Source organism: Protopterus annectens, chromosome 11.part0, assembly GCF_019279795.1.
Source record: "Protopterus annectens isolate FY-2018-M chromosome 11.part0, PAN1.0, whole genome shotgun sequence".
NCBI classification, from domain to species: Eukaryota; Metazoa; Chordata; order Ceratodontiformes; family Protopteridae; genus Protopterus; species Protopterus annectens.
The window spans coordinates 1,380,036,087-1,380,180,265 of NC_056745.1; the positions used below are offsets into that span (position 1 = coordinate 1,380,036,087).

General features: G+C 37.9%; 1 protein-coding gene across 2 annotated transcripts; it reads right to left on the bottom strand.

Annotated features, from left to right (window-relative positions):
* Nucleotides 1–27,001: 27,001 nt before the first annotated feature.
* On the bottom strand, nt 27,002–96,834 carry LOC122814877 (carboxypeptidase A1-like). Of its 2 annotated transcripts, none has more exons than XM_044087151.1 (11): nt 96,770–96,834; nt 92,692–92,773; nt 90,203–90,337; nt 76,564–76,662; nt 59,632–59,733; nt 56,575–56,676; nt 54,089–54,199; nt 49,818–49,908; nt 42,775–42,974; nt 31,437–31,521; nt 27,002–27,198 (listed from the first exon to the last, which is right to left on the bottom strand). In XM_044087151.1, exons 1-11 carry the CDS (start codon nt 96,832–96,834, stop codon nt 27,011–27,013), a joined length of 1,260 nt encoding a protein of 419 aa, XP_043943086.1. In that variant the 3' UTR covers nt 27,002–27,010. The 2 variants fall into 2 exon arrangements, with proteins under 2 accessions (XP_043943086.1, XP_043943085.1); XM_044087150.1 differs by having other exon boundaries at nt 76,564–76,658; nt 90,199–90,337.
* Between the last annotated feature and the right edge of the window lie 47,345 nt (nt 96,835–144,179).

Sequence of the window (144,179 nt, forward strand, 5' to 3'; positions counted from 1 at the left end):
TTCAAAAGAGCCTTTCAAAACATTACTTAACAGTAACTAAGAGCAGCATTTTATCTTTCAGAAAAAATAACAGATAAAAAGTTATAAATTTGGTATTCATACAAAATCACAGTTGACCTTCACCTTACTTGCATACCATTTGAACCATAAAATACATTTAAATGTATTTGATTTAAAACTAGAAAGTCAAACACAAGATCAGTACCAAGAACCAAAGCAAAATTATTACATTTACCTAACAACATTACAAACCTACTCAATACCATAAAACACCCAAAAAAATATATGGGTATATGTCATGATAGTGTGTAACTAAGTAGAGTCCCCAAAATAGTTCTTTTTCTACCTTTTCAGTGCTAACAGTTTAAGAATACATTTTATCATTTATAGCAAACATGACTGTATTGACAGACTTCCTTGCGTTCACTTACAACTTAAATGACAACATAATTAATTTCTTAGATATTTCACTTATTAAAGACAAGGTTAACTCCAAGTATAAAAGCTGTATTTATAGGAAAGCTACATATTCCAACACCTTTTTACACTTTGCCAGCAGCCACCCTTACCATCAGAAGAAAGCGGTCGTAAAGGGACAGATGGTAAGGGCTGCTAGGATGACAACAGAAATTTCTGACTTTCAAGAAGAGTGTGATAGGTTGGAAAGTATGTTTGTAAATAGAGGTTATCCATGTAATTTGTTGTCTAACATTAAGGTTGAAGTTATTACCAAATGTAACTCAGGGTACTTCAAACCTTTATTAAACAAACAGTTTGAACAAACTAATATATGTGTTGAAGATCAGTGCAACACAACATTGTCTAAAAAGAATGCCATATATAAGACCAGTTTTCTTTGCACATTTTCACTAGATTTCCAACAAATTAGAGAAATCATGAATAAAATTTGGGGTATCATTCTGGAAGATCAGACTTTATCTACAAAATTAGGAGAGAAACCTAAAATTACAAGTAGAAGAAATCTAAACCTTAAAGCACTTCTTGAACAGAGGAAAATGCTTTATTCTAACAAGTCTAATGGTATGTTTAAATGCGGAGCCTGTCCACAATGTAAACACATTTCGGTGGCAAAAGAAGTTGATATTAGGGGTAATGTTTACAAAATAAATCATAGATTTACTTGTGAGAGTAGGAATGTCATATATGCTGCTCTATGCGATCGCTGTACTGTTTTTTACATTGGAAAAACAGATAGAAAAATTAAACAACATATATATGAACACTGTTATGCAATAAATAAAAATGATAAGAACAATGCCTTGGCAAAACATATAGCCGAGTATCCCAACCACCATTTTAGATTTATTGTATTACAACAAAGGCTTGCTGACATTAGAGCTGGTCCTTGCCAATTGTTGTTGGAGATTGATGAACTTAAGTAGCAGATTAAAACTGTAGCACATGTGCCCCCAGGTTTAAATGAATACTTGTCTCTAAAATGTATTCTTAAACTGTTAGCTCTGAAAAGGTAGAAAAATAACTATTTTGGGGACTCTACTTCGTTACACACTATCATGACATATACCCATATATTTTTTGGGGGTGTTTATGGTATTGAGTAGGTTTGTAATGTTGTTAGGTAAATGTAATAATTTTGTTTTGGTTCTTGGTACTGATCTTGTGTTTGACTTTCTAGTTTTAAATCAAAGACATGTAAATGTATTTTATGGTTCAAATGGTATGTAAGTAAGGTGAAGGTTAACTGTGATTTTGTATGAATACCAAATTTATAACTTTTTATCTGTTATTTTTTCTGAAAGATAAAATGCTCTTAGTTACTGTTAAGTGATGTTTTGAAAGGCTCTTTTGAATTGTACGACGGTACAATATGATTTATGTATGGTCGCATTTGCGTTTCAACTGTTTTTAGTTATCTAATTAACGTGGTAATTCATTTCTGTGATGCCTGTATAAAAGCAGGGTTAATGGGTGTTGTTTTATCTGAAGAAGGTGAGGTATCGACCCCACCGAAAGCGCTTATCAAATTAAACTAAGGATTTCATCTACTTGCCGGCTCTTATCGTGTTTCTTTTTCGCCTTTACAGTTCAGTTGGTTTTGTTTTCTGCTTTTTGAAGTTTTGTTCTAATACTGGGCATTGCTTTAATCACATCTATCTTTCTTAGTATTTTTGTTGATCTATTTCCTCTTCTATAATCTTCTAACAGTGGCATTTCTTGTCTTAATTGCTTTATAGTTTTGTCTATTCGATACTTCTATGATGGTATTAAATTTCTCCCCTTCCTTTCCATCACTACACTGTGATTTTGTGGTAGAACTTTATCAGTTATTAATTTAGCAGCACAGTAGTATATCCTGTTTACTTCTGTTATATCACATGGATCTCTATGGACAGTACTAATTACTGCATTCATTTGTTTTATTAGACTTCTTACTTTTTGGGCTTTATTGACCTTCTGCTGTCTCTTTCTCTCATGATCTTAATATATCTATGTCCATTAGATCAAGCAACTCTTCTCTTAGCTAATTTTCTTCCATACTGAGGGCACATCCCTTGTTTTCCGTTCTGCGAACATTCTATAGAAAGTTCTATAGCATCTTCCTGTGACACATTCTCTTCAGTTTCATCCGTTGCTCTGTCATATGGAAACTCGCTGTCCTATCACTCCTCAACATTGACTGCATTAGAGTTTCCACAGTTTCTTGTTCCTTTCTTTGCTGTCTAGCTTCACGTGTACGTTTATACTGGTTTCCTGTGATATGGCACCTGATCAATTGCTTCCTGTTCCACTAGTTTCCCCTTAATTTGGATATCCATTCATCTATCCTGTTGTGGTGCTTTCTGCTTCGATTTTCCAGAATTATTCTTTCCATGGCCTTGCAGATGAGGCTAATCAGACTTATGGGTCTATAATTTCCAGGGTCGTTGATGGAATCTCCTTGTGCATAGGGATGACTGTGTCTGTCATCCATTCTGTCAGTATGTAGCAAGCCCTGAGGCTGTAGCTAAATAGGGATCCAAGTGGGTCAGCTAGGTCATGTTTTAAGTTATTTAAAAGGCAACCTGGGATGTTGTCTGGTCCCATTGATGCTGTGTTTTTGACCTTAGAGAGCACAGCTATGTCCTGCTCTCTATAGATAATAGGCAGTGGAGTGGTGACTGGTATACTTTGGGGAATGGCCGGTGTGAATGGGGTAGGATTAAAGACTGATCCAAATTTGTCTGCTAGTAGGCTGACTATTTCCTCCATTTGAGAATGGGTGATGCCATTCACAACCAGCTCTGCACATAGCTGGATATTCCCCTTAATGTTTCAAACATAGTTAAAAAAATGCCTTGTGATTTTGTTTAATTATGGAGGCTATTTTTGCTTTGTAATTCCCTTTAGATGACTTGACTAGATCTCTAATTTATTTGTTTAGACTAGTAGAGGAATTCTTCCTTTGCTGAGCCAGTTCAGTCTTGTTTTTGGATGTTAGTTTCTTTCTTTTGTTGTATAGCCTGTTTATACTGGGGTTCCACCAGGATGGCCTATTTTTCTGACAAGACCTGGTTTTAATCTGGTTAGGTACAGCAGATTCTATACAACTGCTTAGGTGATTACACAGGGTGTTGGTGTACACTTCTGTATAGCAGTGTGTGTTATCTGTTTTCAGGGGGCTTTGAAACTTCTTATGAACTCACTTAGTAGGAGGCAATTTGTCTTGGAAAAATTCAAAGAGATGGGGTATCTGGCCTTACAGTTATTTCAGAGGAGACCGTTTAATGGTCTGATCTTACCAGGAAGGACATCACAGGGGGGGAGGTATAATGATCTCCGATGTTAGTATTATGTCTAGGATATTTGAGCCCCTTGTGGGTTTACTGACTCGCTGTTCTAGCATATTTGCACTGTCAAAGACCAAGAACCTATGAGCCTGCGTGTTTGTGGCTGTGCAAGATCCCCAGTCAGTGGTAGGACAATTATAATCACCCATGAGTAAGGTATTGGGCTGCATAGTAAGGGATTCCAGTAAATCCAGGTACATGGCATGTTTTTCCTGGTTCATCCTTGGGGACCTGTAAATGGTGATGATGTGGCTGGAAATTTTGCCTGTGATTACTTGGACATGGAGTAGCTCAAGAGAGTCATACTGTTTGACCGGTCCTAAGATACATCTCAGGTCAGTCACACCAACATGGACTATGGCAGAGTCATACTGGTACTTGGAGTTGAATAACCAGAGTGCTTGAGTGACCAGTCATATCCCGGCATCTGACAGGCAGCTAACTGTAACTTGTTCCTTGTCCATCCTGGTTAGGGGGATATCCATGTGCCTCACTATGGAACTACTACATTGGGTTTAGTGCTGAGTAGCCATATAGGCTTGTTTGTTGAGACACTGGTGTGTGTATTATTATGTGTTATTTTTGTTGTTGGCTTGGTTGTGTGTGGTTTCTGAAGGCTACATTTGGCAGACCTCTGAGCTTCTGTTAAGTTACTAGTGAGTACCTCTGCATATATGGGTTTATGTGTCAAGTCCTTATTTGATGTGGGAAGTGGTGTATGCCTGCTGACAAACTTTTTGGTATTATACTTGCTATTATGTGAGAGTCATGCCTCCAGTTTCATTGTGAAACTACATCATACATATATAGTATTAGTTTGTTTTAGGAGTAAGTGGTTGTCAGTATACATGAGACAATTGCTACATTGCCTCAGGATACCTATGTCTACTAGGCTGACCAGAGAGATGAAGGGAAACTGCCCATCCATAGCTGCAAATTTTTACTGTGTTCATTTGGGAATGGAGTGGGTTGCTGTGACTGGACTGTGGTGGTAGCCCAGGGATTAGGAGCAAAAGCTGTACTTGCATAGATTAGGGTTATCCAATAAAGCAATACTGCTCAGTGTGAAACTGGGCTGCTCCTAGAGCAGCAGAGTTCTGAGATTGGTTGGTTAAGGTAAAACCTGTCTACAAGTCATCTGTGTCTGTACAGGGCATTGCCTTGGCCCTGTGCAGACAGCAGCACTACACAAATATGAGGCTTAAATATTAGCTGGAATACACAAGTATAAGGCAAACTACCAATCAGAAAGCACACAATGAGCCTTCCTCTAGCAATCCCCAGTTCAGACAGGTCTAGATCTACACACTTCTGCCACAAGGGTGCAGGAAAAAAGCCTTCTTGATATAAGATGGCTGCTGTAGTGCTCAACTGTAAAAAAACACACACAGACTGTAGATTTAGCAGTCCTGAATCTAGTCAGTACAATGTAACCAGCTACTTCTGCAACAGATAACAGTATAGTATTGAGAATGAAGAAAATACAGCAAATATAACAGCAATGAACAGTAATTAAATAAAAAAGTCAGCAAAATGCAATTAAAGTATAAGTAGTATTTATTTATTTATTTTTCAGCAATGTATGGCTTGGATTTCAGCAAAAACTCTCTAGTCCTCTGGCGCAGTCACCAGATAGATATAGATGAAAATATAGCTAAAGACATAGATCTGTGTGTGTATTTTTGTTCCTTTCATGGAAGAATTGGAGTTATGGGAAATCATTTTCTGTATTGTACAAGTTAGGGTTTTATTTATCTTTTTTATATAAACATCTTTATTAACATCACAGCTAAAACAGTGACACAGGTGCACATACATTTCTATGAAAGCAAACCATAGTGACTTTTTTCATGCAGCCTAAACAATTATCACTCACTCTAACATTACATAAATTGCTTAATTCCTTACTTCCCTTAAACCTCACCTCCTCCTTAACATTATTCTGCATGTATTGTTCCCGTAGATTCCATTTACTTGGATGTAATTTACATTTTCCTTTTACTAAGGATCCCACCTAGTTCTTTTATCTCCTTTACAATATTTAGTAGTTCACTTACAGCTGGTTTAGATTTTGATTTCCATTTTCTAGTAATTACTTTTTTTGGGGTAGCCTGTAGCATTAAATTTAGGAAGACCTTACAATGTCTATGCAGGTCAGAGCCTATGTCCAAGCTCAAAACAATAATTTCCTTAGTAACAAAAGATTTATTCGCCTGTATTGCTGACAAAACACTTTGCAGGATTTTTTTAATCTGTCAACTCATTACATTCCCAGAACACATGCTCCCATTTATCTCTCTATTTCTCATCACAACTCCAGCACTTATCTCATGAGGAAAAATTATTTGACGTGTGCTTAGGGTATAAAAATATCTATGCAAATACTCCCAAGCAAAAATCCTAAATGTTCTTGATTTTCTTTCATTCAGTGGAGCCATACATATGTCTTTTCATTGTTCCTTGGTAAACACCTTTTCCATTCTTTCTTCCCAATCTTTTCTAACCTCCTTCTCTGATAGATTTTATAGCTATCATGCAGTATTTTATATCTCCTATTAATTATCTCTTTTTTAACAGCTGCTTCTGTTCTAGACAACTAAAAACTCCCATATAGCTGGTCTTTCACTTAGCGCTACCCTGTCCCTTACTCTTTGCCTGTATTCTTTTATCAGTCCCTTTTATGGAATGCAGTCTCTAACCTGCAGTCCAAACTTCTGCTTGGCCTCATCTCACTCTGTTATTTGCTCCCAATACTTTTGTTCTTTTCCTAATTTTTGCTCAGTTCCCTCTTGTCTGTTTTCTGTACCCCTGCAATCATCCCCTATTGGTAAAATCTCCTTTCTTCATTCCATTGTTGGCTTAGTTCTTAAAATACTTTCTGCTACTTTATGAATATAATGTTTTGTATGGTTGTTATTATTCTCCTTAAGGACCTGCATCCAAAAATCCTACTGTCTCCTTCTTTCTCAAACTCCACCCTCCCCACCATTTCATCATCATCCCCTTCCAATTTGATTTATAACCTTCTGCTTGTGTTATGTATATGACCATTCAAATCAGGTAATCCTAAAGCACCTTATTCTCTGGGGAGAATCATTTTATCCCACTTAACTCTTCCCCTCTTCCAGTCCTAAATATTTTTTTCAACTCTTTATTAATCATTGTCCGCAACTTCTTATCTGCTTGATAAAAATATGCCTGACCTGTATATAAAATTAAAGACTAAACATATTCACTGCTGGTAGGAGTTTATCTTTTATGAATTTTTTTGATATTTAGTCTAGTGTGTGTGTGTGTGTGTGTGTATGTATATATATGATTAAATATTTTGTACCCCCCCCCCATCTTCCCATTTCAGTGTGTCGTGTTGTTGTTGTTTTTGTCTTTAATTTATGTCAAAGTGTATTTCTTCATTTTATTTTTTATACCCAGTGTTGATTTGTATGGCCAATGTTCATTTGCTGTTTGTTTTTAGTAGTGGATTGTGGATAACGTAGGTTGCTGCCATCTTTAGTAGCATCAGAACATGGAGGTCAATTCATTTTCTCAACACTGTGCTTCTTGGTCATCTGGTTTGCCATCTGTAAAGTTACACTGTTTTTTTCATCTGTCTCTCTATGATGATTAATATGCTATTGTGGAATGTTTGTTCCACAGTGGTGTTCATTCATTCATTTTGTCCATTTTCTGAGATGTAGTAATGCCTGATGCAATCCAAAAAAATATCAACGAACTTTAGATAGTATTTTCCAGGTATTAATACTAAAATGCAAATAAAGCTCCTTTATTTATTTCAAAACATCATCTTACACATGCAAAAAAAATAATAATAATAATAATATAAGGAGGTGCTGAGCAAATGGAGACACAATCGGGTTTAATGAAATGTTGTCTTGCATGTGAGAACATTGCAGATGCAGCTCAGTGGTGACATAGAGGAATAAAGCACAGCCTATGGTCCAGCCAAGCCATATCCAATTATCAGCTTGGGCACTTGACAGGTAAGTAGGGAGGATGATTGTGCTTATCCTAGAGGAGAGCTGGTTAGTCGTAACTCATGTCACCTCTCTTGGCTGACTACTGCCAGAGGGCAGGGATGGAGTCAAACAAGTGAAGGCCAGTGAAAGGGTGCTGTGAGAATGGCCATCAAAACTGGTGATGGTAGCCCTTGTCATATGGGCAGAGAACTGAATGTGAGCTGATAGAGGGGCATACGTCGTACCTATAGTTATATAGGTACATATGAATCCACCATACCTCTCAAATTCTTTGTGTAAGAATTATGGGAAAAAAACAAAAATCGTGGGGAAACAAAAGCCAACAAAACCAACAAAAGTCATGGACAATTTTAAATATTACTCTAATTTGCTTAAAATGTTAATAGAACAACATCATTTGCATCAACATGGAGTTTCTGAACAATAGGTAGTAGGAAACTCTGTCTGGTATTATTGTCTGATCATAATCCTCAATAATTTACCAGAAAATTTAAATTTGTATAGCGGACAAGGCAAAAATATGAGGCAAAATCCAAAATGTTCTGCAAATTCAGGGAGAGTTGAGAGGTATGGTCACCAACCAAGCAGAGTGGTTATAGGGCCTTCATATGAAACAGCTCTTATTGTCTGAATGTCTGCAAGTGCATCAAACTCAGAAAAACTTGCCTGGATGATGGCTCCTCCATATGGCTTTTGCCGTAGGGGATTTGAGGGAATATCCCCACCCCTATGGAATGAATATGCTTGAGTCTGATACGAGGAAAATCAACAGACAGGCAGAGGGTAAAAAACAACCTAGAAAAATAAAAACATTGTGGATGCAGTTATGTTCCGATGTGTAACTACACACTGGTTTTAGTTGTGCTGGGTAAGTTAAAAGGAAGGAGGGATATCAGCTTGGTTAATCTGGTCACTGTTACCATGCTATTTACTACACACTGGTTTTAGTTGTGCTGGGTAAGTTAAAAGGAAGGTGGGATATCAGTTTGGTTAATCTGGTCACTGTTACCATGCTATTTACTACACACTGGTTTTAGTTGTGCTGGGTAAGTTAAAAGGAAGGTGGATTTCAGCTTGGTTAATCTGGTCACTGTTACCATGCTCTTTCCTCTCCTCTCTGCTCCACTATACAGTGGCAGCTTGCTGAGTCATGGTGCTGATCGTAAAACATGATTTTTTAAATTCGTTATTTACGTGATCCCTAGACACAACTGGCTAATTCTGGTTCAGAACAGATCCATGAGCACTATCTGATTTAGTAAATTATTCAGAATTGCACATAATTGTGAGTGCATTTGAAATTGATTTCCTCTCCTGGCAATTAAAAGTAAATGCCATCACAATAAATTTGTTATCCTTCGATACAATGTACCTCTCATCTGTCCCTGATTTTATCTCAGATTTTTGCTTTGTCCCTCCTAACCCCATCTAAAACTTGTGTTTTTAGGAGAAAAGGCAGTGGATTACAATTAATGAATAATGACAATGATTAGAGTTATATACTGTCTTTACATCAGAAAGTGTATGATATTCCGCAGTCTCTTACTGGTTCAGTGGAAAGGGTTCACAGTTTCAATTATCTGGGAGAGTTGCTTGAGGAGAAGGGATGTCTGAATGAGGAGGTCAAAGCTAGAATCAGAGGGGTGGTAGCCAAGTGGCACAGAATGTCAGGGGTATTATGTGACATGTGACAGCAGAATGCCAAAGAAGTCAAAAAGTGAGGTGTACAAAACATGGTGCAACCAGTACTCTGTTATATGGTACAGAAACCTGGGCAGTAAAGACAGAACTGTTGAGGAACCACGAGATGATGCAGATGAAGTATCTGAAATGAGTGGCTGGATGCACACTAATGGACAGATGAAGAAATGTGGACATCAGAGAAGATGCCAGAGTGGCTCCAATTGCAGAGAAAGTCAGAGGACAGATTACAGTGGTTTGGACATGTGCAGGAAAGCACAAGGCTATCTGGTGAAAATGTTTTTGGACAGACAGTAAGAAGGCAAGAAGAAACAGGGGCATCAAGCAAAGAAATGGATGGACTGTGTAAGAGAAGACCTGCGACAGTCAGGCATGACTGTTAAAGAAGGTAGGAGAGTGTCATTGAATCAAAAGAGATGGTGATAGTTGACATGACACCCTGAACCCCAACCCATATAGAAAATGGGGAAAAGGAGGTTGATGATGATTCACATTCTCTTATTCTGTTATCTTTTCAAGATAATAGTACTAATATTTTATAAAGTGTCCCTGATTGTTTTTTTATTGTTTCTGGATTTGTTTCTGATTGTATAGGTTAGAGGCTGACAGCCTGGATGGTGGTGATGGTGATAGCGTGTTCAGGGGGTGGGGATAAACAGAGCATTCAACATTTAAACATACTTCCCTGTGTGACAGCTATGTATAACATGAATGCCAGGAAGTGAGTAATCAAGGAACTGGTAATGAATAAATAAGTTATGTACTTACCATAATGTTCCATGTTTGTAGTCCATCTTGCCTACATTCTTGCTGGATGGGTTTGGAGCTGATATTCGGCTCTGACTCGGCCGATACTAAAGCTTGAGAGCTTTTTCTGGCTCAAGGCTACTAACCCCTATTCCATAGTGCCTCACGGCAATTCCCCAGATCTTGTTTGCAAGTAGCAATAAGTACCTAATAGTTATGAAACTATCAATAACTGTGTACATACAGACAGAACATTGTGTAACATTATCCATGCCAGGTGGACAACAACTACAACCAGATCAGACAGCATAAGTATAGTCCACCAGATCCTCCAGGAATAGGAAGGGGGCAGGAGGGAGGGATGCAAGAATGTAGGCGAGATGGAGTACAAACATGGAATGTTGTGATAAGTACATAACTTTTTTATGTTATATAGTCCTATCTTGCCGTAATTCTTGCTGGATGGGACAGTGTCCCTAGCACCTTTATCCTGGGTGGCTCAAGCAAAGAGACTCTTCAGCACAGTGGACCCAAAGGATGACCTGTCCCAGGAGGCCACATCCAATTTGTAATGAGTGACAAAGGTATGTGGTCTTGCCCAAGTAGCTGCTGCACAAATAGTATCAATTGGGAGCCTAGATCTAAAAGCACATGAAGTTGATACTGCCCTTGTAGAATGGCCTTTAACTTTGTTGGACAACTGTTTGCCAGCAGTCTGATAAGCAAAGGAAATGCAATCTGAAAGCCATTTTGAAAGGGTAACCTTAGAAACAGGCAAGCCTTTATTTATGTCCGAAAAGGAAACAAATAATTGATCTGATTTTCTAAATTCTTTAGTCCTGTGTAGGTAAAACCTGAGAATTCTGTGGACGTCTAACTGGTGTAGCCTATATTCAGATTTATTAGAATGATTTGGAAAAAACACTGGTAGTTCAATAGCAGTGTTATGATTATGTTCTGAACATACCTTGGGAAGAAAGGAAGGGTTAGTCTTAAGTGAGACTCTATCCTTGTGGAAAACAATGTAAGGGGGTCGAATAGTAAGAGCTTGTAATTCTGAGACTCTCCTAGCAGAGGTTATGACTACTAAGAATAGTGTTTTCCAAGATAATAATTTCAGATCCAATGAAGAAGAGGGGTCAAAGGGGGAAGAAATTAAGGATGTAAGAACTAATTTTTAGGTCCCAGGGTTCTGGTGGCTGTTTGATTGGAGACCTGAGAAGGAGAACTTCCTTCAAGAAGATTTTGCACAAAGAGTGGGACATGATGATATTTCCCATGTAGCCAAAATGGTAATTAGAGAGGGCAGCTAAGTGAACTCTAACTGTAGCAGCCGCAGCTCCTTCATGAAAGATATACACAAGGAAGGACAAAATAGATTCTATAGGAGCTGTATAGGGATCTAAGCCTTGGTTTACAGCCCAGATAGAGAACGTTTTCCATTTGCTGGTATATAACCTCCTAGTGGAAGGCTTGTGGGAAGAAATCAGAATGTGTTTGACTGAAGGTGAGAGGGAAACACACCTGGCTATTCGTGGAACAGGAGCAGCCATGCTATCAATTTTAGGGTGTGGATGGTAGGATGGAACTGCCCCGATTGATGAATCAGGAGGTCTAGAGATGGTTCCAGAATCCATGGTTCCTCCAAGAGTTTGGGCCACAGGAAGGGATACCAGACTTGACAAGGCCAGTAAGGAGCAATGAGGATAAGGGTACTCTTCAGCTGCTTTGCTTTCTGTATCACTTTTGGAATGAAAGGAAGTGGGAAGGCATAAAGGAGTCCTGAGGGCCAATTGTGGACTAGAGCATCCCTGAGTGACATCCCCAGATGGGGAATTAGGGCAAAGTAGCTGCTGCATTTGGTGTTCAGGTGTGCGGCTAATAGGTCGCAGCAAGGCTGGCCCCATCTGTGAAAGATCTCTTTCACAACTTCTGAATTCAGGGACCACTCATGAGGCATGAGAATTGCTTGACTGAGTTTGTTTGCTACCACATTGGACTTCCCCGGGATGTGCATTGCTACTAGAAAGCATTGAGTCTCTATCGCCCATTTCCAAACTCTTAAGGCCTTTCAACAAAGCGAGTAAGATTAGGTTCCCCATTGCTTGTTTATGTACCACACGACAGACATGTCTGATTGAATCGCAATTGTCCCGTGGGAAGAGAACTGTGAAGTGCTTGCAACGCATATAGCACTGCTCTCCTCTCCAGAACATTGATGTGTAAGTGGTGCTCGTGGTCGATCATCATTCTCAGATAATGCTCCCCACCCACCCTATTTGGGAGGTGTCCATGGTCAAAATTGCATTTTCTTGAGGAAGAACAAGTGGAAGACCTAGGAGAAGTTGTTCCATATGCAACCACCATGTCAGATCCTTCTTGCAGGTGTTTGCGAAAATAATCTTATGAGACCGGAAAAGATCCTGCATTGACCATTGGGCAAATAGTAGCCACTGAAGTACTCTCATGTGCAGATGGGTTAGGGGAACTAAAAGAATGGAGGAAGCCATAGTCCCATGGACTTAAAGGACTACCCTGGCCTGAACATTGTGACTGTTTAGCAAAGATCTGACTTGATTGCACAATGATTCTACTCTTTCTGGTGTTAGTCTTGCTATCATTATGATTGAGTTTATTTCTGAGCCTAAGATTACAATATGCTGCGATGGAGATAAGGCTGATTTTTTTAGGTTTACTGTGATGCCTAATCTGGTGCACAAGGATAGAGTCTCGTCCCTGGTTCTGATCAGTTGATGCTTGGTGGAGCAGTGAGGAGCCAGTCGTCTAGGTACGTAAACACCTGGAATATCCTTGACATTTCAGGTGAGCCGTTACCACTGCCATGCATTTGGTAAACACACTGGGGGCTGTAGTGAGGTCAAAGGGCAGTGTTTGAAACTGAAAATGACTGGCTCCCAGCTGAAAGTGTAAGTGTCTTCTGGAGCAGCTGTCCATTTTGATGTGGTATTACACATGTTGAAGATCTATTGAGCACATCCAATTGTCTTTCCCGATAAAGGAAATATCAACTGCAGAGTGATCATTTGGAACTTTGATTTCTTTACAGACTTGTTGAGTTTGCCGAGATCTGGAATTGATCTCCAGTCCCCTGTCTTTTTTGGAACTAAAAAGAATTGTGAGTAAGTTCCTGATCCTATTTGCTCTGTGGGGACTTCTTGGATGACTCTTTTTTTTTTGCAGCAACAGGATGACCGCTGATGTTGCACAGTCTAGTTGAATGGGTGGCACATCTGGAAGAGACCAGTTTACCAGGGGATCAGAAACAAAGGGAATCACGTAACCTCTGGATATTATGGTTTGTACCCAATGATCTTGTGAAATGTTTAACCAGGCAGTTCGGTACAGCGATAGACGAACCCTCGACTGCCTCCAGAGATGGACAGTCAGGCAACCCCTCAGGGGTGATGGAAGGGATAATCAGAGAAGGTTTCTCTATCTCCCTGGAGTTGTGGACCTCCTCTGTCATGAGGACAGCATCTTCTAATATATCCTCCCCCTCTGCCCCTAGGGGAGGGTTGACCTTGTGCCTGAGGGAAACCTTTTTGGAATTTACAGAACCACATTTTCCCTCCTGTTTGACCCTTGTGATAGGGTCTTGAAGGAAGGGAGAAATGGACTCCTACAGCAGATAAGGTTTTCCCTTCCTGCTCACACCTGGTCAAGGTCCCTTTCACCTGAGGTCCAAAAAGAGTTGAACCATCAAAGGGGACATTGGTGAAGGAAGTCTTAAAGGATTCCGTAAAGTTACAAAGACGCATCCAAGAATGTCTCCTAAAAGAGATTTCATGCTGTGGCTGCCCTGCTCACTCCATCCGCTGCATAGGAAATCAGCCTCATGGAGAAGTTATCTATCAATGTAAGGGTAGAGAGCTGGGCAGAAATCTTATCTATGGATCCCAAAGCTACTGAACCCTGAAGGGCATCTCCCAACTCCTTCAGGAGATCCCTCTGAAGTCAAGTAAAATGGGAAAGGTAATTCAGCGATCTTAAGGTAAATGCCGCTGAAGAGAAAGTACCCTTTCCATACCTATCCATCGTCCTAGACTCCTTGTTAGGAGGATGGATATTGGAAGATGTCTCTGACAACTCCTTTTTTGGTGGCTGCTGCTACCACCATAGCATCAACAGGAACCCCTTTGGAAAGAAAAGACTTATCTTCTTGTGCAGTCATAAATTTGTTTGGCCTCCCCAAGACAGGCTTCACTGTGTCTGGGGAGGTCCAGGCTTTCCATGATATGACCCCCAAGAGCTGGTCATAAGGCGGTATCACCCAGGAGGTGAAAGGTCAGGAACCAAAGGCCTTAAGATACACTGATTCATCCTCAGTAGGGTTAGAGGTCTTCCAATCACCTCCCTGTCTGAGGATTTTCAGAATGTCAGAAAATGAGACATCCACAGAGGGGGATCTAGGGGACCCTTCTGATTCCTCCAAATCAGTGTCAGATGTGACAGACTCAGGTGAGTCAACATGCTTCCTCTTACAAAGTCTCTTCCAAGGGAGCTCTCCAGTGGGATAATCTGGGGAGGTCTCAGAAGAGGGTGCACCTCCAATGCGGGTTGCTTGAGTCTCTGGTTCCCTACGCTGTGGGGGTGCCAGGGGAGAAGAGGTTGCTGCTGGTAGGACATTGGTTCCAAAGGTATAGCTTTTGCAGAAGATAGTCTTCAATATTGCTTCGAAGGTCTTTCCTCCCTGCTCCAAAGAAGACCTCTGCTCCAAGGAGACGGATTGTCTGCTCCAAATAAGTGGGAATGGCTCCGAAGCAGATGTGGGAGCTGAGCTGTGTCGAGCCAAAGCACCGAGAGTTAGAGTCAGTTCCGAAGAAAACCCAGGGTGACTAACCCCCTCGGAGTCAACTCGAGAGCATCGTCTCCCAGATCCCTCGGCTCCAGACTGAGCCACTGAGGATAGAGTTATCAGTTCCAAGGAAGCAGGAAGAATTCTCGGAACTGAATGATTGAACATCGAGGAACCTGAAGTGATTGGCTCTGACAGCAAAGCAGTTGGAGGAGGAGCAGTGGATTGCAAAAAGGTCAGCTCCAAAGCCTTTGGGTCCGGAGGGGCCAATTTTCTTGCCAGAGCCGGGTCAGAAAGCAACCTCTTCACCACCCGCTCAATGTCCTCATCTGAGAGTGTCCTGGAGGATCGGGTGGAGACTGAAGAAAATCTCCTCCTCTCCAAAATAGGAGATCTCAAGGTAGGTGAGACAAGGTCAATCTCAGGTAACTGTCTCGGTACCGAAGGTTGCCTCGGCACCGAAGAGACGATGGCACAGAGACAGAAGATGAGGAATCGGAGCCAGAATTCCTTGGCTCCATCTCTTTGGACTTTTTCGATGGTTCCAAAGATGGAGCCGAAGATTTTCATTTGGTAGTCTTAGGAGCTGTCTGACCAAGTTCCAGCTGTTCCTGGAAGGAACTGGTCATAAGACCCCTATATATGAGTTTGTTTCCTCTCCTTAAGAACCCTAGTACTGAAGGCATGGCAAAAAGTACAGGGTTCTTGTAAGTGGGCTTCACCTAAGCAGTGCATACAGCTAGTGTGACTGTCTGTCAATGACATCTTCTGTGAACATTTATCACATTTTTAAACCCCGAAGGGCGATGGTCCTTGTGTTCTCTGTCCTTTTCCTTAGACATGCTAACAAGAACAAACTAATAAAGCTACCTAGGAAAAAAGAAAACAATGCTAACTATACTAGCAATACTATCTACTGAGGTAAAAATACCAACAAACAGTAAAGACAGAAATTTAGAAAGATTCTATTTATATATATATATATATATATATATATATATATATATATATATATATATTTTTTTTTTTTTTTTCAGGGAGGAAAGGCCCTCTAACTTAAATGGGAAACTATGGCCCTCTAACTGAAACAGGCCGTATAATCCTATGGAGAGGAAATAGCGTTAAACACTCAATACAATCACACAAGAAAAGCTATTAACTATAAGGAGTAAAGATTGAAGAAAAAAAGTGGTGAAAAAAACAAGATTTAGTAAAAAAAAAAAATCTACTACTTCGCCAACAAGCCAGTAAGGAGACAACCTTGAAGTTTTTGCGGCAAAAGAGATCTGGGGAATTGCCATAAGGCACCATGGGATAGGGGTTAGCCTCGAGCCAGTAAAAGCTCTCGAGCTTTAGTATTGGCCGAGTCAGAGCCGAATATCGGCTCCGAACCCACCCATCAAGAATTATGGCGAGATAGGACTACATAACATGTATATGTTATATGAAAAAAAAAGAATCTCCCTTATGTTATAATTGAATGTAACCTGTATAATAAACCTACAGACAGACTATTTATTTGTCTTTTTGGTCCAAATTATATATTTCTTCTGAAACAATATGTAAGTAACTGAACTGACTGCATTATTGTTCGTATTAATGATAGACAGTCACTAAATAATATAGCAGATGTATGTTGTATGCAATGTGTTTGCAAGACTATAAGACTATCTAGAACTTTTATTCAAGAGCTATGTTAAACTATTTTTAAGTGTTTCAGGGTATATATGTTACATTTTTATTGATATGTTTATAATGATTGTTTAGAATTGTATTTTATGTTGTAACAACAGATGTTGATACAATAACAGTTTAATCAACTAACATGAATGATTCAGCTGCTACTCTGTATATGCATTTTTTTTTAAACACATCTTGCTCTTTTTCAAGATCATATTAAACATGTAAAATTCTTCTGCCAATATAATATTTTAGACAAAACACTCAATATGACGTTTGTCTTTTCTCTGGGTTTTGATTTTTTCACTCTGTCAGAATATCTTAACCTTGTAACCAATGTGTTTCTTCAGTAAATGTCTTACTAAGTTATATTGTCTGTGTGTGTGTGTGTGTTTGTCATTTGAAATGCCCAGCAATGGACTGGAGTCCCATCCAGAACTGGTTCTCTGCCTTACAGTTGTTGGTTACTAAGACAGGCCCTGGCTCCCCTATGGCCCAAAGTTACAGAAGACAGGTACTGGGAAATAAATGAAAGAATGGTTTGGACAGATCTGTATAACCAAAAAAATCTAAGCACATAAGCAAACTACAGAAGCAAGTGAAAGCTACAGTTTGTGCCTACTCAAAGCTGGCATATTATGTATCTCTTGATTTGATAAAAAGGAGGTCCACCTTCTGGAATTGATTAGGTCCACATGGCAGATAAATCTTTCCAAGGCTCTCTGGAATGCTCCCCCTTCCCATCGCACATTACTCATCTCACACATTCTCCAGTTCTTCTTGCTGTACTTTGAACTTGGTCAGAAGAAAATTGCACTAGGCTACCTCTTGGTTTTGGTGAATTTTGCTAAACAGTTTGGTTAGCTATTTGCATGAGTACAACTTAATTCTTTCTTCACCTCTTAATGTTTATATTTTCAGTTGTATGAACAAAAATCATGTATTTTTTTCCTGTCAGAAAGTCCATTGCTTGACTTTCTGTACCATTGAGCCAAGGCCAATTTGTGTCACTGCACGTCAACCTCTATTTGGGATGTGTGCCTGCAGTCAAGCCATTCTACCTACTGGCAGTTGCTGTATAACAGTTGCAGTCACGGTTTTGTTTAAGGGAAAACTATAATACATTTCTTTGTACTTTTAATGCTAAATCTAACCAGGTGACATAGCAGAGACGTTATTGAAAGCTTTAAGCACATCTATTGTGACAAAATATGTCTGCTCCTCTTTTGAATAGAAAAACTAGTGACTAGTGTTTCTACTGACACTACTGCTTATCCAGCTGTGACTACGATGGAGTCATCAGTTTTTGACAAGAGTTTCCAAAGATCTTCTGGCCTACAGGCTGTATTAAATGAGGCTTCTTCAGACACTAAGAAATTTAATCAGTAATAACAAAATGAAAACTCCAGAAAAGATAAAACTTCCACTGTGTGACCTCCCAAACCTCTTGTATCAGAGGCACATGGAATATATGCAAATATATTCAGCCTCTCCACAGGATATGTGCCCATAGAATGGCGCACGGCAATGGTGGTCCCACTACACAAGGGTGGGACCACAACTGACCCTGGGAACTACCGACCAATAAGCCTGACCAGTCTGATCTGTAAAGCTATGGAGCGAATCATTATGGAACTCATAAATGGAGAGATTGGGAACCTCCAGTTGCTGGACCCCACACAGTTCGGCTTCGTCAAGGACAGATCATGCCTCCTGAACCTGATGGATTTCTTTGGGACAGTTACTCAGGCTATAGATCAGGGAAAGGAGGTACACATGGCTTACCTTGACCTTGCTAAAGCATTTGACACCATTCCCCATTCAGGTATTATTGATAAGCTCACCAGCCTGGGCATAAACCCTTACGTCACAAGATGGATCACAAACTGGCTGTCAGACAGATCCCATACAGTAAGAGTAGTGGGATCTATGTCCGAATCCAGACCAGTAATGAGTGGTGTGCCTCAGGGCTCTGTACTGGGGCCTCTCCTGTTTGGCATATACTTCTCAGAAGTACAGGCAAGCACGGAAGGGCTGTGGCTGACTAAATTTGCAGACGACTGCAAACTGGGTGCTATAATATAGTCTCCGGCCGACATGGAGATCCTCCAGAAGGGCCTAAATGAGACTGATGCATGGTGTCAAAAATGCGTAGTAATCCCCTTTGGAAAAAACAGAGTAACCGCAAACTACAACATAGGAGGTAATCCCCTGAAATCTGAAGAAGAAATAAGGGATCTAGGGACCCAAGTAGATAGTCAGCTTTCCTTTGATAATCATGTTGCCAACGTGGTTAGAAAATCTTTCTATGTGACCCATCTGATCACGAAAGGCTTTGCATCAAGATCTAAGGATGTAATGGTGCCCCTCTACTCTTCCCTCATCAGACCCATTATTGAGTACAATGCACCAATTGGAATGTACCTGGCTAGACATCTCCAGCAGCTGGAGAGACCACAGAAGTACCTAACCAAGAGGATTACTGGCCTCAAACAGTTGCCCTATGCAGCACAATTGAAAAAGCTAAGACCATTCTCTGTTGCATACCACTTTCTCACAGGCAATCTCTGCCTAACGTACAGAGCCATGTCCAACCCAGAATTGTTGAACATGCTCCATCTTAGCAAAACCAAATCTACTCGAGCTACACGCTCTAGGGATATAAACCTCAACACAACAATGAATAGAACATGCTGGAGGGATAGAGTCCCTTCACAGAGACTTCCCTTACTATGGAACAGGGTCCTGATCTACATAAGACAGAGCCCCTCATTATCACTCTTCAAGAGGAACCTTGATGAGTGGATGGGTAACAGAAAGTTCACACTGGGGATCACACCAACAGCACTACTAGATAGGGGCCAAGGGTACTAGCTGCTAGTACAAGGGTCTAGGGAACTGCTAAAGGGGCGGTGAATACCGCACAATGTGGCTGGGCTAATATATGCCTTCGGGCAGATAGCCCAGTACCAACCTATGATCCTTATCAAAATTACTAATTTATTTCTAGAGTCTACTGGTACAGAAGTTACAGCTGTTTAATCACAGTCTGTGGACTCCAGGCCAGACAGCTGTTTAATCACAGTCTGTGGACTCAAGGCCAGACGCAGCCAGGTCCCTTTATTGTCCACTGTTACTTTGATTATGGTAACCTAACTGAACCTATAGTAAGTGCTCAAGGAAGGAGATCCCAAGACACTTCCTCTGTCCCTTCTGACTTGTAGGACAGAATAATTATTTAACTGGAGCTTCCTTTTCATTAGTTACAGTGTTGGTATTGCTGATAGTTCTTTTGATGGCGCCTCTTTTTGTCCAAGTGGCATTAGTCATCACTGTGCTAATGTCAGTAACTCTGGTACTGTTGCCAACATCACATCCATGGGGTCTAAAACACCTAATGTCACCTTTTCAGGTGTTGACCTCACCAAAACCCATCATGCCCCTACAGGTACAGATATTCTTGATGAAAATATTCTCGATGCTAGAACATTTGGCATTACCCCGCCCCCACTCCCGGTTTGGCTGTGCCATCATCAGATAACAGACTTTTTGTCTCTTGGTGCTTAAGCTCTTCACAATTCCATAGCTCTGGCACTGACTTTTATTTTATTTATTTATTTAGTTATCTATTATTTGTTTACCGTGAAAGTCCAACTGGGACAGAGCCCATTTTCAGTGGAGGCCCAGGGAGAATAGCTCTACAGAGAAATTACATATAGGAAATGACACATAAGTGTTTACAATTATACAAGATGAAACATACAAATGTTCACAGTCAAATTATAATTACATACAATTATACATCACGAAAACATACAAATGTACTACTACGGTTGCAATGGATTACAGTGAGTAAAGAACGATGACATAGGAGTTAGATGATTACTGCAGCTTTAGCTCTATCAGCATTGGTTATATGAGGTCATTTACAACATTTTTAATAGGTTTGGTTGCAGTGAATAAAGTTAGTTTGATTGTAAAGTAGAGATGTTGGCTGTTGGTGATTGGAGGCAGAGTTAGTCTGGCGTAGTGCATGGGCACATCCATTTATCTGTGAGGTAGTTCCTAAGCTGATTTTTAAATTGAGTTGATTTTGTAGTAGTTATTGTATGTGGAATACAATTCCAAATTTGAGAGATGTAGTTTGAGTATAGAGTATCACCTGCAAAATTGTTAGATATGGATACTTGCAGTAAGGATTTATTATTGGATCAGAGGACTTGAGTTTTGGTGTAGGGTAGGAGCAATTGGTGAAAGCAGGAGTTTTTTTTCTGGTTGGTGAATTAATTTATGGACCATAATAAGTTGATTGTAGGATAGGTAATGGGGTAATTCTAGACCTGTGAGGGCAGTTGGTGGCTAATTCAGCAATTTTATTGTAGCAGTCTTCTAGTTTGGCCAAATCAGTTTTCTTTAGATTGATTAGTATGGGGGAGGCATATAGATTGGATAGTAAGTGATTCCTGGCTATTGATTGTCTTGTGTTATTAGTGAGAAATGGTTTGTCTATATAGTGCACCTAGTTTTAGGTGTGTTTTCTTGATTGACTGAGATAGATGTATATCAAATTTAAATTCTTTGTCTATAAGCACGCCTAGCAGTTTTGCTTGGTCTACAGTCAATATCATGGTATTATTGGAACAGTACAGCTGGAATGGAATAGTGAGGTTGCGTGGTTTCCTGAGGTGAAACAGCATGAGTTTGGGATTCATTGTGAGTCTGTTAGCCAGGTTTCAATTGACAGGAAGGACTGTTGTGTCTTTGTTTTGAGTTCATTTTGGGTAGGTGCAGCTCGGATGACGGTGGCGTCATCAGTGTATTGTACACTCCTGTGTGAAGCCCGTTGGTGAATATAGTGAAAGGTAGAGGGCGTAAGATTGATCCTTGAGGGACCCCCATGGTGACAGGTAACAAGGAAGAAAGATCATGTTGCCATTTACCAGCTGGCTGATGGTTTGTTAGGTAGCTAAGGAACCATACTAGTGATACATGGCTGAGTTTTAGGCTGGAAAGTTTATTAAGTAATTTCTGATGAGAGACCATATCAAATGCTTTGGAAAGGACCAAGAATAGGGAGGATACCAGATTGCCATTGTTTCTATGTTGATTGATGGTGTTGGTAAAGTTGAGCAGGGCAGTTGCAGTACTATGATTTGGGCGAAATCCATACTATGTGCTAGATAGGAGGTTATTAGATAGAAGGTAGTTGAAAAGCTGCATATATGTACACTTCTCTAATATTTTAGAAAGGGGTGATAAGATAGCTATGAGTCTATAATTTGAGAATTCAATGGAGGTACCACCTTTGTGCAACAGGATTATATATGATATTTTCCAGGTTTTTGGTACATATTTTTCTGATATAGACTGTTTGATGAGGATGAAGATTGGATAGGCGATAGCATCTGCTGCTAGTTTTAGGAATTCACAATGCATATTGTTGGCTGCAAGGGTCATGGGCTTTAATTTAGTGAGTAGTTTTCTTATGGTTTGAGTTTAGATGGGTTTAAAGGAGAAGGAGCCAGTTTAATTATTGGCTGTGCTTGGGATAGTAGGGTGATCCTTGCAATGGTTCTTAGTAATTGCTTGTATGATATTTGTGAAAAAAAGAGTTAAATTGTGTGGCTATACTATCATTATTGTTAGTAGCTGATGGGGTAGGGGTGGATGATTGGCCTGGGTGAAGCAGTTTATTTATGGCAAACCAGAATTTTGTAGGATTGAGGACATGCTTCTGTTGCATAGCAGTATAATATTTTTTTGTTTGATTTTGGCCTTGGCTTTATTTTGAAGTTGTCTGTAGTGTTCTAGGTTGGCCTGAGTTTTGCTGGTGTGACACAGTGTCCAGGCTTTGGGTCTTAGTTTGAGTAAAGATTTAGTTTCTTTTGTTAGCCAAGGGGTGAAATTGAATTTTACTTTAGAAGTTCTACATGGAGCAAGACTGTTTAATATGTCAAGGAAAGTGGTGTTAAAATATTCCACAACAGTAGCAAGGGGAAGGCTTTTGAGTGGGGTCCAGTCACAGTTTTGTAAGATTACGTTAACGATTTGAGCATTGAGGGTTTTGTTGCGAATATGGTAATAGGTAGCATTTCTGTGGGGGTGGAGATGTCTAATTAAGTATGTTGGGAGATCATCACTACCTGATTGGTAGGCTAGTGTAGATTTATTAGTTAGAAACCAATCCAGAATATAATGTTTCTTGGTTACTTCATCTATTCTTGTTGTGGTATGAATGATTTGGGTGAAGCTATGTAGGTTGATAGGGGAGTAAAGGGATAGGCTGGCATGCAGTTTGTGTGTTTTATTTACTATGTTCCTGATGTTCATATTAATGAGCAGTAGGTTACAGCTACTGGGACAGGCTATTGTCCTAGTTATAGCTGGTGTAGTGAGGGTGGGGTGTTGAACTTTTACAGAACACATTCAGAGCCTAGATTAGGGTGTATATCTCCAGAAACCTTTAGCTGCATAGAGAAGTGAAGCAGATGTTTGGTGAGTTTAGATACGAGTTTGGTGTATTTATGAGAGGTTTACGATTTTGGAATAGGTTGGAGAAACTTGTTTGTAAAGTATCCTATGTAGGTTCATAGGTTCCTAGATTAGTACTAGGCTAACTGCCCTTGTGAGGCATTTTAAGCCTAGCCAATTACCCCATGTGAGAATCAAACCCTGTACCTTGTGTCTATAAAGTAAACACCTTAACCATTATACCAACCTGTTGGATGGTGGAGCTGGGAAGGTGTATGTGTTGTTGGGTGGAACTTGTTTTGAGTAGCTGAATGTGGTAAGAAGTTAGGTAATAGGAGAATATTAAGAGTAGTAATAGTGTGTAGGGGTAGCATGTGTAAGTGTTTACTGAGAGGTGTTATTTAGGTGAGGAAGATGTGATGTAGTCAAGGGTAGAGTAATGTGTGGTAATATTAGCAAAGGTTTATAGACTGGTATAGAGTGACACAGGTAGAATTTAGAGGAATTGTTTGGAAAGTGAGTAAGGTAAATAAGTTGATAGTATAGAAGGAGTTGGTATATAGAAATGGTTAGATTAGGAATTTACAATGAGGGATGTAATGGTTTGGATGTTTAGTGTGCTAAACAAGAAATAAGGAGTGATGTATGGAGTAATTGCAGTATAATAGAATAGTGAGGGAAATTGGAGGAGTATGTTACTGTCCTGTGGTGTGTGGATGATGGGTGTGTAGTCGGCGTGGAGAATGTGTTTTGTGATATGATTGGTTGTGGGTGAAGTGGGGAGTGGCTAGTTGAATATAAGTTTAGATGTAGCAAGGATGAGTGGGATTTAGAGGTAGGGTGAATGGTGCATGAAGGACCTTGTGACCAGAAGACCAAGATTCTACAAAAACTATCAGCCAACAAAAGACCACAGGTTGGTGTAAAACTTCAATACATCTAGTAGGCTTCTGTATCTTTTAGCCGTATTAAATAACCAGTGAGCAGGTTAGTAGGATGAAAATTCAATAATTAAAACCAATTGGTTGGATGGTAGAAGATAGGTTCATAGATTAGTACTAGGCTAACTGCCCTTGTGAGCCATTTTAAGCCTAGCCAATTATCCCTTGTGAGACTCAAACTCTGTACCTTGTGTTTGTAAGGCAAACACCTTAACCATTAGGCCACCCTCCTAACCATACTATACTTAAGTGTGATTAAGGTAAAAATGGTTGAAAATATAGAAAATCCAGTGTGAGGATGGGAGGAACTAACCCTAGCATCCTACTAAGTGTGCATGCCACTAAACTGTTTTAATTGCAATAAAATGACCTTGATAACAAATTTACAAAGAGACTAACATACATTGCTATACAAGCTTGTTTGTAGCCTGAGCTGATGTTTGAAAAAAAAAAAAACACTCTTCCACCTACTGAACTAGCTGACTTTAATGATTTGGCATTTCTGTCCTTGATCACCCTGGGTTTCAGAGTTCGGGATCCTTTCTGTTAAGCTTCTATATCTATTTTCCTACAAGAAGGGGTGAACAAACCCATCTATCATTCCACCAGTTATCACAAGAATAAATTTTGAATTATCCCATTAAATGCTTGACTTTTTTCCTGAATTTTTTAAGCATGGTGGATGTCTTCTCCTTGGTATAGATGTCCATAGATGTCTCAGATTTTATGTAGACAGAACTAACTCTTTCTGAAAGGAAGAGCAGTGTTTCGTAACTTTTACCAAATCCAAGTTTGGTATGAAAGTTTTAAATGCAATCATTCCAGATGTTAGCTAAATGTATTAAATTCTATCACAATAAATATCGAAAGTCTTTGCTTACAGCTCTCAGTACAATCTGCAAAAACTACGGCTATGTCTACTGCTTTTTTGTAATTACACTATTAATGACATCTGTACAGCTGCAGCCTGTTAGCTGGAAATAACTTCCATGATTAAGGCTTCCTTCCTATCTGTCATCATGTATGGAATGTTCTCTTGATGGTAGCTACCCAAGAGGATTTCTGGAGATTCTGTCCTAGAGATTACAAAAGATGAACCTCTTCTTATAAGACACAAAAAATTAGATAGATACTGTAATGACAGACTCATCTCCAGTAATATACCTTTCCTCTACCTGCAACTGGCAGGATATCTTATATTCATAGGTGATTACTATGCTAATGGCACAAGAGCTCTTACAAGCCTAGCCGTTAATACCCAGGATATGACAATATTATATCTTAATTCCCTAGATATGGGATGGAGTAGAATCAGGGTAGTGAATCTCTGGAGCCCTGAATCATTTTACAGATTGCCTCTGTCCATAAGAGACATGGGCAGTACCCTGGGAGTGAATTTATGGTTCCCCATCTATTTATCCATATATTTTTTGAAGGATGGGCTTTGTTTTGCAAAGATGGGAAGCTTATTCCATAAATGAGGTAGCCTTTGGGGTTCAAATCTGTCTCTCCAGCAAGTTCTGTTAGAGTCACAAATAAGGTTCAGGTCCATGGAATGTGTAACCCTAGCATAATTGTTATTTTGAATATGTAGCATTTTCATCAGGGCTGGATCAGGGAATACCTTGTAGGTAAGGCATACGTCAGCTCTCAACAAATAATAGGAGACAGAGTGAATCTTTGGGGCTGCTCCAACTGATGTAACTGCCTGGTTAGGTACATGCAGAAGGGAGCATTGTACTCAATTTTGGGCCTGATGAGGGCCAAGCACAATGGCACTATTATTTCCTTTGACCTTGATGTCATGCCTTTACTTATAAGTTGAACCACACCGAAGGGGTTCCTCACTACTGTGGCTACCTGGTGGTCAAAGTTTAGGTTACTGTCTATCTGTGTTCCTAGGTCCCTCACCACTGGGGCTACTTTTACACGTGCTATCAGTATAATTTGCAGGGATATCTGATTTACCAAAGGGTATGATTACACATTTTTAATATTTAGTCTCAGACCATGGTTTTGGCACCAGTCATTTGTCACTTTTAGGCCTGTTTGTAGGATGTCAACATTGTTTTGGAATTCAGTGATTGCTCCTAACTTACTATCATAGGTGAACTTGGTGAGCCAGAGGCCCCCAACATTAGTCTTTACTTCAGAGAAGTATATACAAAAGAGGAGGGATCCCAACACTGAGCCCTGCGAGAAAATGTTAGTAACAGGTTTCTTATCGTAGGTGGATTCACCTTGTCTTGTCTGGAATATCTTCTTCTCTCTCCTTTATCTTTTTTTTCCTTTGCTCATCACTATAACAAGAACTAAAGAGTGGGAAATGAGTGACACATGATGGGAAACAGGAAGGTTCCAAACAGCCTTGAGATAATTTTATCTTCTGAACAGTCTGAATGCTGGTGAGATTAGTACACAAGATTATTGAAGATGAACTTCTTCATACAACTCTGTCATATTGTAAGCATATAACTTTTATGTTTTTAGCATAATGAAAAACTTTTACGCGGATTCTCCATCTTAATAAAGCTATAAATAATGTTCATTAGATTGTCGTTATTTAGAATGATATGCAGTTTTCAAGCTACAACTTTCTAACTGTAGACGGTGTAGAAACGGGAAGGCTGCATTTGCAAAGACCTTATTTTATTTGTCTTTCTAATGTAAGGCTTATACCAACAGCTGCTTTTGTCTACTGTATATATGGATTAGCCATGTACTTGTTTAAAACTCGCATTAATAAAAAAACAGGCTACATATTAGAATGCATTCCTTTAATTGCCAAAATTATTTTGTAATAAAGGCTGCATGGATCCATAGGAGCTCTGTGACATCCGTTACTGTTTAATATGGATGATCATTAGTATAGCTCATGATCGTCATGAGGGCCTGCCAGGTTTCCTGTGCTGTTGGAATGATCTGGTTAGCTGGAAGAATAAAACCATAGCGACCAGTATCACGCAGCTCAAATGTGTAGGAGTACTTTATGCCTTGATTGTAGGTCCAGTCAATAGTTCCACCACTTGCTTGGTCTAGGTAGGACAAAATATAGTCAGCCAGTTGTGCATAAAATTCAAACATTTTATATGCAGCAATAAATAACAATAGATATGGTTATCAAGAATAAGCTTCTTACTAATTGTTTATCATGAATCTTAAATAAGAAATATTGCTGCTGTTAAACAGATCATAAAAAAATAGCAATGCATATTCTTTTTATATGTGGTCAAAAAATATTTAGTAGTGAGGATCATGATAGGAACAACATATGCAGACATCATGTACTAAGGAACGTTTCTCTCCAGGCTTAGGTTCATAGATTAGTACTAAGCTAACTGCCCTTTCGAGCCATTTTAAGCTTAGCTAGTTATCCCTTGTGAGACTCAAACCCTGCACTTTGTGTTTGTAAGGCAAACACCTTAACCATTAGGCCACCCTCCCTACCCAGCTTCCTCTGAAAACGAGCACTGCTCAGTCGGACTTTCCCAGTACACAAAAGCCAATGCACTAATAAATAAATAAATGTACTTCCTGTAGACAAACAAGGTGAATAGTGGTAGCTTTCAGATTTCCTAAGCCTGACAAAGTAGGGGATTTAGAGCTGATATTGGGGAGTATTTTTTTTATAGAAAGATTTCTGCTGTAACTGTCTAAACTGAGGAGATGTATTTTACATGGTTCAGACATATCCCTTTGAGTTAAAAACAATCAAATCTTCCATTAGATGAAATACACCAGTTGAAACTTGAACAAGTCACTGAAAATAATTTTTTTTACAGGAATACTCCCACACCATTCTTACTCATAGAAAAAAGATTATTGCGGGCACACAAACAGTGCCATCAGTGATTTCATGTGGGTGTTAGCAGTCATCCAAATGCAGACTGGAGAAGTGTACTTAAGTTTAAATCAAATTCAGTGCCAGTGGCCAGAAGTAATGAGTGCATGCCATTGTGACAAAAAAATCTAAATGCAAATGATCTAACACAACTGATCTAAACACACCATCTAATCCAGCATAACTCAGCAAAGAAAATTAAACTACTGAAAAATTAATTTGTTTCAGTGGGGGGCAAGCACCCCTTTATGCCCATGTTTGGGGCTTCACCCCCTGCACATTTCTAACTTACTTATAATGATCCCAGGGTTGCACTTGAGTGGAAAAAAGGGAAAATATTGGAAGTGCATCACCAGCTGGTACAACCAACACATTTTGATAAAGCAAACTAATATTGTGAATGAATCTATAAGAAAATAATACCAATATTGAAAAAAAATCATAAACTTTCATTTTTATCAGAGTTATGTGTAGTAAATTGTACTGGAGAATATCTTTATCTCAAATGTGTCTAGAACACTTTTTTAGGCTGCTTGTGATTAGATAAATTGATAGACCATTTGAATGGAACCGATATATTAATAAAATACACTGATTTTTTTCAACAGTAGCTTTGTTCAGCATCTCTTTAGTCGACAAAATTTGATCAGCTAAGCAGATGTTTGACAGGTGTGCAAGATCACACAGTTATTGTGGTTTAGAAATATGCCCTTTCCCCAGTATTGTGCAATTTCAGAATTAGCATATATATTTAGCAGAGTGGAGGTTATTGCTCGGCACTTGTGCAGTAATGTGTTGACATTTACATTGTCGTTTTGTGGTTGACAGTTTTACAGACAACATTTGGATGTTTCAGCTATATTCAGTACATCCATATACACGAGTCTATGTCAAATGTGTAAACTATACAAAGTTTAACCACTAAGACACAGATGAATACCATTTTGATTCACAAAGATTTGAATACATAAAATTTCAAATCAAACAGATTCAGAGAAAAACAAACTTTTTTTTGATGGGGGCTATGCCTCCCTGCACGCAATAGCCCCCGCTAACTACATACAGCAACACTGAGATCACACTAGTGGGGAAAGGGTATTTGCTTGAGCTGGTTATAGCTCAGGTGGATGTAAAGGATCCCACAGCACCTAGCAACAAGAGAAGGGCAAGTTCACGATGCCCTGGCCAAATTTCACCTGGTAGTATAAATACCACCTTAGGTCTCCCCTAAAGACAGGCTGCTAGTCTAGTGTTTACCCAGTCAATAAAGGACAAATAAAATAAATTCCCCGACTCCCACTGTACCAAAATCTGAATATCCTAAAAAATAGCAACATTCAAAAAGTCCATTTTCAAACATTGCAGCCGATAATTTAAGTGCTCAAATTCTTGAGAGTTTGAGCTTTTGAATGTAACCCATACATGTACAGACATACACACACACACACACACACACACACACACACACACATAGCAAGTTAAGGCACATAGATGACTACTAGGTGTTTAGACACTATTTATTTCCATACACACTTCAATGGTTAGTGTAAGATCCAAAAGCAGAGGTGCAGATGTCTTATTCCTCCCATTTTGCATCCTGCCCAGCCTAATGTGCATTTCCAACAAGTATGACATCCTTTGGGGAAATCATTATTTATGCAAAAATTTAGATTTACTAACTAACTAAATAAAATAGTATGATTTTGAAGTGTAGGTCTATGCTCACCTACTCTCTATATGCCTTATTCCCTACTATCCATGCTACTGATGCATCTCTAAACAAATGTGGCCATAAAATAAAATGAAATAACTGGATTCATAACACATTGTTGTTAGCATAACACGACATCAGCCAGTTCTTCCCAGCTTGCATTGCATGCATCTGTTTTATTGGCTTGCAAGATGTTAAAAGTATAATGTTTAATGTAGCAGTTGTATATTTTTATGCATAGTATTTGAATCTTCTTCAGTTCTTGTTTTAAATGTTGGGGAACAGCAGTGGTGAATTGGATAGCGTTAGAAATCTTATTTGTTTTTTATGTATGCATTTGTTAGCCAGGTATGTGGGCTGGTCCAGAGATCTTTTTCAGCCCTGACCTGGTCCTAAAGATTACCAGAACAATAATATACAAAGACAAATTCCAAAAGAATTGCTCTCAGTGGAATTCACTTATTCTGAGAGTGACTTACTCTGAGAGGAACTCTTTTGGAATCTAGTTCCTGTAGTAAGCCTGTTTGTAGATAGTCCAACCACAAATAAAGATATTCCCAGCGGTACAAATACCTCTCTGTTTGCAGCAACAGTTGTAACAACAGATCCAAATATTAACGCTGAGAGGTAACCAAGGCACACATAAAAATCCAGTGTAAAGAATTCGATAAATTCAGACTTGTATAAATGAAATAAAAACTGGTTTATTACTAATACAACTGGTAAGCGCTTTCACCGTATCTTCGTCAGACTGTTTGTAGATAGGCCTTACACCGAAGTAAGTCACTGACACTGAGAGCAAATCTTTAGGAATCCTGCCCCCTCTAGGCCTTACACCGAAGTAAGTCACTGACACTGAGAGCAAATATTTAGGAATCCTGCCCCCTCTTTTTAGATAGGCCTTACACCAAAGTTACTTACTTACAGTGTGAGCAAGTCTTTTGGAATCAGGCCATCAATATACAAGTGAATAAATGACAGTAATCATATTGTTTCAAATTACACTTTCACAGACACTCAGCAGGTAATAATATAACACAGTCATAAGTCAGCACTACATATCTAGACATTTATATGCAAATACATAGTGTGAGTATGTATGTATGTGTATAAAACTATTACAAGTAAAACTGTAATTATTCATTTAATTTTAGTGTGGTTTTCAACACTCTGCAACATATTTAAATATTTCCTGACTCATTTTCCATACTGGCTTGCAGATGCTGCATAAATGCTGTATATCATCTTTGTGAAAATAAATACTTTTCAGGTGCCAGGCTTCATGTGCATTTCCCATTTTACTAGTTTATCTGTTTTGATCAGTGGTAGTCATTATATATAACAACATATACATCTAATAAAAATGTTGTGTCACTAAGTGTCATTCTAAGGAAAATTAAGGAAGCTCTATGTCAAAGTGCTGTTTTATTGTTAAAATATGGCTCACCCTTCAGGTATTTGACAATTTTCAGACTGGTTGTAATTGTTTCTTCTATGAAGCATGGTTCCAAAAGATTAAAAATATAAATTTTATTATTTTAACCCATTACTAGCAAACAAGTAATGAAGGATTGCAGTTTTGTCCATTTAATGCTGGGTGTGCACCTAATAGGGATAACAAACTTAACAGAAATATTGCTGTTCTCTGTGACCTAGGCATTTACTTATATCATGTTAATATAATAATGTTCCCATTTTAATAAAAACAGAATTGTACTTACAAATTGTTGAAACAATACTGCCGTATCTGTAGGCTGTTCCATACAGAGATGTCAGAGCAGCAATTGCATTTTTGGCAAGGGTATTCTGCAGAAGAACATGGGCGACAAAGTAAATACAATAATGTGCAACATATCCGAAGAACACTACATTTTGAAACAGGTGTTCTACAGTGAGGCATAAATGACATAAAATATTGTTCAGACAAAAGCTGCAGAGTATTGCTATTGATTACAAAGCAGAATACATCCCTTATAAAACTACATATCACAGAAACCGTGAGTTATGGTAGTGAAAAACTGCACCACCCATACAGTGACAACAGCTAAGCATTTTCTATTCTGTAGATGGTTTCATTCTGCTTCCCTGCTTTATCTGCACCACTGCTTTCATTATGAATTGTAACTCTGATTCTGAAATACATAGCGACAGATGATGGCTGGGTGTGGCAGATGCTAGATGTTTGAAACAGTAGAACATTAGATATAACTAGTTACCAAACAACCAAACATTTGGTTTTACCCCTGCTGTTGGCCAGTCATCAGCCCCCTCTTGCCCAAGACTTCAGTGACGGCGGCTACCATTTAGGCAGCTGTGGTCTGAGAATGTTTCCTTTTATTTACACCCTATTCCCTGCACCTACGTATTAACAACCCCATGGGTGAAACATGAAATAGGCATCAGTCACTGCACTCTTCCTCATTTCTGCGAGGGACAGACAGTTGGAATACACCACCCACTCAGAGACGACAGCACACAGTTGTTTCTCGGTCCTCACCGGGGAAACAACTTTCACAAATGTACCATGAGTACTCATACCTCCCTCTGTCCTAGGATGGGCATGCTCACCCTGTCTGCCTGCAGCAAGCACCAAAGCCACTATTCCAACTCAAGTCACCTGGGCCATAGTCAGAGATTTATCCCTTTACATCACTAGTGCAGGCTTGAGCCAAACAATGGATTGTAATGATATACAAGAAAAAAATGAAGTGGAAATAAGTATACAATAATATTTTGTTCCTATTATTTTATTATTTTATCTGCCCTTTTTTGGGTTAACATTTAGGTGAAAGTTTCAGCATCAACAACATGCACAAATTTATTCTGCAAGCTTCTCATTAATCATGTCAAGATTTTTATGGAAAAGAAGAACATATTTCTGGATGGTGATCCATAACTTACTGTGAAGTGGTAAACCTCATTGACTTGGATATCAGTAAGTTCAAATTGTGGGTTGTAAGGAGAGGGTGGAATCATTGACAAATATTGATATCTGACTGTAGCTTCTAGTAGAGCTGAAGGCATAATATGTGCTAAACCAAGGAACAGAGGGAGCTCTGTCTTTATATTGAAACCACATCTCCATGACTACACATATATTGAAGTGTTCAAGTTGTAGGAATCCCTCAGGTTTGGGTATTGAATTGTTCAGACTCCTGGACGTGAGTAGAGGTACCTTAATGTGTTCCAAATCAAAAATTCCTGCATTGGTATATCCAGTTGATAGACTTTGTCTGAATGTGAATTATGAAGACAGCAAAAGCTTTGGCCAGAAGGTGAAAGCTGGGTGACAGAGGTGCAGACTACCTCTGGCAAAGCAGGAAGGTTTGTTTGATATCTGATCCCTTGCTGATGCACATTGTATTCCTCAAGAATGACAGCATCTACATAAGACATTGTTACAATCAATCCTTTTTTCTTTGAATCTCAGCATCAATCTGGGCAGTGGTATGATATTACTCATGACCAGTGTTTTACCTTTCTTGGACACATGCCTAGCTAATTCCATCATGTGTTTTGCTTGAACCTCTGTGTAAAATGCCTTACATTATTCACCCCCTACCTATGCCACTGTGAAACTGTAGTCATATTTTTCAGGGTAGAGAAATATGGCAGATCTTGTTATTTCACGGCTCCTGACTAGGAAAGACAGCTAACCATCACCCTTTTCTTATGCAGCCAGGGCAGAGTGATGCCAGTGTACCGTCCTACAGGGTCCAGATATTAACATTACCATGGGTGAGTGCAGACTATGCAAACCTTGAAGGCTTGGGGTCAGCAGTGTTGTGACTCATGGCTGTTTGCACACTGGCTATGGAAGCGTGCAGTGAAGGTAGGGTTGTTATGATGTGACCTAATAGTAGACATGCTTATGCTTCCTTCGGTAAGGTTCTCTTGATAATCTCAGCATAAGTTAATGCAGTCTCCATGAATAGTGCTGTGGGTAGGTTTATATGATGATTAGTGGGTGGAGTTTACTGTGAAAGGGCAAACTTCAGGTTCAATAAATACCTATAGTTCTCACAAACTGAGTAAGTATAAAGCAGTGACAAATGCCTTTGGTAAGCATGAGGCACTAACTGATCAATATAGCAAGTATTAAAAGGCTGGCTACAAAAGGAGCAAGGACTGATTGAGCCTCCATACTGGCCAGTAGGAAAGAACAGGTATAGGGATACAGCTATTTACCAAAACTGATATAGCCAGACAATAAAATGATTTGGACTAAGATAAAGGTTAGAATATGAGGATGCTTGCAGTAGTGGCAAGTAGGGACAACAACCCAGTGATAACAAGTGCAAAGGATTAGATGAATAACTTCAAGCAAGTGGGATAAAAGCACTAAAGAAACAAGTTCCAAAGGTCACACAGGTAACTCTAACCACAGTAAGGGTATATCAGATAAGCTAACAAGAAACTGTACAAGTGCAGCAACAGTATCCTATATATATTAGATAACATCTCCCCAGCAAGTACAAATATGGTAAAGAATATCAGATACATTCACACCAATAACTCGAAGTGCATTATCAGTAAATTGTTTTAGTTAACCACTCACAGTAAACAGTAGTGAGCAATTGTAAGCAATGACAGACAGCAAGAGAGCAACCAGCTGACACTTCACAGCAGAGTAACCAGTAGTGAGCAATGCTAAGCAATGACAGACAGCAAGAGAGCAACCAGCTGACACTTCACAGCAGAGTAACCAGTAGTGAGCAATGCTAAGCAATGACAGACAGCAAGACAGCAACCAGCTGACACTTCACAGCAGAGTAACCAGTAGTGAGCAATGCTAAGCAAAGACAGACAGCAAGAGAGCAACCAGCTGACACTTCACAGCAGAGAACTAGTGATGAGCAGTAGTGGAGGCAGTGAGAGGCAACACTGAAAATAGTAATGCTGTCTAGTGCAACAGGTAACTTAACCTGGGTGGCCATACTGATCAAAGGTGCAGTTATTAACAATGTAATGTGCTTTCTTTCCTAGCTAATATCTATAAGTCCCTTAGCAGGGATTCCCTGTAAAAGGACAGACTATACAATCCCAAGCAGTCTTGTCACAGTATTACTAGTCCAGTGCTTCAAATGTTTATTGTCAAAAGAAGTGTTACAAGGAGCTAGAATGTCTATGCATGTGAGGTGAGGGGGAAAGGTGTAAAGAACACAGACTCAGTATTTAGTTACAGCAGGTGTATTTAGTTAGTATGACCCAGTATTTAGTTATAGCAGATATATTTTGTTACCATGCTCTTTTTCTTGATACCCCTATCTCCATATTAACAAAATTATAAAGTGGTAGCCATTCCTAATTTTTTTTTATCTTTCTGCCCCTATGCTTGCCAACCATTATTTACCCCCCCCCCCGCCGATCAGACTAAGACCATTAATTCTGTCATACACAGGACATATCCAATACCATATGAGATTACAGCCATCCAGAGAACCAGTCATACAGGTAGCCATGAGAGTTACTTGTGCTTTTATTAACAACCTGACAACTGAGGGCATTTCTATGGCCGTAACCCCACCTCTGTCTGGAGGACGAACTATCTGTATCATCATATGGAACCAGTATGCCTTCCACCACACAAGTGCATGCTTCTAATGACCCACTAACAAAGCCTACCACCAAATGGTGATTTGGTGAGTCACAGCCTGCCTTTAGGAAATGCAGAATATCATCCACCCCTCCTTTGAGGGAAGAGGCCTGCATGGCCTCTGCTCCATCATACCCTCCCCCAGCCCTGCCTGCACCATCAAGCACCCAATTCGTTAATCAAACTTGGGTCACCTGGGCCATTATTCCTCTCTTCCACCAGTGCATGCTTGCACTGAAATTTAATAGTAATGTCAAGACTACATACTATTATTTCAAGAATGACCTTCATTAGAGCAAGAGTGATGATGCAGGTATCATAGTTGGCATTCTATACTGATACTTACTGATGGCAATGACAATGGGACACTGAGTCAATGCCTCACCCTTCAATTTGATTGTTCTATCTGCTGGCCACTTTCATTGTGCCCACTATCATTAACATTACAACGTTGGCCATCTGGTGTTCAGGAAATTATATGAGGTATCTAGAGAGTGGGGATTCACCACAGAGCCTCCAGGAAGATGTCCCAACTTTATTAAAATGTTCAGTTTCGAAAGGCATCCCTAGGGGAATAGAATATGCATTAAAAATGAAAGTAAAAATGCATGGAGCACTAAACAAGGAATAATACCCAGGAAGGTGGGAATTACATGGGAATACCAGACAGCACAGAGGTGTCCTAAATCCCAACACCACAGGTGTTATTTCACTGGCAATCCCCAGTTATGCTCAACTGGAGGACATTACTACCACACTTAAAATGAGTTATATTCAACATTTGAAAAATTAACAATTAAATATTTAATGCTCATTTTTGACAAAAAATACTTCCTGCAACTGGGAGTGTAATGAGTTGGCAGACTAAAGATTCCCTGCAGACTGCTTTGTCAGAGATGCTGCGTGAGCAAATTGGTGTAACTAAGGAAATTATTTTTTTGGGCTATGATACAGAATCAGAATTGCCTAGACACAGTAAGGCCTTGCGGAGTCTAATTATGGTAGCCGCCAAAAAAGCAGTTACTAGAAAATGGAAATCAAAGACTAAGCCAACTTTACTAGAAGTAGTGAACATAGTAACAGAGAGAAAACTGGAAATGGGATCTTTAGAAAAGGGTAGGAGCAAATTACATAGACAAAAATGGGAATTGTGGGAACAATACATGCAGAAGAGGAACGAGTTTTAAAAGAAGGCAGAATTTGAATGAGCTATGTAATGTTTGAATGACAATGACTGGATAGATTATAAATGATGTATAATGTTTGCAAGTACAATTCTGTTAACGTAGTTTGTAATGTATAATGTTTGCAACTGGAATTGGGTCAGGATGGTTTGATTTCATTTATATAAATGTAAGATTGCCTATGTCATATGTGATCATTTAATAAAGATGCTTCTTGTCTAAAAAAATACTTCTTGCAACTTATATTTTGTAGGATGAGAGACACTATTTTTAAGTTCATTTTTTCAACTTCTGCAAAACACAACCCTGTTAGAAAAGTACTTGTTCACTTGAATTTGTTCTTGAAAATACATACATACAAATATTTCAGGCATGGGCAATGATGCTCTCCTAGCCTTCCAATATACAAAAACAGTCCTTCCCATAATGTGTCCAAGTTGTTCTAAAACATGAAATAAAAAAAAAAAACACTAGGCAGAACAGCTTCCTCCACAAAAATAGCAAGCATCCCAAGCATGTCACCCAGAATGTTTTAAAAGGGCATATTTACAGAGTAATGAGATTGTACGACAACATTCAGTTGGGTTTAGCACTTGACTCTCTCAAGCGGGACTTTTTAGATAGAGGTTACAAAGAGGCAGAGATTGAATCTCAAATTAATGCTGCATAGGAAGAAAGGGAAGGAAATGTAGAGCCTATTTTGCCAACCATACTCCACCTGATGCCCCACAAGCAACCGTAGCTGTGAAAGATATTTTCAGAGTCTCTCTACCTTACTTTAGGGACATCAATAAATATTGTGAGTTCATTAAACAGAATTGGAATATCCTACACACTATTGATGCTCCAGGGATCTAAACCTTGTCATCACAATAAACAAAACATGCTGGAGGGATAGGTTCCTGACCCAGAGACTCCCCAGACTCTGGAATAGATTTCCAATACATGTCAAGCAGAGTGCCTCTTTGGCCCTCTTCAAAAGGAACCTTGACGATTGGATGGGAGAAAGGAAATTCACCCCGGGGATCACGTCAGTCGCCCTGTTAGACAGGGTTCCAGGGAAGTAAATAGTGTGGGAAGAAATAGCCAGGGAATTGTTATGGCTAGGCTTGTATAGGCCCTAGCGCCGATAGCCTAGTACCAACCTATAAAAGGGACTATAGACAGCACACCACATTTTGCATTTAAAAATAATAAGTCCTTGAAGAAATATTTGTGCTGTAAACCATAACTCTGTATCAAAGGGACTCAGTCTTTCAGGCATGGGGCTTATTCTTGTAGACCATGTTCAGCCTGTAAGTATATACTTACAACCTATATACATCCTCATGTTAACTTTAAAATCAAACTTGATTTTATGCTGACTGCAGAACTCCAAATATTGTTTATTTTGCAAGCTGCCAGGTCTGTCATGCCTTCTACATAGGCAAAACTAATAGACCACTCAAGGACAGGATTCTCGCACAGTACAGGGACATTAGGAACCAGAAAGACACAAATGCCTTAGCACAACATATTGGTTTGCATGGCTCAGAACACACTTTTAAGTTCTTTGTACTCCAGGTTTTGGATGCGAGTATTAGAGGGGGTGATACATCTAATAAAACAGAAAGGGCTGAACAGAAATGGATCTTGGTTTTGAAAGCAGGGAAACTGCTTGGTTTAAATGGCATTTCCAGCCTTAAACCATTCTTGAAAGCATGCCCACTTAAAGATTAATGTTGTTTTTAAACTTAGATTTAATTTGCATTGTTTCTTTTGTATTTATAACAATTGTTGCATTGCTTGTGTGTGTACATTTTAGTTGATTTATGAGATATGAATATGACAGCTGATTGCTTTTGCTTTCTTTTTAAACTCATGTCTTTCTATTTGTTTATTAGTCTGAAGAAGCGATAGTGTTATCGCGAAAGAGCTCACTTTCATTACTTTCTATTTTATTAAATAAATAGAGGTTTTTGCCTAGCCATGTTGGTTTGGTACTTGATTTTTACTTCAAGTTTGCACAGTTTTCTTGTACCGCACCTCTCACCTGTTCCTGCATATTTTTTGCTTTTTGTGGATTGTTCTAAAACATTTGGTAGTCTATTCTATACATTAGCTACTCCCAGAAAACCAATTAATATATCTCTCATTCCTCTATAATCTGCTTTACATGTATTTTCTACTGCTCTTTGAAAACACCAAACATTCCCAGAGGTAGTTGACTCTCAATGCCCTATATACCTGAATAAGGTCTCCTCTTAAATATCTATATAAGACACTATACAGATTCAGATATTTTAATCTTATGTTTGCAGTTCCATGAAATTAATATATTAATATATTATCAGTTTTCCTACTGGGATTTTAAGTGTGAAGACTTTGAGAAAGGCAAATAATTTTTAATGGTAATAGTCTAAGTTTAATACAGGAATAACTTGTCTCAGTTCCTGATGAATAATTTAATTCAGCAGCAGGGTTATCTTGTGGCACTGGCTGCTGGGCTGCAGACCCTCCTACGAAACCATAGCACAAATATTATCATTTTTATTATTAAATTTTAAATAAAAGAAATAATCATTATTGGTTTGTTGAAATTTTGATGAACTGGAAATTAACATAAGCAACTTTGCATGCACAGAGTTCTGCATTCTGTTTAAAAAACTGGCCCCTCAACAGGGCTGATTTGAAAACCAGCCATGTGTTATCAGAAGTCTTCCTGCCACTCTGAAATGGTGGAATGCCACATCAGAGGAGGCTGATTAGGCTGCTGTATGAAGCAGCAAAGACTACATCCTATTGGTTGGGCTGTCTGAGGTGACAGGAACCTGATTAATAAAGGTGGGGTAATATTTTTTTTTTTAACATTTTATTCATTCATTCATTTTCTAACAAAGACTATGCATGTTGGCTAGGACCGTAAATATTAATTACTATCTCGAAATAATCAGGGATAAGACAAATTAGGAACACTTTTGAAAATTAATAGTATTAACTTGAAAAGTTGAGACAATAACAGAATGTGAATTAAATATTTTCTGAAGTAAAAGAAGTCTACAACTCTAAAGACTGGAATTAATTAAAAAGTTTAATCTACCTTTTCTCGCCACATTGACAGTAGGGATTAACAGGGACACAGAGCAAGATTCTGAGCCAAAATTTGGGATATTTGAGACTGATTTTGTGTGTTTGTGAAATGATTGTTGAGAGGGAGTTGGGGTTATACTGTATGCATCAGAAAACAGAAATAAATTCTTTGTGTATTTATTCATTCGATTGTGTGTGTGTGTGTGTGTGTGTGTGTATGCATCAGAAAATGGAAATAAATTCTTTGTGTATTTATTCAGTCATTTGATTGTGTGTGTGTGTGTGTTATGTAATTGCTCACAGTCATCCCTGATTTCCTGATTTTGCAAAATGTCTGATTCTATCCGATAGTTTGGTATGTTCCTTGTAACTTTTCTGTATTTTATTTGCCAAATCAGGAAGGACTGCAGTCAGTGAACAATGTCAAACCCTAGAGTTTCAGACTTGGTAACCTTCAGAAAAAGTATGTTAATGCAAAATGTGTTGTTCTAGCAACTTTCTATGCTAAGGGCAATACCTGTCCCTGTTGTTGGCCCTTTGTCATCCATTATGTTTTTAGCTTTCGCCTTGACTGTTTAGTTAAGAGATTGAGGGGTAAATTTGGGAGTTGCAGTAGGTTACACACTGAGCATTGAGCTGAGAAGATACATCTGTGGCAGTTATGTATGCATTCATTAATTTGATCACAAATGTCTAAGGTGTATAGTCACAGTCGTGTAAGTGGCTATAAATGATAGGTATGTTTGTGTGTTAAAATGAATTATTCTGAGTAATTGTTATTAATTTCCGTTTATTACATGTATACAGTCAATAAATGTGGCTTTAATTGCTGGATAGAGGGGCTGTTTTCATATACAAATGACTGACCCTGTTGTCATTTTCTCAAGTTACGCATTAATTATTCTGTTTTTACAGAATTAACATGCATTTGTGTGAAGCCAGTTGGAATACATTACTATGGCTGTGTTGTGCCCAGTCAATAAAGGAGCTGTAACTGATGACTATAGGGGTTGTCTGTGATAAAATTTACTGCTTGTGTAGATAAGGAATTGTGGTATATATAGAAGTAGCAAGCTATTTTTTACTTTCCATCAGAAATATCAACACTGTACACAACTGGTGACTACCTGTGGCAGTTGGGCAGGATGTTTGTGATAGCAATTGATCATTGGTCCACTGCTGCATCAAAGGTCCACATTGTTGAATGTCATCTCATCCACAATGCAGGCCATTGAATCCTACACCTATCCCCCATTAATTATATATACCAACTCTGAGCTCGCACTACAGTGAGGAAAAAACAAATTTCCTGATCCCTACTGAAACACAATGTCAAAATGGTTTGACAGCCTGCATTGTAAATTAAATGATGCATTTGATAAAGTGGCCATTCAATTATGTGACATAGACCCAATTTATATATATATCCCTTCAAACATTAGTCATATCAGCTTATTGGAAACTACTGTCTCATTAGATTTGAACATTAAGCTTTATACACAACTTATTTTTCCGTGGAGCAAAAAAAAAAAAAGATTGAATTTCTTTATTTATTTATAATTTTTGTTGGATCATCATTGGATGAAAAGGTTCTAAAAAAGCAGCTCTTAAGATGCACTTCAGAGCATCCAGAACCCAATGACTTCTGGGGCTTACCTGTCCAAGACCCCTGGCTTAATTTAGTTGCTTCTACATCATTTATTCCAGGGGAGCCCTAGCTGGTTAGGGTGTACATTTTAAGGATTGAGGTTTAAAGGATGAGATGCATATGTATGTAGTCAATGAAGTGGCTACAATGAATGGGTACTGAGGCTGCCTGTTGGTGAAAGTGACTGACACAATTTATTATTTGAATACAAATAATGGTCATGTACCAGAGCCCTACTCCATTACAGTTAGACCCACCCACTGAATTTCTTCCTGCAGCCCCTCCCTTTGCTTTTGAGTCAACAGGTACCACTGTTTAGAAGTAGTCAGAACTCAGATATATGAAAAAGGTATGATAGTTGTTTCATCCACCGATGATGGAAAATTATGCTGCTTTCAGCATTTGCAATCTTTCTGAAGGAAGGTAATTGCAAGTGTAGGAGATGCAACAGTTTTTTAAAATAGTCCCCTGCAGTTATTTTTGTTTTTGTTTTTCTGAAGTTCAGTTTTATGTTTAAGTCTTGTAGTTAGCAGTGCTCAGTGATGCTACTCTGATCTACTATTTTCTGGGGTTCTCCTACATCTCAGAGGGCTTTACCCAGAATGCTTGCATGGCATGCTACTAGGTAATGTGCAAACACTGCTTCACTTGAATATTTCCAGTTTGGACCCTCCGTTCTGTTGGCAGTGCCCACTTTAATCTAAAGGTAAGTCTAACAACACTTTGAAATAGTAACTGTCAGATGGTAGAAAGCACATTACATGAAACCAGCATCATCATGACAGACAAGCAGGTATAGTAAATATCGCTACCTGATATTCATTTACAAATAAGGCTGCTTGGCAATGTGAGCACTTACACTTCAGGTCAATCCTTTCATCTCACTGTCTGGAAGCCAATCTGTCTTATCTTGTTTAAAATACTAAAACATGATTCACTGGAGATTGCTAGAATTGTTTTCCTAAGTATAGGTATCTACAGATGTCTTACTCCTGCCTTTACAGAGCCCATCAGTTCTTGTGAACTGACTTGGAGTAAACAAATGCGATACAATTAGGTGACTTTGTGCTGATTTAATTTCCACAAACTCTAAATGTGAAACTTATCACTCTGATCGAGCTTTTGGAGCAAATTAGTACTCCTGTGACACTCCAGAAATGGACCTTTCTTTTGTCACACAGAAGTAGTGCACTGCTTTGTGATATCTATCCCAGTAAAATAAATAAATAAATAAATAAATAAATAATTTTCTTCTCAAAACAGAGGCTAACGTTGTTTTCCATCTAGCTGTAGTTTACGTCAACATGTTACTGTGGGAAAATGTAATTGACTTGCATTGATAATATTTTGTTTGCAACATATTTTCTACTGCAATTATTCTGAGACAGACTTTTGGCTAAAAAGTTTCATCTTACCTGATATCGTCTTAGGCTGAACTCTATGCATTCTTTTACAATTATACAAACATTCCAGGAATTTTAGTACTCATTGTAGTAATCCTGAGTAAATGATGGACTTTTGCAGCATGCTGCTATGCTATTATATAAAAAAATTCGACTTACCAGTTCACTAGCATGTGGAACTTGAGTATAGGTGTAGCCATAAGGGTACAACAGCATCTGTGAGTAGCTGTGAATAGAGATGAATGCCTTGATGTTGCCATTTGCTTTCACAAAGTTTACTATGGCTTTCACCTCAGCCTCAGAGTGGGCATAGGGACCACGATAGGTCTCGGAGCAAGAGAGTCCAGAAGATCCTGCACCTAAGACAACCAAATGTAACCATGAAAAATTAATGCAGTAAGTCCACAAGAATTTAACAACATGTGGGCTCTTCTAAAATATTCCAAGAATGTATCATTATTATTATTATACTATTTTATTATTATACAGCATATGTTAAAATAAAGCACATCAGAAAGTACAACAGTTATGTATTGCTTGATGTTCATTTTAAGATGCTGGGATTTAGACAGCATGGAATAAATACATACTTGTATAAGTAAACACATACACACCTTGGCTGTAGGTGATTTAGTCATGTTGACTAATATCATCAAAAAGTGGAATGGGTGTTTGTTGTTGCTGAATGAATTGATGACCTGGCCTACTGCAACCTATATTAGGGACCCATGTTAACAGTGGGGGGGATCTATGCACCCCTGTTTTCCAGTGTGTGCCCATCATAAAGCCAGACGGCCCTGAATTAATAAGCTACTAGGCTTACCTGGAAATAGCTCTGCTGAGCAAAAACTAGACATAAAACAAATCAACCTGCCAAAAATGAACTAAGGATTGCTAGACTGAATATAGGTTCACTGACAGGTTGCAACTTGAAGTGGATGACATGATGGTAAGGAGGAGATTGGACACCCTGTTTATCCAGAAGACATAGTGGAAGTGCAGCAAAATCACTTGGCTTGGGATCCAGAACAGTGAATATTGACAAAAATTGAAGTTATTCCAGGGAAGGATATATATGCCCTTACCCAATGTTTTGTGACATTGCAGCTGGTAGGTATTAGGTATAATTAGCAAGGAATGTGGTTGGTGCAGAGGAATGTCTTGCACCCTGTTCCCATACACCCCAAAAACATTGGTTTTAGGGGTGTGTGTGGTAAGGTATTGTCAATATTCAGTGTTTATATAGTTCTATGGCATTAAGGGAGTTAGATATATTTGTGTTGACATTTAGGCCCATTAAGGTGTTTAGATTATTTTACGTGTGTGTGTGTGTGTGTGTGTGTGTGTGTGTGTGTTAGTCTTATATCACTTCTCACTCCTGAAAGTGTATCTAAGTGCTAATCAGCTGGTGTACCCTTCTCTCCTTTAACCATGTATCTACAGTACTTTCTCTTTCCACTTCAGCTTGATCTTTGACATCAAATCAAAATCCTCAAATTTATTGCTCACAAATATTTACTACTTTATTATAATGAAACTTATGTTTATTCAATATATGTCAATATATGTTTGTTACAATACTGCAGGATTTGACTTAAGTTCATGTACTTGAACATTTTTGCTTTATCCTGTGTCTGTATTGTAGTTGTTATCCTATGTGACTTTTATTCTTTGTATTAATGTACAAACTGTATACTTTTTGTGTAGGAATCTTCTCCCCCTGGGCCTCCACTGTTGCCCATTTGGATGTTCCTGAACAACAAACGGAACTGAATAAATAAAATATAAATATAAAAGTCAGCAGTACTCAAAATGGGAACGTCTATCTAAAGAAGCTCAAAGCAGGATATAAGTACAGATATGGGTGACCCTTTACTATCAACTTTTAGCTGATGGGACCTTGAGAATAACATTTTAGTTATCCATTGGAGCAGGACTCCAATAGATGACCCCAAAATTGGAGAATGCACTTGAAATGATGTGACAGAGAGGGGGTATGCTCCACAGCCTCTCTGCAAATGATTCTGCAAGAATCTTTCTAGATGCCAACCCTTCTTCTTTGATGGTCATTCTACAGACAAAAATGCTTCAACTGGTAATTAAGTGTGTAAGGGAAAACCCTTATGTGATGGTACCTGTTGAAAGGACTCATGAAAGGATCTTATGGCTTCCCAGTGACTAGACCCACTAGATTGAGACTCCCAGACTTGATTCCATTGTGTTTACAGCTACCCTTAAAAAGGCTTGGACACCAGAGTCATGTTGTCCATCCTCCATGATAAGGAATCAAGGGTGATGGACAGATTTGGGAAGTGTGTTTATTCATCTCATTGTTTCCTTGAGGGTGGTATCCATGATTCCCCTTTTCTAGGCTGTACAACAGAGTTCTACAGTGGATCCTGAAAGCTCAGTAGCCATAGTTATCAGATCCAATGACACAATGCAGGAACATATTCAAGGATCACATACTAAATTAAATTTCTGATGTTGGTTTCCCACTCCAAACATTAACTTTGAATAATGCATTCCAAGTGTTTTCTCCTCTACTGGCAGTCGCCTCCAATTCTGTGCCCTAAGGTGGGGGGGCACTGCAAGGTCAGATCATCAAAGACATATGATCACAGATAGAAGTCAGTCTACACATCAATGTTCTGGAGACGAGGACAGTCCACTTCAGCTTTCAGATCTTTCAGGCCTTATTCCCTCAAAGTGCTATAGCCTTCCACAGTGACAGCATGGCAGTGGTTTATTAAATAAACATGTGAAGGAGAGGTTCATTCTTACCACCTTTGTTAAAAATCAGTAAGGGTATGGGGATGAACTATGTCAACAGGATACTTCTTGATTCACAAGTCACATTCTAAGGAAGCAACTCTGTAATGGACAGATTTAGTCTCTACTTACGATGCCTTATGAATGGTGCTCTTCAGTCTATAAGTCATGCAGAAACATTCCCATCACTGGGGGAAGTCTTGCTATGGCCTCTTTTCATTCTCTTCCAACAGGAAGGGCAGAAAATTCTTTACCTTTGTCATTCCTCTGGAGGAATTAGTCCCATTTTTCTTATTTTGAACTTAAAACAGTAAACTATGAAGACCAAGTCCAAAGTCATTTTCATGAGTCCATTTTTGCCTCAAGCAAGTGTGGTTTCCACTCACATGCCTCATCTTCTGAAGATGCCTGTACATATGAGGCTCTCCAGATCTCTTCTGACCCATCTCTACTGCAAGTTTGACCATATCTCCACTCCATTCATCTAACTGCATGTCTTCTACACTTTATGTACTGACCAGGGACTCTTCTATCTCATCATGGAAGTTTATAGATTGGTACTAGGCTAACTTTCCCATGTGGGCCATTTTAAGTCTAGCCAATTATCCCATGTGAAAATCAAATCCTGCACCTTGTGTCTGTGAGTTAAACTGACCTCCCAACTTGTGCAGGTATTTACCTCTGTCCAGTGGCCTAATAATAAAACACATACAAGTGTAAGTGAAAACATGTTTGTATGTTACTGTGTTAAGATTTTTGTCCTTCTACATCTCCAGTTCCTGCAGTGCTAGACCATCTTTCTAAGATTATTGAGACAGGATTGAGTTTTTCATCCATAAAGGTGAACTTTGAAGCCATTTCCAATTTTCAACAAGATTCTGTAAGACATTTGAAAGTATGTGCAGCCTTTTTGGTTGGCCCATTGAAACAGACACAATGTGTTCATCTCCAACAGTAATCTAGGCTGGAGAATGGACTAGAATTGCTGGTTAGAGTCAACCAAGAGATAGACCTGGCAAACTACTGCAATATCTCTGCCATGAAAACTCTTTCGCTGATTTGGATAACTGCTCTTAGGATTGCCATGAGTCAGTCACACCTTGATGGCAAAACACACACATACACACATAAACAAAACATTTTTGAGAAGCACTTTCCTTAGTCCACCTCCCATCAAGTATCCTGTCCCTCCAAAGGATTTGAATTTTCTTTTAGAGCAATTTGCTTCTAGAGCTGAAATTTTTACGTGGAAAATCCTTATCCAAATGGTCACTACTATAGCCAGAGGAGTTTCTGAACCTCGAGCATTAAGTGCCAATCCTCCATATTTGATTTTTCACTAATATAGAGGTTCACTGTGAACAAACCCATTATTTATGCTCAAATTAGCCATCGAGACAACACTTAATTAGTTTTACAAACTGCCTTTATTATTTCCTGACTATTTTAATACAGATGAATTTTTACTCTGCTATGTGGATGTCCATTGGTAGCTCAGCTATTAATGGACAGAACCATATCTTTGAAGAAAGATTCATAATTGCTTTTATGTTTTTTTCTGACAATAATTTGAGATCTAAGTTTTCTAAAATTATTGATCCTGATGGTGTACTGTTTATATTAAATTATTTCATGAAATTGCTTGTGTAACAGCTACATGGGCTCACTGAACACTCTCTCAAGACTCTATATACCAGATGTGACCTGTACATCTAGGTCTTCTTATATAGCCAAAGTTATCTGAGGTATGTTCTCAAGAAGATGACCACTCTAGGGGATAAGCATGGGACTCTGCCTACTGTTAATAAAGAGGGACCTCTTCATAACTAGTATGAAAGTTAGGTACTTACCATAACATTAGAACTGGATGAGGACTCCATCCACATCAACATCAACCACCATTCTTCCTCCTGCCTATTGCAGACACAGTCTAGAGGTCTTTGATGATTTTATGATGTTTTAGGTTTTGTCTTAGTGTTGCATGACTGAGATATGGATATAAAGTTATTTTGCAGAGCACCACGGGTAAAAAGGACAGAGCTATCAGCCTAGAAAAGTTTCACATACCTAGTCACCTAATGACCTCTTCATCCAGATCTAAGTTTATGCTAAGTATATAATTTTAATTTATTGCATTCCCAGGCTTGTAAGGCACTTGTCCTTTGGACTTTCCTTACAATGTTCATGGTGTATATGGTAACATCTGTTCAACTTAATGCCCAACGGCTGTCTCTTAGAGACTTGACCTTATTCATGTTAACCTAAATGAAGCTTGAGAGGTCACCAAAAACTGCTACTTATATATTGTGGAACGACTAAGATATTGAATTACATTTTTAGAGTATGTTTTGAAATTAATTTCACAGTTGCCGCAAGCTTTTTCCTTTTTTTGTATGTACCTAGCAATCACTTATCATTGTATCATTGTGAAATAAACTGCTATGTACATTGCAGGAAATGATGGCCTTTACATGCATTGTGTATTTGTTTCTAAGTATGTCTGTACTACCTGCTTTGTGTGCCCAGGACTTCATGCAAGACCTTATCTGTTGGCATCCATCAGCAGGTTCGTCCACAATGGAGTACCCTCACATCTTTTACTGACAGGGATGAGCCACATAAACCACTCTTCTCCACCCTGATTCACTAAACAATCCAAGATGTCTAGCAGTAGTCAGGGCTGCTTGTGGATCACTACCATATTAGTAAAACAGAGTACAGTGAACCATTACATGATATCAAACTGATGGTGTGTCAAAATATCTCTAAAAGTAAATCTAATGAAAACATAGATTTGTGGTGTTTTGGAAAAAAAGTTACTGGTTGTTAAACTCCTCTAATGGAAGGTATGGTTTGCCATGTTTGGATATGAGCTCTATATTGTAAGATATCAGAGAAACCAAGAAAGTTCTACACACACACACTCTGGTTTAGGAGGCAAAATATATAACGAGAAAGTTTATTTCATTATAAACAACCTTAGATGAGAAGGTTTGCACACTGACAGTAATTTTGAAATTATTTTGAACAAAATTGCAAGTTACAATGTATACATATATCAAAGTCCATGAGTGTAGGCAGAAGTGGAGAGAGAAAGCTAAGATTAATTGTGGCAGAAGTAAATAATCATTTTAAATAGAAGAAACTTGAGGAGATGCAACATACAAAATATTTAGTAATCTGAGAATCCAATCTGAAATGTGATATTTGAAACAGAACTAAGGAGATCCTTGACAGTTGTTCTGCTTTATTTATTTTTTTATTTATTTATTAGACATTTGTTAACCGAGACCTTTTATTAGCAGGGACCCGAGGAGAAAAGCTCCAACAAAACAGTTACATAAAATTCAAATGGATACAGGAGAGCAAAAATTAGAAAAATAAAGTATACAAAAAATATTTTTACAAAGCAGACATCTAAAAATTATATATATATGGATTCACTTTATAACCTCGAAATGCTGAAATATCGAATTTCAGTATCTCGAGACTATAAAACCGAATCCACAAAACACTGACAAACAAAAACCGCGAAACCACATAACCGAAAACACCGCACACACTACACTAAACATACAACACAACACCCACATCACAACATAAACAAAAAAACAACACACATACACAACTCACACACACATAAGCAGGGGGGCCAGCCCCCCTGCACCCCCCACCCCCTACTTATATATACTAACTCCGAGATCGCACAAACACAACACAAAAGCTCGCTCACACACGCACATTCTCCAATCCCTCACACACACTCTAACTCCCACTCAAAACCCTTACAAAACACTCACTTACCTGACATAACACCTACATCCAAACACGGCACCGCGCACCAACAAAACACAAACCCGTACATTACATAGCGCAACTTCATAACCGCGAATTCGACATATTTTCGACATACGTCAAATTCGCGATTATGAACGTTCGCTATTTTTAACATTCGACTTTATAGCTTCGAGATACTGAAATTCGACATTTCAGTATTTCGATGTTATAAAGTGAACCTATATATATATATAGATAGATATTTTTTTTGACAGGAGTAGTATGAATGAAGATGAGTCAAAAGAGAAGCAAAATGCCAACAGTATGAGCTAGGAAGAATAGCTAAAGAGAGACTTGACATCTTATTTTGTATATTGCAGTATCAAGGATAAGTGTATGCATATTCCAGTTTTAGTTTTTAAATCAAACATTTTAAACTGTATTCTAACTTCTTCAATATACCAAGGCATGTGGACAAGGTGAGTACTGACACTGCAGTCTTACTGTATGAGACTACTATATAGCTGTAAATACACTGAAAGACAGACTTCGTTATGTTGCATGACACTATATTTTTTAAATAGAGCTGGTTGTTAACTGTGTAGTGTGTTACTTATGAAATAACTCAGCTAAGCCAAATTTGCTGTTATTACCTCCAAAGCCTGCATCCCAGTTCCTGTTTGGATCTACTCCAACACAAGAATTCCCAGCATATATTGACCTGGTTTTACGCCACATACGGTCCTGTAATGCAAAAGTAAGAATGATAAGGCATTAATCATCGCCACAGTTATTTACTGAGAATGTTTTTTTACAGTTTTAAAATAGCTTTTTTTGGTTGAATGCATTCATACTGTACAATATACTCTATAATAAGTGAATGTAAGCTTAATGGAGAGTTTAGGAAAGCAACATCTACTATCTGTGACTTACACAACAGAAGTAAATACTGCAGACAATGCAAACTGACCAGTTAGAACTTAAAGCAAACATGCATAATCATTGTTCTGTACAGCAGCTGTTTAGTTTTAACGTTCCTTTCTACCTTTTTTTCCCTTATACCTCTGTTACATAATGGTCAAACCTCCTAAATATACACAATTGTTTTCATTGCTTTGTTTCTCTACAAAATATTGTACACGTTCATACCCTGCCCACTGTGATGAAAGCAGACATGTAACATGCTAAATGAATTACAGACTGATACAGAGTTTCAGCTGTTAACACTGAACATCATTTTGTCAATTGTACTATTCTTCATTGTATTCAGGTACCCTGTCAGCATTTTTAAAATCCAGTTCTTCAGTGAGGCAAACAATGCCAAAATAATCCCTTGTAAAGCAAAATTCTTTTAATTCTCAAATGATCTATTTACAATACATGAAGCATCCTTAGGCACAAAGAATGAATAAATTACAAACTTGCTACAGCTAGGTTTCTCTATCACAATCTGTTAAATGGAGCACAGATGTATGGTCCTCACTATAACAAGGTTCAACATTAGTCACACACCCAGTGAAACCAGTGCACACTTTAAGCCAAGCCGCAACTCAGTTAAAGCAAGTGCATCCTCTGGACAAAATACCACGTTATGAAAGACTATTTGGAGAACAACAAAAGACCTAAACACAAAACAGAATCTGAACACATGAAATGAAAGGAGAGAACATGGACATCACAGTAGGAAACTTCCTTTACCTATATAAGAAAAGAATGAAGTCAATCAGTAGGATCCAGCTACGTTAAGAAGAGTCAATCAGAGATTTATACATGTATCTCATAATCCTTACACACAAATATCCAGGATTTCATAAGAATAAGTCAGACTTTCAAAAAGTAAAACAACCAAAAACATTACCTTCTTATCAGTGAAACAGAAATACATATTAAAATACTTAGAAAAGGAAATAACTCAGTATAAGCACACCTATTAACCCCTGCACACATAGATTATCTATATGCAACAACAAATGTGGGAGCAGAGTCCTGTGAAGCATTATTTAACATGCTGGATTGCAACAGTGAATTGCGCTTTTCATAAGAACATCTGGAAAATACAACTTAAATGGGGGAAATATCACACTACATATAATTACTGCAAATGAACATAAATAATATGTCTGCTACAGGTATAATGTTCGCCTTTGGTGCAGAAGGCTCTGAGTTCTATTCCCATTCTAGGTAGTTGAATTTATGACACTTCAGTGCAGCATTATGGGGGTGCTGCACTCCTAAGTGTGTCATCCTTTGGATGAGACATTAAACTGAGGTCCTATTTGCTTGAGTTGGTTGTAGCTCAGATGGATGTAAAAGATCCTGCAGCATCTATTAAAAACAGTGAGGGAGGTTTCCTGAATTAGTAACAATGCAATCATACCAGCAGAAAGAGTTGATCCTTACAAAACTGTGGCAGATTTGCAAAGTTTTACAAATTGGAGACAGTAGAGTATTTGTGAGAAATGATTATTCACTGTAAAGAAGGCAGAAGAAAAAAAAAATTATCCCAGCAATCAGGGCATGTCAACAAGCAGATATGAAATTCAAGCTGCTGTATCCAGCTGTCTTCAGAACTCTTTTTCTTGGAGGATTTAAATCATTCTTTGATGCAAAACAAGCTAAGAGAGAACTGCAAGGGATGAACCATCAAAAAGAAGGGTATTCTGCTTACCATTCTTTTGATGGTAAGGATCACTGACTTTGTCGGAGAAACCTTTTCCAAAGTTCTAAAGGAAAATACTTGACAGACAGAAATAAAACCCATAGGAGGTGACTAAAAGGATTGGGAGTACATTGGACTTGAAAAGGACTCTAGGGTTAGGAGAACAGCAACACTGAAATTAGTGAATAAATGTGAGATTATATTGCATCAATCACATCTGTGAAATATGGGTTCACAAGAAAAAGTGGTTGAGAAAGACTGGATTCTTGTTACCTTTGTTAAACTTGGGGGCACTGACAGGCACATGTCTCACTTCATGTCAATATATGGAAGGGCACTAAAAGGAAAAAAAAGGAGGGAGAAGGAGGAAAAAAGTAAAACCATTTTTTGCTCTTAGTATTTGTATAAACCATTTTATAATATAAGTTGCAGATCACATAATAAAATATGTTTAGTAATTGCTGTATGTGATCATGAAACTAAAGTAAGGAAGTGTTTTTTTTTTGTTTTCTTTCTTCTCTCTTTTTTAATTTAAGAAATGTAGGCAGTGCAGTGCAAAAAGAGAAGAAAGACTGGACAAAAGCACATTTCAGTCAATAAGTTTTAATTTTGGGCTGTTGGGTGGGGGATGAGGTGTAAAAGTTCACTGATTATAAGGGTCTATATTACCAGAGCGAAACTCCTTTTGAGCGAATACCAAAACACCGACATGAATTGCATGAACTGCAAGAATACCGAATGCACTAAACCGCAAAATTTTAAATCTCGAACTGTCATAGTCGGCCAACCCCACCACCCGCTACATGCTACCTACCCAAACAAAATAAATAAACCACATACATACACTAAGCAAACCTACTTCTAACCCTAAAGTAAAGCACCAAAACCCTACATCTAACCCTACACTAAACCCCACATACACAACTATCTATGCACTATCCTTAACCCCTCCCTAACCCTAAGGTCTGTTACTACCACACACTTCTCCTACCAAAATATACACAAAATAAATAATCCACATACATACATTTACCAAAACCCTACACGAAATCTTACATACATTAACTATCTATGCACTTACCTTAACCCGCACCCTAGCCCTAAGGTCCATAACTATCGCACACTTACCTTATGGAGCTATACCACAGATGGGCCAACCATGGTAATTCGACATTTCCAAATTTGCAGTTTTGGACGTTCGCTGTAATGTTGGTTTGTGCAATACATGTCGACGTTTACGGATTCACTTAAATGGACTTTCGCTCTCATAATAGGGAACCGATTATAATATATGTAGAATCGGAATGTTTTCTTTCACTTTTACATAAGTGAATGGCTGGATTAATGCCCTTGGCTTAATCTTACAAGTTTTTGTGAGGTCAAGTGGGTTTTAAAAATGAGAGACCAAAATGTAATAAACAGTTTTCTTTAAGCAAATAAATTTTTAGTGCCAGTTGGGAAATCTGGAGCTGAGGGCAGCTCTTCATTTTGATGATCTTGTGGAAGCTAGGAGGGAAGAAAGTGATAAAATTCTGAAATGTTTTGTTTAAAAGTATTTTAAAAGGAGGGAAAGCATTAACAGACTATTCAAAGAATGCCACAATGTTCAAAAAGTAAGATTGCCCATTAACAAATGAAGTTCCATTGGCAACGAAAGCGGTTATTTATATATCTGGTATCTTGGTGTTGTGTGCAGCAGTAAGAGCTTGCTTTATTTTTGAGTCTTTCTGGTTACGTGGTTTTGGAAGTAGTTCACAGTTCATGTTCGTATGCAAGTACTAGGCTACCTGCCCCTGTGGGCCATTTTAAGCCTAGAAAATGTTTCTCAGAGGTGAGAATCAAACTCTGCACTTTGTGTTTGTGAGGTAAAGACCTTAACCATTATGTCAACCCCTACCCATTTGATTTAACCATAATTTGATATATATATATATATATATATATATATATATATGGTTAATTTGATTTAACCATAATAATTTAACATAATTATTTAACCATCTAGGTGGGTTGTTTTATAGTGGCTATGGGGCAATTAAAATACTGGCTATAATTCTATTAAAGGTGACAGCTCATCATTGTGTGACCATAAGGCAGTATTCTGTGTTGGAGAAGGTCAGTAAAGACCAGCTAGGAATCAAACCAAATTTCCTAAAAAGCCAGCTAATGACCTAGAATGGCAGCCTGATGTGTCACATTCAGTACTTGTATCCAGCACTCTGCACTGGCTAACAATACATACAATTTATCAGTTGTCTCACTTACCTTAGTATGTGTGTACTCAAAGCCATCAGGGTTAGTGACTATCAAAAGGAAAATGTCCATTCTGTTCAAGATGGCGGTCAGAGCAGCATCACTGCCATAGTCAGTGGTGATCTAGAATGAAAGAAAGCATAGAAATAACTTGTACAAGTAAATCTTCCAAATGCTTTAGCTTGGCTAATCATAATCATGTGTATACAGACAATTAAGACTGAAACAATCACTGATGATACATTTGTGTGCAATCTGTATGGTTTACCACAGAGGGATTCTGACCTTCAGCCTTTATGTCGGTCATGAACCCATTCCACCTTCAGTCATTTATATCCCATTTTATATTCCATACTTTTAAGCATCAACACCTTAGCATTATCCTAAGGATACTATACAATCACAGAAGATCTTATTTCTATTATTCTTCAATGTTTAAACTTTAGGAAATTTGGAGCCGTACAAAAAGTTTAGCTCTTGTAAATATCCTATTACTGTTGTAGTTCTTCCCTATTTCTCAACCGTTTGATGTTCTTCATTAGGTACAGCCTCCTCAGTTCATAGAGTAATCCAAACTTGCTATGGCTTAATAATGCAGCAGTATAGCTTCCACATCATTGGACCACACAACCCTGTTTTTGCATTTAACATTTTCTTATCTCTGGCTGCTTTCATATTTCTGATTCAGAAACAATGACCAGGTCTTGCTTCATTTTGACTCATTCAAATACAGACACCCCAATGTGTTTGGGAAATAATGACCATGTCTTGCCCTGATTTCACTACCTCAAACATAACTACCTCAGCATGTACTTCCACATAGAAGTCTTCACCTTCAGTCTGCACTGACCTGTAAATCCAAGCTACCATATGGTTCACCATTGTTACAACCTCATGAAAGCCCTTTAATCCTCAAAAAAATATGAGTGGCTGCTCAGTCTTCCTGTTTTATTTGCTATGGACATACCAAACAGAAGCAGTCCAATGAATGACCCTTATGTCCACTGGCCACTGACCTGTTAGTCTATATAAGTACAGTGAAATAGCTCATATGCAGATCTCTAGGAGGGGTTGATTACATGTACATTATTGCACCTACACAATTAACTATTAATTTAAATCTTAAAGCAACTAAAAAAGTAAGGTTCATATATCGTTCTGATTATTTCACCGTACGACAGCAGTCCTAATACCTGCTGAAAGATTAAATAATTATGTTATGTTTCCTGATGCACAAAGCTAATATGTTCTTCAAATGCAATCTTTATTTTCCCAAACTGAGATAAGTATACCATAGGCTCTGGTGATCATTGTACTGGTGGGTAGCTTTTTGATAGTGGAATTTGGAATAAAACAGTAGAAGGACAGAAATAATTTATTATATTTTATGTGAGCACATTGAATGCTTATTAACTGAAGGAATGTCTATGAAGAAAATGGGGTAGTTTCTGCTGTTCTACGTAGGCTTCATAACATTTTCACTTTTGGAATTTAAAATACACTGTTCCCTACTTTTTCATCATACTTTAATTTGTTTTCCCATAGATTTAGGCAGAAATGTCTGCAGCACTATGCACATGATCCTTTTTAACCTCACCCAATCTGTCTCCAGCACTTTGACCTTCTCTGTAGAAATGCAGTCCAGCTTTATCTTATACTAATAACTTGTGGTGGACTTTGGGTGAAACAATTTACCTGTGAGGGTAAAACTTTAGTGGATAAACTTTGCCAAGCATGAGTACCTCCTCCTTACCTCCATGGTTAAGCAGTGTCAGTGATTAAATAATGCCATGTATAAATTACCTCTTTTAGTTTTGTAGATCACATATCAGAAAATGAAGATAGCTTCACTAATGAGCATGTATATTTAATTTCTTTAATTGCTTTGTGAAGGAAATGATTTGTATACCACTGATATTATGACATTAAGCGATGATGACTAAATGTATATATGTATGGGTGGTGAATTTGTAGCTAAAGTGTATTAAACCAGGCATATTACTAATCAAAAACATTAAAACGCACTTAAAACAATGACACCATAGGTAATAAATACATTTTAAACAAACTTGTGCCATAAAGTCAGTAGCGACAAAGAAATATAAAACATTTTCTGGACTGATGGTGAGCCAAGTTTGCTAAGAATTTTAACAAATCATGGTAGGAAAGTAATGTTCCTGAAAACTGGGGAAAAAATGTGATTCCCTTTCAGAAGAGTAAGATCGGGGACAAAGACTGAATCTGCCAACCTGTTGGTTTAACATCACCACTAAAGAATTCAAAGAATCACTGCTAAAGGACTGAATTTCAGAATATTTAGAAGTGAGTGGGATAATACTGGCATCTCAGCTCTGTGTTTCCACGAATCAAAAGCAGTATGTTAATTTCAGTGGTATTAATTTCAGATGCATTATTTCACTGTGTTTTGTTGAGGTGAAACATGCATTATTTGATGATTCGGTTTATCTGGATTTCATATTTTGATCCTTAATGCTTACCTTTTTCGCAAACCACACTCCACTAGCTTGAGTAACCCATTCACGGGAATGAATGCCTGTGTCGATCCAGATAGCGGGGCGGTTGGTTCCTCCAGTACTGAACTATAAAGATAGTGAAAAAGAATATTAATGGAATCATAATTATTATTAGTTGTACTCAAGATTATAGCCACATTGTCTTACTATCACTGTATTGGCTGCAATATTTCTTCCATTTAGGTAAAGGTTGTTCACTCTTTCAACACTGTTTTCTTAGCTTTAGATATTCACACAATATGCATTCCTAATTATGTACTATGTGCCTATCAGAATCGGTATCATATGCATGCATTACTTTCACAAGTCTGGCAGGTTTGCTTCTCAAACATTGTATTACCCTATTAATATTGTGACTTTTTCTGTTTTCAAAAAATACTGAAACTTATTGCTTTATTGTACCTTTTTAATCCACTAAGAGATTTTGAAACTTAAATGTTGGTTATTTGTTTATCAGCTTTGCTAGTTATTTCATGAATTATTTAAAATATTACATTTACATGAGACAGTAATTCTATTTCAGCCAGTTATACTACCAGGAGTAAAATTACAGAAGGATCTCATCTGAATACCCTTAACTGACAAATGTGTTTGTATATGACTTTGTTAATATGGAGACACAAACCAGAATGAGAGATATGTAGTACTTGTGGCTTGCCATAAAATTATATTATTTGTCCTGCAAAACAAGTTGATATTTAGTTTGATAGATGAAGCAACATGTCTAAAATTTCATCAGATTTGAAAATGATTTTCTCTAATAATTTCTAAGACAAATGTTAGTGAACAGATATATTCATCTCCCATCTGGTCCATGTACAATGACACTTTTGATGTATAATCAATTTGGGAGACATACAGACTCATTAGATATAATCTTCCACTAAGTATGTTTATACTCATCATATAATTATTCAGACCAAACACTAGTCAAGATTGCTGCATATTTTCCTGCTACCTCATTGGTGGTGATTCTGAGACTGACATTGTACATATATTACAGTCTTCTCACTGTGTGTAAACAATGTGGCAGGTAATAAATCACAAATTAAAATCTTAGCATTTTGCCATAGCTGTTTGATATATTTCATCAATCTATTTCACAAGAAATGTATTTACACATAATTGTTTTTAACTTAGCAAAATATTATATTTCAGTATACTGGCGTACTTATGCAAATCTCTATGGAAAATTCTCTCAAGTCATTACAAAATATCTGAGATCTTACAAATTGACTTAAAAAGCTAAAAAATTGTTAATTAGAGCACAGCTTAGAAGCTTTTGTTTGAGATTGTTGTGGACTGAGGATGGAGGATTCCATTCAAGTAACATTGTAGTAATTTTTAACTGTTAAGAATTTATTTGTTATTTATAAAATTGTCTATCTTTCACCAGTATTACTACTTCAGCTAAATCTTTCACTTATACTGATAAGCCTAATAATATTTTTCTTATGACATCTTCTATATTGTATATAATCCTTTTGTATAGTTTAATGTGTTTTTTTGTTTTTGAAATAATAAAAAAATGTTGTTTGACAACCAAATACAGAAAATTAACTGATGAGAGAAGAAAGTGTTTCATGTAAAATGCTAGAGGCAGGAGGGGACAGGGAAGATCACACAATGCAGATCAGAAGAGTAACATAACATTAAGAACCACTAAAATGAACAAATGGGAATCAATCTGCAGAGGATAAATTCCATCTAACACTGAATCTCAGAAACAAAACTAGTTGTCTGTGTACTCAGTCTTGGACATGCTTTAAGTGTGAGGTGTTTTTTCTCAGTTTGCTACACTGTACTGTTTAAAACGTGTCAGGATGGACATTGAGGTACAATGGTACTTAAAACTGAAAATGGATTACTGCCATGAGAGGCACACAGAGGAAAGGAACATAGTCATTCCACATTCAGATTCCAACAAGCCTGGGGGAAAGCAAAGGCTGAAAGTGCAGAATGGGTCACTGAATAGAAAAGGAAAATAGAGGATGTAATTACAAGTGCTGTGGATGCGGTCAGGAAGGGACAGTGCCAGAACATTCCACTGGCTGTATTCAGGATGAACTAGTTTATTCCACAAACAGTACAGAATATATTCCTAGTTGGGGCAGTAATCAGCAAATGGCTAAAGACAGAGAGAGACCGAGAGAGGGAGATTAGTTTTTGATGTGGTGTCAACAAACACTGGCTTCTGATTGTAAGGGGAAGCTCATTCCATAATAACTGAATGCAATATAGAATTTATCTACAATGTTTATTCAATTATGGCTACTTATTTTAGCATTAGCTTTCCTTTTCTGGTGTTTGTTTCAGGATTAGACTTTCAAGTAGAACAGCCTTAGATATTGCTTTTTATAGACAGACAGAGATCACCATTAAGCATACTTATAAAAATGAAACTACAAATAATTTCTGAAGTCTTTTTGAGTAATTAAGAGATTCCAGCCCTAAGATTTTCCAGTAAGGAATCATTGTACCTGTTTAAATTGTTTCAACTGCCTTGCTCAAAGTCTGCAGAATGCAATGTATTCAACAACTGTTTTATCAGTGTGATGAAGTCCGTTTTGAGACACAAGTGCTCACTGGTGTTTGTTTTGTACAGGCACTAATTTATTAAAAAAGCTTGATTCCTTCAGTATCCTTTACACTTGCATGTTTTCTGATTTATATTCAATAACAGATTGGCATCAGTGAAGTGTAAAGTGGGATAGTGACTTCTTTAGAGTGAATAAATACGTTTCTCACAAATATACGTGTCTCAGAATGTGCTTTTTGCGATAAATACTTGTCAAATTTTACATTGTTGACTACTGCTAAAAATGCACCTTTTTTCTAGTTATTAATAAATTATTCTAGAAGCATATTCCATAAATGAATTATATTATCTATTTAAAGTTTATAGAAAGATCATTAATGTTCACTATTGCTGAAGGGAAACCCATAAATCTACAACAGTTAACTAAATTGGCTGATATTCTTCTGTGATATATTCCAATGCACAATGATATATACACTTACCTTGAGGAGGTTGAGTGGTCGACCCTCATAACTGGTTCCAATTACTGTCTTACTGACTAGGCCAGGATTTTCAGCAACCAGCTGATCTATGAAAGCATTGATCTGTAACATACAAGTAAAAGGATGATGTGTTATGTTACCACTGAGATGTTATACACCATATTGTACTCAGTGTGTATTTGTATCCTGTAAATCAGAAGAAAAGGCAAGATATCATATAGTACTGACAGTAAATTATGTACAATATGCTGTCTGCCCATAAATACACAGTAGTGCATGTAGTACTGAGCCTGAGATGACTGACACAAGCAATGAGCCACAGACAAAGCTCTGAGAAAGGACATGCTACTTTCTATAAAATATTAGCTGGACACCATATTACACACTAAGGAAAATATAGGTCTGCCAACATATAATTTGTAACCGTGCATAAGCTGTATAATCCATGCATTAGTTAAGTTACATATAGTATGACACATAACTGTAAGACTGAAGATGTATGTGGTGGATGCAGATGAGTACAGGGTGCACACCAAAACAAAGACGCAAGCAGACATATTTTCTTTTATATCTGTACTGCATATTAGTACAAACACTATACAGTATAGAACAGAAACTTCAGCCAGGAGCTTAGCCTTTCATATGGCAAGCCAAGTAGTTAGTATATTAACATATTTGCACAGTACTTCAAAGAAGATTCTGTGAAAACTATACCGAAAATGCTGTTCCATCCCAAAAAAATGTCACCCCATCATAGAATTCAAATGGGGAACAAAGTGCACTGAGAGAACAAAATGAACCTTTAAACCACCAGTCAGCACACATACCTCATCTTATGCTAAAAAAACTATTGGTTTTACAAATCCAGGTTGTCAGCTTTGAGGTCATACACTGCAGATTATATTGTGTGTTTCTGGGTCACTAATATAACTAATCAGTAGATTTTGTTTCTAAAATGTTAACTTCACAACGTTTCTGATAACAAACTATTCATGGCTCTATTAACACATCCCCTTTGCTGCTAAAGTGCTTTGAGGAAAATAAACACTGCTGGAAAGACATGTCCTTTACTACTGTTTAACTGCAGATCACAAAGGCATCTTGCTTTACCAAAATTAATGAGAATCTTTATTCTTCCAATACCCCTTTCTGCTAAAAAAAATGTTCCGAGTAATATGCGTATTGAAAAAGCAATATGCATATTTTTAAAATATCAATCTTGGACATGGAAAAAGCAGAGGTAAAAAGAGAAATAGTGAAGAACTTTTAACATATTAAGTGTCCTCAAAATTCACTCACAGTTGTAAGGTTTATCCCAGCAGTAGACTGTTTTGTGGGCTTACAGAGAAGAAATATCTGGGAAAGTTCACAAAGGAAAGTTGTTGTAGTATGACTTCCTTTCTTTTTGAAACCCACCTTGCTCAGTCTTGGAGAGTAAACGTGGGTGAGGGGGTGTCAACAAACTAAGGACATATTAAATAGTGAAAACTCAAGACTGAATACAATAAATCTCCAGTGCATTCAGCATATCATGTAAAAAAACAAGGTCTATCAAAAAAGGGGCAGGCTACTTTCAGCTTTATTTCTCAAGTTCTGTCCTTTGTATGTTATCGTTTATGCTAATAAGTAAAGCTAGATACTGGATACCATTAATGCAAAGATTATTGTCAGTCTTTCTACTGCAAATGTATTACTTTCCTGGTGCATACTGTGTCACATTTTTGAGTTTATTATGGATTCAGTATTGGTCTTTTGGAGTTTCTCTGGTGACATGCTACAAATATTAATGTTCTGGATTTTTTTTTTTCACTTTATCAGGTAGTACAGCTACCTCACATAACCACATGGTGAAGTGATTATATATTTCAATGTATACTACACTTCAGGCAATTTGTTTACCCTCAGCATCAATTGCTAAAAAAAATGCATGCGTAAAGGAAGAGAATAAAAATGTGCCATTGTGTTCTTGCAGTGAAACTTTTGATTTATTTATTATTATTAATCAAGTATATTGATCCTTTTAGCCCATTTTGAAACTCTATTTGGGAAGAAGTAGAACAATTCCATCAAGCATAATGTGACACGTATATAAGTAAACAACACTAGTAATACCTCTCAACCTTGCAAGAAATCTGAACAAAGCCCAACAAAATGGGGGGACAAAGGCCCAAAATAGGGACGTAGTTTAAATATTGCTCTTGTATATTTAGAAAGTTGCAAGAGTAACAGGGTTTGTTTCAACATTTATTTTCTGAAGGATTTTGAAGTCTGAAACTCAAATTGTTTGTCATTGTTTAGTGACTATAATCCTCAGATCATCCCAATAGTTTGACAAAAAAAATCACTAATTTTATGACCAAGCCAAAAATATGAGCCAAAAAAAATCTGGACATTCTGCAAAAATCTGGACAGTTGAGATGTGTGACCCTAGTAAACAAAAACAGTGCTAACTTACTGTATACAGCAGTTATATCTATGCTGTCAGTCATCATTTCTGTCTGGCATACCCTTGAGCATTTCTGTATGCCCTATCATCTTATTTATTTTACAGTTAAGGAACCTATAGATATACAATTTAAAGAGTAAGTAGTTTGGTTATATGACGGCATATTTTCTTATGTGTTTTGATATCAAATAGTTATGTTCTGTCAAAAATAAATATTTTTTAGGTACCGAAGAGCACATTTTCATTTAATTTTCTTGAAGATTATTTCCACTCAATGTCATCTTGATAATTTTTTTTTCATTTTAATGCTGTAGTATCCAAACATGCAAAATATGTAAGTGCATATTACTAAAATGGCAAAAATAGGAGCTGCATATTACTTAAAATGAATGGATATTTATAACTTGTATGTATTTTTCAACAACTTTCCGTGTACACATCTAAGGCACGCTTTACTCAGTTATAGCACAGTCACTGTGCAGTTCACTCCTAAGGGTTGCGTTTTCACTTACGATGTAGTGATTTCATATTTTCTGAGTGAAAATAATTCTTTGTGATGGAACCATACAATGACATTGTAGCTGTCTTTAAGATGGGTCCATAGATGGTATGATAAATGTGGATCTGAAATATTAAAATATAATACAAATAAGGAGCATTCCCTGTTTTAAACCGAGACTCATAACTTTGAAGAGTGCCTATAATTTCTTAACCAGGATTTCAGACTACTCATTTCAGGGATCAAAGGCATGATATATGCCACTTTTTAAAAATGTGATTTCACAGTATCTCTGTAAAACAACATTTACGACTGAATTCTCCCATGACAACAACTACATTGTGCTTTGCAGCATATATAGAGTTGAATTCCTTTGCTCACCTTATGTTAAAAACTAGTGATTTTACAAATCCAAGTTGTCAACTTTGAGGTCATACACTGCAGATTATATTGTGTGTTCCTGGGTCACTAATATAACCAATCAGTAGACGGCAAATAAATGTTTACAATATAATAAAGAACATTTCTTTTAGATCTGAAACCTTATGATTGTCCAGATAGCACATTGCAATTTAAGTACATGACAATGCAGGAGGTATTTGAGTGATACATGTGTTACCATATGACTAGGAAAATACTGAGATGCGTAATTCCTTGGTATTCATAAGGTAACTTCAGAACCATGAATGCGTTTATCACTGGTCTTATTAAATGGTCACCTGTATGTATATTTAATGGGATATAAGAGAGGGTCTCACAGAAATCAACACAAAAAAACAAGAAATATGAAAACAGGTTATTTAGAGCTTTTAATGTAATGAGCCGATATAAATATCAATTATTAAAAAATCAATAATGCTTAAAGCAACTGTTTTGTTAACAGCAATACCCAAAAACATCATCTTTTTAAATTTTAAATTACATTTTTATTAATATATATTCTGTTATTCAGGTATTCTCCCAAAAGTGCTTCTGATAAAACCAGTAATTCAGTTTTGTAGTAATAATTTCACTTTCAAAATGAATGTTCTAATGTTTTTATATTCTACTTCTGGGACATGAAACATGAAATTTAAACCAGTACTCTTTTGTGTTCCATTGTTAGATTTGTGACTTTTCTTTCTTATCCAATGCCTTAGATTATTCTTGAACTTTCAATCTCAGTTTTCAAGCTGATATTTTGCATTTTGCCACAAGAATCTAATCCATGGTGTTGCAGTAATCATGCACATTTTTTTCATTGCTGTACAGCATGGTGTTGCAGTAATCATGCACATCTTTTCATTGCTGTACAGCATGGCGTTGCAGTTATCATGCACATTTTTTCATTGCTGTACAGGTTGCCCTCTCAGCCCATCAATTAACACTGGACATCGATGGGAATTGTCAGCAAAATAGTTTAGTATTGATTATTGTTGATATTATTTTTTCAAATGAACATATAAAGAATGAAATGTAATATATATTTTGTTGCCTTGTATAAACCTGTTTGGTATCTTTATTGCATAGGCCGAAGTGGGATGTTTGGGTTCAGTTATAAATCTAATATATTATATCCATCTCAGTACTGTTTGAATAAGTCTCTGTGTGCTAGGCGGCTTGACAGTTGATGGATCATTTTGTTTTCATTTTCCCTTTTGGGGCATTTCCCATGTGCCTTCCTGCATTAGTTGCCTCTCACCTGATCCTCTTGTTAGCAGAGATGGCAAACCTCCACTACAATGCTTCCTTGGGGGTGTTCATCTCCACTACCAGTATCCATTTATGCTGGAGGTTACGTAAACCGGTTACAATGTTTTTGGGATATCTACAGACAGGTTCCCCCTATTAAAAACAATGTCCCCACCTGCATAGGCCAGTGGTAGCAGCAGAGCTAGTTATCCTGCCATGCGTTCAGCCCTTTCTCCCTCTAGTGACATTTCATAGCTGTTCCATGCCTTTTTGTACTAGTTGTACCATTTCTAGTTAATGCTCATATTACAGCCTTCCCCTATATTCATGAGATTCAGACAAGCTCTTCTATTTGTCTTCTTCTCTGCACGTGTCCCTTTCTGTGTCTGATTTAATTTTTATTTATCTTATATACTTGTAACTGGTGTGCTGTACAAACTACAGCTTGCTTCTCATGGGCATTATATGAGAGTTACTTTGCCTCCTCTGTCTCCCTACAGCTGAGTAGCATGTAATTTTTGTGTGAGAGAGAGATGCCTGATTAGGCTACCTTCAGTGGAACTTTGGGGCATTTTGAATTGGTAGCAGTTTATGCATACACAAAAATAAATACACACACACACACACACACACACACACACACACACACTTGATTCTTCTGTATTTTTTTAAATCAGCCACTGAAGAAAGCTTGTTGCTGAAACCGGTCTGGTTCCTAAATAAACTTATGTTTGCTATTCATGCTCAGAGTGCTGGATTTTTTCGTAATACATAATATATCTACTTGAAAGACAAGAGTTTTATGAAAGAATTACAATCTGGCAGATATTTACACAGAAGCAGTATGAATCCAAGGTATTAAAGGTATGTATTGAATGCAGTAGTACAGGAACAGTTTCTTAGGGCCAATAGACTCACTACCAATATCCAAGATTGTATAAACGAAATGAATAATATGAGTATTGAATTAAGAGAAAGAAGTTATAAAGAAAGTATGATTGAAAGTAATAGAGATTGTGTTACTGGTTAATGAAAAATATGTGCTAACCCCTATTTTTCTAATAGTGTTAGAGATAGAGATGTTTTAATGCATACTAATACAGATCACATAATATATTTGGTATAAAATGAAAAACACCAGAAGATCAGCACAGATTATAGACATAATCAAAATAAATTGGTCAAGCCTTAATTCTTCTGGTGATATCATAAAGGCTTCTTTATAAAAGGAGTAATAACCTTAAACAAGAATTTGATTAGAAAAAAATCTTTGCAGTAATAAAAGACTTACATGTAGAGCAAATAGTATTATCTGGTGCCATAATTGCCAGTTTTGTACTTTGATATGTTAAGATATGATATTTAGACATTTGGTCCCTTGTAAAAATATGAATTTAAGTGCATTGCTATCTGTGATGCAAAACATATAATGTATCTGGCAAATTGTATGTGTTGCACTGGTTTCTATGTATAGAAAATGAATAAAAACTGAAGGAAAGGTTATCACAACACCTTCCCAACATAATAAAGCATGCAAATATGAATGCATTGTATAAACATTTCAGAGAATGGTGGTGAACATAAGTTTTGTTTTAGGGTAATACAGACTATTCATTTTAGTACTCCAAGCAAGAAGTCAGAACCTTAGAAGTGTTGTCCTTATAAGGAAAGAGTCCAGTTTTATGCTTGTTTTATGAATTAAGTAACTCAATGTTTAAGCTCTGGATCAACAATTTACTATTAACAAAATAACCTATGAACTTGCAGTGGAGGTTTGTTTCAGAGGGGGTAGGCATTCAGTAGCAAATTTGTCTCTCCAGGACATTTTATTTATGTGCTAATGGAGATTTAAATCCATAGTTCTGAAATTGGTAGAGTTATCTAACTTGCAAAGCTACAGGAAATCAAGAAAGATGGGATCCCTAATGACATGGAATGAAAGGCATAGATAGATCACCCTTTAAGAGGCTGTAAGAAACCAAGTAAAAAGATACCATTTCAAGCCCCTCTTGATAGCTCTGGGATTTTAAACCAAACATTTTCTTAGGAACCTCTGCTGCTTTTCCACTTGTTTAATAGTTTTATAAAGGTACATCCAAAAGGTAGAATTGTACTCAATAATTGTTCTAATCAGGGCTGCATAAAGAGGTGTGATAACTTCTTTTAACCTGGATAACATGCCTTTAGATGTTAGCTGTGCTAATATAGAAGGATTTTCTGGCTATTGCAGGTGCATGGTGATTGAAGGAGAGGGAATTTTCAACCCAGGTTCCAAGATCCCTGGCAGGGTCTTTTTATATTTCTTATAATTTTGGAGAGGGGCACTGGCTATACTATAAATTAAGGAAAATGTTTTATTTTATCAAATATGACAACACTACACTTTTTAACATTTAATGTTAGCCCTTTTTCCAAACAACACTTTATGAGAGTTAGTTCCTGCTTTAGTGAATGAGAAACAGAGGGGGCTTTGACAATAACATCTAGTTTGCAGTCATTTGCAACATTAGCTAGCCTGAGGTGCTGACTCCTGGTCTAGAGATGGGAGAAACAAATGTTAAGAGCAGTCCCAGTACTGAATCCTGGGGCATACCACTAGTTACCTTCATACTTTCTGAGGAGGAGCCTGTCCCCTTAACTAGGTAGGTTCTATATTTCCACCATGTATGGATCTACATTTAAGTCACTTAGTTTATTCACATTTCCTGCATGGGTGCAGAATTGAATGTTTTAACCACATCCAAATACACGGTGTGAACAGACTTACTGATGTATACAGCCAGTGTGACATTCTTGACAAAGTTAACTAGATTGAATAGCTAGGATCCCCTTTTGCCAAAACCAAACTGAAGTGCATCGACCCTGATAAGATTTTTTGATATCATGATATATGAGGCATATATAATGTATTCCACATCTTAGGAAATCAGAGAAGTCACACAAATGAGTCTATAGTTTCCCAGATCTGTGACAAAACCACCCTTATGTAGGGGCATCACTACCACATTTCAAAATTCTTTGGGGACAAATCCTGTAGCTAAATTCAGTTTAAACAATTCAAGCAGAAGTTCCACAACAGCATGCTTAGAGGTATTTATTAGGCATCCAGGTAAATTAACAGGCCCCATGAAGATGTATTTATAGTTTTAGAGACCATCAGTATGTGGTCCTTTGTGATATCGGGAGGTATAAGGGATTTGCTAATTTGTGAAATTAAAATAGTTGTTTCAGGGGTAAAATCTACACTAAATTTGTCTTTTAGTATTTTTGCTGTCCACTGGGTCTGAGTTGTGGTACCACATTGGATAGGTTTTGTGTTACTAGGAGTTATTTCTTAGTTTCCTGATGTAACCAAAGAAGGAAGTATAATTATATTTGGTTTCACAAGCTAATTTAAGTTCACGATTTGACTTACTAGCTGTAATAATAGTTTTTACTTCCTACAATATTCTTGATGCAGTCTTTAATATGAACAGTTTTAGTTCTGCTGTTTGATTTAAGCAGTTTTCCCCTTGTTATAGAGTTGAATTAAGCTGGTAGATCACAACTGTGGCTTCTTCTTAAACTTCTCATTAGATTTGGTTCTAGTATGGATGATCAGGTATAGGTACTATATGAGAGCAGAACTCCTTTGTATAAACAGCAGCTGCATTGGCATCATCTATTGTGATACTGAATGTGAGTTTGGATAGCTCAACACTGAGTCTGAGGGTATTTGTCTGTTTAATATCCTTGAATTCAGAATTATTAACTGCAGAGGTCTGAGAAATTTTGAAAGAGATGTTTATGGTCAGACTTAACTAGGGATAAATAAAATATAGGATTAGTATATTTAGTGGCTGTATTAGTTAGGGCCAGGTCAATAATATTATGTCCTTAAGTTGAATTTTTAACTATTTTTTCCAAAGATGTTTTTATTTATTATATCTGTGAATCTCTGGGTGAACACAACTTTCAAAGTATAGATACTCCAGTATATTCAGGAGTAGCTGAAATATCTCATTATAAAGGTATTTTAGTAAAAGTAAGTTCCTTAAGTATATTTAGAAATCTTTCATGGTCATCAGGGAGGCAAGAAGGGTGTCCTGTAGCCGGTTATAAGCTGATAATGTATCTTGTTCAGGCTAAGGTGTGCAATGAGCTCAGTTTGTGGGTGTCTTGAAATCTGTCTGGAGGTGAGGTGGTCCCTGACAAGTATGAAAATGCCACCACAGATTCCAGCAGGCCTGAATGCATGCTAGGTGTAAAATCCAGGTATAGAGATAGTGCTGTATTTCCCTATACAGAGTTATATGTGATCAGGTTGCAGCAAACGGTGCTTAGTTGGGGAAAATCTTGGATGAGAGATGCATGATAAGAAAATTATTGAGTTTATCAATGGAAAAAAAATAAAAGATAGAAAAATGGGATGAAAATGCTAGAAATTGTAAACTAATATACAGAAAGTATGAAAGTTACAACATCTAAAATACAAATTAGTATAAATGGCAGATTTTAATGGGATACATAGGGTAAATAAAATATGATTAATAAACCACTATAAGAAATTAGTATTTAATAGTTAAAGTGAGTATTTATGGATGTTACTGATTTTATATAACTGGTGTGTGTGTGTGTGTGTGTGTGTGTGTGTGTGTGTGTGTGTGTGTGTGTGTGTGTGTGTGTGTGTGTGTGTGTGTGTGTGTGTGTGTGTGTGTGTATCTGCCTACACATGCTCACAAACTCTGTCTATCTAGTATGTGTCTGTCCATATAGTCAGGCAGATAGACATATAGATATATAGACACACATGAGCACGTAGTACCTGTGAATATATGTAAGTTAGATTAGATGGAGTACTGTGCATGGATTATCATAACTAATTAATATATATTATACACACGTCTACTCAGCAACACATGATATATACACTTATGGCCAGTATGGAAGACTACTGTTTCAAATGACACATAGCCCACAGACTCAGTGTGCCACTCAACAACAGCCAATAAGGCAAAACAACGTATCCAATACACAAATCATAGGTGACTCTATAGTCAGGCACACTGATGTCCTACTCACCAGGCTAAACAAAGAGAGGGTTACTGTCAGCTGCCTGTTGGGTGCCAGGATCCGCCACATAACCCATGCACTCAGGTCACTCCACAACAAGTACAAATATGACTCTGTCATTGTCCATGTTGGTGTGAATGACCTGAAACATACCTCACTAGACTACATGAAAAGAGACATGGAAGAGCTCTCTGATCTTGTAACCCAGGCAGGTATGACCCTAGCCCTGAGTAGCATTCTGCCATTGCCCAGAATGATACCGCAGTACAAGGACAAAATGATTGACTTCAACAATTGGCTGAGCTTCTGGTGTCATTCTAGGGGGATCCAGTATCTGTCTGCTTGGGATGACATGGTCGATAGGCCACGATGCTTTGCCAGAGATGGCCTGCACCTGTCGCCCCTGGGATTCCGGATACTGGCTAAGGCTCTTGCCGTCCCTATAGTGCCTTTTTTAGGCAAGGTTCAAATGACAAATTCGCCACCATAACAGGAACAGGCAAGCAAAAACTGAGGGTAATGCTACTCAATGCTAGAAGTCTAAATCTCAAAATGTGCTCACTCGAGGCACTCCTTAAAATGGAGAACATCGGTATCTGTGCAGTGACTGAGACCTGGTTTAAGACTCCAGAGAGCACTCCTGCACTACCAGGCTATAACTCATACCACACTTTTCGGCCATGTAACCTGGACCGGAACACAAAAGGCAGAGGTGTGTCCATATTCATTAAGTATATCCACAACTCCAGGCTAGTTGCTCAGCATAATGCATCCAAGATTATCCAAGTGCAACTAACTCTGGGCAAAACTGCAATCCAAATTGTAGCTTGCTACAGATCCCCCACCATGCCCCAAGATTTCCACTCCTCTTTTCTTGATGTACTGTAAAATATTAGGGTTCAACCAAACATCCTAATAATGGCCGATTTCAACTACCCCACCATTAACTGGGAAAACTACTCGTGTACCAACTCCTTCACACAATGCTTTCTGGAATTCATAAACTCCAATGCTCTGGATCAACTTATTCACACCCCCACCAGGGGCAGCAATATCCTAGACCTAGTCATTACCAACATGAGTGACTGGTGTTCCACACCTGAAGTCAGCTCCACGTTGGTCCAATCTGACCATAAGCTAATCACCCTTGATATCCACATCCTGCCCCCACCCCCCATTAAGGAAACCACGGTAAAAAATTTCTCCAAAGCCAACTTCATGCTTCTTAAGACAGAAGTGGTGAACTTCATAACACCCATGCAGATGGACAATACAGTTACGACTGCTGAATCCTACACAAATGCACTCTATAAGCACTTACATGAGTGCATGGATCATGCTATCTCAAACAGAACCAAGATGCTATCCTCCAAAAAAAGGAAGCCAATCTGGTGGTTCCCTGCCATAAACAAACTGTACAACAGAAGGAAGAAATTGTTGCAAAAGAGAGTAAAATCCCATGAGTGGAGGAGCTCCCTGGTCATCCTCAGTAAGAAGCTGAGGTTCCTTATAAGATCCTCCAAAAGCTAGCTACGAAAACAAAATCGCTACTGATTCTAAGGACAACCACAAAGCATTCTATAGCTATGCCAAGAATCTTAATGGCAACACCCAGATCTGCTCTGAGCTACAGCACAGCAGCATGAAAATTACAGAACCAACTGATATTGCCAACATCCTGGCAGATAGGTTCAGTGCTAACTTTACCCCCTCCTCACCCCCTAAAGGGCCCATATCTATACAGGAAAAATGCAGAGTCCCTGTAATCACAACTACGCAGGTAAAAGCTGCACTGTCTAAAGCCAAAAACACAGAATCCATGGGACCGGACAACATCCCAGGCTACATTTTACATGAACTTCAGAACGAACTGGCTCCCCACCTAAGCACCATGTTCAATCATAGCCTCACATCAGGCTTTGTGCCCACTGAATGGCATACAGCAACAGTTATCTCACTCCACAAAGGGGGAGCCACCACTGATCCCAGGAACTATCGCCCTATTAGCCTGATGAGCCTGGTCTGCAAGGCCATGGAATGTATCATCATGGAAGTCATAAACAAAGACACTCGTAACCTCCAAACTCTGGATCCCACCCAGTTCGGGTTTGTGAAAGACAGATAATGCCTCCTGAACCTGATTGACTTCTTTGAGGCAGCCACCAAAGCCGTAGATGAGGGTAAGGTGGTTCACACAGACTATCTTGACCTTGCCAAGGCTTTCAACACCATCCCCCATTCTGGAATTATAGCTAAACTCACTAGACTAGGTATAAATCTCTACTTCACGCGATAGGTTGCCAACTGGCTCACTGACAGATACCACACTGTAAAAGTTGCACACTCCAAATCTGACCTCAAACCAGTGACAAGTGAAGTACCACAGGGTTCAGTCCTGGGACCTCTCCTGTTTGGTATCTACTTCTCTGAAGTACAGGCTAACACAGAAGGCCTCTGGCTAATGAAGTTTGCAGATGACTGCAAACTAGGAACCATAGTCAAGTCCCAAATAATGTGGAAATCCTACAGAAGGGCCTCACTGAGACAGATGCCTGGTGTCAGAGCCATGGCCTCAAGCTCCATGTCAAAAAGTGCATTGTCATCCCCTTTGGTAAAAACTCTGTACCCATGAACTACTACATAGACAGCAGTCTACTTAACACTGAATGTGTGATAAGAGACCTTGGGACCCAGGTGGACAGTAGTCTGTCCTTTGATAGTCACATCACCACAGTAGTCATGAAGCCCTTCTACATGGCACACCTCATCATAAAAGGGTTCTAATCCAGGAAAAAAGAAGTCATTGTTCCCCTCTACACGACACTCATTAGACCCATTATAGAGTACAACGCCCCATTTGGAATGTACCTCACAAGACATCTGCAGCAGCTGGAAAGGCCACAGAAGTACCTCACAAAGAGGATTACTGGCCTCAAACAGATGCCCTACACTGACTATCCCAAAAAACTCCAGCTTTACTCTGTAGCATATCGCCTACTCTGAGGTGATCTCTGCCTAACATATAAAGCTATGTCAAACCCAGAACTGTTAGACATGCTACACCTAAAGAAATCCCAATCCCACCAAGCTACACAGTCTAGGGACCTAAACCTTGTCAACACAATAAACAGGACATGCTGGAGGGATAGATTCCTGTCCCAGAGACTTCCCATACTCTGGAACAGGCTACCCATCTATGTCGAGCAAAGTTCTTCATTAGCACTCTTCATGAAAAATCTTGATGAGTGGATGGAAAATAGGAAATACACCCTGGGGATCACTTCTGTGTCTCTGCTTGACAGTGGCACAGGAAAATAACTTTCTTGGGTGGCATAAGCTAGGGAACCTTGTTGGCTCGGCTTACGTAGGCCCTCGGGCCGATAGCCTAGTATCTGCCTTTGAAGCTATGAACCACTAGCATGTCTTTGGGCTGTTGACAGAAACTAGGGCACCTGACAAAAAGCATATAGACACAGACTATAGAAAGTCTGCAGAGAAGATCCTCAGCTGAGAACTGAACTTGTGAACCAAGTGCCTCTAGGTTGGAGTGCTAGCTACTCTGGCACAGTGCTACCATTCGTATTTCATTTTATTATTATTTTTTTTTGTATAAATTAGTATACTAAGTATTAATTGCCTGTGTCCTTGTGGTATAGTTTGTGTTTTTTACAATGAACCTGAAATCAGACCTCATTCTCTCACAGGGCATTTGGATTTACTTAAATTAAAATAAAGGGTGAAGAATCAAAGTAAACAAGAGAAAAATATGCCAAGCACAACCACTATTACAGTAAGGAAATAGGATCCGGGCACATATTCCCCGTCTCCTCAATCCAAACGTTGACCCCCTGTCTTCATGTAGACACACACATGCCCATGCTTTTGTTGTCCCACTGTCCAACTTCCTCTTAGTCCAAGAATAAATAAGAACTCCCTTGTTTGTTTTTTTCATTATGTACAAATATTTTCATCTGATTTTCTTCTACTGCTGTTTCTGCTGGTCTAGCCCTGGACTGGCTTTAATCACAAATTCCTGTGTCTCACAGCACTGACCAGCCAAAATAGATCCCATGTAACCCATTTTTCCATATTGCCTGGTAACATTAAGTAGGTTACAAACTTTTTATTCAGTCTTTTAACTTCAAAAGTATGGGATAGATCTTTGGTGACTATTGTCTGTCATTGTGCATGAGTGGTTTGTAATCTGGTTTACCAGTCTGGACTGTTTTAGTTGTTTATTTGATGATTTATGTATTGACTGTTGGATTGTTAACCAAGTGAGTGAGCTGGAACATGACCCATTTCAGACACAACTTGAGAGATGACAAACTTGAAAACACAGAAATTTATACTAATTGACCTGGTCAAAAACATATAAAAGAAGTTGGTGGATGAATGAAATAAGCAAGTGGTTATAGACCATGTCATGACAGACGTCTCACATAGTGATGATAGAAAACCACTTATTTTCAACAGTTTAATGAAACTGAAACTTGCAAGTCTAGGTCAAATCAATGGATGGTAATTATAGGTCTTGGGGATGTGTCCTGCTCCTTTCTCTCTCTCTCTGTTATTTCACTCTCATACAAGATACGTTTTTTTTCTTTTTCTTAAATTTTTTCACAATATGTACTATTACTCAGTGATAACAAAAATTAGTTTACAATTTTGCTTGCTCATATCTCATTCAAGCCTATAATGCCTTTTTGTATGCTTCCAGTTAACACCCTTAGCTCGTCATGGCATCCAGACCTTTTTAGGGATAAATTTTTAATTATGTGACATACCAACTTATAACAGCAGGCAAAAATAGAAAGGACAAGTATTTATTAATAGAATGACACCAAGACTGTTCATCTAGGATGCCTCGCAGTAGAAAATACTTGACTATATTACGCTCTTTAAGTTGATTTTTTTTGAGAAAATGCTCTGGAATGCAAGAAAGTATGCAGGCTGTAAGAGGTGCAACATTCCAGATAACAGGTATTAATGAGATATAAGAAACAGGAGCACCTTCTATGCAGCATAACGTTTGACAAATCCAGCAACATTGTCAATATAGTGTGTGTATATATATATATATATATATATATATATATATATATATATATATATATATATATATATATACATGTATATAAACAACACATTTATAGTATCTGAAAGGAAATCACAGATTGCAAAAACAAAAATAATATTTAAATACCAAAACAAAACCTGTACATCACAGTTTAAAGCATGCCCTGAAAGAAGATCATTGTAATAGAATAAATCAGGCTATGATTTGATCCTACCTATGTATGACCAGGACTAGTTTGTTGAAATGACCTTGCATTGTTGAAACAAGTTAATTACTCAATGTGTGCCTGGCCTAAAAGGTCTGAGCATTTATCTCCAATCATGTTTTAGTGTCAAAGGTGTGTGTGTGTGTGTGTGTGTGTGTGTGTGTGTGTGTGTGTGTGTGTGTGTGTGTGTGTGTGTGTGTGTGTGTGTGTGTGTGTGTGTGTGTGTGTGTGTGTGTGTGTGTGTGTGTGTGTGTGTGTGTGTGTGTGTGTGTGTGTGTGTGTGTGTGTGTGTGTCTAACTACTACAAATAGGCTGCCTGTTTTCAGGAACTCAGCTGGGATTTGTTGCTGCCCTAGATGCATGAACTGCTTGGTTAAGTTGATGCATTATATTCTATTACAATATTTTATGAAAAGATATTGTACCTGAGCCTCTTTATGTAGCAGACCAGAATTATCAAGCTATATGTACATTCAGATGTTTATAACCCATGTTATTCCTACAAACTGTTTGCACATAACATAAAGTATAGTTAATTTATTACCTCTACTAAGGTGTGATAACATAAAGAATAGTTAGGTTATTACCTCTGCTAAGCATACTTAAGTTAGGTTATTAAATCTGCTAAGGTGTGATAACATAAAGCATAGTTAGGTTATTACCTCTGCTAGGGTGTGATAACATAAAGCATAGTTAGGTTATTACCTCTGCTAGGGTATGATAACATAAAGCATACTTAAGTTAGGTTATTACCTCTGCTAAGGTGTGATAACATAAAGCATAGCTAGGTTATTACCTCTGCTAGGGTGTGATAACATAAAGCATAGTCAAGTTATTACCTCTGCTAGGGTGTGATAACATGAAACATAGTTAGGTTATTACCTCTGCTAAGGTGTGATAACATAAAGCATAGCTAGGTTATTACCTCTGCTAGGATGTGATAACATAAAGCATAGTCAAGTTATTACCTCTGCTAGGGTGTGATGACACAAAGCATAGTTAGGTTATTACCTCTGCTAGGGTGTGATAACGTAAAGCATACTTAAGTTAGCTTATTACCTCTACTAACGTGTGATAACATAAAGCATAGTTAGGTTATTGCCTCTGCTAAGGTGTGATTGCATAAATCATAGTTAGGTTATTACCTCTGCTAGGGTGTGATAACATAAAGCATATTTAAGTTAGATTATTACCTCTGCTAGGGTGTGATAACATAAATCATAGTTAGGTTATTACGTCTACTAAGGTGTGATAACATAAAGGATAGTTAGGTTATTACCTCTGTTAGGGTTGTGATAACATAAAGCATAGTTAGGTTATTACTTCTGCTTGGGTGTGATAACATAAAGCATAGTTAGGTTATTACCTCTGCTAGGGTGTGATAACATAAAGCATACTTAAGTTATGTTATTACCTCTGCTAAGGTATGATAACATGAAGCATAGTTAGGTTATTACCTCTGCTAAGGTGTAATAGCATAAATCATAGTCAGGTTATTACCTTTGCTAGGGTGTGATAACATAAATCATAGTTAGGTTATTACGTCTACTAAGGTGTGATAACATAAAGGATAGTTAGGTTATTACCTCTGTTAGGGTTGTGATAACATAAAGCATAGTTAGGTTATTACTTCTGCTCGGGTGTGATAACATAAAGCATAGTTAGGTTATTACCTCTGCTAGGGTGTGATAACATAAAGCATACTTAAGTTAGGTTATTACCTCTGCTAAGGTGTGATAACATAAAGCATAGTTAGGTTATTACCTCTGCTAAGGTGTAATAGCATAAATCATAGTCAGGTTATTACCTCTGCTAGGGTGTGATAACATAAAGCATAGTTAGGTTATTACCTTTGCTAGGGTGTGATAACATAAAGCATAGTTAGGTTATTACCTTTGCTAGGGTGTGATAACATAAAGCATAGTTAGGTTATTACCTTTGCTAGGGTGTGATAACATAAAGCATAGTTAGGTTATTACCTCTGCTAGGGTGTGATAAGTTGCATAGTTAAAGCTGTCTGTATTTCTTGATACAGTCCTGGAAGCCTTCATTTCCATCTCTTCATAATCCACAACTTCCTAAAAGATATTAAACATTTACAGTGACAGTTAAATTAATTGTAAGAACATGTAGTTTAACATAAATAGAACTAGATATAAACAAAAGTTTTGTGAAGTCAGTTATGACTTTCATTTACTTTGTATCAGGCTTGTGTAATACACTCATATTTGATTTTATGCAATTCATGCTTTCTAACTTCATGTTAAACACGCTTCAGAAAAAAATCCAGTATCACATTATGTTGAGTCCTAGTCCACAATTTATTTCAATTTCCTTTAGAAAGCATGATATATGTATGTATCCTGTCCTCTAAAGTCTAGGCGGTTCACATACTATATACCTAAATACTAGCACATGGATTTTAACACTTTAAGTGAGGACTGAGACATAGAATGCATCTTACTAATAAATTCATAAGTTATTATAAAGAAGCATTTTTGCAAATACAAAAACAGTGTAAAGATAAATGCTCACAGACAAAGCCTGTTAATACCGTGTACCTTTGTGGTGTACATGGATTAAGCCCTGAATACATCCCAGAAACCCAAGCTGCAGTAGTGGTTTGGGAGCTGAAAGGGCCATACAGGGGAGGGTGGGAAGGAGTAGCTGATGCCTACTTATCCATCCTGGGAAGAGATCAGCAGTTCTGGTTGACTAGTTGACACCATGCAAGTATTCACATCAGCCACCAGGGCAGGGGCAGGAGCAGGGTTAAGACGTAAGCAGAAAAAGCCTTAAGGGCTGCTGCAGTGAAGACTGTGCCATCAGCTCTAACCTACAATGGAATGAATAGGCTGGGAACAGCTCTCAGGCGAAGAGGAATGAATGGGTTAATTGATTGCAGGGAGCTGATGGTCGGCAGCCAGTGGGAAAACAAAGAGAAACTTCTTCACACAAATAAAAGTGCAGAAAGTATATATTCTGTCACACAACATTCAGTTGAATCCTAGGGTATTTATAAAAGCATAGATTAACAATACAGTTTATTGTGTGATAATGAAATAAAAACTTTGTGACCAATATGACTAGAACAATTATCTAGACCTGATATTTAAATTTTCATGACCACTTACTTTAAGGAAATAATATCTTATAGTAATAAAGTTAATTTTCTTTTCATGCTTTTACTAGTAAAACAAATGTGTTAGTGTTTTCCAAATATGTAGTTAGTTACTTTTATTTTAAAACATATTTGTTTACTGATTTGTTTGTTTTTTTGTTATTTATTATTTTGAAATTCCCTGCTCAGTTCATCTAATGTCTTCCTTCCTCTTCTGACCAATTCTTTCTTATATTAGCTGGCTGTAGTTACCTTGTCAGCTGTTATGCAAATTGGACTGGAGTGAGCTGCCATTTTGTTCATAGTTCGAATTTGTTTCCGTTTCTTTGTTTTTATCCCATACATGGCATACATGAAGTGCTAACTTGTGCTGCTGCTATTTTACAACAGGACTGGTGACCCTTGACCAATGGCTGTACCCCTTGCAAAAAATCTAATTCCCTCCCAAGATAAGCAAGGTGGCACAATGAATACCTTTTCATAGCCACATGCATAACTCCTCAAGGAGTGGATCTATAAGTGAAACTTGTATCTCCTAGGGTAGCAGTCAGGGCTTCATCATCACTCTGTACCATGAAGTCAGCCCTGCCAGGGAACAATTTAATTGTAGTTTTGCACAGCTTATAAGACCATTAGAAATACTGTTGATGAAGATGTCTTGGCTTTTTATATATGACAGTTTTGATATTTCACATAATGTTAAATTGCACTGCTTGCTAGTGCTTCATATTAATATCAAGAATGGTAACACAGATACTATTTTACTAGAAATAAAAACCATGTAGCAGCAGGCTTTTCTTTCTAGTAAATCTCCAGGTCTTACTAAAAGGTTTAACATTGTTCCTTATTTAAAATTAAAATAGAAAAACTTACACCAGCTGGTACTGTAAAGACAGTATAAAGTATTAACTTTTTGTTATCCACATTCTGTGGGCTGTTTCACAACATTTCCAGTTGGTTAATAAAGTACAGTGAAGTTTTTCATAGATGTGTATAGCATCATAAGTGGTGGCCATTTTATTTTCTTGAGAAACTGATAGTGCCCCCACAAGAAAACTTGCTTTCAATGTATATTAAATGTCACATTTAGTCTTCTGCACTACAAAAAAACACTAATGCTATGTTTTCAGCCTTAATGTATTTTTCTAACAGTGACCAAGGTTTTTATAGCATTTTATAAGACATCTAGATTTGAGAGGATCACACATCTCTGATAAGCAGAGAAGTAACCAACTTATGTAAGTAAATACTGTCTCCTAGTTACAACATTGCTTGTAATGATCAAACTTATAAAATTGCTGTTGGTGTAGCCATTTTATATTCAAAAGCTTTGAACCTTGCCATTCAGCCCATACAAATGCCAACACCGATAAATCCATAGATCCAAGTTCAGCTTGAATATGGACAGGGATGACCTTTGGTTTATGTGGATGGGGAGTCTGTTACAGAGCAATGGTATCCTCTATGAGATATACCTTTCCCTCCAAACCATTCTGTTGATGTTGCAGAAGAGTTTTATATCCTTAGGCCAAGTATTTCTGTTGGTGATGTGCAGTAAATCCATCAGTAATGGGTCAGAAGATGCCTTGGATACCAGACACAAGTCTCCTCTTAGAAGTCTGTAGGATACTGAGGATATTGACAGGGCTGTGAGTTGGTCCATGTAGGACATTTTGTTTAGGCGTTGTATGCTTTATTATGGTACCTTTGTGGGCATTCCAGTTGTTGCATGTACCTGGACCAATACATGCCAAAGGGGCATTATATTAATGATTGGACTAATGAGGGCAGAGTAAAGGGGACAATGACATCACTAGACCTTGATACAATCCCTTTGTTTATAAGCTGTGCAGTATAGAAGGACTTTCTTACAACAATGGACTTATGTTGGTCAAAAGTTAGGTCACTGTCAGCTCTTAGGAGCATATTGTCAATGTGGTAGTTCCCTGGGGTAGATGATTTCCCAAAGGATACAATAATGCATTTTTTAGCATTTAGTTTCAGTCCATAATTATGGCACCATTTATTTATTTGGGACAAACCTTCCTGCAAGACAGTTAAGTCATTTGGGGATTCAGTGATTGCTCCTAGCTTACAGTCATCTGCAAACTTAGTCATCCAGAGCTCTTTAGTATTGGCTTTTACATCATAAAAGTAGATGCCAAAGAGGAGAGGTCCCAGCACAGAATCCTGGGGGCTCCACTGGTGATTGGTCTCTCTGTGGAGATAACTTTCGCTATTTTAATTTCCTGCATCCTATCTGTGAGCCAGTTGGCAATCCATTGTGTGACGTAGGGGTTTATTCCCAGTTTATTTAGCTTTTCCACTATGCCTGAGTTGAGAATTGTAACTGTCTAGCACCTGGCTGACATATTTTAACACCTTTCCCCTACCCACTATCCAACCTCTTCTTTAAAACTCACACAGATGTACTATATTTGTTATCACACATTACTTGCCAACTCACTGCCACTTAGTCTACATTGTCCCATCTATACCCACTACCTCTCTGCTAGACTAAGTTAAAAAGCTTTCCCTTAAAATGTCAATGACCCTCATGTGAACTTGTTCTATATTCTCCTCCTTTGACAAACTGGCTCGTATTTTTAGGCTTTTCTCTCTCTTCTCTTATCTTTATTACATCTTCAAGATAATCTCTACTAAACATATTGTATGAACAACAATCACATGATACTGCCTGCTATTCTTTTAATTGTATGTCTAAACCACTCTGCTTATGTAAATATCTTATACAGTCATATGTTATCTGCTGTATTTTATAACTGTATGTGTAAACCACAATACTCATGTAAATATCTTATTTATAGTATGTTAGTAATTGTTTCTGGAGCTTTTCTCCTCTGGCCTCCACTGAAAATAGTCTACAAAAGTGTGCTTTTAAAACTATTCACCCCACTATCAATCCATAAGGATTAACACAGCTAATACATATGACCCCAGAACAGATTAATTTATTGGAAAAGAAAATATTTTGAACTGTATAGATACTAGCATCAAATCCTAACAATATTGCCCATGCAGAAACGATGCCCTACATAATTAGTGATCATAACCTAGTGTGCACCATATGGAAGCATCATAACCCAGTCTTCACCATATGGAAGCATCATAACCCAGTATTCACCATATGGAAGCATCATAACCCAGTCTTCACCATATAGAAGCATCATAATCTAGTCCTCACCATATGGAAGCATGCCAAAATTCATAGAAACATCCAGTACAAACTATTCAGAAATACGATCAGACTTATGACCAGATTTGATAAGGAACCTTTCTTGTCTGTTCTAATGCACAGCAAGCACTGCCTTTGGATAATGCAATAACTCCCTTCAACAAAACCGTTCTGCCTGTATTAAACTCCCTTGCATCTCAGGGCAGGAAAAAGATTCAAATCAAAACCTGCACTATGGGTTACAGGAAATATGAAAATGCTAATGAACCAGCACAACACAGATAAAGCATGAAAATGTATTTAGGAAAAAAAAAAACAATCAGTAACAATATCAGCAGTTATAAAAACTAACGAAAAGTATCATTCCAAAGGGTAAAATCAAGCACCAGTTTTGGACAACAATCAAACTTATTCAGCCTGGTAAAAATCACCAATCTGCCCTTTCACAGAAGAACAAATTGTAACATAACACGTAGACATGCCTCTGAACTACCCAGATCTTCTCAGAATGTCCAGATTTTTGTCTCATATTTTTTGTCTGTTCCTCATAAAATGTGTGGTTTTCTGGTAAATCACACTGAGGACTGAAGTCACTAAATGACAGCATAAATTTGAGTTTTAAGACTTCATATCCTTCAGAAAATGCATGCTAACAAAATCCTATTATTCTATCAACTTTCTAAGTTTATAAGAGCAATATTTAAAATGTGTCACTATTTTGAAGCCTTTTCCCCCTATTAGTTCTGACCTTGTCCAGATTTCTTGTGCTATGATGTTGAGAGGTATGCATGCGGATTTAATTTGTTCTACATAATTTCTGCTAACTCCCTTAGTAAACTCAGTATGGCCAGTAGAGCAGTAAGGGATGTAGATTGTGTCAGTACTATCTTCTCACTTATCACCACTTATCACCACTGTTACCAGCGTGATAAAAAAATATTTAAAAACTTAAACCCACCTATGTTCCATATTCCACAGAATATCTCCAAATAGCTGTATATGTTATTTCATACCCATTATCACCACTGTTACCAGCGTGATAAAAAACATTTAAAAACTTAAACCCACCTATGTTCCATATTCCACAGAATATCTCCAAATAGCTGTATATGTTATTTCATACCCATTATCACCACTGTTACCAGCGTGATAAAAACATTTAAAACTTAAACCCACCTATGTTCCATATTCCACAGAATATCTCCAAATAGCTGTATATGTTATTTCATACCCATTATCACCACTGTTACCAGCGTGATAAAAAAATATTTAAAAACTTAAACCCACCTATGTTCCATATTCCACAGAATATCTCCAAATAGCTGTATATGTTATTTCATACCCATTATCACCACTGTTACCAGCGTGATAAAAACATTTAAAACTTAAACCCACCTATGTTCCATATTCCACAGAATATCTCCAAATAGCTGTATATGTTATTTCATACCCATTATCACCACTGTTACCAGCGTGATAAAAAAATATTTAAAAACTTAAACCCACCTATGTTCCATATTCCACAGAATATCTCCAAATAGCTGTATATGTTATTTCATACCCATTATCACCACTGTTACCAGCGTGATAAAAACATTTAAAACTTAAACCCACCTATGTTCCATATTCCACAGAATATCTCCAAATAGCTGTATATGTTATTTCATACCCATTATCACCACTGTTACCAGCGTGATAAAAAAACATTTAAAAACTTAAACCCACCTATGTTCCATATTCCACAGAATATCTCCAAATAGCTGTATATGTTATTTCATACCCATTATCACCACTGTTACCAGCGTGATAAAAACATTTAAAACTTAAACCCACCTATGTTCCATATTCCACAGAATATCTCCAAATAGCTGTATATGTTATTTCATACCCATTATCACCACTGTTACCAGCGTGATAAAAAACATTTAAAAACTTAAACCCACCTATGTTCCATATTCCACAGAATATCTCCAAATAGCTGTATATGTTATTTCATACCCATTATCACCACTGTTACCAGCGTGATAAAAAACATTTAAAACTTAAACCCACCTATGTTCCATATTCCACAGAATATCTCCAAATAGCTGTATATGTTATTTCATACCCATTATCACCACTGTTACCAGCGTGATAAAAACATTTAAAACTTAAACCCACCTATGTTCCATATTCCACAGAATATCTCCAAATAGCTGTATATGTTATTTCATACCCATTATCACCACTGTTACCAGCGTGATAAAAACATTTAAAAACTTAAACCCACCTATGTTCCATATTCCACAGAATATCTCCAAATAGCTGTATATGTTATTTCATACCCATTATCACCACTGTTACCAGCGTGATAAAAAACATTTAAAAACTTAAACCCACCTATGTTCCATATTCCACAGAATATCTCCAAATAGCTGTATATGTTATTTCATACCCATTATCACCACTGTTACCAGCGTGATAAAAAAAATATTTAAAAACTTAAACCCACCTATGTTCCATATTCCACAGAATATCTCCAAATAGCTGTATATGTTATTTCATACCCATTATCCATACATTTCAGTTGCTATCTGCAAGAAGCTATAATCCAAAAACTCTGTTAACAGTCCTATGTTATTCCCTTATATAAAGGTGGCAAATCTTTTGAGCTGGCAAACTACAGACCTATAGCCATCCTGCCACCTCTATCTAAAATACTTGAAGAATTCATACAGTTAACTACCTAGAAAGAGAACAAAATATTTTCCACAACACAGCTTGGATTTAGATTAGGCCCCAGCTCAGAAATAGCATTACTAACTTTATAACCTATGTTCATAAAAGAAAAAATCACATTGAAATTGTTACACCTTTATTTCTATCCAAAGCATTTGATACAGTTTCACATCCAATATTATTAACTAGACTCAGTGAATTATGCCTCACATACAAAATAGTCAATTGGTTTAAAAGTTAGCTTAGTCACTGAACCAGTGCATACACTCGGCATATAGGCTGTCATCTCCTCAGCAAACAGTTGTGCCACAAGGTTCAATATATTAGATCTGTTACTCTTTAATATATTTATAAATAAAATGCATACAGCCTCTCTCCCAGCAAATATAATCCAATATACAGATAACTCAACACTAATATGTGCTTCCTCTTCAGTCAGACAGCTCCAAGATGATCTGTAGCATTTTTTTACAAAATTAAAAACTGACTAGAGCAGTCAAAACTACTCCCAAAATCCAAAGAAAACTAAGCTAATAGAGCATTCACCTCCAAGCCAGCAATCAAACTACTATGACTTAAAATCTTATCAGTCGATAATATTGGAAATGGTAAAATCTAAAAATCATACTGTTGATTGCTTATACTACATATACATTGCTAAACTCTGGAAATCTCCCACTACAAACCTCAGAAATATCTCATCTACTATTTAAATCCAAGTTGAAAACATACATGTCAATGATGCACTTGTAACATCCCCTTCTTAGTCTAATAATTACCCATCTGTATTTTAAAATCCCATTTAAGTCATACCTATCAGCAAAATAATCCTGCCCTTCTGCCAGCACCATTACCAAGTCTACTCCTCATGCAGCCAAATCGAGTAAATATCAAAAAATTCTCACATGTTCTTACCTGTTTACATCTCAGGTGAGTAACTGGATAAAATATGAGAATACCTACACAGTTGTCTGTATACTAAAATTTCTGTGTGACTTCATACATGAACTGTAAAATACTGTTGAATGTTATTTAGACATTTCTGACTTTATCATCCTGTTAATACTGTATAGTGTTCAGTTGTTAAACCATACATAGTTCAGGGTTATATTGTATATTTTGTTGTTAATTAATATTAGTTTTCTGGAAAAATGTATATAATGTAGAGCTGTTCTCCCCAGTCCACAGCTATAAAGGGACTTTGCCCTGTCAGACTTTTCTGGTAATCAAAGGCAAATAAAAAATAAGTAAATTAATAAACAAATAAATTGGACCCATTCACTAAAGACATTTTCTTTTAGAAAATTATAGCTATGGTGGCAGTGGATGGTGAGTTGTCATCTGAAAGACACTCCTAGCACTTGCACGATATTTAGTAAAACTGATAAAATGACTGTCAGGATCTAAGATGGCGATCACGCAGTGAAAGGAAAGCCTTGTGTTTATATATATATATATATATATATATATATATATATATATATATATATATATAAAATATAGATATTTTTTTAAACAAGAAAACATCTTTATTAAATTATCACTTATGACATAGTCAATCATACATTTATATAAATAGAACACACCATATTGTATCAGTCTTAGTTACAAGCATTTTGCATCATAAACCATATTGACATAATTTTGGTTGCAACCATTTACCATCGCTTACAATATACCCAACCATACTTACAATCCATATACATATAACAGACCTTCTAATTTCTCGGGTTTTGCATTATTTTTTGTTTAGTCTCTTCCCACATATCCTTAGCTGCCACATCAGAATAATTTTTAATCCATACTCCTAAATCCTTCATTTTATCATGTCCCGATAAATATGGATATTGCTGAACCAATTTGTGTGTTCTTATATAATTTACTGCTATTGCCTTTGTTTTAGCTTCATTAATTTGGTATCCCGAAAAGATCTGAAACTGTCTCAAAATGTTCCACAACACCGTAATGTCCTTTTCTGGTTTTATCAGGTATAAAATAATATAATCTGAAAAAGAGACAGCTTTTCTTGACTACCATACCAATTATATCCTTGAATTTCTGAGTCCATTATTTTCTTTGCCAATGGTTCTAAATATAATGCAAATAACAAAGGGGAAAGGTGCCTGGTTCCTCTGCTCAAGCAAAAATTATCAGAAAGGAACCCCTCCACTATAATTTTCATCTCTGATCCCTCATATATCCTTGTAATCAACCCTATAATTTTATCAGGGAATGCAAATGCTTCCATTACCCTGCTCATAAAGTCCCAGCTTACTCTGACAAATGCTTGATCTGCATCAGGATCCACCAACAATAGTGGTATTTTCTTACATTTTGCTTCCCTCTGGATCACCAATGTTCTGTTAATATTGAATGTTTGCTTCCCCTCCACAAAACCACATTAATCCATATCCGGCATCAAGTTTACCATTCTTTTAGCCATTGTAGACATAAACACTTTATAATCATGGTTTCATGTTGAAATGGGCCTGTATGAAGCTGGATTTCATGTATCTTTATCCTCTTTAGGTATTACAGCTACCATTGCTTTCTTCTAGGATGTTGGTATGCTTTCTGGGAACATTATCTCCAAACCATTTCATATTATCAGTTTGTCTCCTGGAGACAGGAGGACCAGACACAGAATTGCTACTAAGCATACATTTATTTGTTAGAAAAAAGCCTTATAATATTCATTATTATTTTTCATTTATTTATTTGTCATTTGTTTACCGGGGTGGTCTGACTGGGTCTAGAAAACCCATTTTTATCAGTGGCCCGGGCAGAAAAGCTCCACATACCGTATAATACAAATACAGTAAAATCCAATGCAATACAAATCATATTAGAAATACTATACAGAAATAAGTTGAAAGAAGAAACTATGTTACAAAATGTTACAATATATACTACATATCTAGATGATTCTATAGAGTTAAAACATTATAGATAATAAAAGTCACTCTCATCATACATGATGTAGTATCCAAAAAATAGTATGTAGATAGTGCAGTGTGTGACACTGACTGCTGTAGTACATGAAACAATAGAATGTTAATTTCAGTTAGGAAAATAATAGAAAGTTAGAGATGCAGAAAGATAGTAAGAGAGTTAGAAAGAATAGAAGCAATACAGCCTGAGCAGTAGCTTAAGGATATGGTATAGAAACAGAGAAGGAGTTAGAAGAGCCTTAGGATCTTACAGACCGTGAAGGATTGAAATGTAACAGAAGAGGAGGATGACACTAGTGTGGAAGAAGAGGCAGAGCTGAGCATCAGGCAGGCTTTTCTGTTAAAACTTGTTACTAGATCAAACTAAGGGCCTTAATCCAGTCACTCCCCTATGCAAGAATGAGAAAAAGCACACTGTTTTTGTCTCTTGCCATGCTCTTTTAACCAGACTTTTATTCTTCTTCTTCTTTTATTTTTTTTACATGTCTACATTTCTTAAAACTGAACAAGGAGAAAGAGAGAAGAAGGGAGAAAGGAAAAAAAAAAAAAACAGGAGCACCTGTGTTACATTAGTATCCTCATTACACTTAAAAATAACTGAGAAAACTTTCCTTTATAGCATGCAAAGAAAATGATGCACTATAAAAATACTACCATTAAGGAAAAAATTGTTTTACTTCCAGTTAACTTAGCCCTTCCTCTTCCCATCTCCTAAGTATTTTTCTGAACATTAATGACATGAAGTTGGGCATATGCTTTAGAGTCCCCTGCAAGTTTAACAAAGTCTAAAAAAGTCCAATAGTTCCAGATTTTCTGGTTCTATCATGTCTTACAAATATTATTATAACTTTGTAATCCCACATTTACCAAGTTACTGGTTTTATTCCTATTCATCTCCATCTCCGAAATCCTCTGTCTCTGCTTCATTTCTAATGTACCATTGATTCTTCTAGTCGACTCTTGTGCTTCTTTCCTTCTCTCAAGCATTTTCAATTGAAACATTGGAAAAGGTTTCACTGGCACAGTCTCTTTGTCGTCTTTATTGCCAGAAGAACAAGAAGCAGAATCTATTTTTGTTTCACAGCTCACTTTTTGTTGGACAAACTTTTGTATTTCCTCCTTAGCATGTGCTTCATCAAAAAATGATTTTGTCCCCCTTGGGTATAGCAGATTCATTCTCATGCCTGCTTCTCGACATTCCCTGAATAGTCTTCTGCCTGGTGTACAATGAGTAATCATTCTCCACAGACACCCTGCTGTCTTCAACTTTTAGTACTTTGTCCTTCTACCACAGTTGTGTCAGAATTAACTTCTGCTGGTAGGATTGCATCTTTACTATTATAGGTCTAGGTTGCTTTCTCATAGCCAGGTTTGGAGCTTAGACATGATGTGCCCTTTCAGTTAACAGCTCCTACTGTGTGATACCAGTCCAGTTGCTTATTTGTGCTTTCATAAAATGAATAATGTCTGCTTCTTCCAGCTTCTCTGGTACAGCAGAAAATCTCAAGCTTTCCCGACATTTTCTAATCTCTAATTCTATGATTTTTTGAAACATCTGTTCTTGAACAGTCTTATATTCAGCCAGCCTTTTCCTCATTTTGACCTATGATTTTTGCAGTTTTATTGCCTCATCTGAATATCTGTTTAAAGCTTCTTCCATTTTTTCCAGCCTTTTATTATTTGAGATATAGTCCAGCAGTGTTTCATTTATTTTAGCCAGGTCTATGTGCAGTTGTCATATATTCCTCTAGGTTATTGGAAGTCATGTCTGGAGCTTGTACTGCTTTCTGCTGAACATCTGCAGTACTTTTCCCAGTCACTGTTTTTTCCATCACCTTTTGTATCTGATTTTCTTTCAGGTTCTGTATTTCTTTCCTGACATCCAGGGAGTACACTTATTAGCCAGTTACTGAAATTTACCCAGAAATATAAATCCACTGGCCTTCTCTGCTGAGTTATTGTTTTCATACTGGGAGAGCTAGAATTAAGCTATTAGTCAATATGCGGTCATCTTGGAAGTCCCTTAGCTTTGTGTTTATATTGGTATTTCAATGCATGCATCCTACAAATAAGAAAATGCAATAAGTACAAGAAATATTTAAATTAAAATTAAAATTTAATTGAGAATGTGACCTTAACAATGGCAATAAATAGCTAAATTAACAATGTTAATTTATTTCTGCAACACATATATATTTAGTGTAAATTTAAATGAGACAGCAAGGTAAGCTGCCATTGAAAGAAATCCACATGATAAGGGACTTAAAAAAAAAAAGAAAAAGGGCAAAAAGGTGAAGACAGTCTGAATGCAAGGCTAAAGCCAGTTCTTCCTAGACATGGGATCCTGACCATATAGTTCAAGCTGCAATTAGATACTGTATGAGTATCACATTCCAGATCCAGGTGGATACCTTGAGTATCACGTTCCAAATCCAGGTAGATTCCTTAAGAGTATCACTCATCATTTGATTCTCCTCAGGACTAACAACTAGGGCAATTCCTGCAGAACTTTGAGACATGTCAGCCAGTAACTTCGTTCTGAGAAAGTTAGAGCTGATGGAGATCACACCATCAATATTAAGGTATAGAGCACAGTAATTAATAAGTCTTAAAGAAATCAATGCATGTTCAACAGCTGTACTACCAATTTCCACAATTAAGGTACTTAAAGGGGATAAATGTTGAAGATGATTAGTCACGAAGGATTTCATAAAGGTCTCTGAATCTACCATTTAAGAGTGGTATTCTGAACTGCACTACTTGTTTTTTATTATTGTTGTTTTTTATTATTATTGATTGTTTTAGCTTGTTTTTGGTTAATCTGTATATCCTTAATGTCCAGTATATTAAACTACTACAGTTTTTCTTGTTATTAAGAAATTAACACAGCTAATTAATTGAACTTGCAGATTTTGAATTAAAATGAAACATAATGTATGCTGAGCTTTTGCCTTTCTGATTTAGTATTAATTGAACATATGTTTGAAGAGAATGACTAAGAATAATATATGAATCATCGTTTCAAATGCAGAAATACAGAAATGCCATAATTATATTGGATTTCCCACAATGAACAAACAAAATAGCCTTAAACTGCGCTTGCCCTCTGGAAAAATAAAAATGTTTGTGATAGTCACATTCTTGTTTAACTCTAATTATTGCACATTAATTTCAATTTCTTTGTTGCTGATCCATATTTTAATGGGCATAGATTCTAGCTTTAAATCTAATTTTGTAATTGCCTGGACAATAAGACATTGGTATGGCCAATATTAGTATTATTAGCAGTATTATTATTGTTGTTGTGTCTTTCGGCTTATCCCGGTTAGGGGTTGCCACAGCGGAACTCCGGTCCGCTAATGTTTGGTAGTGGATTTTTACATGCCGAGTTACCAGCCTGGATGCACAACCTTCAATGAAGGCATGCCCATTCACGCATGCCTGCACACAGAAGACGCTCTAGCTGAAAATCGAACGGGACAACGTCTTGCTGTGAGGCGACAACGCTACCGCATTAGCAGTGTTATTATTAAAAACCCTAAATAAATCAGTACAGACTTGCACCAATACACTTTTCTGAATTTCACTGGTTATTAATGACAGATGCATACCTGATCCCATGTCATACTCACCTGGAGATCTTTAATCATGATGCTGTAAGGGATGTCATTAGATTCTAGGAATACCTTTACATTCTGTAGACTCTGAAAAGGAACATGGATATCTACAGGACGTTCAGTGCTGCTGGGATGTAGCCAGTAATCCAGCTAGAGACAGAAAAATAAAATATGTATGTTAGAGGTAAATTATATAATAACATAAATCTTACAACAAGTAATATATCACTGAGCTTCAAATGAGTTCTTTTTTGATAATGCTTTACTTGTGAAGACTAAATGATTTAAACATTAATATATATAGCAGTACAATCTCACTTGGACTTCTAATTTTATTAGTTTTTTTTCTTATACTTAGATTTTCAAACTAGATAAGCAAGGGCTGATGAATCTTTATGATCTGTATTGCACATTTGTGAAGAGTGGTGTGAAGTAGTCGCTGACCATGCCTCTCACACTCCAGTGCAAGAAATGGATACTTTTCAGTCCATTTTTGTTGTGATGACTATTGCAGTCTTTAGAAAATGCAAATGTTTTCCTCTTTTCCACTGCAGAAACACTACCTAAAGCTGTGCAATGTAATATGCAGTCATGCATGTACATGTGAACAAGTGTAAAATAATTTTCACACACGTGCGCACATACACACACACACACACGCACAAAAAATAGATTGAAACATTTTTAACTTTCACACATATTCATTTATAAAGAGGGGGATCCCCCTGTTATACCATTTATGTGGGCTACATCCTGTACCACAATCATTAGTGATATTATATGAGATCACTGCTGGTATGACAGAAATAGCATGGAAACTCTCAAGTTTGCTCCCAATTAAAATGTCTGTACTTGAAATGTCCAGTGCCGACAATACAGTAAAAAAAAATCAAACTGCATAAACCCTCCTACCCACCAGGCAAACATCTTCTGTCCTTCTCTCTAGCTCGCCTCTGGAATTCACTTCGACCTCTCATCCGTACCACTAGCAGCCTCTCTTCCTTCAAAACTTTACTTCACTCCCACCTAGCATCCCACTGGGAATGCTCCTGTTCCCATCCTACATAATGTCCCCCAACTTAAGCTATACTCCAAGAGCTAATACATCGATAAATGTCATTCTGCTGCTCTTAACCCTGATAAGCAACTGATGAAATTAACAAACTTTGTATATAACTTTGTATTTTTTAAAGATTTCTTTGTGTTTGCATTTTACTAATGCCATTTGCCTGTATTGCTGTACTTTCTATTGTTATAACTTGCTTCTTTTAAGTAATTTTTTTTTTTCTGGAGCTTTTCTCCCCAGGACTCCATTGAAAATGGGCTCCTTGTGGCCCAATGGACCATCCTGCCAAACAAACTGCAAATAAATAAATAATAAATAAATAAAAGACTGAAAGCACACAACAGAGAATCTTGAAAATCACTCTTTTCCTCAAAACTTCTTTTTGCAGTGGAAACTTATATATACCAGCTCTGAGATCACCATACCTCAGAGAAAAGGGAATAATCTAAGAAATGGCATCTTAGCATATGTAAGTTCATTTTTTCTGCCATTCACTTTCTGCATTTCAGGACTCGATTTAGAAGGTCCCGACATTTCAAATGTTTGCACTCAATTCCCTTCTGATGTACTGTGTTATTTCACTGTCTGTTTGTCTGTCTGTACTTTACTGTCTGTCATTGTGCAGGTCTCACAAATATGTCACTTAGTGTAACAAAACTTGAATTACTATCCTCAGTATTGGCGCAATTGAACTAGTATATGTTTCACATTGCTGTACTGAAACTTGTACACTAAGAACAGACATCAGATATCTGGTTTTAAGGTGTTTCCTATATAATAAGTAGTAAAACGTGACTTCATAAACTCTTTCTTATAAACTGCATCTGTGTTTGAAGACACTAACACTTTTAATCCTATATTAGTTTTATTCATGTATTAGCAGTTTGTAGCTAAGTTCACTTCAAATGATATTTTGCTAACGTGGCATGGAGCCTATACCCATTATCTGATCTGGGTAAATCCTAGTGTGACTCTGTATTACTTATTGCTTACTCAGAAGAGCACGTATTATCTTTTCTGCTTCATTCCCAAATTACGTTAACAGTGGTATGGTTTTAGCGCTGGTATGGTGATTTGAAAACTAGAATAAATGTGTTAATGAACTGTGAGAGTTAAGAAGTGAGATCATATAATTAACGAATAGTCCTCCACCCTGTTCTAATGATGTTCAGCATGCGCATTATTTGCAATCTGTATGAACAGCAATGTTTAGAGCTATTAACCACACTTCCCAGCATGCATTACTTCAACAGCACATTCACTTTTTTGATGTGGGTGTAGCCGTGGCAGGAACATCTTATTGGGGGCTCAAATCATTAAAAGGTTCTCTTTGTTACAGAGATAATATATAATTGTATTCTTATGTATAGGAAATGGTGCCATAAATCTGTCACAAATTATGATGAAAAAAAGCTCCATGAGAATAAGTTTTGTGTACCTGTAACTCCTGTTGCTCTTCCAGTTCCTGGAGTTGAACCAGTTGCTTCTGACTGATCGGAGTGATTCGTAAAACCTGATCACTAGGGTAAAGCAAAACAGCAGAACATAAATCATAAATGGATGCAATATCCTTGGAAAAAGAGTGAGCAGATTAAAGCAGTAACAATATGACAAAACAGATACAGTTCTTAAAATTGTGTCATGCTTTTGTAGTAAAACAATTCTTTCAAGTACCTCCTTTGCAAATCTAATGTACAAGGCATTTCAGTCAAATATTTATTACTCATTGTCAGTATTCTTCCTGCATCTTTTACAAGTCTAACACTGTGTTATTCACTCTTGCTCTATTGTGGGAATACTTGTTTTATACACCTACCTGCTCTGCCTAAAATGTTATGAGGAGTTCCAAGGCTAGAACTTCAACCTGTCTTTTAGAAAAGTAGAACCTGTTACCCATAGAAACAAGAATGTACTTTACAGTTACTACTAGTTGTTGTTGTGTCTTTCGGCTTATCCCGGTTAGGGATCGCCACAGCGGAACTCCGGTCCACTAATGTTTGGTAGTGGATTTTTACGTGCCGAGTTACCAGCCCTGACGCACAACCTTTTAATGAAGGTACACCCATTCATGCATGTCTCCACGCAGAAGATGCTCTAGCTGAGAATCGAACCAGACAGCGTCTTACTGTGAGGTGACAACGCTACCGTAGCACCACCACCTCGGGTTACAGTTACTACTAGTAATATCAATAATGCTTATATACTGATCACATCCTCTCTATGTTCTACACCATTTTTTCTGCTTTTGCAACATAGAACTTATTTTCCTGGGCAGCATATTTCCATATGTTTTAAAGCATTTTTTTTATTTATGGTTTTTAATATACTTATGTATTAACCCATTAGACCTGAGAGGTGACACAGGATGCTTCCTGATTAAGTCACTTGCATAGTCACAGAGTATGTAATTGGACAAGATGGGAGATGAGGCTAACAGCAACTCAGAGCATTAATCCATTGCACAGTATTGCTTTGTTATAGTGATTTTTAATTCATACTGTACTGTAATCTTGCGGATGGTGCAGCCTGTAGTAATGAGCAGGGCAGAATGTCCACACCTGCATTATGCAATTGTTCTGCACAGTGTTGCAGCTGCTGTGTTGAGGGTTGAATTACAACTTCCTTTAGCAAACAATTATGTGTTATCAACAGTCACATAAATGGCAAAAAAGGGCATGGCCTCTTGCTGAAGGTGTACCATTATTACGCTGTGAAGTTACAGTGTGTATGGCAGTTGCTTTTCTTGAAAGTACATGCCACAGCTGTACCATTTTCTGTTTCTGTGAGTTATAGAAGCACACTGTTTGTATAGGTCAGAAACCCTCATAATCAAATTTATGCTCAGGGCTGTAGCCCAGCTCTAGCTGCCTTCATTCTTCTCACCATTCGCATGAAACAGACAACATGATAACCTCTAAAAGCTAAAGGCATAAAAAGCACTATAAAAATGCATGTCAGTCAGCTACACGTGACAATCAACAAGGTACAGGGGGAGAAAGGTCTGCACTTTGCTAACTATGTTGACTGAGTAAAGTACAATGCTAGCAATATACATGGAAACACAAAACATTAAAATAACGGTTGTAAAATATTCTCAGAGGTCATGTCACGATTCTAGGTATTGAACCCATGGTGGCAATGTGGCACATCCCTATGCCATGTGCCACACTGCATCCAAATATTTTGAATAACTGCAATTAACAGCAGCCTGGTCATGCCTTATTTGAACTTTAACACTATGATACACTCCTTCAATGGTTTGGATTCAGCTATATTATGATCATTTGCTGCATATTCATTCAAGCTACAATAATTTGAACTATTGCCTACAAAAACAAATATTTGAATATTTGTATTTTGGATTAATGTATAAGCAAGCAAACAAATCTGTGAGGGATTTTTAATATTATAAAAATAGTTATAACTTTACCAAATTAGACTATAATCGGATGTTGTGAGGTTATTTGTCACAATGTTAATGGATGGAAAACTGAAACCTACTTTGGACTTCTTTTATTCTACTTTCATAAGGAAATATTTTGGGGAAATTCAAACTGCTAAGAAATGACCTGTGTTAGGCATACAAGGCATCCTCTGACTCAATACTGATGGATTTACTGCACATCAGCAAGTCAAATGGCATCAGAAATACTCGCTCTAGGGACCCAAACCTCTTCTTCAACATCAACAGAAAAGTTCGGAGTGGACAGTTATACCTCACAGAGGATATCACTGCTCTGGAAAACAGGCTCCCCAGTCGCATAAAACAAAGTTCATCCTTGTCTATATTCAAGTGCAACTTGGATCTAGGGAGAGGTAATAGAAAATTAACTCCAGGACTGCCCCTTGTACTACTAATGGATAGAGGCGGCTCCCAAATGATTTATCCCATGCATGAGTTCCCCTCAAATTGCCTATGATATGGTCAGAGTAATTCTCACTAGGGGTAATATATAATTATCAGACATGGGATGGGTAAGGTCAATCTAACACTAATCAGTATAAATTAATTTAAGTATCAAAATGAAAATTGCTTAGACTTAAAATGGCCTGTACATGCATATAGAGAAGTGCTTACCTATGAATCTCTAAGAGGAGAAAGTGCAGGTTCAGACACCCAGTGTGGGCTAGAAGGAGGGGGGAAGAAAGATGATAGGACAAGTAATAAACCAAGAGAGTTAGGCGATCAGTTGGATGGAGAAAGGGGAGACAACGGGATGAGGAAAACAAAAGTGGGTTTACAAGAAGGCAGTGTTGGGAAACAAGGTATGAAAGCTAAGGTGAGGAAGTAAAATATTAATGACGATAATATAAACTGAATTATTCTAAAATTACTGGGTACACCACGTTGTACTGCATATGTATGCAGGTAAGATGATGAGCTTACTTAAAAAATAATAACAACATGCTAGTATATAAACTGTGTGAAGTGTAACACTTTGAAAAAATTGTTACATTATATGTAACCTGCATAAACAAATCTCATACTGAATTAAGAAAGTTGCACAATGCTGAAGTAGATGATGTAAGTGAACATTCAAAGAAAAGACCATAGATAACCCAAGGCAGTAAGCATAAATGAATAGCTCTGTATTTTCCAAACCATAATGTTGCAGTGTGATAACATTATAATGCAACCTTTATGATGTCTGACAGAGTAAAATAGAGTTGCTATGCTTTGCACTGTGAATGATTTTTTTTTGTCTTGTAGTTTTGTAATTTAAATTTTAATATCTGGATTTTCTAGGCTTTCACTTTAAAAGGCCTCAGTGATGTAGCACATTATGCATGTCACAATTCTATTTCAGGACACACAGCTACATTGTTTGTCTCCACATTCCTTAAGGGAACATCTTGTTCTACCTGTTACACCTCAGTTATAATCCCTCTACTTTAACCTTGGGCAAAGCAAGGGATAAGAGTATTAACTGGACACATTACATCCTCATGCCTGAATGCTCTAGGTCATCCTGCCAAGACACAACTACAAAAATCTTCTAAGACTTTTTCTGCTCTTTGATGGGTCTGTAAAGGTTCATAGTAGTCATGCTGTGTGTTACCACAAACAAACAATATGAGAAAATGAGCATTAGTACCACAAGAAGTAACAAGAGTGGGCACATTTGTCAAGTCTGTATGTCACCTCTGGTATGTTAACAACCAAATCTTTCCAGTAAGGTGCCCCTTTATGTGATATACCTATGAAATGTTTACAGGCTTCATTCATGTCATCCCCATGTGGGTTTGATTCCACCCATTTCCAGTTGAAAAATGTGTGACTGATTAAATCACTTAACATAGCAAAAATCCCTGGGGCACCTCAGAAAAGGTACATGTACCTAATTGGGTTTTAATGATTTAAAATCAGTAAATAGATAATCATGAACAAATCCTGTGATGCTGCTGTTGTTTTACTAATTCTGTGTTACAAAAATAGACACATTAGACCTTACAAAATAGGATACAAAAGTTTAAAAAGTTCAATCAGTCAAATACCTCTTTAAAATTAGACTTACCCAATAAAAACTTTCTGGCTGAAAACAGCCACTAGCAAGGCACTGAGGACCAGCAGAGACCTCATTTTCAACACAAATGGGCACTTGAAACATGAAGGGATTTTTCCTCCCTATATAGCATGCCTTATCTCCATCAGCACACAACAGCAACCTTGTACTTTGTGCAAAATGACCTAATTTGTCACCTGTGTGATTGCTTCACAAGCTTTTTTTGCTACTCCTACTGCTATGTTTCCCACACTATCTAACTTTTTATGAAACTGTCTTCTCATTATTGAAGGGAATGAAACAGCTGCTTATATAGCAGACTTTATATATAAAATAAGAAAATATTTTGAGACTTTTTACAAAGAAAAGACTGTTAAAGGGATATATATATATATATATATATATATATATATATATATATATATATATATATATATATATATATATATAGTGTCTCTTGTCACGTTGGCATTCACTGGCATATCTATAATGGAATGACACATCAGTGTAAAATAGCTTATAATTAAAATGAGACTTTTAGGCTGTCAATATTGCTTCTTAAGGAAGTTTGTTCACTATTGTCCCTTTCTTATGAATCATACTGTAACCCCATGTTCTGATGCAGAAAGTGACACTTTTGGAAGCTTCAGAGATTTTGCCCTAAAGATACATAAAAAGCAGGCATTAGAAACTGTAGACTTTTATAGTAGGAATCTCTGGGCCTGAGTTGAAAATCAGATGACTTATTTCAGTTGTGCCTATTACAAAGATACTACTTTTCCAAAAGAGCAACTATGGGTTTGTCGTGGGATGAGATACCTATTACTCCATTAATTAACTTGTCGTGTCAAACACTGCTTGTGCTGTACATTATCAATATTTCATAATAGTGTAGTCTGTAACCAGTGAGGGCTACATAAACTCCCAACCAAAAATGAACTGACTCCATTGCACCTGAAACAGAAGTGTAGCAACCAGCATAGTAATTCTGTGTCAGTCCAAAGACTTGATATGTCTCTTCCTTATATAGCACAATTCAGAAAATGTCTGCATACTTGAATGAAAACTATATATATCAAAAATGGCATAGCTTGCATATCAGGAGTCTGTAAATGTCAGAAAGAAGGCAGTACTCATTGCTAAATCTATTATGTGTTACAAAATCCTGACAAATGTCCGAATTATCTGGCAGTTTCGCTACAGAAACCTGAAATACTCGACTGTAAAAACCATGTGGACTTACTAAAAAAGCTGGTTGAGAATGGGTCCACCAGCAGCTAAGATACATCACCTCCATGACCAAGACATTGCTGACTGCTATTGTATGGACAGAGACACCGTATGGAAGTTAGTGACCATTCATCACCCTCACATGGAATCAAGGAGGATGAAGGAAATGCCTGTACCTGTGGATACAAAGCTTTATGTACCATTAGCCCCCATTGTTGTGAGAACCTATCAGCATACAACAGTGAACATGCCAGGAGTTTTGTATAGCCCCTTGACATGATGCTGCAGCATGTAAATTAGCATATTTATTTTCCACAGGCAGCAGAGGAGGCAACTACCAATATACAGGCATTCTATGGCACTCTATTTCCTATATTAAGGTCCTGGGGTTATTGACTGCAATTACATTGTCATCCCCATTTGCCCCTTATGGCATACACTACATCAGTCATAAGGGCTTCTACTCTATCACCTACACAGTGGTAATCAGTGCATAGGGTATTATATACAATGTATCTGTATGTCATCCTGGCAGTTCCCATGATTCCCATGTCTGGCACATATGCAACCTATACCAACATTTTGTGCACAGTGACTTCCCATAGGGCCATCTAGTTGGTAGGAGCACACAGTGGCAGCCACAAAGTCCTTGATATGTTATTCCCATGGATGTAGGCAGCATGTCATTCATAATGGTATCCACTTTCATGTGATGCAGGTGATGCAAAATATGCTTTCGAACTATGGCTGACGACCCTCATCTATATAGTCCCCAGAGCATGGCAGAGGTGGAGAATGACACTGTACTGTCACAGGCACTGAACATCATGGAACATGTGTGTGAACTTATGAAGGACCATTTCTGTTGCTTGGGTATATCTGGTGGCATATCACAATATGTACTGGAGACGTACAGTAAGCTATTTGCTGTCTGTGCCATACTACACTACATGGTGCTACAAAAGCAGTTAAATATGGAATCATCATTGTACCACCAGGCAAATCTGTAGCAGTAACAGCAGCAGCAGCAGCAGCAGCCATTGAGAAGGAGTCAGGTAAGGTGATGTTGAAAGCACTAGCGGTACCTCATGCAATGCCAAAGGAGATGCAGTACATGGCAACATTGGCAAAGAGATGATGTGTGATCCACAACTATGGGTCATGACTTGAGACAACACAGAATGACCAGGCTGTGTAATACAGTATATTGACTGGCCACTTACCTTATTAGATACTACAATGCCCATACAGGCCAGAGGGGTGAGAAGGGCACAGTCATCATTATTTGCACAGTGGATAACAATGCTATCATACATATAAGGGTTATGAGAGTTTGATGTGGTAGCCTCACATGTGGCTAGGAGGTAGGGGAAGTCAAGGTTCATGTTGTGAACACTGACCAGGTGTACTGGGTGTCTGTATGGTATCAGAACTGGAGGTGTCCTGCCCAACTGTTGGCATAGCACTTTGGGAGCATGTACATGAACCCCATTGTAGCCTCACCATGGATTATGCAGTAGAAAGTCAACTTCTAGGATCCCATGAATGGCCATGGCTTGGCCTTGGCTCCATAGGCCAACAGGGAAGTAAGATGGTATGGAACTGTGGGACCCAGACTGACTAGCCTGGTGAGTTACTTTAGTATGATCATCTCTGAGTCACTGCAGTGGAGTTGGAGGAGTATTAGCCATGACTATGGGTGTGTCCACACTTTAGGAATGGAAGTAGCCATGGACAAAGGCAAGTGAGGTTGTCTCTGGAACAGTGTGTGCCATTTGAGTAAGCTTGGTTTGTAATGGTGCATCACACATCCACCTCCTTGTATGACTATGATGAACATTTGCCACTATCCTCAAGGATATACCAGTGACTTCTAACATATCCACCACTGACATCAGAAGGTTTGTCTTCTCTAAGTCCCTGCAGTGGTAGTAATTCCTCAAACATGCCACAGAAGTGCAGTCAACATCTCTGATATAGCATGTGTAGTGGCCATCTATACCTGGCTCATGGAACTATATATCTACTAGTTGATGCTAATGGGTGACACCCTAGTCAGGGAATGTCCTGAAGGCATGGCAGTGATTTGTACCTGGATGTTTCTTACATATGATGGATATGTACACCACATAGCAACATGGCTCACCAAAACTATCACTGCTGATGACTTCTGAGTAGCTTTGCTGGGGATAACATTGACTGGACATCCAATACGAAACCCAGGAGATGCCAAAAGTTCATCCTGCCCATCCACCATTATCTCCCCTGTGTGGAATGTGTGCATACCCTCCAATTTTAGCATTGCTGACAGTGCCACTGTGTCTTTAGAATGTGATATGTGCATGGTGACATCGTTAGTCACAGGAGGACCTGCTGACATCAGGAATGTGCTGATCTGTTGTTCTGGACCCTCCACCAATGGAACCTTGAAGGGATAAAAATAGCATATCTTGTGCAATTTTAGATCATATGTGTCACTCCCACTAACCCATAGCACCCAGACTACTACAAGCCAATTATTTGCATTGCCTATGGGCACATACATATTTCTGGTGCAGGTTATCATGGGTGCAGCCATGATGTACCTAGAGAATGAACATGCCATACAGGTTCTGCTGACTCACCCACTGACATCAGTAGATCACTGTACTACACTAGTGGAATATGCTAGTATTAACCTGGTGCTTCTACTATAGACATATGTACAGTTGTTATTGGCCCAGCTTCCATCATCCAAGCCACTACTGAATATGAGGGTTCTCTCACCTACCCAAGATAGAAATATCAGCAATTCCTCCATCTCTGTAAGATGCCGCAGATGGGTGGCAGTGGTGGTGCAGTGATTAGTGTTGCCACCTCACAGAAATAAATTCTCTGGTTCGATTCTTGACTGGGGTGACTTCTCTGTGGAGTCTGCATGTCCTCCCTGGGGTCATGTGGGTTTCTTCTGGGTACTTTGGTTTCCTCTCACATTCCAAAGACATGCAGTAGGTGGATTGGACACTCTAAATTGGCCATAGGTGAGAGTGTATGTACATAAGTGGTGCAAATGAACTACCGTGGCAGGGCTAGCAACCCGGTGGTGTAAACCTTGGCTTGAGATGATTGTCACTGCAGAAGTGACACCCCGACCCCATGTACAAAATGGGAAAAGGGGTTGAGGATGGATGGATAGATGTATGATGCCTCAGTGTTGGTGGTCCACACTATGTGGTTGACATGTCTCTGACAATATACAGTCCCTTGATTTTAGCATGCAGTAGCATATCTGTGACCCTACAAGGAACCTGTACTAGTCCTGTTATGGCTGCCCATAGAATTTATGTCCTGCACCACTGTCTGACACATCTTGTCCTAGAGGTCATTGTCTCCTTTACCTTTCCTAAGGATGTACACACCATGTGGATATAGGGCTTGTAGTAGCACCTTTATCTTCAGTGTTGTACACTTTTATAGCTGTTGCTGTTCTCTCAGTCTCACTACAAAATATGTGCACTTGTGGATTATGCATGTGGATCAGTGGGAGTGTATGCATGACTGTCTTTGCCATTCACCAATGTCTCAGCAGTTTTTTCTGCCCTTGTTTGGTGACTGCAGACCTGTCTCCTAATATGCTGTCATCATTCAAACCTTGTGCCATTCTGTTACTAGTGCCTATTGTCTGTCAGCATTGTACTGACAGTACATGCTATAATTTCTATACAAATTCCTGTAAGATGTCTTGTGGTTTGTGTGCATTTGGCACACTGCTGCACTCCCTACCCAGTTAGACAATACCTGTCCTGCCCTTCAGCTGCATTCCCTGCCAGGGTAAATCACCTCCCTCCCCTCAGGTATGCCAGTCACCTGTCATGCTATTTACATATGTTTCCCACACACTTCTCTGCTCACTATCTGTTCCTGTTGCTTCCTTACACCCTTGTGTGCACCCTGCTATCTTGAGGTCCATTACCTGTTGTATTATCTTTTGTTAGTATACCTGTATGGTAATGCACTCTGTTATCCAATTCCATTTCCTAAGCTAATCTCAGCTACAATATAGTGATAACACTTTTTGTCATGCTATGTCATTGTGAGTGTTCATCTTTGAATCTCTGTTATAACAAATGTGTTGTCAGCCACATCCCTACCATGCTTATCCTGCTGGTACCCTGGCTGGCAGGTCTTGTGCAGAGACACTGTAAAGCTAGTATTGCCATCTGCCAATGTTAATAATACTTCCCAATGTGAAGCATTGATGCCTGACAATACATATCACTTGGTGTCCACTATGGGCTGCCTTCATTCAGGGATAACAGTTTCCTCCTCATTCTGATTTGTAGTGTGTACACGGCCTTTTTACATGCTAGATGCAGAAGGGTGCCTGCTTAGTACACATAAGATATGAAAATCTTTCTCCATTTGCTACAGAAGGACTATAGCAAGACTCTGCTGTTACAGTATAAAGACCCCAAGCATAAAATCGATGCCCGGCTCCACCTTTCTAGGGCACTCAGTGATGCTACTGGCATAATCCATTCTTTTAAGAACTACTGAGATAGCTGCAGTGGCCTGTAGATGTGCTACCCCAATCTGCTCCACCAATGGGAAGCGGAGTTTAAGGAGAGGGATCTAACCTATTATTGTAAGCACTGATGTATATAATTTGGCATAATATATTCTGAGCAGCACCTGTTGCTGTCATTGCCTTCTGTCGTCAAGGATAGTTTGTACTCATTAAAGTCCAGTTTTTGTTTTATTGCAGCAGGGAAGAGTGTATTTAATCATGAGGTCTGCCTAAGAAGGAGATGTGGCATGCTGTCTAGGCTCTGGGGTAAATGTAGGTCACTATACTGTGCCACTGAAATAAAACTGCACTGCACACATGCTAATATTTTTCTCTTTTCATTTTTGTCTTTCTATGGGGTAACTGTGTTGCAGGATGAGGCATGGAGGTGACCACCTGAGTATGCACTGTTCAACATGTTTGCTGCTGATTCATCAGCAGACCCTGGGCCTGTCTCTCTGCAGAGAATGAAAGTCATCCTATAGAAGGTGACCTGGAGGGCTTACTTGTGGCCTCAGTGGCCACCTCTGAGGGGGGGGGGGTAAAGGCCTGTCTTTTTGTGTGGTCTGGAGGCATCCCCATGGATCACATGATGGCAGGTGCAGTGACTTGTCCAAGCTAAGGTGTACTGGCAGCCGGATAGTTACATTGGCATCCTAGTCTATTTTACTGCCTCACCATTTCCTCCACATTTATATCATATATTTTGCTGTGGTGGCCCTCTATGGCCTGTTGATAGTAGCAGTCTTGCAGGTATGAGGCACTTCACTGTGTATGTGAGCATGCATAAGATCTGGCTGCAACTTTCTTGTGCCTTTCATGCCAGTGCATTGGTCACCCATAACACAGTCATTACAATAGTTCTATGGTTGCCATTAATGTGGCTGCAATAATTTACTATGTAACCTTTTCCTTGGCATGTCAACATTTAAAACTGTGCTATCACTCATATGTAGTCAGCCTCAGACTGCAACATACTAATCCATCTGTATTATTTAATACAACTCCATGACACTACAGATCTTTCTGATCTCTCCCCATCTCTTTGACTTCAAATACCTAGTAGCCTATACTTCTAATGAAATGAAAGTTTACTTATTACATATATGTTTGTATTTGTGTAATGCACTGATCCAACATATTGTAGAACCTGAAAACCTGAAACACCATATGTCTAGTAGGAATATAAAACTTTGGTAGCAGCATAACTTCCTATGTAAATCATCATTTTTTATTACTTAGTAAAAATAGCAGTGGTGACCATTTGAAATGCTGGGACCTGCTAGAGCAGGTCCTGAAATACGGAGACTGAATGGCTGAAAGAATGAACTTACATATAGTAAGTTTGAGATGCCATTTCTTGGAATATACCCTTTTCTCTGAGGTATGACAGTCTCAGAGTTGGTATATATCGTTCAGGGAGTGTGAGGGGCTTGCCCCCCCCAAAAAAGAAGGTTTAAGGGGAAGAGCAATCTTAGAAATTCATACTTCTCCTGTGTTTTTTTTTTTTTGGCTTGTCAGCACTTGGCATTTTGTGTTCTGACATTTCATCAGGGAGCCTGTAGGAACACAAAAAATGCTGCCAAGCCATTATCGAATGACCATGACAATAAGTAAAAAATCTTAAGTGCTTTCATTCATAACCTATTTGAACTTCCTCAGAACAGTATATAAAATTACATACCCCTATTTTATAAATGAAGACTCATTACCTTAAAAACAAAACAACAATCACTTTACAGCCCTCATGAATATTTGGTGCTTTTATGGACCAGGGATACCCACTGGGTTTGGTTGAAGAAATGATTAATGAAGTTATTAATGGGAGATCAGCAAGGTTCTGTTCTATTTTGAAAGACTGTACCTTTGTAACTGACAACAGGAAGGGGAATAGGGATGATTTAAAGACAGCAATGGTGCTATCTTATAATAATACTGATAAACTGGTTAAGAATGTTATCAGTAAAAATTGAAAGGGGGGAGTATGATGTTTCAACTTATTGATAAAGTAGGTGTAACCCTAATTTGTGTATAAGAGGGGAGGAAATTTAAAGGCTGTATTAGAGAGTGACAATAAAAAAAAAAAATAAAAACAAGTGGTAGGAACGGAAAGTCCAAATGTGGGGCTTATGTACAATTCTGCTTCATTTTGGAGGAAGTAATATCACAGTAGCCTCATATTCCAGGGTGCTTAGTGAGAATGGAAGATTTAATTGTATCACTGCTGGGGTAGTTTATTTAGCACAATGTACAATCTTTGAGGCGTTCTACATAGGGAAGACAGAAATGGCACTTAGCTAGAAAATACACAAACATCTATATTCTATTAAAAGGAGAGACAAGAGGAATGCTTTCTAAACATATTAGGGAATGTAAAAAAATTAAAAAGTTCTTATTTTTTTATTTTGAAAAAGGTATCACATCACATTAGAGGTGTTAATTGGGAGTCCCAATTAAAAAGAAAGGAACTTTTATGGCAAATTAAGTTGAATGCCACACAGATTCCTGGTATTAATGATAAAATTAGTATCAACAGTGTGTTAGTTTTGAAAGCAGATAATATTAAGTGACTATATAGCTATTTTAATTGCAATATTAAATAACAGTGTCATTTTGTTCATTTATGTTGAGACTGGATGCATGTTTTAGTTATTTAACTTAAATTAATTATTTTTAGAATGTTTTGTTTATAGTGGTAGAAATACATTGAGAGGTGCATTGGGTTAACATGATCTTTAAAACATTCATTAGGGCTATAAAGTGATTGGTCACTTTGTTTTTAAAGTAACGAGTCTTCATTTACAAAATGGGAGTGTGTGATGAAGTTCAAAAAAGGTTATGAATGAAAGCGTTTAACAGTTTTTACTTTTTGCATTGGTCATTTAATGAAAAGGTACTGAGATGGCTTGGCAGCATTTTGTATGCTGGCTTGCATTTTCTACGCTGGATTGGAGTCTTTGGCACTTAGTAAATATAGCCTATTAATGTCTGCATATGCTTAGTACATGACAGGAACAAATCTGAACTTCCTAGAATGTATAATCTCCCTTAGACTTTTCACTGTCTTCATATCCGATGCTCTAGCTCAATTTTATAATCATGGTTTAATACTGATATTACTGTATAATCGGAAATGTTAATTCCTCTTTTCCGTTCCTTTTCATCAGTACCAGTCTAGCACTTATCACAGAATTAGGGAGTCTGAATTCCTGGAATTAAGTAATTCATCATTTTAGCAATAAGGGCAGCATCTGATCTTGTAAAATGCCTCATACATTTAATGGCAGACAACACCATCCTGGTATTTTTCCTTTCTTAAAGTGACTAATGGCTTTGGCTAGATTAGGTGTAGTAGAATATACCATACTTATTTGGTTGTATGGTGTAGTATCTAACCCATTTTTTGACAACTGTTCATCCTGTAACCATTTTTATTGTGTAATCTATGGTAATATTCTATAGCAATCATACATCTGTTGCCCAGAATGTATAATGATGCCATCATTATCCTTTAACCATAAAATTGAACTATGCTCCCTGACATGCCTGCTTGGCATGCCAACCATTTCTTGTTTACATGAAGTAAAACGTAAATATTCTTCATAATATGATTTTTCTGACTATCACATTTCTTTTATTATAAAGTCTTCCTTTGTTCCAGTATATATTTATATGTTCCTATATATTTGTTAAACTCTATTTGCTGTGATTTAAAAAAAAGCAAATTTTGCTTAATTGTCCAAACTTGCTGTCTCCCTTATAGTTTTACTTCTTAATGTGGTTATTATATTAAATAAACACATTTTAGGGCCTCATAGATGTAAATATGAGAAGACTGATCTAGATTGGTGTCCTAAAATCAGGAAACCTCCTTTATATATATATATATATATATATATATATATATATATATATATATATATATATATTTATATAAAACACATATCAGGAATAGGTTTCTTATAGTAAGGCATTTCCTCTTTATATCTAACCAATCTAGGAGACTGAGTTGAATTATCTGTATAATGACAAATAAAATGTTCTGTCTAGAAATTCATGGTATTTAAGATCCTTAGAACAAATATAAAAATATATTGTTGAAAAAAAAATCTGAGATGTACAAGAAAAGTATGTATAGTGTTTTATATAGGTATTCAACTTTCTCAAAGAATCAAACAATTGATTATTATACACGAAAATTAACTACATTTTATCCTTGTCTTCCCTTGTATAAAACTCCAGTTTTAGAAGCAAATATATGAGTTTATATCTAGCAATCTATTTCAATCCCCATCTGCTTAATTGGAGCTATCAAGTGAGTCTATGTGGCTTTGACTTGCTTGGTGTCACTGGGGACTGGTAGAAGGTCAAATCAAGTAAAAAAGCAAGTAAAATCTGGGTAGCAACAATAGTGGTTATGTGAAGTTCAGAGCAGCCAAGCTAAATAAAGCATTATGCTGCTTTGTGCAGCACAATATAAAATAAAAGTCTGAAATCAACAGCCAATCAGAAAAGCATCTGTATTAAGGCCAGGAGCAAGCAGATGGCCTAAACACTAATGATTTTCCATTTTGCACAAGCCCAAGCAGCAAAAGTGTCATAAATGAATAAAACTCCGGCACAAATAAGCAGTAGTCAAAGATTAACAATATTTGCACTTAAATAGCACACAGATGGTAATATATCTTAAAACTGCATAAGGCATCAAGTAAATACATGCGAAGAGCACTAGCAATTTTATTTTCCCCAGAAGTGAAACAACAAAAAGTGTTCTAAACAAATCTCTGCCACTCATAAACAGTAATAACAGATTAGCAATATTTGCACTTAAATAGTATACTGATGCCAATACATAGCAATAGATCTTAAAGCTACCACTTCTCTTGTATTGTTGAAATTAGTAGAAGTTTAAATCAGGTAAAACCAAGTCAAATCATGCCAAATTAGGTCAAAGTCTGATCTGCACAGATACTACGGTATGCTTCTAAGACTCTTTTCATGCCAGCATTTTTTTAAACAAGAAACATCTTACTAAATTATCAGGTATGACACAGGGAATCGTACATTTATATAAATGAAAATAAATCATAGCGACACAATCTCAGTTGCAAACATTATACATTACAAACCATGCCAACACAACTGTAGCTGCAAACATTATACATCACTTTTAATATATCCAGTCGGGTCTACTTTGTTTTATTGAATCTCATTTCACTGAATTTCATTTCACTCCAACTACATCAGTGAAAACACAAATTACTGAAAACTCATTTCACTGAATTTCACTTCACTGAACTGAACTTAGTATATATGGCACTGTGTAGAGTACTGTAAGGCAAGTAAAAAGTATATGCTCTTTTCCTTACTGTAGTGTGATCCTGGAGTTAGTATATATAGTTAGGGTGTGTGTGTGTGGGGGGGCACAGCCCCCCAAAATGGGGTGTGTGGGGGCATAGCCCCCCACCTTGCTTGTTTATATTGTATTTTACCAAAAACTTCAAAACAATGCATTTTAAACAATAGACATGCATAGTTGCCACACCAATGACTAACTCTCTCCAGAAGACAATATGTACTCAAACTAAGTGGTGGGATATGCCCCACACCACTAATGTGGGGCTGTGCCCCCCAACTTTATATACTGTTGTATATACTATGTGCTTTGTTGGTGTGATGTGTGTGTGCAAGCAGAATGTAGCTTGTGTGGTGGTATTGTGTGTGTGTTTGTGTGTAGTGCAACCTCGGAGTTAGAATATTTAAGTGGGGGGGTGGGGGGTGCAGTCCCCACATAGTGGGTGCAGGGGGACTTGCCCCCTTGCTTTTATGTAGTAGAGAGTTTGTGCTTGTGTGTGGGAAGGATGGTGTGTGTGTGTGTGTGTGTGTGTGTGTGTGTGTGTGTGTGTAGTAGTAGCGCGATATTCAAAATCTCCTGTGTGTGAGATTTTGAATTTCTCGCTTCTGTGTTTTCTATGTTTTAAAGATTCGACTTTATAGCTTTGAAATGCTGAATTTTGACATTTTAGTATTTTGAGGATATAAATTGAATCTGTATATATATATATATATATATATATATATATATATATATATATATATATATATATATATATATATAGGCAGATTTAAAGGTGATGCTAGGGGGCTACGGGAGCTAATTGTTCCCCCATCCCCATTAAGAAATAATCATCCAACAAATAGTTTTGAATGAGGGTTTTCCAAATTTTAGACTCTGTAAATTGTACTTGCAGGTGAGCCCTTTTGTTGTTGTCGACCTTCTTCATTGTGAAAGTAGTCCATATGGAGATGTGAAATGCTGCCAATAAGGCAACTAGCAGATAATAAATTGTAGAGTTTGTACTTTGCATCTCAGCAGAAGAAATTATGTAAAGTAGTCTGAGCCTCACATTTAACATGACTATCACCCAAAGTTCTTTTTAATTCAGCTAGTAAAATATTTCATTACTTGATGTGAATCACAGATACTATGTATATACCAAATAACTGGACTCAAAAAAAGAAGTTAAAGTTATATATTAAATAAATACAAGTTCATACTGTTGCTTTCATGTCTATCTAATGATTTAATATTTGTTGATATATTATACATATCTACTTAATATAAGAATTCAATAAATACATGAATTATGTAATATCATTGAAATTATATTTTATCGCTTGGTAGTGTTACTCCTCACTTGTTGATATAAGCAGTCTTCTATGTATTTTTGTTTAAATATGAAGACATCTTTGAAGGAAAAAATGTACATTTACATATAAAAATGGTGGGTCATGTAACAGCATGTTGTGTGTCTGACACATTTTTGTATCTTTCAAATTAAAGCTGCTTTAAACAGATTGGCCTTATATCAAACTCAGAGCTGGATCATGGTCAATGCCTCCCCCCTATTCATTCTAGTGTCACATTACTTGTCTCTCTTCCCTCACGTACCATGAAGACTGTTCAAAACTATCAGTGTGTTGCTATCTTTTTCTTTACTTTTGAAGTGAAGGTGGAGATATGGATTTAATTTAAATATCCTTTGTTGACCAGGTTAGCCTGACTAGGCTAGTGATGTCTTTTCAGAGGAGACCTTGGTGGTACTTAAACTACTAGGGGAAATTTGTCCAGGGCACTGGGGAACTTTCTTCTCTTTTTGATAGCTCAGGTGGATGTAAAAGATCTCACAGCACCCACCATTAACACAGACAGATGCAAACTCCTAATTTTCTGGTGTTTGCTTCTGTTTAACATCTCTTCTAAAGGGTGACAAACTCAGGAGTGCAACCCTGCACTTAAAGTACATTGCAGTATCAACAAGCATACCTCTCAACCCCTTAGAGCAAGAAATCTGGACAAAGCCATAAATAAAAGGGAACAAAGGACCACAGACAGGGGCAATTTTTAAATATTGCTCTTACCAACTTACAAAGTTGCTAGAGTAACAGGTTTTGCATTAACATGAATTTTCTGAAGGGTATGAACTCTGAAACCCAAATGTCTGTCATTATTTTCTAACTTCAGTCTTTAATCATTTGCCACTAATTTGCCAGAAAACCACAGTTTTATGAAAAACAGATAAAAAATATAAGGTAAAAATCTGGACATTCTGCAGAAATATGAATAGTTTAGAGGTATGCCAGCAAGCAATCTGCATGGTATAGGAGTAGAATCCATAGCCTTCTGCACCAAAGGCAAGTATGCTACCTGTTGTGCTGATTACACCACTTTGAAAGTCTATAGCACAAACACTGATGGCCATTTGCTACACAAAACAATTGCACATTAAAACAGACTTAACATGAGCAACAGTAAACACCTCTTCCCTTGAAACTCACATTGCTTGAAAATGCACTATAACTCAGATTCCTTGAAAACACACCCTGCAGTTTTGAAGATTATTCCATTAAGCAGTAAAACAACATACATGAACCAGTAAAAGACAAAATGATCCATTTCAGTACATTTCAATCATTATGTGGTTGTAGAAGAAGAGGATTAAGGCTCTTGTATCCTGTAGCCACAGTGCAGGGTTTAAGATTGAGCAAGCTAATTAACTAACCTGACATCCCTAACTAGGAAATTGCACACACACGCACACACACACACACACACACGCACACACACACACACTCACACACACACACACATGCACACATCTTACTTCTGAGTACCTGCTGGAGGAATTCTCATCTCCTAGGCTATAGCAGCACTCCACATTTGAAAGGGAAAGCAAAGCGGAAGCAGTTCTAGGATCTCAGGTTCAACATGCAAAGAAGAAAAATATTATTTTTAAAATTTAATGCTGTGATATCCCCAGTGCACCTTCCCCCAAGCCAGCAGGACCCTAGGCAACTACCTAAGTCACCTAGTGCTAATTACAGCACTGGTCACAATGATGAAACTATAATGTGTCCCTACAACTTGCATAAACTCCCGCCTCAAAACTGTGACACGTGAGATTGCGCATCATGCTTATTCTCACCTTGCACAGCATGGTAGGAAACATAGATTCTGCATTTGGTTTGCACCAAACTTTTCATTGTGGACAAAGCCACTGATTTATATTTACTAAAACAACGAAGACTCGGTATCATTAGCCTACATTCTACATGTTATGCTGATGAATTGTTACTCTGTTTTCCAGTCAACACAGTAATTCTATTTGTAATTTTCAAAGATTTATACACATATATCAAAAGCAGATTTGTGTGCATGTTTGTATGGGATTAAAATCAATTTTAAAAACAGAATGCTAAGTTAAGAAAGCTTGCAGGAGAAATTCAATTTTTTTGAAAGAGTAGCCTAGTCTAAAGTGTCAGATACTATGAATTCAGTTGTGTTTGTACTTACTACCAACTATAGAATTTTACAGGATGTTGTGGGAAATGGAAAAACAGTAGCTTTGAGTATGAATTCACAAAATCAAGACAATGTCTGAATCAGCGGCCATATTTATTTTGTAATAGGCTGCCCACACACAATAGGGTAATATTATGTTAAAGCCTCTTAGTCACTAGTAGAAATCAGCATTGCAAAACATGATGTGTATGGAACTGCTTCCCTACACCTTGTTCAGTGCAAATTGGACATGGTTCTATCACCTAAGTTCAATTCACTTGATATTGAACCCCCTCCTCACTTTTTTATATGAAATTATTTCCAGTTTAGTTTCTCACTGTGCACTGGCAACAGTATACTTGTTTTCACAAATTTCCTTTCTCTTTTTGTTGCTGTAACTGAGGAGGTAGTATATATAAGTTCAGGGTGTCTTGGGGACTTGTTCTCCACATAGACACTGAAGGAGATGCCCCCCCTGCAGAAATGCTGATATTTAAGTATTGTTTCAGGTTAAATGCTTGACCATTTGTGCTTAGCAAGTTAGTTTCTCACCAAATTTTAACTTGGCGAGTCAAAGTGGACGTATATAACCCCCCCCCCCAATAACTGTTAGATCAGCAGGGTTAAAATTCATTCTGCAGTAGCAGCTGTAACAACAGGAGATACTGCCAGCCCAGCTAGCTGGAATTTTGTAAATAATTATATGTCTTTGGTGAATATCAAAATGATTTATATAAGATGCTTGTGTTACAAATTTATTAGAACCATATGTCATGTGTATATCAACCTGCATGTACAGACGCATGTGTTGAAAAGGTATTTACAAAGTGCTGTTTGAAATGTAACCACAGTGAAGAGAACTGAAATGTACATGCACTATTGTAACTGTTTAAATGTATATATTTTAATAGTGGAAACTGAAATACAAGAGGTTAGTTTCAGAGAAATAACCGAAATTAAATTACTTTATGGCTAGGTCATAAAAGGTGGTATCTTTTAGTTTTCAATGCAGGTAGTGACACAATGTCTGTACTAGGAAACTTTCTGTATTGTCTTTAGGGTGAATTAATTGAATTAAGTGAATGCAATTGTTTTGTGATTTCCAGCATCCACCAGAGATCTGAGGAGAAGCCCTTGTCTGTATATTTTTACAGGTAGATGCTAAATATTGCCAGCTTCATCAATGGTTGTTTGGCCTGGGAACTAGGAGTCAGATGACAAGAAATTATGTATTTCTGCATACTATCCCAGTAGTAATATTTTAGATATCAATTTGAGAAGTCTCCTAGTGAGACAGGGCATGCTGCATTCTGTCTTAGACCTGACAACAGCTAGAAGATCCATTCACCACATCTGCCTTGCTCTAATGAAGTAAGTTTCTAGGGTATAGTAATTCTCTTAGATCCAGTAAAGCTTAATTTAGATGTTTTTCTTTATTTATTTCAGACTATGTGGGCCACTCCTAATAGCCTTGCTCTTGGACAGACTACCACTTTTGTTAACATTAATATTACACAGTAAGATTGTACACTCTTTGTTAAGGACCTTAAAGTAGCTAATAAGGAGTGACTGGTGGCAGTAATAACTACCTTATAGTCTGGGAAGAAGGGGGCATAGCTAGTAAACCTGTGCCAGCCTTTCCCAGGTGTGTGTATGGGTAAATCAAACCTCAAAGTGTGTGTGAGTCAGCTGCTTGGGCAGGGACATGAAGCACTGGTTGGACAGAGAGGGTGTTGGGGGTTTTGGTTAGGGTCACTCAGCTGAGATCTCAACTCTATAGCTGTGCCAGTGGGGAGTCTTACTGGGGATCTGTAGAAAGAGGGAGAAACCAGCCCCAGACTGACTGTGGTCTCTGTGTGCTCATAGGGGAAATTGCACTCGATGCAGAGAGCTGCATTTGGAAATACTGAGTGTGTACCTGTCATCCTCCCAGTGAACATTTTCCCACTGTTGCCAGTTGTGAGGATTGAGGATCCTTGATTACTGGTCCAGTGGAGAGTCATCACAGCAGCAAAACTCAAGTTATACTTATGTTAAATTATCACGCCCAATGATATATCCAGACACATTCCATTACTTGAATAAGTACATATATCTTATGAAAATATCTCAGGAACTTTGACTTACTGAAGTCAGAATACCTACAAGTCTCTAACGTTATGCCTGCATCATAAACTTTTGCACAACTTGCTCAGAAATAGGCTTGCACATTTAAAAAATGTTATAGCTATGGGGCCAGCATTTGAAAATGATTAATACAGTTGCAGGGACACACAGAGGTGTTGATAGTTATTCTTGCACCTGATATCATTTCCCAGTGAAGTGTACCCCTCAGCTTTAAGTTGAAGACCAAAAATGTTCCTCTTTCCCTCCTTCCCACTTTTTAAAATATAGAAAACTGTTTGCTGCATTGCTCAATGCTGGTATGCACTGAAGACCAATCTTCTAACACTTTTCACCCATGGTGACTACCCCCTTCACCCCACAAATGTTACTGTTTTCTAGATGCGAGTTGTAGTGGAGCAGCAATATGAAGCTGTTAGTATAAATTTTAATTTTCTGGCTTAATTCCTGTTTGTACCAATCAGTCTTTGAAAATCAGAATTGTATCATAATCATTTGTTCACCAGAAAATTGGGAGTGTGCGTCAGCTAAAAAATCTGATTATTTTTCAGTGGGAAAATAGAAAGTAAAACATAGTAGTGAAAAATAGTAGATAAAATAGTAGAGTGCAAAAGAAGCACCAAACTAGTGACTCTGTATAAGGTGTGATCTGCTAGAAGCAACAGATAACCAGATAATCAGTTTTGGAGTATCTGAGCAATAAAAGAAAATAATACATATTCTGTTTATATAAATAAAATCAGTAAATATGAAGTGCTATTACAGATTTTTATCTCGCACGGTTGTTTTACTCTGTCTGTATAATGCTTTGTTCTAATTACATTTCATTAATTACCCTAAACTGGCATCTGTGACTTTTGACGTTGACATTGAACACTACCTGGATAACAATGATAGTGCTTCAGAATGATTAGTCCTTGACTATGTCTTTGGCCTGTGCTCTGTATTTGCTATCACCATCTTAAGTACATCCTATTACTCTCTGGACATGTGAGTAACGGATTCATTTGTGCTCTGTTCCCTACATCGGTAGGGGGTGTACAGTAAAACATTTTTGGAGTGATGCCAGTCTTTGATAGGCTTCAACTAGACAGTCATGTGGCTCTTTACCCGTATGAGACCTCCAGCAAGAAGGCAGCATTTCTGTCAGGGGAAATCAATGGCCAACAGACCTGCCATGCCTTTCCAGCTGGTGACCAGACTATGAAGTCTAGCCTGCCCTGCCATCTGAAGAGCTGTTACCTTAGAGCAATGTGAGCAGACATCTTAATTTGTCACTGACAGGTTTGTCAAAATTCACCCCTTATTACCATTTGCTGACCACAAGGCTGGGTGCAATCTGAGGCTGAAAGATTTTTCTCTTCTTTTTGGATGGAACTAGAGTTTCCCCATTTTGAGGAACTCTTGTCTGTAATATCTAGTAGTATGTGCAATACAAGCTTGGATCTGTGCCCCTCCAAACTGGTGATTGCCAGACAGGATATTCTGGTTCCAATAATTTATCTGATTTTGGCATCCTTTTTGAGGTATGATAGTCTTCCATTTCTTCTAAAGGAATTCTTTATATCTTCATCATCGGAAAAAAAAAATGTTTAGATGCAACATTCTTAATAACTTTCATTTTATCTCTAACTTGCCTTTTTTGGGCAAAGTTATTTAGAAAATGGTTTACAAACAGCTCTCTTCTCATCTAATGGCAAATGAACTCATGGATTCTTTTTATCTGGTTTCTGCACTCAGCATAGTACTTAGTTACCTTAGGGTAATTAATGATGTAATTATGCGTGAAGATCAAAGCTTTTTCTCCTGAAAAGGAACACTGACCTTTGTGGGTGACTTAGTTAGTACAGATACACTCTGCATATAATTTATTAAGAGGTGGCATTTTACATATTTACAAGATTCTCATAGAGACAAGAAAAAGACTAACACATTTAGGCTAATGTGGACCAGGGATTTAGTTATCAACATTGCAGTCAATGAATGCAAACAGTGCACTCTGATCCATAAATACGCTACTAGCTCCTAAAACTATAGATTTTTGAGATGGAAGTGTCAATTCAAATGTTTCTTTACACCAGCAATACTTTGTCAGTTATACCCAGTGTCTTCCCTGCTTTGTTGGTGATATAATACAGAGTCCTTGGGAGATTGGAAACATATATTTTGGAGCAGCCAGAGGATGAAAGCCTTTTTTGCTCATGTCTAGGAAATATGTCAGGTGATTTGGTCAACACTAATTATCATTATAAGGAAGGTGTTCGTTCTTGGATTCACTTCTTGAATGAATCTGAATAAAGGTGATATCAGGCTGGTTAACAATATCATACTTGTAGCAAAGAAGAATATTACAAAAAAGTGGAAGATGACTAACCACCCCCAGTCATTAAAGACACATACTATATTCTAGGTGAATTGATGGCTATGAAAGCAAATTCATGAAATGCTAAGACAAGAATAAAGGCAATGGAAAAGTGGTCCAAAGTGGATACATTTTTATCTGTCATAAAGAAGACTAACAGAAAGAGAGCATAATTAACCTCACTTCATACCACCACTATTACAAGTATTAAAAATTCATCATAGTAGCCTCACCCTGAAGTATATGAATTAATTTTTTTGGTCATAGGTCCTCTCTTATATTTATTTCTATTAAGAGAATTAATTTCACTTTAACCTTATCTTTGCACTACATATATATGTTATGTATTAATAATATATTCACTGAAATTTGCTTTGATCTAAAACTTCAAGCTACAGCCTGAAATTGATAGACTAAACAGATAATTATCAATGGGCCCAGCTACTTTGCTTGTTATCTTACCCTGTTGGTAAGTTACATTTTCCTGTTAGCCAGTAGATTACTACTTTGTTCTATTTCCTTTTACACCAATTTCTTGTCTTTACACATTGATTTTATGTGTTCTTGAATTTTATTGCAATTTCTGAATCTGTTCCCTCCAAAGAAAGACATTCATATGCATTTTCAACTCTCTCTTTGTAAGAATAATTTTTAATATTATCAACAAGGTGCCTCCCTAGTTCAGACTTCCAGTGGCACCTATTAGTCTCGATTAACTTATTCTCTAAAATATGTTGCTATTCAGAATTTTTAATCCACTTGGGGTACACACATGTTTTATCATGTCCACCTCCTCCCTTCTTTTTCCATGGTATAGCTCTCCAGTTTTGCTACTACTAGTGTCTCTCCCTATGCATTACAGAATGTCTGCTGTTTTCCATATTGAGATTAATTATTCATATTTAAATCTTCTGTTAAATTATACACATGCCTCCTTCAATTGCTGGCATTTCACCAACCGTGTGCATTTTTCAATTTGGATTCCAAATGAATTATTTTTTCTTTTCAATGAATGTAAGTTAATATACAACAATCATACCTAAAATAATTTGCAATGACTTCTCATCTTACTTGCACCACCTTTAAACCTTGTTTCAGAACTTTTTTGTCACCTGTGATATCCATCTAGTTAAATGTAGTTAAAGATCTAGCCTTGAAGTGTAACACTTTCAAAACCCCATTCATAACAAATTAAAAATGTCTGTATTTCTGTCTGATAATGCACAATATTCTACTCCACCCCCATCCCAGCACAATACTGTGGCACAGCATCTCCCTACAAGGCAAGCACATTAACAGATAATATCATGTATTTCACTACTTTAAGTCCTAGTGGCTAATTATTATACATACGTGACCCTGACAACGGAATACCCCACTCTTCTGTGTACCAATTTTCAGACTAACATTCTGCGTACGGACAGGAATTTGTTTAGCTATATGCATGTTGTACTTCCACATACAAACTCCCAACAACTTTTCAAATAATGAAAAACATATGTATGTTTACATCATCATACACTAGATGAGCTTAGGTACACTACTGTACCTTGTAATGCTGAGCATTCCCTTCTAACATGTATGCTGCATGAATTGAAATTAGCTGCTACTTCTAGACAGAAGCATTTACCTGCCTACACACAGAAAAAATGCTATTATTAGTTGTAATCAGCAGATGTCTATTTTACAAGCATTTCTATGAGCACAAACCTTCAGGTATCTGCATTTATTTGTTTATTTATTTGTTTTTTGTTTGCTTTTTAATGTGCAAAATCATTGATGTAACCCAATCACACTCAGAAATGACTGTTTTGTTTTGCTGTATATCGCAGTTATCACATCTGTTAGTTACTTAAACAATATTTCTTTCCCATCTCAGATAAAAAAATATGTTATGTTTGCCACATCCATGAGGATCCCCAAGACCACTTCAGAAAAAGTGTAGCTTTTATTTACCATACTTTTCATGAAATACTTTCCCATGAGTCCCTTAAACAATTGACCTTGTATCCTTAAAATACATCCTCTCATTATTAAAAAGTGACTGAAAAATATTACTATCTTGCATTCTGTAGATTTCCTTTAGGTATTTAAATATATAGCATGTCCCCTTCACCGTATTATCACAACCAACAACTTCTTTATTTATCACTACATGCTAAACTCTTTAGTTTATAAATTCATTCAGTAGCTAAAGTAGTGCACTGGTAAAATACAAACATTTTCATTGTTGAATCCAAAAACAGCAGAAAATACTGGAAGAAAAGCATTTTATTGAATTAAAGCTATTTTAAAGTACTAGCATATGTATCAACTCTCAATGAGTTTTCAAAAGTAAGCCATGATTAGATTAGAAAAACAGTGATTCAGATATTGATAATATATTACTTTCTAAGCTTCATTGAAAAACGTTTAGATAAAAAAAAAATCCACAATTTGCACTTTTCCCCTTTCGTAGTGCATGACTGGGACTGCAGCACTTTGCTACTATTATCATTTTGCCTTTAGCAAGTGTTTACATTCATATGTATACACAGACACACATAGTAAAAAAAAAACATGTATCTAGAACAGTAGGTGCATAAATATTTTTAGCTACATTCTTGGTATATCACCAGAAGTTTATCTCCATCCCTTGCGGATTGTCACAAGTTTATGGTCCATTTTTACATTCATTGACAGTTGAGAGGATTGTTTCAGTTTTGGAAAACTACATTGTTGGGCTGGAGTGTTCAACACTACATGAACCCTTTTCTGATTCTGGATTTTACTTGGCTGTATGGGCACACGCTGTTTTATTTTATTGAGTCATACACAGTGGTGAGAGAATTGTGAATTACTGCAAGATCTGTCCATCAATTACACATTATTCTGCAATTCTAACTCCATAAGTAGAATTACTTGTAAACTGTAGCTGTTTGCATTTTGAACTCAGTTAGGGATCTTAGTCTTGTAGTTTCATTTTACAATTGTAGGACAATTGTGTACTTCTGGAAGATCTAGGCCTCATTTAGACATTTGTGACTACATTTTTCCATTAATAGTGTTTCTGGTAAATCTCTGCTAGTCTGGTGCCTTAGACTGTAGCTGGACTGCAATAGTAGCACTTTTGTACTTTTTGCTGCAGAATTTCTGCTTCTGTGTTTCTACAGCTGTTTACATTCCAGTTTTGATACTAGACTCTTATGTTCTTATCATTTGCCTGCTTAAAGCTGATTTTCACTACCATTCTGTTTGTTATATTGCTATTGTTTCCCTGTTCTTGTGTCTGCACCATCCCCCACTGATATGTTAAGCACTTTTCTCTCTATTACTCCCTACAATTTTATCTGCCACCATTATAAAAGCTAAAGTTTCTGAAATTCTAACCACCCTGGAGTCATTGACCTGTGGCTCATACTCATAGGACTAAGAGAACTGTTACTTGCAACAGGTTCTGAAGTCATGGAGCTCCATTATTTGCATTATTTGATTGGCTTCCTCTTTGTCTAGTCTGCTATAACCAGTACAGAGCTACACCTGCTAGGGTCTTTTATTCAAGACTGAGAAGCAGGGAAAACCATGAACCAGCACTTCCTCACAACTTCTATAGTCAGCCTCATTAAGATGGGTATCTTGAGACAGTATAAGAATTGTCTTGTGCTGTCTGTTGATTATCTACCACTCAAACAGTATAATACAGTGTGTTATGGATTCACTTATACATTTCCTTGGAAGCAAAAATCTCACACAGTAAACTCAGACACCAACTTCATCAGCTGTACAGCAACTCAGTTACAGTACACATAATCCATCACATGCTGAGGTTCTTAAGATTAGTCTACTTTCGGTTTTTCCCGTTAGAGGTCACCACAGTGGAACAATGGTCCACAGAAGGATTGGCAGTGGAGATTTACGGTGTAGAGTTGCCAGCCCGACACCCAACCTTCAACAGAAGGCATACACATGCACACACTCACACCTAGGGCCAATTTAGAGTTTCCAATCCACCTGCATTTTTATCAATTTTTCTTCTGGTTTTAATCTCCATATAGTTGCCTCAACTATATGGGGCATTTTTCTTCTCGTGTCTCCATGAAAGGTAAAGCCTGTTCATAAATTAAATTAAGCTATATTTTAATAAGTAGCTGATTTATTTCAGAAGAAAAAAATATACAAGTCAGTTTCACCAAACCCAGGATTTTTTTTTTTGCCATGCCAAATTTTTAAGTAAGGTAGCCCCATATAGTCTTTACTGATTGGAACTGTAAGGCATTAGTCAATGTTACTATGTTCTGATACATTTATATCTGTTTAGATCCCTCATGGTCCTTTTTCTGTCACAGCGAGTGTAACTCCAGAAGAGGTTTTGCCAGATGTAACTTGCCTAAACCTCAAAGACCTCCAAAACACAGCACAAGACACAAAACACACTCAGCTAGTAAAATCTATCACCTCACATAGCACAAAGAGTCCCAAAATCATGGGTGCTGAATCTGTAAGTCAGCTGTAGACCCAACCAATCTTTCTAGTTATAGGTTACTCCATTATAAGCCACACAGATATACCTCTTACCAGACTTAGCAAGGAAACGAGTGATAGTTGCTTGTCTGGTGGCAGGATCCATCAGATCACACACATATGCACACACACACACACACACACACACACACACACACACACACACACACACACACACACACACACACGTCCTAGAATAACAAGTAGCAGTGTGACTCTGTCATAGTGCATATGGATGTCAATGACTTGCGATAAGTACCAGAGTGACTGTCATAGTGCATATGGATGCCAATGACTTGAGTTGTATCTTCCTGGACTATATCAAGAGAGAGACACATGATGGAGCTCTCAAACTGTGTATCCCAGGCAGGTATGAACCTAGCAATGAGCAACATTCTATCTTCTCCAAGGATGATGCCACAATATGAGCAAAAAATAATCGAGTTCAGTAACTGGCTAAGTTTTTGGTGTCATTCAAAAGGGGTCAAATATATGTCAGCCTGGGTGGATATGCTCGACCACGCTGTTATGCCAGGGATGGCCTGCATCTGTCCCCTCTAGCATTTCAGTTATTGGGGAAGACATTGTCTTCTCCCATGGTACCTTTTTTGGACATTACCAACCCGATAAATCTACCAACATAATAATGCAAGCAAAGGAAGACATGATAGTGTTAAATATCTAAACACTCTACAAGCTCCCCTCACCCTGGAGAATGTAGATGTCTATGTAGTAACTGAGATATGGTTTAAAACAGGGGAGAGCGCTCTGGCTGCATAGGGCTATAACACCTTTCACACATTTAGACCAACTACTGCACAGGAGGGAAAAAAGGTAGTGGTATCGCAATATTTACCAAGAACAGACTCATATCAAAGCTGGTAAAGCAACATGATACACTAGCTTTTTCATGTCCAAATAACTATTAGAAAGATCCTGTAACATATATTAGCAAGCTACAGAACTCCCTCTATGACCCAAGAAAGCCACAACACTTGTTTGCAGCATCTGGAATTACTCGGTATTAATCCCAATACCATTTTCCTGCATGCTGTAAACTATCAACTATAAACTGGAAACCTACATAACCACTGGTGCACAAGCACATATCCTGGACTTTGTCAATACAAATGGCCTTGAACAATTAATCAGAGTACCCACTAGAGGAACAGCATCCTGGATCTTGTCCTTACTAACATGGGGGCATCTTGTATCTTCCCTTGCATACCTTTGTCACTTGTTATGTCTGATGATAAAGTTGTCTCCTTTGAAATAACATTGAAACCAGAGACCTCTTACTATAAAAATTTCTCTAAGACAAACTACCTATTCCTAAGTGATGCATTGGCAAGCATTAAATCCCAATCAAACTCAGCTAACTCCACTGAATATGTGGAAACATACACGACCACACTATACCAGAATGTAAATAGCTGCACAGATGCAGCTAGGGTTGCCAACTTTTCATGTCAAAAATTCTGTACATGTACCGTGAAAGCAAACAAGACATGTCATTTTGGTACCTGAAATACAAAATTTTGCTTAATAGTGTCTGGAATCATTAGTATCTCTCTGGCATTATTTTTCTTAACTGCAACTTACATTTCTTACTTTTTTCTGGCTGTAAACTATAGAATTTTGTACTTACACAGCCATGGAACAACAAAACATACCCAGGGTATGTTCTTTTCCTGCAAAATCTCACGTTTCTGCAAAAAATGTCCCACTTTGGGCATTTGAAAAGGTAGCAAGTAGCAACCCTAACTGTCTGCAACTCTGCTTCCCATTACTGGACATATGATATGATCTTTCTTTGTGCTTAGTTGAGCTGAAAGTAGTTAATACCTTATTCTGCTTAATACTGAAAATGTATTGTCTGCTCTTGGTTTCGGGCAGTGTTGGCTGACACCGCCTGTCAAGAACTTGATTGTGATTGAATCTTGTTTGAATCATCTTGCTGTAAGTAGGATGGTGTAAAAAACTGCAGATAATTTTCATCAAGATGTACAGACTAAACAAAGCTAATTTTTCAAAATAAATAACCAATAAATGTATTTGAAAGGGATCACTGGAAAATATAATATGGGGTAGACACAATAGAAGGAGCCTGAATGAAAACTAGCATATTAACAACTACCCAAAAAAGTGGACAGTGTCAGGAGAGGAGATAGTAAGAAACATATAGAAAAAAAAAACAAATAAATCATTTTGCTCAATTCACTAATGCTGAAAAGGAAACTAACAGTATGCAAAATTCTGAAAAAGATGCTGAGTCAGTGAGCTAATGTTCATGTTAGGTGACCTCAACCAAATTATGTGAAGAAGGCCTAGGTGCTAAAGACTTACAGGTTTTAACTTCATTGAAATGTACACGTCTTTCACACATGACAGCAAACCTCTCCATTCCTAGGCTCCTAGCCAAAGAGAATAATTATTCTGATGCTTTAAAACTAAGCAGTTGACAGAATTCTGTCTCACTCACACACACACACACACACACACACACACACACACACACACACACACACACACACACACATATACACAGCTGCACACATATGTAATATGAAATTTAATTTTAATTGCTAGTGCTAGAAACACCTAACCATATATTACAGCAAAGTTAACACTTAGAAGGGCACACAAAATATTGATTTATAATATTTTTTCACTAACGGTTTAGCACGGGGGAAACAAAACACTCAGTTGCAGCTCAACCTTGTTAAAACAGAGGAAAACAAATTCAGGACAGAGGAGAGGACACTTGTTTTATCTTCTCTTACACAAAAATAGAAAACACTTAAAGCACTTCCCTCAGAGGAATGGATTACCAAATTTAAATTAATAGCCCTTAGCCCTAGTATAGCAATGGCACTAGTAGTGTTGGCTGAATTTTCTAATCAGTCAAGTCTAAACTATAGAGGAGTTCCCTTGTTTACAGTTACATGCAGGATCAGATGCAGTTTAAAGTTAACACACTCTCTGACTGACATAGCTGTTCCTTTTGCAGTCTGCAGTTAGGTGGATATGCACATACTTAATCAGCTTTTATTATACGTCTTTGGGGTCTTCTGAAAATTTGCAGATAAACAACTCTGTACCCTTTATAGAAAAGAAGCTGCTCTCTGAAGGCAGGCTCAACAGTTCTTCCAGCAGTTTCGCTAATCTGCTTAACAATGAAGGAAATTTGCTGAAGTACACATAATCCAGTTTTTTACTTGCCCTGTCAGCTGTTTAGCAAGCACGGCTTTCCTTTTACTAATCTTGTATTTTACAATATGCCTACTTTTAAATATATTCTGCTGATGAAAATTTAAAATTTTACAAATATAGCCCTTAGAATAGACTTGTCTTAGTCTCTTCCTCATCCACAAATTGATAACTTGGTACAGAAAAGATGTAACTGCTTCTACAGTAAATTGATAATTTGATAAGTAGAAGGTGTGACTGAAGTAAACATGGCACAATGGGATCGGCCTGGATCCTTTTTACAGGTTCTAGTACTGCGAGTGTTAAATGACATGCTACATATCCACAGCACTGGTTACAGCAGCAGCTGCACGCACCGTTTTGGTGGGCTTGCTTTGGCTTCAGTTAGTCCTGCTGCTGGATGGCCATCAAACCTACTCTCTGACTGCAGTTGGGATGTAATATTTACAGTTACATTATGATGCTCAATGGCTCAGTGCTCTCCTACTCCTAGAGGTTTCTTGGGCTCGCTGTTCTTTTGTTATATAAATCTCCTCTGAGGTTCTAAAGCCATCCACTTTTAAAGACGTCTCCCACTCCCACAAGGTCCTCCTCCTCCTCCTAATGTCCTAACTCTTCAAACAAATATGTACCAGCCAGGTCCATAATTTATAAACTGTTATTGTTCCATGACTACTGTCTAATGCTCTAATCCCTGTTCTTCTTTAAATGAATATTTCTGTTCACTTTTTGCAGCTCTCAGCAATGGCTTTTCTTTGGATACATATTGTAAAAACTGAGAACATGACATATCAAAGTTGACTTTTACACACAGTTCAGCTTTCACAAGTTCAGGCCTCATGCGGTTTCTCTCATCAGTCCACAAGTTTTTCATCATTGAAAACATACGTTCAACATGGGCATTGCTAGTAGGAATAGCAAAAACAAATTCTATGATTCGTTTCAAGTTAGGTGCATCACAACAAGTAAAGAATTCAACCTATCGTTTGTCAACTTCAGCTTGATTTGCTTTCAGCTTTGGAATGACTTCTTTCAAGCACAGATACTCGGCATACAGTTCATCTCCATCAGCAGTCACACCACAGGCTGATACTATCTCCAAAATGTCAAAAAAACAGCATGGCTCATCAAGGTTCAGAACATGCAGTTTCTTCAGCAGACTTGTTTCAAAGTCAAACCACTTATCCAGGTAAGCAATCGCTCAATCGTACACTTTCAGTGCTTCTGTTTTAAACGATGACACCTGGCTATTGGTCATAAATCTGAAATTGTTAACAGCAAAGCCAAAAAATTGATCTTTTTTTCTCTCCACCAACTCATTGTGTACTTTCTCCATCACAGCAAAAAGCTGTGTGATATAAGTTATGTTTGACTCCAGCTGCTTAATGGCCCGTGTAAACACTTTCATGAAGCTGTACACAAAATGAATGTAGCATTCTGGGACAGAAAGTTCACCATTCTTCAACAACCCATCTTCCTGATCTGAAATAAAACTCCAAATCAGTTTATTTGTTTCCTGTTTTCCTTCACTGATGAAGTAAATCTTAAAGCTGTCCAGCACTTCATCAGCCTTTCATCTGCAGGTTCAAGAGACAACTAACATACAGGAATATGATGCAATAAAGCAACGTATTCTTCCCCTGCAAAGTCATAGCAAAATTTCAGCTTATCCAACCGTTTAGCTGATAATGAAAATTCGTTGTACACCTTGACAACCAACTGCTCACCATCATAGCTCAACTGTTTGCATGCATGTTTGGCAGTGTTGTGCAGAACATGGCAGTTGCAGTTTGCTTTGATAAGACTTGGCTGTTTGGTCTTTAAATTAGTAAAAATGGAATGGTGTTTGCCATAGTTGACAGATGCATTATCAGCACAGTAGCTGACTAAGTTTTCAACTTGCAGACCATTGCCTTCTAGCACTTCTAAAATACTGGTTGTTACTCCATCTGCCGTTTCATCACTGTCCACATAGAAATCAATCAAACGATCAGTGACACCTCTGGTAGATGAAATGAACCTGACTGACACCGGATACATTTTCAAATTGCCTTTGTTTGAAGCATCGGTTGCTAATGAGAATGGCTTATTTTGCTGCAGTTCCTTTAAAGCCAGCTCCACGGAATAAACTGATAAAGTGTTTTCAGTGAATGACTCTGCTTTAGTTTTTCCACAGGAATTTTTTTTTGCTCAATTTGGAATTATTTGGCAAAAGAGTTTATTACCAAAAGCCTGTGAAGAGTAGCTATGATGATGTTGTATTCCATGAAATGTCATTGCTAATTCAGAAGCAGTAACTTGTTCTTGGTCCAAACAGTTGGGAGTGAGAAAGAAATGCTTCACTGTACTTGACATTTTTTGGCTTTCAGAGTTTCGTTTGTGCTTGTCACCAGCTGCATGTTTCCGGACGGCTGTACATCCATTAGTTCTGCCAGAAAATGAACAACAGAAAACTATACACTGGGTGAAGTTGATGTTTTTATCATCCTCGTATAACCACGATTTGAACTCTGAATCCTTCGGCCACTCCTGTCGAAACACGCAAATTCGTCATTTCTTTTTAGGTGGAGTGTCTTCCATAGTAGTCGCACATGTAGGCAGTGAGGTCATCTTCGTCACATGTGCAAGAAATCCATTATCCATTTCAAGATGTGATACAGCAAAAACTGTTTGTCTATTAAATTTCCTAGCAGAAAAGGAAAACAATATCATTTACTTGCCCCTCGTTAACAAATAAGTAGAAAGGTACTAGAAGAAAGTAAGGGTGGGGGAGACAGGAGGAGCAGTTTGGATTTGGATTCATTAACCAAATAAACCAACCTGTTGCAATGAGATTAATAGTGGAGAAAAGGCTAGAGATGTGGAAAGAGTCCAAATGGGCATTTCTAGATTTGCAGAAAGCATACAAGGTTCCAAGAAAGTTGATGTTGACAGTGCTAAGTTGGTTCAGAGCTCCGGAAACAGTAGAATTCATACAGGCTATGTACAAGAGCCCAGTGACACAAGTACTGTTGAAGTACAAACAATGTGGACTCATAGAGGGCTTTCCAGTGGGTGTGGATGTGCATTATGGTGTACTTTTGAACCCACTACTGTTCATACTGGTGATGGACTACATAATTAGCAAACAGGTTGATTGGGACAGATCAAAAAAGTTGCTATATGCAGTAATGCAGATGATGTGACATTGCAAGCAGACTCTGAACAAGAACTTCAGCTAATGATGATAGATGATACATAAATTAAAATCAGAACAGAAGGCACTGGCACACATGGGACTGGGTTGCAGAACAGCCAGATTCCATAACCATAACAACTTCTTCTAACATGCACAATAAATCAGACTGCTGAACAACAAACCCATAGCCTAACCCACTAAAATGGGTAAAAAACTAAACATTATGTATGTGCAATATGTCATTGTTATTTACATAACTCTCTACATAGCTCACCACCTTATACGTCTCTATCTGCCCTATGAAATCTGTAAACATTAATGGCATACATTGGTGATGGCTCGTCAATCATGGCTGGTGACTCTGAATAAATCTTTTTTATGTGTGCCTTTTTATTTCTAGTACTCTTTGTTATATATGCTTATATTTCTATTGCGTCTTTTCCTGTTGTATTTGTTTTGTTTTCTTTCTGCTGTAAAAAAAACTTTCAATTTTTTTCTTACTTTATTTATTTTTAGTATCTTATTTTGATTTCTATTTTAGTATTTTAAATTATTATTAATTTAATCTTATCTCCCTTCTGTACTACTGCCATCTCACTGACAAGTACACCATTGTGCAGTCTACAGACTACAACAGACTGGACTTGAGCTAGCCAAGTTAGCGAAAAACAATGCATAATCCCATTAACAAACCAAAAAACTGCCCATGCCATCATTGCCATGCCATCTGAGACTGTAAATAGCATTATCAGGCACTACTCTACAAGCAGAATTCTATGCTCCACAACACAAGGAAAGAAACAGCTATTTGTAATCCAAATCAATGCAGCAGAGAACTCATTATAGTAAAAGGTATGTCTAAAAAAAAAGTAGAACACCAACTCTCTCCCTCAAACTGACAATTTAAACTCCTTCAAGTCACAACTAACACTGTCACAAATTCACAATAACTACATTTGGATTTCTTACTGTCTGTGCTGTTGCACTTTCCCAGGCTAAAACTCTACAACTACAACCACACCACAAAGTTTATGCTTTCTTTTACATTTCAGCTAAACTCAACTGTAGACTACCATATTATCTCCTTCTCCCTTTTTCCCACTGGTTTTCAACTTCACTATACTTTCCAGTGTTGCACTCTTCAACACTGCTACCAATCTATAAAAAGTTAGAAATTAGAATCTATAATAGTCACTCATACATTTACTATACACTACTGATACTACTACTACTGACTGTACTGATTCAAAGGAACAAGCAACTACGTACTATGAAAATGATCACCATTATTGCACTGCACTGACTGTCTGCATTTAGCATTTGTGTATTTTTATTTATTGTTTTTATTATATCTTCTGTAAATCTGTAATGAAAACTATTTATTCTCTGTAATGTATCCGCTCTACTTACCATACAATTAGAGTAGTCATAATTCTTCATCTACACACTACAGACTTCGTTCTTCCTCCCGCCTAAAAGATAATTAATTTTTTTGTGTTGTTTTCCACACACACACACACACACACACACACACACACACACACACACACACACATACACACACACACACACACACACACACAGTGACCTTCACTTTTTATTTGCATAAAATGGTGGATGTTGGCTGCATGGTGTTTTTATACATGCCTCACTCACTCTCATGAGGTCTCTCACTGTCTCAGGAGCTGTCACTCAAAGTATAGGATTTCAACTTTGCTTTCAATTCTGGCGCGGTACTGAAATATCTCAGCTTTCACTTGCAAATTGAGATTAACCAATCAGCTTCAGTTGTAAGTTGTGTGACATGTGTCTCTCTCTCTCTCTCTCTCTCTCTCCCAGTCCCATAGCAACAACGACAACAAAAAGAAATACAATGCTGCTACAAATTCTGGTGATCTGCTTGGATTTTTTTAAAGACAATATGGTTTAGTTACTTTCTGTTTCCATTAAGAATATTGGTAATTTAGTAGTGTGTACTTTATATTTGCAAATCAGTTTCATGTTATTGTCAAATGATCACTTCTGTGTTTTTAAGTCAGAATTATTTTTTCCAGTAGAAATATTTTTTTTTTGCTTTCCTTCCTTGCAGCTGACCATCATGCACTACTAGCACCAGCTCCTGTCCTCATTTACAAAGTCTGCCAGACCTGCCCGCCTTAGTCTCCTCCAGTTTGAAGCCGACCCACTTGCAGTTGCAGGTACAATGAGAAGAGTAGAAGACTGAGACTGAGTGTAATTACTATCTAATAACAATTTATTCTGAAAAATAAGAGTGCTCCTCTTTTTGGACTCAAAATATATTTTTAAAAGCCAATGCTATGATTTTTTTAATGCTCAGGGGCTTAGAGGTATGCGGCTGCCCTGCCAGCTTGTGAAGGTGTAGGCTATCTGAAACATCCTTCAGCAATAACTGCTGTCCCCTCAGAAATGTCCTTTAATTCAAAACTGTTATCGGATAAAATTATTAAAGGGAATAATGGTTAGCTTACACTTACCTTACATTAAAATAATAAATGTCTATCGCCTACCTGTGTAACTATGCTTAATTTTATTTATTTAATGTCCACCTGAAAAAAGACATTATTTAAACTGTACATACAGTCAATACCCGGCCCGGTGCTTCCTATTTAAACTTTTCTTAACACCAGATAATGAAACTCAATCGATGTGCTTAGTGAGAAAAAGCCAGGGCGGTTGAAAACTTGCACAAAAAATGTATAATAATCCCTAGAAAGTGTGTAAATCATGGTGACATATTTATCTACTGGCTGGAGCATTTACTTCCACCACAGATCACACTCTCGGGACAAAAAATTGTCAATGTCACCTGCAATAAATCCCACCATAACCCAGACCCTAACTACACAGCATTACGCAGTTAATGGACGCACAGACCCTCGCTGCATCTTATAAATAACCAGGGCCCAGTAATTGCCCCGTCGGTTGCCAGAGTCATGAAAAGTGGCTTTTAACATATTTTAAAGTTATGAAGAAATAGTAAATCCTACACTATTATGGCAATGGTCTGAAGTTAACCATCAAAGAGCAAGATATTTTCTTCACAATTTTCATCCGTGAAAATTAATGATGTCTGATGCGTGTAGGCAAGGTTTCACAGCTTGGCCTGGAGTTACTGGCCAAGAAACCTATATACTGATTGCGGATCATTTTCTGATGGATATGAAGTACCGAACAGAAATATATGTCATTATATATTGACTGCAGTCTTCAGTGATTTCACAATAAACCATACATTTTACAAGGAACAGGCCAAATATATGATTCAAATATCTGGACATTCTGCAAAACTGTGGACAGTCTGCCTTTTGTGTTTTAATTTTTCTTTTTTTTCCTTTGTTTTGGTTTTTTTTTTTTTTTTTTTGCCAGTGTTTGTGCAATGGACCACTTCGCATAAACATGTTTAATTGTGCTTACCTGGTTTGCATGAAGCACAGCAGTGCACAAACTAGATGAATGGATCATCCAGGTTGTAGACATGACCCAGACAGCCACAAATATAAGCTGGATGCATTCAATTAATAATATTGCCCATCGTGCAAACCCGGTAAGTGGTGTTGTGCTACAATTAACAGAAAGAACCTTACAATAACTACTAGGATAGCAGATATCATCTCACTTATCCCATGTCAGTAGGTGTTAAGCATAGACGTGAAGTGAAGATCATATGGGGTTCTAATACAGGGTGTGCAAGTTTTGTTTTACTGTTGTGAGATTGCAGATTATAGCAATAAAGTGCAAGATACACTGCTGTTTTTTTCAACCTTCTTGTTGTAATAGCTGTAAGTGTAGGAGAACCATATGTTTGGAAAATTTGACTAGCCCATTTACACAAGTGCCCATATACCTAATAAACTAGAAATTGCATTGTCTGCCACTGTTGTACATAGCTTACTATTGCGCAAACATGGTGCCCGGTATTGCATACCCTTGTCTACCGTGTTTGTGCTATGGTAAACAATGCACAACATTTTCAAATGTCGCAAATCCAAAATGTGTGCACTCTCAGTAAGCGTAAGAAGTGCAATAGGTGGGAAACAGCAGCATATAAACTGCAATTGGTGGGAAATGCTCATTACACATTGAATTTAACTTAGACAGACATGTCTGGAGTTGCTGGAGAGGATGTGCAATTTTGGGCACATCGTTGGGGTGTCCAGGAGTCCAAGATTTTTGTTGGACTCCTAGTTAGGGACTATGGGCCCAGATTACTGCAGCGGGACTATTCCGGCTCAGAACATAAATCTGAAGCATGGAATAGTGTTGCCAGGGCCTTAACAAGTGCAACAGGTATCTCATATACAGGTGAGCAATGCAGACATCATTTTGATGACCTCTGGAGGAGGAAGCAGGATACCCTCTGCCTTTGAATCAGGGAATGTTGGGCAGAGGACATCCGAAAGATGAGTAAGTATCAATTTCAGTGAATAATTGTAAGAGTTAAAAGCTGAATACAGTTAAGACTGGTATTCATAATAGTGTTTTGTTCTGTTTTTTCCACAGCTGCTGAGGAAAGGGTCTTGAATGTTTGATCCCATGCTACTCATCTAGTAAGGATGCGAAAAGCATGTGCTATGTATGCATCTGAACAGTACTGTCTAACTAGTATTTTAATAACAATAATTTGTATAGTAATTTTGTTAAGGACCGCTTAGTTGGTATTTAATAGAGTTGTATGAAACTGAGCATGCATATCCCAACTGTAAAAGAAACTATGCAGGCTTTAGTCTGTAGCACAAAGCAATGGGTGCCATATTCTCAAATAACTTTGGCATGCATCTTTAAACTGTAAAAGGAAAAGTATGCATGCAGTAGTCTGTAGGATAAAAGAATAGTACAGCATTTTAGTGTAGTCATCGGTTGTGTGTTCAAAAACCAAATTTCCCAAATATACAGTACTGTTAGGCTTTCATTAATATTGGAATATAACTTCATACTGCCTTGGCCTTCTGTAATCTATAATCAGTATAACTGGAACACACATATGTGCAATATATGCACACATCAAGGATTGGTGGCTACAATCTGTACTATAGTGTGCCTCTGTTATAAATTAGTAGTCTTAAAAGTAAGGAAAAAACTTGTTAGGAGTTTGTAGTGTTAAAAGTAAAGGTAACAGAATGGAATCAAATAATTGTATCAATGCTTTGTATGTCATATATGAACTTACTAATGTTCTCCCTTTTTGTTCTCTCACCCCAACCCTTTTCTCTCTTTTTTGTGTTAATTGATTTATTTTTTTGTTTTTCCCACAACACAATGGAGTAAGACCATCCCACAGGATTCACCTGCCCCCACTCCACCAGCTACAGCACCGATACCCAGCATGTCTTGTGCAGAACTTGGTAGCACCTCCTTGGCTACCCCTGTACTACCCAGCCTCTCAGGTAGGTCATGCTCTGGAGGATAGGCCTGTGGCTCCTTTCAGAAGCAGTGAGTTTATCACCTGTGATGAACTGCCAGGAATGCTGCATAGACTTGTGTACCTCACTGTTGGCACACACCTATGCTCGATGGAGCGCCTGCTCTCTATCCTCGTGCAGATCACCAGTAAGAGGTGTAGATGTCGGGTACTGCAGCCAGCAGTATGAACTGGTGCCCTTTCATTTTTTTCAAGAGAGGAATATTGGGGAAGGACTGTAGGAATGTTTGGGTGAGGTAAATTGGGTTGGAAGCAATTGCAGACAGCCAAGATAAGCAAGACAAGAGACAAGAGACAGGGACAGTGAAGGATACAAGAGATGGGTGAGCACCATGGTTGGGTTGAGAGTGGGGACATTGCGAATCCATGGATGTCAAGTTGGGTGACAGTGAAAATTGAGTCCTCACCCAGTGGACTCACATCACTATCACCTCACTGCACTGACGGCTGCAGTGTCTAACACCCACATCTCCTTGTGTTATTTAATGCAATGATGGAGAGCAGTGTCTCCAGACTGTGTAGGCATGCACCAACAATGCACCATCCCTGGCAGATCATTACAGATGATAAGATCACCCCCTCCACCACTGCTCCTAGAGGGAGCCACAGGCCTTTCATCAGGAGCAGAACTACCTGAGGGGCCAGGTAGTGCAGGGGCAGCAGAGAAGGTGCTACCAGGTTCTGCACCAGACATGCTGGACAGCAGTACTGTAGCTGGTGGACTGGGATAGTCCTATCTTGCTGTGCTTTTGGATAAACAAAAAATAAAAAAGTAAGCACAAAAAAAAAAATAATAAACCCCCCCAAAATAGAGAGAGAAAAGGGTTGTGGTGAGAAAAAAAAATGTAGAACATTAGTAACTTCATATGTGACATACAAATCATTGATACAATTATTTTATTCTATTTTGTTATCTTTACTTTTAACACTACAAACTCCTAACAAATACCTTTGTTTACTGTTAAGACTACCCAGCTTCTAACAGATGCACAATATACTACAGACTGCAATAAGCAATCCTTGATTTGTGCATAAATTGCACATAAGCTTGTTCCAGATATATTGATTACAGTTTACAGCAAGCCAGTGGTGGCAGTGCTTTACAGCTCTGATGTTACATTACAATATTGATGAAATCTTAACAGTATTGTATATTTGGGAAGTGTGGATTTTGAAGGCACAACCTATGACTACTTTGTAATAATGAACTATTGTTTTGCCATCCAGAGTAATTCATGCATACTTCCCTATTACAGTTAAGAAATGAATGCTCAGTTCTATACAACTCTATAAGTAACAAATAAATGCATCGTAATTTTTAATGCTAAAATAACCCCCACTGTTGGCATACATACATATCACATGCATCTTGCATCCATGCCAATCTAACGGCATGGGTGTGCACATTCAGTGGCCAGTCTGTGTTGCCTGCAGAAAAACAGAACAGAATATCAATAAGCATACCAATCCTAACTGTATCCAGCTTTTAATGCTGACAAGTAGTCTCTGTAAGTGATACTTACACATCTGTGGGGTGCCCCCATTCCTACATTCCTCAATCCAATGGTTGAGGGTATCCCTCTTCCTCATCCTGAGGTTTCTGTAGTGGTTCCTACATTGTTACCCAGTGCTGGGGATACCTGCAGCACTGTTCAGAGCCCAGACCAGACTATTCCATGCCTCTGCATTGTAATCCAAGCCATGATAGTCCCCCTGCAACAGCCTAGGCCCATGTTCATTGACTAGGAGTCCAACAAACACTTTGGACTCCTGGACACCCCATCTTTGAGCATGGAATCACAAAAACTCTCCAGGAGTGCCGGACATGCGTATCACAGATCAAGACCAATATAGAATGATGTTTTCCCACCAATTGCAGGTATTGCACTTACTGGGAGTGCACACTTACTGGATTTGCATCATTTGAAAGTGTTGTGCATCACTTATCATCACACAAACATGGAGCACAACAGTGCGCACTGCCGGGAAATGTGTTTGCGTGATGATCAGTAGTATTAATTTAATGTATCCGGTGCATGTTTCGGGCTGTTTTGGTCTTGTCTGCTGCCTGGGTAGCCCATTCATCTGGTTTGTGCAGTGCCACTCTACACGCAAACAGAATGTGCATAGCCAAAGCTGTTTGTGCTAAGTGGCGCATCTCACAAACAGTAACCCCCCAAATACAAAAAAGATAAAAGTATAAAACATGGAGAATTAGTTCAAATGTAGAAAATCATTCTATAACATACAGAGTAGAAACTGTTAGTACACATGAAATATGACTACATAGGTCTGGATCCCAATTCTCACTGCAATGTACTGTCACAAAACAAGAGGGGACTTATCCATCTTTGTCGCACAAACACTTTTATAGCAAATACATGACGTAATTCCTCACACAACCAAGTGCAACTAAATGTACACTGATATTAAGGCATGACCTGTTATTCATAAATGTATTCAATGTAATATATTTGGATGTAATGCACTTACTGATCACACAGCCTGCTATGATTATTCCTTGCAAATATACAGCTGTGTCCTACCTTTCTGTGTTTCTTGGTCATTCAGCAGTTATCTGACCAGTTCAGTACTCAGAGACACGCAGTGTGTAAGCCAGTCTATATCATTTACTTTAAAATGTGTGAGGATATTCACTGGAGACAATATGATATGCAGTTGCTGTCAAATTAATGGAAGGTTGGATGCTGCAAACAAGCATAGACTGCTGTTTTGGTGGTGGGGATCAAAGATGAGTTCCTGTTATGGACCTTGCAAGGGTGTAATGTCTTTTCAATGGGGTTGGAACCAGGCTGTGCTACTGTTATGGCACAAACAAGGCTATGTTACTCTTGTTGCTCTCCTCATTTTGCATTCTTCTGGTTTCATAGATTCATAGGTTCATAGGTAGGTACTAGGCTATTGGCCCTCGAGCCTATATAAGCCTAGCCAAAAATGTACCCTGGCTTTCGCCACCCAAGAAAAATGCTTTTGTGTTGGATGCAGAAGGCAGATTTACCATAATCAAAGATAAATAATTCATGAAGGGATTTCCTGAACAAAAGGCCTGGAAGATGGCAGTTTGTGTGTGGTATTTCTGCAGCAACAGAAGAAAAAGAGGAAAATAATGAAGGGTGTTATTAATATGCTGTTCTAGCACCCACAGAGTTTTTACTATTCTTCTTCTTTCGGCTTTAACCGGTTAGGGTTCACTACAGTGGATCACCTGTCTGATCATGATTGGCAGTGGAGTTTTACAGTGTCGAGTTGCCAGCCCAGCACCCAACCTTCCACAGAAGGCACTCTACAATCTTGTGAACGTGGTGAAGCCAAAAACTAATATATGTTACATTACTTTCAAACTTCTCTGTTATGATTTCCCATTTTAAATGTATGTTGCTAAACTGAGGGCATGTAGTGATCATCTTTACTTTGGGGAGGTAACAATGTGTGAATCTTTGAGGCCAGAGGCCTGCTACCTGCTAATGGACACATACAAGTCAAATAAGTTTCTGCTGTCACATGTGACATTAATTTCTGTACATATCTCCCACCTTGTAGTTATTTACTGTACCAAGTGATGAAATACAAGGACATGTCATAATATTATTATATAAACCAGTAAATGTTCAGGACTTACCTTGTCCAGGACTGACTGTAATGCAAGCAGTGCATAGCCAATACATAGGGAAGTAAAGGCTGATTTAAGACCAGCAGAGATTGCAGGGTTCCTTTATTGTGTCGCTGTCCACCCTGTAGCACTCTACAATGCCCATGTCATGTATGTTGTGATAAGTTAAATGTGGCCTGAAAACTCCTCTATGTCTTGGCCTAGGTCTATTGGCAGCAGCAGCAGCAGTGCCTGTAGCATGTAGCACATACAAATGGAGTTAAGCAGCAGAAGCAGCTCCTAACATTCTGTCTGTGTAGACATTCTGTGTCTGTACTCCACAACTTTTGAATTCCAGGAAAAATCAGCATGGAGTGTAAATTGTTGCTTTATAACTTCTTGAATAGCTCCACCAGATTGGTTGATTAGCATGCAATTCAGCTGATTATGCTGTAGTTAACATCTCTGAAACAGCCTAGACAGATGCAATCCATTAATAATCTACTCCATTGTAAAAAGACAAATGTGTAGTTAGCCAAACTGATGGTGAGGATACTTGTACATGATCATCAGAGCAAGATATTTCCCAAGCTATCTTCACAGAGGAATATTGTACTCCAGCAGGTATGCTATCATTATTTTAACTACATAATGCATGTGCTGGGATATATTAATGACTAATGTGAGGCAAAGCCTTTTACACTGTTATCTGTATACATTAATTAGAACTGTAATGATGGCATGACCATGTTTGTCAAGCCATTTCAGAGGTAGAAATTATTAAAAATATATGAAAATAGTAAGCTGTATGATACATATGTACAAATGTTTCAGGGACAGGTCCTTTAAATGCATGTTTAGCATTTCCAATGTGTTTTATTAAAAAAATGGTTCATGTGCCTGTTGATTATTGGGTGGGGGAAGCAAAGAGAAGTTACTATTATGTCACAAACAAGAATGGACTGTTCTTCTGGGGGAGTGGCACAGTTGAGTTACTGCTATGGTCCATACAAGGATATGTTGCCCTCGCTACTCTCCTTGTTTTGCATCCTGCTGTTGTTAGTATTTCACATATGTCATACATGTTATGTTTTTTCCAGTGGGTACTACTGACTGCGTATTGTAACTCTTTTATCTGGTAACAGTTACTTAGTACTTATGTAATAGTTATGTATATTATCATTCTGCTGTGTTTTAGGACCAAAAATGTCATTGAGGTGCAGATCCCCTTCAGTGATGCAGAAAACAAAATAATAGTGGACACACTATGTCAACATGGCACTTTTCTTCTTGGAAGGGGTCATCCCAATATGCAAGACAGGCTGAGGATATGGCAGCAAATCATTGCTAACACAAATGCCATGGGCGGCCACGGCCATACTTATGAGCAGGTGCACCACATGACCACTGGCATGTTCACATCTGCACAGAGGTGAGCAGCTGCTGTTGCCCAAGACCAGAGGGGAACTGGGGTAGGCCTCCTGCAGAACCACCTCTCACCCCCAGTGAGGAATTCTTGGTGAATCTTCTAACACAAGACAACTCACAACAGAGTGACCCACAATATGTCCTTGATGTTGGTGCAACTGATTCTCAGTCCCAGGAAGAGCTTCCAGGTAGGCTTTGTTATATGACCAGTTCAATACTTTTATAGTAAAACAATTGAAATAAAAGTTAGTTCTGTGTCAGTTGTGTTTGGGGGGATTGAATATTAGTGCAGTGATAAGCTCTTTTTGGAGTTGTCAGCTACATTCCTGTTAAAGTAATAAATCATGCTGATTGAGAGGAAGACGTAGTATCTCCTGTCTTACTGTTAAATGTGATGATGTTGGCCTTACCTCTTGCTTAACTTATTTCAAGACCATCAGGAATCCAGCAACAGAGGCATCCTGCAGGTGGTAAGCCAAATCAAGTTATTTCAGTAGTGCAGATCAATTCCTAGAAAATGAATGTGTCATTTTAGTCCTGTAGTGTGTTCCTGTAATCTTTGTAATAGTGGTAGCACTGTTAGTTGTTGAGCGTATATTGCACCATAGTAGTGCAGGTATTAATGTATGCCTGTGTTTCTCCCTTTTTATCATAGGTGATCATGACAGTGGGAGTGTGGGCCCTGTGCCACCTGATGTCAGTGTCTCATCAGACACTGGTAATGGTGGTGAAACTGAGGCACAGTTGGGGGGTGCACAGGTTGAATCTGACACAGAGGTTGACATCCGGTCATCGCCTTCTTTTTCTTCGGACACAACCAGTAGGCCTACTCCTACCCAGTCCACTGAGCCCATAGATATAGGACAGGTGGAGGGTGATGACATTGAGCAGGGAAGTGTGGCTACTGCGGCTTCAGTGCCTGTTGAATCTGACTATAGCCAAGGTGTTGGTGAGGTGCCACAGAGGAGGGTTGATAGGGGTTGATAGGGGTGCTCAGAGAGGGCCTCCTGACCCTCCTCCACCTGCTGCGGGTGTCTCTTCCTGTGTCACTCACTGTATGTTTAGGGCCATCTTGGAGGCACAGGCTTATTCAGACAGGTGTTCCAGTCAGATGCTTAGGGTTTGGAAGTGGCACAATCTGACATGCATGACTGCTTCCACCATGCACTGATTCCCTGGATTGGATGAATGACATATTGGAACAAGGGATGTCTGTGATGGACCAAGGGGTGTCTGTCATGGATTGAGCAGTGTCTATGATGGAAAGTCTGCTGGGAGGGGAACGGCATCTTTGTCAGCGTAGGTCAGCCGCAACCAACATGGCCATTTCTGGTCACTCTCCTGTAGTGGCAGTATTTCTGCTGGTCTACTGGGGAGTGGGCTGTCTGCACTCAGACATGGCAGGCCATGGGGTCATGGCCCTGGGCATTCCCATGAAGGGAGCACATCTAGCAGACATTAGTCATGCTCAGGTAGCAACATTCCATCTGACTTGAGCATGGAGGTGCTAGTGCAAATCCTGGCATATCCAGTTCCTGTGGACAGGAGTGACAATGATGAACTGCCACATCTACCATGAATGGCTCACACCTGTCCAACATACCAAGACATAGAGCTAGCACTGACTTGGCTATGTTCATGCAGACTCTCACACACCACTTTCACGTGGAGGACAGACACATACACAGCCTTCCTGCTTCCCTTTCTCCCTCACACATACTCACCGACCTTTTGTGTCTGCCTAAGCCTTCTTCCCACCAACACCCTGGGCAAGTGATAACTGTGCCATATCCCTGTTTTCTCTCTTTTGGATTCAGGGATACAAAAGCTTTGTGTCTGATGTACAGGGTGCATAGCTACATTAGTGCATAGTATATCTGCATTTGTGTTGTTAAACTGATAATTGTACCTGTCAGTTATATTTACCTTGTCAAATGATACAGTGGAAAACATCATCTTGGCAGTACTTTCTAATGTATTCTCTTGTAAGGGTTGTGAAGCCAGAAACTGCAATGTTTGTCATCACTTTATAACCTTTCTCTTTAATGTTTTCCAGTGCATACATATGGTGCACATCATGAGACACACCATCAAATGCAGATCTCAGGATTGTATGACAGCACTGTTGTCAACCTCGTTAGAACAATAATACGATATAATGCTCTGTTTTTCAGACCCCACCAGGCACATGCAGAAGCTAGACAGACCACAAGGCTTTCTCATCAAGATAACACAGGGCCTACTAACCATGACATGATGTATGTGGGTAGATTAAAAGACATATCACTGTCATCTGCCTGTTATCGCATTGCATTGTAACTGTTATTCTTAGTCTGTTACTTTTGGTTTAAGCAGTTGGGTTTCAGGTCAGTTGTCTTGCATTACAAAAGTTTGTAGTCTAAATTCTGGTGGGAGGAGAGGGTAGCTTCTGCCCTTTTGAGCTGGGAATTGCTGGTTGAACTGTGGCTGTTTTTCTAAGTCTCTTTTTTATGGTTTAAACACTTGGCCTCCAAACCAGTTATTTTATATTCAGAAGGTTTGTAATGTAGACCCTTGTGTTGGGGAGGGATAGCCAGCACTCTTCCGAGCTGGAAATTGCTGGTTGAAGGCTTATTGTGTCTGTTATCCTGAACATGTCGTAGTTCTGGTTTAAGCACTTGGGTTCCAGACCACTTATTTCACACTAGGAAGGTTTGTTGTCTGTGCTCTTGATGGAGTATTCTACTAGATTTCTGCTTTATTTAAAATGTTTGTTCTTCTGCTGTGATTGCGATTTTCTGCACTTTGGATTTCTAGTACTTCTAGCTTAGGCCCAAATCAGGCTTGCTGAATCTAGACTGTTTGGTATCATTGGAGCACTAAAACTAGCCCTTTTACATTAAGAAGGCTGCTCTGCACCCTTGTGGCAGAACTATGCAGCCAAAAACCCATCTGACTTGGGGACTGCTGGAAAAAGGCTCACTGTTGGTTTCCCTTGTTTTACTTATTTAAAATAGTTTAACTTCCCTTGTATTCCAGTGTTGTGTTTTGGGGTGTTTACACTTTGTTTACAGTAGCTGCTCAGAGCTTGTTCTGCTGCCCTGTCAGCAACTCAGTTGTGCATTGTGAAATGTTGACACATTTTTGTAACCCTAGCTCTCCAGAGAATAGACACATTTTGTTAGTCTTACACCAAAACCTGGTCCATCTAGCCCACTCCACACTAGTTTCTATGGTTTATACCTTCCAGAATGGACAGACAGTTTCCCACCATTGTCTCCAGGCAGCCTGATTTACATGGGCAACCTGAGACAACAGAGAAATTTTTTCATGTATACTGGCAACCAGTTACTGCTAAAACAAACTAATACAACATGTGAGAGCTGTAGCTACACTATGAATTTGAAATTAATTCTCTCACATAACAACAAATGAGATATCAAACATGTTTTCGGCACACACAATTTACCTGTTGTCCATAAACTCACAACACATAAACCCACATACATGAAGGTACTTGCTAGAAACCTAACTAAAGATTGGAGACCTCCCAAGTGCAAAGCTACTTCACACAGTGCAGACTCAACAGAATCCACTACATACACAAACCAGTATCTCAGCCAATAAGGCCCTCAGGTAAAACACCTCAAAACCAAATGTCCTAATCATAACCCACTCCATAGTGAGATACTCAGATGCCCCCCCACCAGGATGAACAAGGAGAAGGTCATAGTCACCTGCCTGTCAGGTACCAGGGTCCATCAGATCATGCATGCACTCAGGTTTCTTAACAAGTACCAGTATATTTATGTTATATGTTATAGTTCATGTTGCAGTGAATGACTAGCGACATACCTCACTGTACTATATGAAAGTGCTTGCATCCCCCATAGTGGCCTTTTTAGGCAATGTCAGAACAACTAAAGTCTCAATGTAAAAAAAACTACCACAGACAAACTGAAAGTTATGCTGCTTAATGCAAGAAGTGTAAATCAGAAACTGTACTTACTGGAAAAACTCTTTAATTGGAAGATGCCTATGTCTGTGCATTCACACAGACATGGTTCAAGGCTGCAGGGAGCATCCTGGCCATGCAGGTGTACAATGCTTTGCACACATTCACATATCAAAATGAGCATGAAACAACCAAAGGCGAAAGTGTATACACCTTCATTAAAGAAAAATACGCTGCAAAAATGGTCAAAGAGTATGACTCTGTAGCACTATTCCAATTCCAGCTAACTGTATGTAAAATCACCATGACCTACGAGGACCGGGTCTATATCAAAACATTGAACTGTCAGAACTTTGAATGTTCTAATATCAAACCCAATTCAGTGAATGCTGACAACATTGAACATTCAGAACAGCTAATTTTTCCCTAGGAATAAATTTGCTGTTCTGAATGTTCGATGTTGTCAGCATTCCGAAATACATACACATAACACAAGCACACCAAACAAACAGCAATCCACACACATACACCTCAAATCTTACATCTAACCCTACACTAAACTGTACATACACCACTAACTATCCAGTTACCTTAACCCAAACCCTAACCCTAAGGTCCATCACTATTGCACACTCACTTCACCCGCACCCTAACCCTAACTCACCTACCCCACCCTAACCCTCATGTCCACACAATCGCACACTTACCTGACCCACACCCTAACCCTAACTCACCTAACCTGCCCTAAACCTCACGTCCACACTATCACACACTCACCTGAACCTGACCCGTAACGTTCCACCACAGTGCTGAAAATAGTGAAGTGACAGAAATGGGCAACCAAATTCTTTTCCTGGGAAAAAATTTGGTTTCCTGCAGCTTCGCTATTTTCAGCGTTCGCTGAATAGGGTTCGATATTAGAACATTCGATGTTCTGAAACATTGATGTTCTAATACAGACCCCGAGGACACTCTTCCTACTTGGACCTAATAGAACCACTCACTAGACTGCCAAACATCTTGGTCATGTGTGATTTCAACTATCCTTCCATCGGTTTGGAGTTATATATGTGCAAAAACACACTCATCCAAGGTTCCTGGGCTTTGTTAGTACACAAGCTGTATAACAGTTAGTCTGCACCCCACAAGGGGCTTGGATGTCATAGACTTAGTACTGACCAGCATAGTGGTTCTCTGCACTAACCCCCATGTGTTGACCCACCTGGTCAGGTCAGATTACAATTCAATCTTGTTCACATTCAGAGTCATACCCGACACCCCCTGAAGAAAAGAAAGGATGAAACATTTCTCCAAAGAAAACTATAGTGTCCTAACCAATGCCATAAAGAGGTACAAACCCCCTACTACTACTGTCAACAATGACTGCCATACAGAGGTGTACACAAATGGCCTGTATAAACAGCTATACAACTGTATAGAGTCATCTGAATGTGAACGGATCAAAACAAGTTCCTCAGATAAAACAAGCCACCCTGGTGGGCATGAAGCTTACATAGGTTATACAAGTGGAAGAAAGTAATGTCTAAGAACAAAAGGGAAATGACTCAGCAGAGGAAGGACATCCTCCACAGCTTGAACAAGGAAATTAGCTATTTTGAAAAGTCCTCTAAAGCCATGTACAAACCTAAAGTAACATCCCTAGCTAAAAATAATCAGGGGTTATTCTTTAGCTATGTCAGAAATCTAAAAGTGAAGGCCCAGCTTTGTGCCCAACTTGTAGTGGATGGTACCACTCTTACTGGCTATGAGGACATTGCCAACCTGCTATCAGACAGTTTGGGGCAAACTTCACTTCCCCTGTCCCCACCAGACATACCCAAAGCATACCTGTCACCAGTCCCCTACCTAGTAACTTCTTATGAACCTAAGGTTGCATCTGTCTGGCTCCAGGCCTGTGTCCGATTCTGGCCTGGTTGGATGGCTGTATATGCAATAATCTGATATAGCTGATTACATCAGCATTGTCTTTTGAGCATATGGTGATAAAGTGTCACGCATGCTGGTGTTAAAGGATGTCTGTAATGTCAAGTAACATCTGTCTAACACACACACACACACACACACACACACACACACACACACACACACACACACACACACACACACACACACACACACACACACACAAAATTGACTGCAGTGAGAACAGAACCCCTACCTATCTAAGTACACACAGAAAACACAGTACTATATGCAGGCATCACTACACATGTCTTACTTTTACATGTCTGCAGGTTGATTTATAGTGGATGACATCAGCAGGCCATGTGGGAGACAAGAGGTTGGGAGGGTTGAATAAATTGGATGTGTGGGCGTCTGCAAGTATGAAAAGACTAGCAAACCATGCCACTGGAGAAGTAACTGTAGGATAGCACATCCACTCTGCTGAGAAGACACACACACACACACACACACACACACACACACACACACACACACACACACACGCACACACACACACACACACACTTGACCGCAGTGAGAACAGACCCCCTACCTAAGTAGACATACTATAGAACTCAATACTTTATGCTAGCACCATGAGTCTGATTTTGGCTGAAGGTGAGCTTATGGTAGATGACATCGGCAGTCCATGTGGGGGACAACACTTTGTTAGGCCTGCATAGATAGGTACATAGATTCATAGGTTCATATGAGTCCAGTAGACTAACTGTAGAGTGTGTCCTAGGTGTGTAGAAGCCTAGCTGTGCATAAAAGCACAAGTACCTTTATTGAGCATAGTTGGATGTTTGAGTTTAGCAGAGCAAGTTTGTCAGCACCACCAACTGCCCTTGTCCATGAGGGAGCACACAACATTATATATTACACTTTGTAGTCTGGTTGATATATGTGTGTAAAAAATAATGAGCCTCCAGGGTTGTATTGCTTGGGGGGTGGACAACACATGTGTGTACTGTGAATATATGACATATAATGTCATATGTGAATATAATGTGCCCTGAAAATCTGATGATGTGTATAGAATATTAGCTGAAT

Coding starts and splice junctions, on each gene's coding strand:
- LOC122814877 (XM_044087151.1), bottom strand. CDS start 96,834: ATGAGGTCTCTGCTGGTCCTCAGTGCCTTGCTAGTGGCTGTTTTCAGC. Junction 92,774..96,769: donor AGCCAGAAAGTTTTTATTGG/GTAAGTCTAATT, acceptor GCTTTACCCTAG/TGATCAGGTTTTACGAATCA. Junction 90,338..92,691: donor AAGAGCAACAGGAGTTACAG/GTACACAAAACT, acceptor TTCTGTCTCTAG/CTGGATTACTGGCTACATCC.